Here is a 144,179-nt window from a genome sequence, read left to right on the forward strand (position 1 = left end):
CAAGGTGCCACAAGTACTCCTGTTCTTTTTGACACACACTTAAATAGCCTGTTCTGCCCAGAGCACAGCTGTAGACCAGTATGCTTCAGAGGTGCTCCAAAGGAACGTTACAGGGACAACAGCTATTGCACCTGTTAATCAGCTCTGTTTTCTTTGACAGAAAGCAAAGCAAACAGTTTACTTTCACGTGCGGTCACCTCTCAATTAATTCTGTTGCTTCTGCAGGGGAACGTGTGACAACAGGTCACAGGGTCACCGCAGCTCTGTTTCTTTGCCACAAAGAGTGAATAGATCTGCAGAGCAACATATGTTATCAGCTCTCCTCTTTCGCTGGAAGGGAGTGGCAGGAGGTCAACGTTCAGGGTGAATGCAGCTACTGTGATCAGAAGTGGGGAGGCGGCGAGACAGGGGAAGGAAGAAGAGATGAAGGCAGCAGGGGATATCTTAGAATGTTTACTCAGAGCAGCTGATGCAGGAAACACCTTGTCTCCTCTCTGGGAAGAGGTTTGCTCTCTCACAAAGAGGAGCTACACAGAAGCCTTCCTCACCAAAAGGCTTGTCCCTTTTAGATGGAGATAGGGATTCTGTACTTCAGTTGTGGCCTATACCCTTGTACTTGAGAAGCAGGAGGGATACAGTATTTGAATTTATATGCCTGGATCTGCACTCCCCCTTAGGATCTTGGGACAGATACAAAAAAGAGGAATAGAAACTGGGAATGGCTGGGTCATTACACATATTGAATCTATTCCCCCCCCCCTGTTAAGTATCCTCACACCTTCTTGTCAACTGTCTAAAATGGGCCATCTTGATTATCACTACAAAAGTTTTTTTTCCTCCTGCTGATAATAGCTCATCTTAATTAATTTGCCTCTTACAGTTGGTATGGCTACTTACTTACACAAACACACACACTTTTTCATGTGGGTGTGTGTGTGTGTGAAAATCTAGCTATATGTTCCATTCTATGCATCTGATGAAGTGGGCTGTAGCCCACAAAAGCCTATGCTCAAATTTGTTAGTCTCTAAGGTGCCACAAGTACTCCTGTTCTTTTTGTGGATACAGATTAACACAGCAGTTACTGTGAAACCTAAAAAAGAGGAAGGAGTCTGTTTTCTGTTCAAGAGCCACAGAAGTCTCAGAGCAGTTAAGCTGGTGAGAATTTCACTATTTCAGGCTGAAATCTCAAGCAAGCCAACAACCTGAGATGTTACAGCCAACCTATTATCCTTAACTTGCACATCACATTAAGCACGAGTAGGCTCACTGAAATGAGAGGGGCTACACACCCACTTAAGTACTTCCCTGCATTAGGGGCCAGTAGTGATTAATGCAGCTGACCAGAAAAGGCATCTCTAGCTTGGGGTTTACTCAGCACTTGGGGCCAGAGCCGCAAAGGGTATTTAGACACCCAATTCACATGGGAGTTAGGCACTTCAATATCTTTGAGGATCTGAGCCTTAGGAACTATGGCAAGGGTGCTAGAGAGCCCCAAGATAAAGTGATCTAAAGCGGCAGACCCCTCTCCTCAGTGAAATTACTTATACCCAAAAGAGTGAGTGTTGGCAGTGAAAAACCCCTGGAAATAAAACAGGCTGTAACTGCAACACCATTAATGAAATGCTAGAGAAAAGTACATAAAAACTTGCTTTCCCAGAGATTCAGGGCCTTCTATAGAGTTTCATCATGAAAAATCCTCTACATCAGAGCCTAGTGTTTCAGACAAAAAGCAAAGACCAAAAGGCCTCACATACCCACAAGTTCTTTAGCGCCTACTATGCTCCCTAGTTCACTCTTTCAGGAATAGCTTAGCCCAGGGTTTTTCACTCATCCTTTTTACAGGCAAAACTTCCCCTCCTGCATCTCTATCTAGTTGGCTTTTTTGCTAGGCTTTTAGACACCTACCAACTCACCCCCCATTTGCTACCAATTAGCAGTTAATCATCCAATTACCTTAGAAGTACAAACTTTCCCACAGCTGAAGACATACAGCTATTTAAGAAAGAGTTAGGCCTCATTTCCCATGAGGTCTCATGGCATGATACTACCCAGTTTGGTGGCTAGGGTTCAGCGGTAGGAGTAAGGGAACTGGGGTTTTAGTCCTATCACAAATGTGTTGGATGGCTTGGGGCAGGTAACTTCACTTCTGTCTCAGTTTCCCCACCTCTAATATGGAAATAAGGGTACTCTCCTTCAGGGAGTGTTTTGAGATCTAAAATAGCAAGATTGTCCTGGAGACAGGCCATGGTACTGAAGACCTGGGTTCAGTTCCCAATTCATCCATAGATTATCCTATCTGAGTTTGGGCTAGTCACTTCATTCACCCGGTGCCTGGTTTTCCCCAGAGGGATTTTATTAGTTGTAAAAAGAACAGGAGTCCTTGTGGCACCTTAGAGACTAGCAAATTTATTAGAGCATAAGCTTTTGTGGGCTACTGCCCACTTCATCGGATGCATAGAATGGAACATCTAGTAAGAAATCTACAGACATACAGAGAACATGAAAAGGTGGAAGTAGCCATACCAACTGTAAGAGGCTAATTAATTGAGAGGAGACTAACATGGCTGCTACTCTGAAACCTTTATTAGTTGTATTACCATAGAGCCTAGGATGCCTAGACAGCCCCTTTTGTGCTAGGTGCTGTACAAACACAGAACAAAAGGACTATCTTTGCCCCAATCTAAGTAATAATGTTTCCTGATCTGAGGGGGGTGTTGGGAGCACGAAGTCCATTAATGATTTTGCAGCATTCCTATCCTACAGTAACAGGGGCCACCTAAGTACTTAGATATAAGAGATAAGAATTATCTTATCTGCTTTTAACAATAGATTTCAATCATTAAACACTGTCCCTGTGCTGTGGTGAGTAATGAATAATGAGCACTGTCTATCATTAATTATGTGCATTTTTAAAGTTCCTGTACTTAGGGAGCTAGGGTCTGCTGTCCTGACATTTCTTTTCCATTTTCTGAAATGTAACCATTTGAAATAACTATAATTGGTGTAGCTGGTTGGAAAACATCGACAAAAATTCAATTTTTACAAACGCTGGAAATCAAAAGTTTGTGAAAATGTGAGCAATGTTCCTCTTTTTCCCCCAGCTCTTCTAACCAGTTACATTTGTGCGCTGTTTATTGATTGTTTTCAATTACATATGTATAGATGAAATTATCTTCTACTTATAGACATACAGAGAGGCATGAAGGGGGAACATCCATATTCTCACCTTTCTTCCATCTGCTTTAGTCCTCTTCTATACTTCCCAAAAATGTTGGTTTTGTACATGGGATGTTTGCTGCAAAATCTGTTGATTTAGTCTCATGGTTACTTTTGAGAGCTGGTCTTTCTGGTGTGATGCTCACCTACTTAAATGTCTCTAAAGCTACCTCTGAAAAAACTATATGGAGGCAGGGAAAAAAAAAGAAGGGAGAAAAAAAAAAGGCATGAGCTGATTACAGGACTAGGAACTGGGAATTTCTGGCCCTAATGATGTGATCTTGTCTCAGTTTCCCCTTCTGTAAAATGAGAGTAATATTTATTCACCTACTTCACAGGGATGTTATGAGGACAGTTGGTTGCCATCTTCTCTCAGGCTGATGGTGCTGCATCATTTCTCTTGGGAGGATTTAATTTCTTGGGTCATAGCTCATCGATTTTAGAGAGAGTCATGTGAGACTTGTATGATCTGCCAATTGTCAATCAATAAAGAGCTATTTGGAGTCTTTCCTTGATTGTCTTTCCTGTCTGGCCATTTTGGAACTATTATCTATATCTTCCTATCATTTGTAGTTGGCACCATATACACATCCTTCACTAAGGGAACAGAATGTTCAGTACATGAGCTTCATGTGAGCACATTCTAGTCACCATCTGACCTCATGGCATGAAAGTATTCTGGGGTAACGGTGAATGTTGTCTCTAAGGTGCCACAAGTACTCCTCGTTCTTTTTGCGGATACCGTGTGGTTCCGGAAGTCCTCAATCAGGCAGCAGCACAGACCAAACAAACAAACAAACAAACAAAAAGGCAAATACTGCTTGGGGCTTCAGCCATGGGTGGTTGGGGGTGCAGCTGCAGGGTGTGTGGGGGGGGGTTGGGGCTTCTGACCTCACGGAGCACGGGGGCTCAGGGCTTTAGACTGCGGGGGGGGTTGCTGGGGCTCCGGGCTTCAGCCCCATGGCTCTGTTCCCGGCTTCAGCCCCCTGGGGGCGGGCACCAGGGATCGGGGCTTTAGCTACGAGGGGACTGCCCATTTCAGCCCCAGTGCTCCCCCTATAGCTAAAGCCCTGAGCCCTGGCGTGCCCTCCTCCTCCCCCCCACCCACTGAACCAGGGAGCCGAGCCATGGGGAGCCCTGAACCCCGGCACCCCCCATGGGCTGAAGCCAGGAATGGAGCTATGGCGATGAAGCCCCGAGCCCCGGCACCGAAGCCCCAAGCCCCAGTGCTTCCCCCAGATCTAAAGGGGTGAGCCCTATTGCTCCCATGGGGCAGAAGCCCTGAGCCCACCACCCAGAGCCCTGGTGCCTCAAGGGTCAGAAGCCCCACCTCCCTCCCACCCCCAGAAGCCCTAATGCCCCCCCCCACTACCATTTTCATTTCTGAGGTGTCTGTAACTCTGAGGTTCTACTGTATTCTCTCATAAGCAAACTAGAGAAATGCAGTTTAGATGAAATTACTATAAGGTGGGTGCACAACTGGTTGAAAGGCTGTACTCAAACAGTAGTTATCAATGGTTTGGTGTCAAACTGGGATGACCTTGTCTAGTGGGGTCCTGCAGAGGTCAGTCTTCGGTCCAGAACTTCTCAGTATTTTCTGAGAAAATAAGGACTTGGATAATGGAGTGTAGAATATGCTTATTAAACTTGCAGATAACACCAAGCTGGGAGGGGTCGCAGATATTTTGGAGGACAGAATTAAAATTCAGAATGACCTTGACAAACTGAAGAACTACTCTGAATTCAATCAGATGAAATTCAATAAAGGTAAGTGCAAAACACTTCACTTTGGAAGGAAAAAAATCAAATGCACAACTACAATATGCGGAGTAACTGGCTATGCAGTATTACTGCTGAAAAGGATCTGGGGGTTATAATAAATCACAAAATGAATAGGAATCAACAGTGTGCATGTAACACACGCGAGGTAACTGTCCTGCTCTACTCAGCACTGGTGAGGCTCTGCTGGCGTACTACGTCCAGTTCTGGGTGCCACGCTTTAGGGAAGATATGGACAAATTGGAGAGTCCAGAGGAGATCAAGAAAAATTATAGCCTGACCTGTGAGGGAAGGTTTAAAACCCTGGGTCTGTTCAGTCTTGAGAAAAAAAGACACCCGATAAGAGTCTTCAACTATGTTATGGGCTGTTATAAAGAGGATGGTGATCAGTTGTTCTCCATGTCCACTGAAGGTAGGACAAGAAGAAATGGGATTAATTTGTAGCAAGGGAGATTTAGGTTAGATATTAGGAAAATCTTTGTAACTATAAGGGTGGTGAAGCTCTGGAATAGGCTTCCAAGGAAGGTTGTGGAATTCCAATCACGGGAGGTTTTTAAGAACAGGTTGGACAAACACCTGTGTCAGGGCTGGTCTAGGTTTATTTGGTCCTGCCTCAGTGCAGGAGGCTGGACTTGCTGACCTTTTGAGGTCCCCTACCAGCCCTACAACTCTATGAATATTATTTATATTACAGCAGTGCCTGCAGGCCCAGTAAGATCAGGGCCCCATTGTGCTAGGCACAGTAAAAGACAACCCTTTCCCCAAAGACTTACAGTCTGAATACTGCAGACAGATAAAGCCTGGGAGGAAAAACAGAGGCACAGGCATGGGAAGTGACTTGCCCAAGCGCACACACCAGACAAGTGGCAGAGCTGGGACTGAAAACCCAGGTCTCCTAGGCCAGTGTTGGAGGCAGCTATAGGCCATGCTGCTGCCGATCAATCCCATTCTTTCACATTTTTACATTGCCCACTTGTGTGCTGCCAGTGTTGCAGGTCAGTGCAAGAGGCAGATTCTCAGGTTCAAAGCTAGCCTCAGACCTTTGTTCTAGCACGTGAGTTTGTCACCTGCCTTCAGTACCCTCTTTCACAGTGTTTCGTTTGTGATGCTGCAGTACAACTTGCCTGAGCGTGTCCATTATAATTTCCTGGTGATTGTTCTTTTTAATGAGTTGTAAGCAGAGCTGTGAAAAAACTACCTGCTCCAGTTCACACTGGCTTCTACGAGCTGTTTTTGGTCAGTTGCAGTTCATGTGGTTTCAGGCCCTTGACTTTACCTTTAAAGGCCAAATTCAAAGGACAAAAATAGAGGAAAAAGGTGGTTTGCTCTTTCCTGCTTCTTTGGATTCAGCACACCGGGTATCCCCTCTGCTCGCCCCTGAGCACCTCTGCATTCAGCTTCCCCTCACTCGGGGATCCTGATCAGTAGCACCCCAAAGAGCATTTGGGCTTAAGACTGGCATAAAGTGGTACCTGGGGAATGGAAAAGCAGCTGTCAGACCTGAAGGATCCTGAAAGGCAGGAAATCCTAGGGAGGGAGTTGAGAATCTGTATCATACAGGAGAGAGGAGGACACATTTAATTTTCAGGGGGTAGCCGTGCTAGTCTGTATCCACAAAAACAACAAGGAGTCCGGTGATACCTTAAAGACTAACAGATTTATTTGGGCATAAGCATAGTGGGATTTTTACCCACAAAAGCTTATGTCCAAATAAATCTGTTAGTCTTTAAGGTGCCGCCGGACTTCTTGACATTTAATTTTGGAAAGCTGCTTCACACATTCTTAATATTCAGGTTGTGTAAGAAGCCCCTAATTCAGGACAACTCTCTGGGATTGTACATCTGCTAATACCTATTGTCAGTGGTGTGTTTAAAATCTCAAGCTCTTGGACTGCTGGGTCCTGATTCAGCCAGTTAATTAAGCCTTTGCCTAGCTAAGTATGCGAATATATTTATTGAAACCATCGGGACTGATCAGAGGTTTAAAATTAGGCCTGTATACAGGGCCGGCTCCAGGCACCAGCTTGGCAAGCAGGTGCTTGGGGCGGCCACTCCGGAGAGGGGCGGCAGGTCCAGCAATTCAGCGGACGGTCCCTCACTCCCGCTCCGAGCGAAGGACCTTCCGCTGAATTGCAGCTGCAGATCGCGATCGCGGCTTTTTTTTTTCTTGGCTGCTTGGGGCGGCCAAAACCCTGGAGCCAGCCCTGCCTGTATATAACTACCGTGCTGAATTGGGCCTGGAAGAGAGGAAGACAAGAGAATTCTGGGTACGGCACATGGGCTTGCTAACTAGATTATATTCAGCAGGTGCCAGGGGAGTGGACGTAAGATTATGTTCAATATCCAGGCACTCTATGTGAGCAAAATGCAATTGCTGAAACAATTGCAGGGGACCAGGCTGAACACAATGGAGTCAAAGCCCAGGAAGACTGATTTGTCTGAGCCATGAATGCTGGACCTGGAAGGAGGAATGAGGATTGGAAAGTCCTTGGAAATATGGCATCCAAAGCCAAGCAACACCGTTTCCAGGAAAGCTGCTGCTCTTTCACCAAGTGGCGTATTAAATTGGAAACAAGAAAGCTTCAGCAAAAGAGGAACTGATGAGTCCCAAGGCTACGCCCTGGCAATGAGAATGTAGACAGACCCAATGGCAACATTTCAGAAACAATCTTCGAAGCACTAAAGCTTAGTCCCCTAGTGGCTAAGTCCCATGGTGGACTGTAAGTCACTGAGCGCGTGCAGCTGTCTGAAGCCAGGGCACAGGTGCACAGACAGTTTACAGGTGTGTCAGGATTATGCAGCACTTACATTTTCAATCGATACTATTCATTACAATCATTCTGAAATTTCAAGCTTTAGGGCCAAATTCTGAACTCAGCTAGCTGGAGTTCCTAGCAGCATGTGCTCCAAAGATATGCTGAAGTCTAGCAACACGTACCACATAGCCGTATATTCAACGGAGTGTAGTCATCGCCTCAGTACGCTCTAGTGCCTCTCTGCAGAGATGTTTTGCTTTTAGCAAGGGGACAATAATCCTGCACTGGCATTTTTCAGTCTTCCTTAAATGTTCCTCAAGTTAGTCCTCTTCTTTTTCTTCTGAACACAGATTCTTGCAGTGCCTGGAACAAACGGGCACATGTAACATTTTCACAAAGATGACGCTTTACAGACCAAAAATGTTTGACTTTGGCTGAAATCACACCCCAGCTTCCCTTGCCTGAACACTGCAGCTGTCCTCTCTCCAGTCTCTCCAACGCTTGAGGCTCTCAGGTACACAACATGCTATTGCCTGCTGTCTTCCTATGCACACAAGGAAGCATGATCGAATAAGCCGGATCCCTGTTGTGTTTCCAGCCACAAAGCGCAAAGCACATTCTGTCTGTTTCAAATGACTCTAAGGGGAAGGGAAACAACAATTGGACAGAAGCAAAGTCAAGCCTGCTTGAGAGAGCAGAGGGTGTGTGAGCCCCCACTAGAACAGCTCTGAGAGCAACATGGCTGCCGCTGCCCGCAGGCAGGAGTCTCAGAAACTTGAAAGTGCAGCGCACAGAAAGCGAAGGCAAAATGGTTGCACAGCGACATGGGCCACAAACCTCAAGCAGCTCCATCAGATCCCCGTTGGTTTCAGGAGAGCGTTAGAAATGGCGTTTGGTTCACATTCAGAACGGCAGGGGTGGATGGACTTACCCAAACTGAAATCGGACAAGGCCTCTGACACCACCAAAGTCTGGAAAAGTTGGCTTTGAATCCATACCTTAATGACTGGCCCCTGCATCTAATTCTCCCCTCCCGGGCACCTGTTTTGCATGGGGCTAACACCACTGACTTCTATGAAATCACTCCCGATATACACTGGTGGAAATGAGAGCAGAATCAACCCCCCTAGGTGTGATTCTCTACCATCCTGCACCCTGCGCTGTCACTTCCTCTGGTGCAAAATGAGCGTGTGATCTGGTGGAACTGTACACTCACTTTGCACTGGTGTACACAAGACAAGGGGCAGGGCAAGGGAGAATTAGGCCTCTTTTCACTAACGTGTGGCAAACCAAGGTGAGGCTTGCTGCACTCCTGCTATTTGAATCCCACTGCATTTTGTGCAGCTCTGTTAAAGAATAAAGACTGAAATTCTGTGCTGAGGTACAGCTGGGGGGCAAAGGTAGCTTTAAGAATTCCTCACCCCACTACCACCTGGCATCCACTGTGCTTCACCTGTGGTGCCCTCTTGCACCAGGGCTTGGGCAGGGCACACACATAGGTTCACCTATGGCGGCTTCTTCGCCTATCTGCACCATGAGAATTCTTGCAGACTGTTTACAGCTCCTCTGCACCAGTAAACCCTCCCTAAAGAGCCTGCTAGATTTGCATTTCTGCTGTACCATACAAGCAGGGGACTTTCACATGCTTGATGGGTGGATCCAGTTGTAAAGTGCAAACATTTTAGAACAACACATATCTGTTTGTAGAGTGGAAGGTAAAGTAAACAAGGAAACATCCAACTGCTGAATGCCATTGGTTCTTGCATGATTTCTACCCAGTGCTGAGACTTGGTCATTTGCTTTCATAATAGTTTGGCCTGTGCAACGAAAATCCCTAAAATAAACATGCCCATTTCATTAGTTTTCTGTGTGTTTTTAAAGCCCTTATCCCTGCAGTTATGTTTGAGGAGCTAAAAATAGGCAGCAGTCACATGGAAATCTCCGGATGTGAGAATTCACATAAAAGATATGAGCGTGAGTCCTTGTTTCCTTGGAAATAATACTAGTAGTAATTCTTGAATGTGAGGGCGTAATGGTGAGATCTAAAAATGGCCTATTGTTCTCTGAACTGCTCCAGGAATATCCAGGGACAGCATAAAAACTGGCTACAAAGAGAATCAACTGCTCTAGTTCTTCCTTCTGAGTGGTGCTTCGCAATTGTAGCAATGCTACATACATTATTCAAACCTCAGAGGTACAGATCAGTACGTTCCTGTTACATGGTGAGATAATGCTCCCCTGCAGCGCTCTGGAAAACTGACAGAGGCCTGATTCTGGGAAGCAATTCATACATATGGAGGACTTTCCCGCCTGGTCCAGAGATATCCAATAATTACAGATAATGGGAGAGGGCATTCCAGAGCTCTAGCATGGGCTGGTTGAAATTTTGATTGAAGGTTTGGATTATGGATTAGAACTGGGCCTTGGATTGGATTAGAGATGGGCCTATGCCCAGGGGCCCCGGCCAATTTGGGGCCCCCAGAAAAATCTCCCCCCCTCCCCCCCCCGCTGAGGCCCCAGGACTGGAAGAGACACGGAGCTTCTCCAGTCTCCGGGCCACAGCAAGGGTGGGGGGCAGAAAGGAGTGAGCGGGGAGCAAGGCTGCCGGGGAAGGGGCAGAACAGGGGCGATGCTGTGGGTGGAATGGGGGCAGGGCCCCAGGGGAAGGGGCATAACAGGGCGTGGCTGTGGGCAGAACAAAGACGGGGCAAGGGATGGAACGGCATGGGGCCGTGGGCCTGGTCACAGGCGGAAGGAGTGGAAAGGGGCCGGGTCGCAGGCAGAAGGGATGGGACAAGGCCTTGCTCCCCACCTGGGCCCTCTCACTTGCTCCAGCTCAGGGCCCCAGGAGACCTTGACTTGCCTCTGCCTGAATTCAGAGTTTGGCTCCCCACACTCCCAATCTTTGGATCTGGATACAGATTTGGAGCGGAGCTTGGCGGCTGGTGATGAATGGGAGAGTTGAACCAAAGCCCCGGACCTGGGCAATCTGGGGAAAGTTCAGCTCTGAATCTGAACTCCATGGCTTAGGCCCACCCCTGGCAGGAATCTGTTAGCCATATAATAACACAGCAATTCCTTTTATATTTTAATTGTAATGACCTGAGCCTGTGAGATTCTGGGTACCTCTTGCAAGATGCTTCGTATCCTCAACTTCCATTCAGTGGGCAGGGTGGTCATTCCGCATCATATAAGGAAGCATATGGCAATTTACAGGATAAAAAACACCCAGAGGCTGAGATTTCCAAAGCTTTCTAGGGGATTCAGATGCACAACTCCTTCACACTTCAATGGGAATCATGAGTCTAAATCACAGCTTGGACAATCACAGCCTACATTTCTAAATTCGTTCATTCCTCCTGAAGTGGAATCTATTTTCTTTCCACTCAAAGGTTTTCAATTTCTGCATTGTCAAGATGAATTATGTGCTGGCTCTTACAAATCCTTTCTAAAGGAACGTCAGTATTTACTTTCTTTCCAAAAAGTTTATTGCTCTCAAAAACACCTCCATGAAAAGAACATTAAGGTTGCAAAGTCAAGCGCTCAGAAGTTAGGAAATGCCAGAATTAAGAAGCTGTGGGGGGATGGAGCATGCTTAGTGCAGACAGAATCTTAGGAGAATTTAGTTGCCAAACTCTAACAAGTCTCTACTGAGCACTTGCAAAATGAGATTTTTCAGAGACTCGTAACTAAGGCTCCGTGTTTGTCACAGAGGTTGTGAAAGTCACAGATTCTGTAGAAAGCAACAGAGGGTCCTGTGGCACCTTTAAGACTAACAGAAGTATTGGGAGCATAAGCTTTCGTGGTTAAGAACCTCACTTCTTCTTGCATCTGAAGATTCAGACTAACACCGCTACCCCTCAGATTCTGTAGAGTGGAAGGTAAAGTAAACAAGGAAACATCCAACTGCTGAATGCCATTGGTTCTTGCATGATTTCTACGGAGTGCTTAGACTTGGTCATTTGCTTTCATAATCGTTTGGCCTGTGCAACGAAAATCCCTAAAATAAACATGCCCATTTCATGTCTCTGGCGGCCCCGGGCAGCGGCCAATGCAGCAGTCCCTGGGGACCGCCTGATCAGCAGTACCGGGGGTGACGGGAGCAGACACAGCTCAGGAGCTCCCAGCAGCGAGCCCGGGGTGGTTGGCACAGCGGCTGGCCCTGGGGCTCCCCGCCCCGGCGGTGACCGGAGTGGCAGTGGGTCCCCTGGGGTCCCACCCTCCCCCGGCAATGGCTGAAACAGCCACTGGCTGCCCGGGGCTTCCTTCCCCACCCCACCAGTGGCAGTGGGTCCCTCAGGATTCCCCCCTCTGGCTGCAGCAGGCCCCCTGGGGCTCCCCACCATGCAGTTGGTGCCAAAGGCCCCCTGGGCGCCCCGCCCATCGCTGCTGGAGTGGCAGCCGGGCCCCCTGGGCTCTCCCCCCGCAACTGGTGCTGCGGGCCCCACCAGGGCTCCCATCCCACTGCAGCTGGAGCAGCAGTGGGCCCCCCCCCCGGGGTTCCCCCCCCCCCACAGCTGGTGCTGTGGGCTCTTCCCCTTAAGATTCAACCAGGTATTTATGGTATAAATCATGGACAGGTCACAGGCGGTGATTTTTTGTTTTTTTGCCTGTGACCTGTCCATGACTTTTACTAAAAATACCCATGACTAAATCTTAGCCTGACTCATAACTAGGCCATATTTGGGCAGATTTTCACAGGGAGGGCAAAAGGCAAACCCCTGACCACCAGGCAACTTTCCCACCAAATTTAAAGCCTTTAATCCAAAGCTTGGAGGCGTTAAAGCTTCTCAATGGAATGGTTGGAAGAATGTTTTTTAACATGGGCAAAACTATGTCTTTTGCCCTAATCTTGCTTGCAGAAGTGGCTGAACCATTTTAGCTGAAACTTCTCCCAAAACTTCAGCCTGAGGCAGATAACTATTTGGGCTAAAATGTCCCATATGGGGTAAGTTTGGGGAAATTATAAGCAACTGAAAACACGGTGTTATAACAGAAAGTTATATGACGATGGAAAGTCAGGCAACCGTAACTATATAGGCAGTGTTACCAGCTCCACTTAAATAAGGAGAAGTTACTATTAGCTCTGCTATATTGCTTTACAGCAGTAGATCCTACAGCACTTTACAAAGGAGGACAGTATCATCAGTCCTGTTTTACAAAGGAGGAAACTGAAGCACAGGGCGGTGAAGTGAGTTGCCCAAGGTCACCCACAGGCCCAAGGTGGAAACAGAGCCTGGGTCTCCTGAGTCCCAGTCCAGTGCACTATCCACTAGGCCACACTGCCTCCATATTTGCCCCCAGCACATCCTCCTTTAACAAAAGGAGGGAAATGAGATGACTCCTTGATGACCACTAGGTATTTGACTGTGCTGTTCTTACAGACCTGGAAAGAGTTTAGATGCTACAGCGATGAGCATACAAACCCCTAAGAGACAGATGTAGCGAAATATTGCTGATGGTATCCAGTGCTATTCTCCGGCTAACAGACTGCTGCTGTTCTCCAGCCCCTGCCTATTCAGAGCTGCAGAAGGAACTCCCATGCCACCCTCATTAGCAAATTGATTTTAAAATAACAACATGATTATCCCTTCCCTCGTCACCTATTAGCTACCTACTCCCACCCCAATGCTATTTCAAGTTCATCTCCAGACGATAATACAGGGTCAAGTGTTTATGAGCCATCCGTCAAACGCTACTGCCTGCATGAGGTTTATGTTCATTGCCTTGTATTTGTTGTGTATTTGATTTCTTTTCTATGGGATACTATTTTCCCCCCCACTACACTGATGGTTTCTGTTGTAAATCCACCATGGCAATAATACCATACATATAAAAATCCTTTCACCATTGAGCGTGTAAAGAAGTCTGCTAGAGCTGGGCAACATTTTTCAAATTTGGGGCGATTCTGCTGAAATTCCAACAAAGTTTTTCAATTAAAAAAAGTAAAGAGAAAAGAAAAATGATGATCTTTTTCAGGAACGCCCCCCATTTTTTAACCAGCTGTAGAGTGGGTGACGTTTCGCAGCTTCCGAAATTGCAAATTGCAAAATTGCAAATCTAGGGAATGGACCCCACCCCACTTTTTAACACCAGCTCCGGCGCTCCTGGGGGTAACTTACGTGCTGACATATAAATGAAACCAGCCCCCATGCAAGTCACCAAGGTAGAGTGCCTTAAGGAATGGCTACACTTCAAGCTCTTGGTGACATATCTGTGCTAGTCCTGAGCATCTCCTGCTGCTCATGCTGTTGTAGGTTCATTCTGTTTTTAGTGTGAAGAGCCTCCAGCTTCATCTCTAACTTCCCTACCGGGGATCCGTTTTGTGACTGTTCTCCTGCTGGCTCTGTTTCATGGTCTAGAATTTGGGAACTTTCTGTAGCTTAAGACAAAGTGTCAGATCCTGGACTGAGCCGCTGAGAGAGAGAGAGCCTAGAACTCTCGGCCTGTGGGTGGCACAGGCCCAAGATGATTTTAACCACCTGAGCTGCTGTGAATAACAACAGCCTCTCCTGGCTGTCCTAGGGACTCCACAGCCCCCAGTGCACCCCCTCTGCCAAGGCTTTCAAGAGGGTCCCCACTTACAGCTGGCTTCCACTGATCCCACGCCAGAGGAATCCACCCCTGCCTGCATACAGGGCTTTGAGAGTCTCTTTACACTGCTCCTGTCCTTTTATATTCCATGAAGGGACCAGAGTCGGGGGTTAGGAGGATATCACCCAAAAACGTGGAAACGTCCCAGCCGGAACTCCTACCCCAGGAAGCCAAATGGAATTGTTGCCATTAGCGTCAATGAGAGCAGGACTGGACCTGAATTTGTATTTTGAGTCAGCCCTCTCCTTTCCTGTAATGAGCGTAGGGTGTACCACTGCCCCACGGAGAGGGGGTACGGCTCAGGATTGTTCCAGGCATTGCAGCCACTTCTCCCACTCTCTGCATCAATCAGTTTGTCCTGTTTCTAGGGTTGCCCACCCTCCAGAGTTGCCCTGGAGTCTCCAGGAATTAAAAATTAATCGTTCATTAAAGATTATGTCATATGATGAAACCTCCAGGAATACGTCCAACCTAAATTGGCGACCCTGCCAATTGCATGTATTTGATTTCGTTTCTCCTGATTACTGACCTTTTATTGCTAGTGGCTTTTATTGTAAGTCCTCAGTGGCTAGATAAAAAATATGCGCAAACCTTACCTTGTCATTATATCTGTTGGTGTTGCCACCGCTGGGTATATTCTGGGTTCCTGGTGCTGCTACTGGAGATAATTTTGCCTGAACAACAACTTTCTTCCTGGCCCACATTTTCTGCAGGATCCTGAGACTGCAGCAATCAATCTGATGTGATGAGAGTCATAACAGAGAGTGCAAAACCCTGCTGCTGCTTTCACTGCAAGAAGTGAAAGGGGAGTGGAAGTTGTAAGGGGAAAACCCAAGGCGTGAAAGAGAAAGGGCTGGAAAGAGCAAAAACATCAAGACACGGTAGAGAAAAAAAATCAGAAAAGTAAAAAGGGTCTTAGAGTCAAGGGGCTTTGTTCTGTATTATTTGTATTGTGATAGAGCATACAGGCCACTCCCACATTGTGTGAGGCACTGTACAAACACAGAACAAAGAGCCAGTCCCTGCCCTAAGTGCTTACAAACTAAGTCTATTTTGTGTGTAGTAGCAGAGCACTCCAAAGTGCTGCACGGTTAGTCCCTTGTGTGGATGCTGTGTGCACCAACTACAAGACTCCTAGTTTGCATTAATGGAATCCTGTTTGAAGAGGACTACATTAATGTGAACTAGGAACTTTTTAGCTCGCGCCCGCAGCATCCGCACGGGAGAGATACAGTGCTGCACTTCGGTGCGCACTGCTATTCATATCCCCGGATGGCAGGGTGGTGTAGACAAGCCCTGCGTAACTGACCAAGTGATTAAGTGCTTCTGATCAGAGTTACAGCAAATCAAATGGGGAGGGACTCCAATGAAGCAAAGGGGGCTACATTAGTATAAAAGAGGGGTCAGTGAGATCAGAATCAGATCTAAGTTGTGCATGTTCACCATAAAACATAAAAACACCTCCAAGTTGCCTGGTTTGGGGGGTTTTGTTCTTGGTTTGTTTTTTTAAAATACACCCTCATTCAAAAGGTTCACAAACTTTTCAAATAAACCTGAGTCTTGTGGTCGTGCATTAAAATCATGTGGAGTTTGTGGTTCCTGTGCAAAACCAGTCACCCAGACAACTACTTTCAAACTCGATGTGAGACTGTAGCAGAGGGGGTAAAATTAGAAACCCAAAGGACATATTCACATGGACCCCTGTGGGGCAGACTGGCTGAGTGTTGTACAGCTGGGCTTGGTAGTAGATTTAAGTAATGGTAAATTTTAAACTTGGCACCTGTCTGATCACCCTCCTTTAATAGTGTTATCATGTTTGAAAACACTTTGATTCACTGATGGCTGTTCTGCTTTGATCATTGTAGAACTTCCCCTAGTTTGACACGTCTCTGGGGCTTGCCGTGTTGCTTCAGAATTTCACCCATTTTAGTCTTCAGCAGATAACAGATAGATAAGGCTCAGCATGGGGGGATGGATGAGATGGCCTCTTGAGGTCCCTTCCAGCCCTACATTTCTATGATTCTATAATTGAGGCTTAGTCTATGCACATGAGCAGGGTAGCAAGAATCCCAGGTATAATCTTACGAAAGCTACCTGGACCTTGGGTCTGGATACATGTGGGGATGTTGCATGTCCCCTTACTCCTTTGACCAAGTTGAACAAGGTCTTGGTTCTGCCATCTTTACTCATTGGCTCAAGGGGTGTAGTAATTTTGCTGGTATAGGCCAGCAAACAAAGTGCTACTTTTCCACTGGAGCAAGGAGAGTAAGAATTGCAATTCTAGGGCTGTTCCTTGTGTTATGCAACATGCACTGCTCTGTGCTCAGGGAGTGTCTCTAAAGGTGCAGCCTAACCCACAGTGAGCTCGAATTTCATATCCATCCATTGAAGAAATGCATCCACTGCGCTAGCAACATGCATGTGTAACCCGACACATGGAACTCAGGAGCAGAGTTTGGAGGAGGCATCACAAAGCCAATCTTTGCACCTGGCTGGAACACGAGCTGTAATTGCAACATCTCTGTAAGTAAGTCACTTAATAAAGAGCACATTTAGTTTTAGAAGCCTGGAGTTCTCTCCTGCTATTACCCAGTGCATGGCACATGAAACAGCTGCAGGCTGAAACCTGGAGAAAATCTTCGGAATGGGACAAATATCTCCATGCCTCATGCCCCACTCTCACCTGTGCTCATTTGTCACTGTTACTGCAGCACAGATCACCTCATCTGGGCTCAGCTGCCTGGTAGGGTTGCCAGGTGTCCAGTTTTCAACCGGAACGCCTGGTCAAAAAGGGACCCTGGTGGCTCTGGTCAGCACCGCTGACTGGGCCATTAAAAGTCCAGTTGATGGCGCAGCAGGGCTGACAGATTGTATTTACATTCACACTTAATCTACCTAAGTATCCAGCAAACAGAGCTGTGTTGCCTAGGGTTACCATACGTCCGGATTTTCCCGGACATGTCCGGCTTTTGGGGGCTCAAATCCCCGTCCGGGGGGAAATCCCCAAAAGCCGGGCATGTCCGGGAAAATCGAGAGGGAGGGAGGGCTCGGCCGGGGCCTCTTTGGCCGGGGCCGGTGCGGGCCGGGCCGGGGTCGCGGGGTCGGGCCGGGGGCATGGTGCTGGGCCGGGAGCCGGGCCGGGCGCGCGGTGCCGGGCCAGGCTGGGCGCGGGGCCGGGCGGGGAGCCGGGGGCGCGGTGCCGGGCCGGGGGCCGGGAGTCAGTCCAGGCCCGCGGGGCCGGGCCGCCGGGGGGTGCGCTGGGCCGCAGGGCCGGGAGCTGGGGGGCCGGGCCGGGAGCCGGTCCGGGGTCGCGGGGCCGGGCCACCGGGGGGTGCGACGGGCCGCCGGGGGCCGGCAGTGCTGGGCGGGCCGGGGGTGGTCGGCCAGGGGCCGGGGCCGGCACCCCAGGGCCCGAGCCGACCCAGGCTGGAGCCGCCGGGGGGGCCAGCCTGGGCCGCGCCTCCTCCCCCCACACCCCCCGTACCTGCTTCAGGCTTCCAGAGAATTAAATGTTCGCGGGAAGCAGGGGAGGGGGCGGAGACTTTGGGGAGGGGGCGGAGTTGGGGCGGGGGTGGGGGCGGGGCTGGGGGCGGGCCCGGGGCCCCGTGGAGTCTCCTCCTTTCGGAGGCACAAAATATGGTAACCCTAGTATTGCCCAAGTGATAGATTTTGGCTGGGGGGTAAATGCGGGGGGTCGGGTAAAGAAATGTTGTTATTCTTATTGTATGAGTCCAGGGCAGTAGAACTGTACTTAGCCTGTGCTGATTGAGGGCATCAAGAGAGGGTGTGGACAGGTGTTTTGCTTGATGGTCTGCCTGAGTCACAAGTACTATTCGACCTGCCTCTCTCCACTGTTTAAAGACAAAGCTGATTAAGCTCCATAGATAGTCTTTTGATTTGTTAAGTGACCACTACAGCTGAAATCACTGATAATCAGGTCTAAGTGCTTAGACCTGCTGTTGGATAATGTTTCTGTGGAAGAGACAGTCCAGTCTGCACTAGCAGTGAGGTTCCCCCACTGAGAGCTCAGCTGAAATCACTGAGAGCTGGTGAAACCTCAGGAGACCAACTCGCAGAGGTCACAGTGGCAGGTGGCAGCAGAAGGTGATGGCGCAGGGCCATTGGCAACAGAGCGATGAAGTGAACAGTGGCACAATGAACAGCAGTGGCCAGAGCGAACAGTGAGCAGCTGGAGGAATGAGCAAGGTGCCTTCTTGCCCTGGTGAAAGAACCTCTGAACTCTGAAAGAAACTGACAGTCATACAGAGTTACTGATTTGTACAGAGTGCAGTCACAAGGTTACCTAATTCTGAATGTGACCTGTATATATTTGTGTATGTTTTAATTGACAGCGAGCTGAGCCTTGAAGGTCATGGCTTGTTAGGTGCTTCAGACCTAATTAAGGAGTAGGCTGCATAGGTAGGAGTTGCACAAAAAACAGAGCAGAAAGTAGGCATTCAGTTCAGTGTGTTTGGGTCAGTCTCTGGGGTGGAGAGCAGGTTCCTCCATAACAAAACTGCAGCTGGGATGTCTGGAGAGAGAAGTTATGAAGCAAACCAGAGTGGGTTGTGAGTTCAGCAAGGTTCTGAATCCAATCCTAAAAAGGAAGTTTCCATCTTCCGTGTGACATGAGCTGCTTTTCCCTCAGAGAAAGTGGTCCCACCCTTTCCCCATCAAGGTGTTATTAATGAACAGAATCTTTTTTTCTACCACTACAGGCTGGGAGCTGGTATAAATTTCTGACATACCTGTCTTCAAAGTGGCAGATAGTCTCAAATTTGGAACATTGGTGGAGCAACCAGGGAGCAGGATTTTCTCCAGGCCTTACCGCCTTTTAGCTGCTGGTTCCCGCTGCAGGTTAATTCCTGCTGATGCTTTGGGGCAGGTGGGGCTCGTTAAACTCCACCCTGAATGCAAGGGTTGCTGCTGGGGCAGTGAGTTAGGGGGGAAGGAGCTCAAGCAGCCAAAACTAAGATGATGTACACTGGTTCATGGAGTGTTATTTTGGAATTACCTTTTTGTTAATAAAAACTAGACCCCAGGAAGAGGGACTTTTGGACTCTGCGTAATAGAGCTCATCACAACACAACCTTTTTATTGTCTGAAAATGCTGATTCATCAAAACTGAAACTGTTTGCCGGAATGGGTCGGTTGCAATTGATCTCCCAATTTGAAAAATGTTTTGGTGGGGGGAGAACAGTTTCAAACTTATCAAAAAAATCCCATGTGCACATTTTTTGAAGTGAAACATTTTGCTTTCCAGTCTGAAATGCCCCTTCGGTTCAAAAATAAAAACGTCACGATGAAAACACAATATTGTAAAACTACCCGCAGGAAATATTTCAGTTGCCCCAATTCAATTTTTTTTTTTTGAATGATCAATTTTCAAAATGTTTACTTTTTGTCCTGATTCAGTGGCTCTCATGTGCAGTTTTTATTTGGAGCCGGTAGCGACTACACCAGCATCCACTCCGGATTCCCTCTGCTAGAGCGTACAAAAAACAAGGAAAAGACGAGAGCTCTTCCAGCAGTCTCAGCTAGTTTATAATCAGCAATGTCCAAAAGAATCTAAAACCTGTTAAGTTCCTCTCCCAGGAGCCAGTGAGCTGAAAGGAAAACACTGACTAGAATGAACAACTCTGAAGGTTGGTGATAAGGGACACAGTGCAGTAAAACCCTCCTTTAGGACCGGATTCAACACAGTCCCAAGCATGTGCCTAACTTCCAAGTGTGCAATGGTTCCATTGGTTTCAATGAAAATCCTGGATCATTTCACTGCACTGTGCAAATTACAGCTGTTATTTGAGTGACTCTCTACTCTCTAGTTGTTCTGCGGAAAAGAGGCAGGGTTCACTAAGGCCCTGAATGATTCAGCAAGTTACTTAAGCACTTGCCTAACTTTGTGCCAGGAGAGCCATGCCAGGAAGTCACTTTTTCATGCTCCTGATTTATATACACACCAGGGCAATGCATGTGCTCTAGCCAGGGGCATGTGAAGTAGGAGTGTCCTTTAGATCATGTGGGACTGTGGTCACTTCATCACAGCACACTGCGCACATTACAGCCGTGTGAGTGCCCACCCCCCCTTAAAGGTGTTCTGGGGGGGAAAGGAGAGGTTCTGGGTTTGCAAACGTAAGCCACATCGCCTGAGATTTTTTTTTGTAGCTGCTTTAGATTCTTAGAGAGGGAATTAAAACGCCTCCCTTTAACAAGCTAGTGCACACGCTAGCTGGCACGCACTATGCTAGCAAAGCGGGGGCCCAAGCTCATTCAGCACTGACGGTATTTCAGCGCTATGCAGCACGTTGCTTTTCGCTGCAAACCTCAGCCCCGAACGGCCCGGGCCCACAGCCTCTGAATAAGGATGTATTGTTTGCTGCGGAGCAGGCTCTTGGCTCAGAACACCAGTCAGCGCCTTATCAGCTAGCACATTAATCTTAATTAACAGAGCGACAGCTGCAGTGCCTCCCTCCAGCTCCCCAGAGCATTCACAAGCTCGGCCTGCGCACAATGCTGTGCTGCGGCTCAGACATCGCCATTGTTTCCATTACAGGGAGGGCCAAATTCTGTTCTCAGCGCAAAGGTAGAGTCACTTCACTGACTTCAGCACTTAGATGCTATCCCGTGACAAGAGCGTTATAAATACCCGACGGGCACCAAGGAGACTGTGCACAGAATCCAGGCCCCAGCTCAGGCGGGGAATAGCTCAGTGGTTTGAGCATTGGCCTGCTAAACCCAGGGTTGTGAACTCAATCCTTGAGGGGACCACTTAGGGATCTGGGGCAAAAATCTGTCTGGGGATTGGTCCTGCCTTGAGCAGGGGGTTGGACTAGATGACCTCCTGAGGTCCCTTCCAACCGTGAGATTCTATGTTCCCTCATGGTAAAACCCCGGGGAGTGGTCCCACCAGAAAGAACATTCTGTGAGGTGCCTGCTGTGAAGTTTCCACAAAATTCTCCTGTTCAGGAGGTGGGTTTGGTCCATTCTCCCACCCCAGCAAGAAGCAGTAGATCTGGCCCCTGTACTTCATGGATAAGGTCCTATTACCCCCCACATTCTGTCCCGATTTTTCACACTTGCTATCTGGTCAACCTATTCATGGATCACACAAGCTCTGCCAGCAGCCTGTGCCTTCACTTTGGCTGCAAAGTTCTTCACACCTCTCCCGGCCTCCCTGCCAATCATTGCTTCAAGCCAGGGCTTCCTTGGCCAGTTACCCCCCCAAGAAGGGTGGGGGAGGTCCCTGGATGTCCCATAGATGTAGAATGGGAAATACAGATTGGAGCTGTACTATCTAGTACCACTGGTTGCTGGGGGGATTCATGCACCTGGAACTATTTGCAGTCCACTCCTCATGCACAGGGTGCTGGTTCCAGACAGGGAGCTCCACAAGGTCAAGGGAAGATGGAGGGTCCATGCCACAGAGGCCGCTGACCCTCCTCCCCTGCTCCATGAGGGAAGGGTCAGAGCCGCATGGAGGGGCCCCTCTAAGCCAGCGGTTCTCAAACTGTGGGTCGAGACCCCAAAGTGTCAGGGCTGACTTAGGCTTGCTGGGGCCCAAGGCCAAAGCCCAAGCCTGACTGCCTGACTGCCCAGCCTGAGGACTTCAGCCCTGGGAGGCGGGGCTCAGGTTACAGGCCCCCTGCCTGGGGCTGGAGCCCTGGGGCTTTGGCCCCCTTGCCCGGGGCAGTGGGGTTTGGGTGGGCTCAGGCTTCAGTCCCCCCCTCCTGGGTAGTAATTTTTGTTGTCAGAAGAGGGTCACGGTGCGATGAAGTTTGGGAACCCTGCTCTCAGTGAAACAATTCCCCTCCCCACCATTCTATACAATGGTAGCTCAGTAGAGGCTTACACCTGATTGGTCAGTTGGGCTTGTGATCAAGATGGTTACCTGTTGGGTATTTTAAGTAACTGTCCATTTCCCCCTCTCCTCACATTACTCACGGTTCTCGTCCCCTAGTGCCCCTCCTCTACTTGCGCTACATTGATGACATCTTCATCATATGGACCCATGGAAAGGAGGCCCTTGAAGAATTCCACCTGGACTTCAACAATTTCCACCCCACCATCAACCTCAGCCTGGACCAGTCCACACAGGAGATCCACTTCCTGGACACTACAGTACAAATAAGTGATGGTCACATAAACACCACCCTATACCGGAAACCTACTGACCGCTATACATACCTACATGCCTCCAGCTTCCATCCAAGACACATCACACGATCCATTGTCTACAGCCAAGCCCTAAGATACAACCGAATTTGCTCCAACCCCTCAGACAGAGACAAACACCTACAAGATCTTTATCAAGCATTCGTAAAACTACAATACCCACCTGGGGAAGTGAGGAAACAGATTGACAGAGCAAGACGGGTACCCAGAAATCACCTACTACAGGACAGGCCCAACAAGGACAATAACAGAACACCACTGGCCATCACATACAGCCCCCAGCTAAAACCTCTCCAGCGCATTATCCACGATCTACAACCTATCCTGGAAAATGATCCCTCACTCTCACAGACCTTGGGAGGCAGGCCAGTCCTCGCTTACAGACAACCCCCCAACCTGAAGCAAATACTCAACTACACACCACACCACAGAAACACCAACCCAGGAACCTATCCCTGTAGCAAACCTCGTTGCCTACTCTGTCCCCATATCTACTCTGGCAACAGCATCAGAGGACCCAACCACATCAGCCACACCATCAGGGGCTCATTCACCTGCACATCCACTAATGTCATATATGCCATCATGTGCCAGCAATGCCCCTCTGCCATGTACATTGGCCAAACCGGACAGTCCCTCCGCAAAAGAATAAATGGACACAAATCGGATATCAGGAATGGTAACATACACAAGCCAGTAAGTGAACACTTCAATCTCCCTGGTCATTCTATTACAGATTTAAAAGTCACTATCATTGAACAAAAAAATTTCAGAAACAGACTTCAAAGAGAAACAGCAGAACTAAAATTCATTTGCAAATTCAACACCATTAATCTGGGCTTGAATAGGGACTGGGAGTGGCTGGCTCACTACAGAAGCAGCTTTTCCTCTCCTGGAATTGACACCTCCTCATCGATTACTGGGAGTGGACTACATCCACCCTGATTGAATTGGCACTGTCAACACTGGTTCTCCACTTGTGAAGTAACTCCCTGCTCTCCATGTGTCAGTATATAATGCCTGCATCTGTAACGTTCACTCTATGCATCCGAAGAAGTGAGGTTTTTTACTCACGAAAGCTTATGCCCAAATAAATCTGTTAGTCTTTAAGGTGCCACCAGACTCCTTGTTGGTTCAGGTTAAGATTCTGTCACGGGTATTTTTATTAAAAGTCAGGGACAGGTCGCGGGCAATAAACAAAAATTCACAGCAGCCCAGGAGCTGTCCCTGACTTTTACTAAAAATACCCTGGGGTGAGGTGACAACCAGAGCTCTGCTGGGGCTTGCAGGTGCTCAAGCCCTGGTACTGCTCCTGGGGCAGGGCTGACTGCTGCTGCATCAGCCCCAGGGGGGCTCACCCAACCCAGCGGGCCAGGGCTGGCCGTTGATCAGCTGTTCTGTCGACCCCCTGACCACTGCTCAGGGCTGACTGCTGGCCAGCTGCTGCTCCAGTAGCCCTGGGGCTGAGAGCTGCTTCAGCCCTGTCCCAGAAAGCAGAGGTCCCAGGTGGCGGTGGGGGGAAATCACAGAATCCGTGACCTCTGTGAAAGAATCATATCCTTGCTAATGGTCCCTGTTTCAGACAAACACTGATGGCCAATTTACATTGCCGAACTCTATCTTAGCGTCCCTTGCTTTGAAATCACCTTGGGAATTTTATATTGTGAACAGTTGGGAGAATTCACACTATACCGGCCAACAGCAGCCCTAAACATGATGCTCTGTCCCCAGCCCACTGCTTTCAACTCCCTGTTATTTCAGCCTTTCCCTTTTGGCAGCAGAATGCAGGGCTGAGCCACTCGGAGACAAAAGAATGTTGGAAGAGTCCGACGCATTTCACTCTAGCTGGTCTCATTTCTTTACAGTGATTGCTCTAGTTTCGATATGGTTCCAAAACAATAAATAGTTAATCAGAGTCTGCTACACTTCATGCTACACCAAAGCGGTAATAGATGCTATGAATAATAGCATGTTACAACAGGATGGGCTGCTAGGTCAAAACTTCCACCTGGCTAGAACTTGATATATAAAGACTTAGCTAGGGAAGCCATTTCCCCCCTGGTCTATTCCCAAACTCATGCTGGTTTTTCATTGCAGAGAATAGAAATTCAAGAGTTTGGGACCATTTTTAGAACTTAAAACGGCAAGAATTTTTGTTACAGGTAATTTGATGCTAATATGCTCAAGTTTGAGGCCAACATTTTCAAACACAGGAGCTTAATTCTACATCCACAGCAATTAGGTTCCTAAATAAGTGGCCTGATTTTCAAAAGTAAATTTCAGTGGAAGCGACTGGGAGCTCAGTACTTTTGAAAATAGACTAGGGAGCCATGCTTTAGATATCTACTTCTTAGTCTAAATGCTTTTCCAACTTACGAAAAAAGAAATGTAGTTGAAAGACTGAGGCTTTAAACATTAGTTGCTGTCCATATGCAGTAACTCTTGTCATTAAAAAGATCATAAAGGTTTTTATTATGCTGACTTAGGGTGTATGTTAAGCATCTAACTTGCCTTGACAGACCATAAAGGAACTTTTGTGACCTATTGGGCCAATGATTCATGAGGAAGTGTTTACACAATAGTTTATAGCTGGGATGCATTGTCAGTGTTAGTAGTAAGTTTTGTACCAAAATAATGCTTCAACCTGACGGATGCAGCCGCTAGGCTCTGATGGGTAAATAATGCATATATTTAACATTAAAATTTGTATCAACATACCTGCTTAATTGTGCTGTAGATTGTATTTATTCAGACCGACCCAGGATGGTATATTAACATTAGTGCACATAACTGGATGTATTTAGTTGATTTTTTTTATAGGATCTTTTGAGTCACAAATATGGCTTTATAAAAGATCCTGAAAAGCTCGCAGAAGGAAGCCCATTACAGTCCATTATATCAATTCTCACCCAGGGAGAGGAGTCAGGAAATCTAAGTTCCACTCCCAGCTCTGCTACTGATGTGTGTGATCTCGGGAAAGTCACTGCTCAGGCATCTTTATAATGCCAGTGAGAGGGCCTTCATGGCTAGATGGCCTAGTGGCTAGGTTGCTGGTTCATCAGGCTAAAGGGAGTGGTAGGGGGACTTGGTCCTCCCTCTCCATCAGGTCCCAGATGCCCAGGGCCATGTGTAGTTCAACCTATAAGCAGAGGGACGGGTCTCCCTCCCAGCAGGGAGAGGACAGGGGCTGAGGGGGGGGCCAGGGTCAACACCATTTTCTGTGGGCTACTTCATACGAATCTCTTTAGTTTGGGGCGTGGCCAGACTAGTCCAGTTACCCTACTGTTGAGGCTTATCTGCAGGCTCCCTTTGGCAGGGGAACGCTTACTTGCTTCCCGTGGCCACGCTGGCTGTCGGGTCACTGAGCCATCCCTTTGGGCAGGCAAACAGAGAGGTCCAGCCTCCTCACCAATCAGCCCCAACTGAGCCAGCCTCCCTTCTTTTCTCCCTCCTCCAGGCCTGGCATTGGTTGCAGGTATAGCGGGGGCGGGGTGATCTGAACCCAAAGGTTTTCTTTAACCCCTGCTGTGCCAGGCAGCAGTTTCTCTGCTCCCTCACAATGCACTGTGAGCTCTGCGGATGTGTAGCTCAGTGTATCATACTGAAGCACATACATGTGAACGATTTAATCCTGCATTCCAGTGAAATCCAAATAGATGACTCACAGATAGAAAATTTGGCAGGTGTCTTTATAAATTGAAGCAGTAGCCCCAATCCCACCTCTGTAATCTTCTGACTAAAAGTGCTCAGGAATTCCTATCCCCAGTGAAAAGAAATTCCCTCGGCACCAATCTTGGAATGCCTTGCTGAGACTGCCTAGATGGGCACCAACTTGCGGGGGAGGGGAGGGAGGGTGTTGTAACCAGGACACTGATCTACTAAGAACTGGACTTAATTGATAGCTTATTTCACTTTGTCCTGGTTTACGGTCCCACCCACCCACCCAAACCTATCCGAGCAAGGGAACATCTTCATAACCCATCACCAGTCTCTGGCACCAGCCAGTCCCCCATTTAGTGATGAAAAGCAAATGTACACCAAACCCCACCCCAACTATTTGTCTTGGGGACATTGACATGCCAAATTTTCTCTTTCATGGGGCCAAATTCTGCCCGCCGTGAGGGGAGAAGGCACAAAATGAATATTTTTCCAATTATCCTTAACTGCAGATGATTGGGATAGGGCAGTGCCGGGCATAACCGAGGGCAGGACATAGCATGTTAGCTGTGTGCCTATTGTCTCCTTTAGGAACAGATCAGCTGAGGGAGGGGAGCACGCCAGAGCTGGGTGCCTGTGGGAGGCAGAAGCAGTCTGACAATCAAACACTGCAGAAGTTTCTCTCCAAAGTGACAGTGTGGGCTGAAAGGAGGAGACCAAAGTGTTTCAAGTGCTAGGGGCTGAAGGGCTCTTTCAGATGTATGCTCACTGCCAGCTCTTCCCGCCTGGATAAACCTTCTGAAATGTTTCCCAGCTGAGGCGCAGCCTTGCGTAGACCGTGAGGTTCTAGGAGCATACCACAACTTCCACTTCTGGTTTTTACATTCTTAGAAAGGTGCCGTCCCTTTGGCCAAGCTGCTGGCTAGAGACCCCCCCGGACTCATCTCCGTGTGTGCACTCAACACCGCCTAACCGAGATCCTCCAGAGCACGGCCCCCACTTCCCTAGATCCATCCGCACAGTATTGTTTAAATGACGCTGGTTTCCTTTGCATGCCTCCTTCCCCAGCATTAGCCCCACGCGTTGCCCCTGGGGATGCAGCCACAAACTGAATGGGGGCTGCCAAACACGTGGAATGGTTTCTTTGGCAACAATAGTAAAAGCTCACTGCAATTTTCTTGCTCTCACTCACATGACTTTAGCTGCCCAGGTAACGGGGACTGTGGAAGCAAAGAAACTGTAAGCATCTGGTTTAAATTACTGCCGCTGATAGGAATCAGACACACACTCCAGCCTGCCTGCTGTATATTTATTCATTTGTTTGGAATCTGATTGATTGATGGAGTCCCTATCGCCCAGGCAGCAGCCTGGCACAATAATTCACTCGCTCTCCCGCTGTAACAAAGCAGGGTGCTTTTGTCCTGCCCAGCGCTAGGCTGGATGAGGCAATAGCGAGCGTTGCAGTACGTCAGCACATGTAGTGCACGCTAGGGCAAGCAAGCCCTGCATTAGGGCCCTGATCCTGCAGTCTAATCCATGTGCACGGAGCCCTGCACCCAGGGCTCAGGGCCATTGGGCAGTAGAGTTTCCTGTATGGATCCAATTGTAGGTCAAGGGCCTTAGTTTCCTTCTGTCCCCTGCAACTTTGCGGGGAGGGATGACTCAGTGGTTTGAGCATTGGCCTGCTAAACCCCAGGTTGTGAGTTCAATCCTTGAGGGGGGCCACTTAGGGAACTGGGGTAAAAATCTGTCTGGGGATTGGTCCTGCTTTGAGCAGGGGGGTTGGACTAGATGACCTTCTGAGGTCCCTTCTAGCCCTCATATTCTATGATTCTAACTTTAGAGCTCAAACTTAACAGCCCACCGTGCCAGAAAGGGATGATGTTAGAAAAGAGACTCACCAGCCCCTCCCCATACATGTGTTGTACATTATTGCCTCTGGCTCTTCAGACAGGTGCAATGTTTGACTGGAGCTCATAGTGCTGCTGCCGCCCAGCCGCTCTCACTCCCGTGGGGCCCGGGCCTACACTCAGGTGGGCGCTCCCAGGGGAATGGAAGGGCTGCTCAGGGCTTGGTGAGTTTTCCCCAGCAGCAGGGGAGGCAGGAAGGGAAAACATGTGACTCAGGGATACCTGGTGCCTGCTAAAGGGAATGGATCGAGCCCTGCGAGGTGCCTGCCTGAATGAGGCACCTCTGTGCTTGCAATAGCACTGGGACTGAGTGGGAGGCACAAGTCAAGAATTGCCCCTGCCCTCCCCCCAGAATATGTCCCAGTTCGTTTCAAGGCCCAGCTTGGTTTGGTTTCCTTGATCCACTTGCCTGTGTGTGTATTTCCTCTATGCCTCAGAGGAAGGTGAATGTCTCTGCCCGCTTGGAGGTTTCTCTTTCTTTGCTCTGATACTTACCCAGTACTCGCCCATGGCCAGGCAGCTGTTTATTCCACTCATGCTGTTACCTTGGGCGCCCACCTGCAGTCCAATATTTCAACTGTTGCTCTTTGGCGGGGGCGGTGCAGTGTACCGCACCTAGCACAGTGGGGCCTACCTCCCTGCTTTCGTCAGGCCTCTAGTCCCCGCCACAGGGCAAATAATATTGGGGCTACACCCCCATTTATAACACCAGCACCATTGTTTTACTTATTCAGTGCACAGAATCCCAGGGGCTTACAGGCATGAGGCCCTGACTGTGTAACATGTGCGATTGCCCTGATGGTACCTGGTGGAGCAGCCCCAAGATCAATCCTTGCTGCGGTGTCACGACAACACCGGACCTTAACACCTGGGCTTGGCTGTTTCTCTGTGGCTGAGAAAGCCCAGCGATGTCGGCTCATTACTAGCAGGGCTGGATCAGCAGCATCCATCAGGATGACATGCGAACAAGCTGCAGCAGGGAGCCAGGGTCAACATAGCAGTAATTAGACTATCCCCTGCTGTTTGCTTCCATGCTTGTGGGTTTAAGACAGACTATTAATGTTCCTTAATCATTGTATTATTTTTAGGGGCTTTTTAAATGAGCGCAAAGTAAAAAGGATACAAGGATGTTGGGAGTTTTTTTATAGGCTCCCAAGAAGCACAATTATTAGGGTGCAAGAAGGAAATTTTCAGGGGAATCATACTTCGCTAGCTCCTTTCTCTGGCATTCTGGAATGTTTGTTTTGTTCAGGGACCTTGGTTTTTAGGCAACTGTTTGTTAGCAACAGGGGAGGGATAGCTCAGTGGTTTGAGCATTGGTCTGCTAAACCCAGGGTTATAAGTTCAATCCTTGAGGGGGCCACTTAGGGATCTGGGGCAAAATCAGTACTTGGTCCTGCTAGTCAAGGCAGGGGGCTGGACTTGATGACCTTTCAAGGTCCCTTCCAGTTCTAGGCGATAGGATATCTCTATTTATTTACTACTAGGAAGTAGAAAGAGGAAGGCCCAGTGGTTAGGGCTAACCAGGGACTCGACTGACCTAGGTTCAATTGCATGCTATGCCAGAGACTGCCTGTACGACCTCTGGCCCCATTGACATCAAGCCAGGATTTTACCCAATTCCCCTCTCTGTGCCTCAGTTCCCCATCTGTAAAATGGGGATGAAAGTACTTCCTGGCCTTGTGGGAGTGTTGTGAGGAGAAATACATTAAAGATGGTGAGGTGCTTGGATGCTATGCTAGCGGGTGCCACGTAAGTATCTAAAAGTAGATACAGCATCGGGCTATTTGCTAGAACTTGAGTTTCATACATTTCTTTCCCCTTCGTCTTTATAGTACTAATTGTATCGAACAATGTTAAGCTCTGCTATTCACTGGGCTGCTTCCCACATGGAAATAGCCTATAGAGTTTAACGGGGATAAAAACAATAGCTTTCTGTGGACTGCTGCTTCCCGCATGGAAATAGCGTAGAGAGGTTAATAGGAATAAAAACACTAGCCTTCTTTGGAAATGTAAAAGAGTTCTTCTAAAGTTACCTTAATCAAGTTGGGCCAGAGTCCAAGATCTTTACTCTCACTGAGTTCTCGGAGTAGCCCCGTTGATTTCAGCGGAATTTTGCTTGTGGAATAAAGTACGATTTAATAATGACAAAGACAGCAGAATATGGCCCTTATAGAACTTCAGAGGATTAAGTCCTTTCTGTTGGTTGGGGGGGGACGGATTTAGCTATCGTACATAATTTGATTTCTAATTCATATTCTTAGTCTAAATTGTATAGGATGGTCCAGTAGAATGGTTATGTTCTATTCCAGAGGTTGGCAACCTCTGGCACGCGGCTCACCAGGGTAAGCACCCTGGCAGGCCAGGCCAGTTTGTTTACCCGCCGCGTCGGCTGGTTTGGCCGATCGCAGCTCCCACTGTGGTTTGGCCGTGGTTCGCTGTCCCAATGGGGGCTGTGGGAAGCGGCGTGGGCAAGGGATGTGCTGGCCGCAGCTTCCGGCCGCCCCCATTGGCCTGGGATGGCGAACCGCGGCCAGTGGGAGCTGTGATCGGCCAAACCTGCCGACGCAGCAGGTAAACAAACTGGCCCGGGCCGCCAGAGTGCTTATCCTGGCGAGCCACATGCCAGAGTTGCCGACCCCTGTTCTATTCAATTCTAGAGAACTTTTGCCATATGGACTCTTATTTGGATTTGAACAAGAGGGTAATAAAGAGACTTTACAGCTTTGGCTGGATTAAACCACACTGCTAATGAGAAGGCCTGAAGCTAAAGGAATACCGCTGATTTTAAAAAAAATATCTAGTTAATTTAGCCCCGTATCCCTTGTTCCGTGTACGTGTAGCTGTCAAGCTTGGTTCAGGCAGGCTGGTAGTGTAGATCAATCTTTGATAATTTTTATATGACTTTACATTGTGCCTCTTTATATAACCTTGTGGTGGGTCTACCCACGTGTGACCTCTGTTTTCATGGGACTTTGTATCAAAGCTTCATTTAGAAACTTTGCATTGCCCTTGGTATAATATTATAGCCCCTAAGGATAGAATAAGATAGAAGAAAAATTTCTGTTTGCTAGCAGTAGAACAAGAGCTCTCCCCCCCCTCCCCCACTCTTAATCAATTGCCCTGTTGAATGAATGAGGTGTGAATGAGGAAGGCATGGAAGGCAGCACCTCCAGACAGCCTCAACTGTTGGAGAGGGGCTGGGAGCCAGACCCAAGGACAATAAAACGTGTCAAGTGGGCTCATTAAAGACAAGCAGACATACTGACGGCCTCGGGGGTTAGAAGCAAGCACCTTCTTTTGGAAACACCCTCTTTGCAGCATTGGGACAACACTCAAAAGAAAGCAGCACAAAGGACCAATGGACACAGACACAGAGTTTGAATCTGGTATAGATTTGCATAAGAGGGAAGCTGCTATAAAAGTGAGGTGTCTTGCAGAGAACCCCGGGTCTCGTCTTGTCAACATGGGAGCATCGATCCGGATCGGCAGAAGCCCGGCTCCACCCCCTCCCCCATCTAACTCACCTGGCCAGTGAAGTTAAGGGGGAGCAACTAATTGGTAACAACAAGACGGAATGGGTTTGTGTGTGTGTGTGTGAGTGTAAGTGTAATATATTATATGCATATAATATAGTGTTAATGAATACATGTATTACTAATAAATGTGGCATTTTGCCTTATTCCCCCTGAAAAGATCCTGTGCAGTACTTTAAGCACAACATTTTGGTGGAGAATGCAAAAGGGGGAGCAAGCATAAAATCCACAGTTATTATAAAACTGGTGTGCACACCGCCAGCTTTAGCAAGCCTGGCACTATAGAAAAAAGAGCGTAAACTTTCAGTTAATTAACCAAACTCTGAAGGATATAGGAGTTTAGGTTTAAATTGTGTTCATGACTGAGCTAAAAAGAAGAACTTAGTGTTTCTCACTCTGATCCGGGGAAGGATTAACCAAACTCTGAAGGATATAGGAGTTTAGGTTTAAATTGTGTTGTAGAGGTACATACACCCTCAGCCGTAGAAAGGCTGAGCTAAAGAGGAGAACTTAGTGTTTCTCACTCTGATCCGGGAAAGGATCTAATCCGGGGAAGGATTTGTATAATTGGTGTATAAACCACAGAGGGAAGCTTAGCGTCTCTCCCTCTGGCCCAGAGTGGGTTAAAAACATAAAATGCAGATCTTGTTCTGTTAAACCAAACTCTGAAGAATATAGGAGTTTGGGCAGTGTAGTGTGGTTTATGTTTGTTTGTTTTGTTTTGGTAAGTAATATTGTGGTAATTTCACAATTTTGAAAAAAATGTTTAAGAAACGGAACCAGGAAGGGTGGGGGCTAGTTAAAAAGCCCACCCTCCTTGCTAAATTGGTAGTGGAACAAGGCTTGTGCCCAGGGAAAGGAACTGTTTATTGGAAAAAGCAGGATCGGGCCCAGGCAAGCAATAAATAAAGAAACTAAAAAACAGGTTGGGTACAAAGAATTAAAACAGCACTCTCAAATCTTACAGCAGCAGTAACATCAGAAAAAGAAACATTTGAGACCCCAGAAGGGGGCAAACCTTTGGGACCCCTCTGGAGATTGGGAAGGGGGATATTTGGGTAAATTCCTCCTCCCAGGGCCAAAATGCCATTGAAACAGTTAACAACAGTGCCTGCTTCTGCCTCAGATCTCCAGGCCATGGCAAAATGGCTGGAGATTTTAAAACAAAATTTTTTTTCTAAATAAAGTTTTAATGCCCTTTTACTGAGAGAAAGGGAGAATTTACACTCACAAAAAATGCACCACTTAATTAGCATTTGTGCAGCCCCAAGTACCAAACACACTGTGGCAGAGACCAAGCAGGTTCTGCCAGGGTGAAAGCACTGTGCTAATTTGTTTCCAAGCTTCTATCTTTCAGGCTCTGAACCAGAACATCAGGAGAGCTGGTACCAGCTGAAGAGTTATAAAATACCATGGTTATAGTGTCATGACAAAGTCTGTGTTCAGTGTTGTGTGCTGCATGTTCTGTGTCTGTCTCTGGTGGTGTCCTGTGCTAGCATTGGGTCCAAAGAGAGAGGGGATACTACACTAGACAGGGCAAATGTCTTTTCCTCTCTCTACTTCACCCATCTCTATCCAACTTATCAATCACCACTTGTCTCCAAAAGACTTTGGTCCCCAGTGCATCAGGGTTGTTTTGTTTTGTCAGGTTCTCTAATAGTCATTTTGTTGTTAATTTCTTTTCTTGATACATTTGTATTGTTAGTTACATTTGCTTGTATTATTATTAATTCCACACTTTCCTCTATGCACTCTGGTTCTATTTCCCCAAGCCCGGAAGGGTAGTTCTTGGGCCCCCATAACCTGTAAGACCTTGGCCCATAATTGTATGGCCCCATCTTTCAGGTCCCCAAAAACCTCTAAAAACAACTGTTAAAAACAGGAAATTCTACAACATTTTAGCAACTAAATGTTAGTTTAAGTCCAATTATTATAATTATAATTGTTTGCATTTGTGTTTATGTTATATCTGGTGTTTAGTCAATTGTAATGGTTTTAGTTATATTCACCTGGTTATAATTGTTTGGTTTGGGGCACCAAATACAAAAGATTTATATGGTGACCACTCAAGAATTGTTCTTGAGAGGTCAAAAGGGGGACAATGTAGATCAATCTCTGATAATTTTCATATGACTTTACATTGTGCCTCTTCATATAACCTTGTGGTGGGTCTACCCACGTGTGACCTCTGTTTTCATGGGACTTTGTATCAAAGCTTCATTTAGAAACTTTGCATTGCCCTTGGTATAATATTATAGCCCCTAAGGATAGAATAAGATAGAAGAAAAATTTCTGTTTGCTAGCAGTAGAACAAGAGCTCTCCCCCCCCCTCCCCCACTCTTAATCAATTGCCCTGTTGAATGAATGAGGTGTGAATGAGGAAGGCATGGAAGGCAGCACCTCCAGACAGCCTCAACTGTTGGAGAGGGGCTGGGAGCCAGACCCAAGGACAATAAAACGTGTCAAGTGGGCTCATTAAAGACAAGCAGACATACTGACGGCCTCGGGGGTTAGAAGCAAGCACCTTCTTTTGGAAACACCCTCTTTGCAGCATTGGGACAACACTCAAAAGAAAGCAGCACAAAGGACCAATGGACACAGACACAGAGTTTGAATCTGGTATAGATTTGCATAAGAGGGAAGCTGCTATAAAAGTGAGGTGTCTTGCAGAGAACCCCGGGTCTCGTCTTGTCAACATGGGAGCATCGATCCGGATCGGCAGAAGCCCGGCTCCACCCCCTCCCCCATCTAACTCACCTGGCCAGTGAAGTTAAGGGGGAGCAACTAATTGGTAACAACAAAACGGAATGGGTTTGTGTGTGTGTGTGTGAGTGTAAGTGTAATATATTATATGCATATAATACAGTGTTAATAAATACATGTATTACTAATAAATGTGGCATTTTGCCTTATTCCCCCTGAAAAAATCCTGTGCAGTACTTTAAGCACAACAGTAGGAGGTGTTTGAAAATACTGAGTGGTGTCTCTTGGACTGATCTGAGTCACTTACTGCGAGTTTGTGCGCAAGAAGTGGTGTGGGGAGCATGGCAATGGCTTTTGTGGTATGCGGCAATTTAGACTCTCGTGCGTCCCTGGTTTGAAAATATTTTGCTCCTCTGATCAGTGCACTAGTGTCGTACATTGGCTCTTGCTGCTCTTGTGTGGGTAGCGCCAGGGCATTGGTGCATGGTGTGACTGCACAATAGTGTGGGTTTCCCTGAAGCCTCGATACGGGAGCTGTAAGAGGGTGAGCACAATTCGTTGTTCCAGCTAGATGCAGCAGCTTTCATCTATTAACTTTACCTAAATACAATGGAAGTGGTGTCGAAGTGACACACAAGATACGCGTCATTCCTGCTGATTCACAGGTATCAGGGGAGAAAGTGCCTGAGAATGGGCAAGATCCATTGGGCTGCGGGAACTGGGATTGTTTAGTCTGCAGAAGAGAAGAACGAGGGGGGATTTGATAGCTGCTTTCAACTACCTGAAAGGGGGTTCCAAAGAGGATGGATCTAGACTGTTCTCAGTGATAGCAGATGACAGAACAAGGAGTAATGGTCTCAAGTTGCGGGGGGGGGGGGGTTAAGGATATTAGGAAAAACTTTTTCTCTAGGAGGGTGGTGAAGCACTGGAATGGGTTACCTAGGGAGATGGTGGAATCTCCTTCCTTAGAGGTTTTTAAGGTCAAGCTTGACAAAGCCTTGGCTGGGATGATTTAGTTGCGGATTGGTCCTGCTTTGAACAGGGGGTTGGACTAGATACCTCCTGAGGTCCCTTCTAACCCTGATATTCTATGATTCTGTGAAACCAGCTCTTCTGCCCCCTCCAGGATCCTTAATCTACAAGCTCCACTGCCACAATCTGTGGATCGTACACACACACACGCCCTTTCTAGGTTTATCCATGTCGTCTTCAGCTCAGAAACTAAAGAGGGGTCACATCTCCCCACTTCTTCCAGCTGTCTAGCTCAGTGAGTGCCCAAACTTTTCCTCTTGCGCCCCCTTACCAGTAATGGAATGTGCCCACACACCCCCAGGCCAGGACTGGAGCTGCAGCTGGGACCGGAGCAGAGCTGGGGGGCAAGGTGGGGCTAGATGGCGTTTCCTCCCTCCCTGCCCACTGTGGGGGCTTGCCTGGGTCCTACCATGTCCCCCCAGACATTCCTCTGTGCCCCTCTGAGCGGGGGTGCCTCACAGTTTGGGGGCCACTGGTCTAGCAGGAAGCCAAAAAAAATCAGTTGAATAATATGTGATAAACCCAGTGATCCTAGCTAACTTGCCATTGCTCATTAAAAGCAGGTTGTGTCAAAGCTGGGTGAGAGCTACTACAGGAATCATACCTGTGACCTACATCTACCTGCTTAAGGTGCCAGTAGTATCTAAGGCTGTGCCTACACCACGGACCTTACAGCTGTACCGCTGCAGCTACACAGAAGTCTCCTGTGTAGTCACTTTATGCCAGCAGGCGCGCGCTCTCCTGCCAGCATAATTAAACCATCCCCAACAAGTAGCCATAGGGGAGGGATAGCTCAGTGGTTTGAGCATTGGCCTGCTAAACCCACCGTTGTGAGTTCAACCCTTGAGGGGGCCATTTAGGGATCTCGGGCAAAATCAGTACTTAGTCCTGCTAGTGAAGGCAGGGGGCTGGACTCAATGACCTTTTGCGCTCTATGAGATAGGTATATCTCCATATATCTATATATATCTGCAGGTGAGCAACATAGCACTGTCCACACCAGTGTTTTTGTCACACCCCTGACCAACAAAAGTTTTGCCGACAAAAATGCTAGTTTCAGAGAAGCAGCCGTGTTAGTCTGTATCCGCAAACAGAACAGGAGTACTTGTGGCACCTTAGAGACTAACAAATTTATTAGAGCATAAGCTTTCGTGGACTACAGCCCACTTCTTCGGATGCATATAAAAATGCTAGTGTAAAACCTACCTCTCTGCTCGTTAGAGCGCTTATGACCACCGCACGTGAAAGCTGGTCTGGACGAAACAACAATCCATTCCCCTAGAGGATCTTCTCCCCACCTACTCCAATGACACATAACCCATGATTCTCCGCCCATCACTTCTAACTCACTCCTCTTCAACTAACTGACTGGTTTGATTTACATGGTTTTTGGAGCAAATGGCGGTGGGATTTTAAGACTTCAGGCGGGTTGAAAACTGTGGTTGCTTTTGTCTCGTGGGAGCAATGGGGAAGTAGGTGCTGGAGCTATTCCTAAGACAAAAATCACAGGAAGTAGTGCAGCTGCTATTCTTGATGACACCTGCGCGTATTAAAGGTGCTGTTTCTCTCTCAGGACTGGGCTCCTGATTGATGCCAGTTCAGCTTTTGTTTCAGAGTCCACATGAGAGGACAATGCTGCCACTGGCAGCCTCGATCAATTAATTGTTGCCCAGCTGGGAGCGTTTGGAATTTCTGAGAGTGAGCTGCAAAGAGGTGGGGAGGGAGTTAGAATCAATGCTTTTATTCTACAGAATGTCGTTGGCTGCTGGAGATGTTGAAACATCCCAGGCAACGTATGCTGTTTTTGAAGGATTTCATAGCCGTATTTGAGCTGGGTTTGTCAGATCTGGCACTGCTGGAGAGCTGCATTTTACATTGGTGTAGGCAAGTAAGACCATTACAATAGATCAGGAATTGGAGAGTAATAGAGAGCCAGAGCATGGAGGGACCGGTCTTCCAATCGACAGAATCTGCCTTAGTCAATGTCAGGGCCAGGGAGATTCTGGCCAGAGGACACTTCCGTCCATGCTCCCCCTCTCTCAAATTGTGGTCATTAAAGACCACGGCACTTGTGAGACAAGTGCTGTTAAACCCCATGTCATCCTATAGTTGCAATAGAACGTATGGTATTTGCCTCGTTTGCGACAGACAGCAATGTAGTGAGAGTGAATTCAGTTTCTTTTGCCCTGCTCCAGCTTTTTCAGTGTGCCACCGCTCTCTGTACTGACAACACAAAACTACAGGGTAGCTGCTGTCAGGACAGAAGCTGGAAGTTTTGGGAGCTGGGTTTGGAAGTCCTGGACAGCTGGGATTTTAGTGTGGGAGGCGATCTACAGTTGTAGAGTAAGCACTGTTATGCTGGAAGGTGTTAATGTCTGCTATCAATCATAGACCTGCTTAAAGCTAATGGGTGTGCTAATCACCTTTCATTCAGGCTAAATGGAAGGAGCAATTAGGCCCCCTTTACACAGTGATAGCTGAAAACCATAGAAGCTGCCACCCGAGGCAGTGGGTGTATGGCAAGGCGTGAGTAAGAACTAACTCTGGTAGAGACAGAGGGGTTTCTCTGGGACTGTTTGAAATCAAAGGGGCTAAGGGATAGTTGTGCAATCTGTGTGTGTGTGTGCGCGCGTGCAAGAGGTAGAAAGCCAGCACTATCTAGCAGACAGCAAGAGAAGTAGTCATGAGCATGGCCCTGGGATGATGCTTGTTGGGCACAGGACTGGCAGGAAAGTCAGGCTTGGAAATTGTGAGCAAGGAAACTGCCTGGTACTGTTTGTTCCTTTTGTGTCCAGGGAACACAGGACTTTGTGTATGTGCTTTGTAAATAAACAAATACCTTGCTCGGATCATTAGTTCCTCCTCCTAACGACCAGCCAATCAAGGCCCTGCACACTGGCTAACAACTCGGGCCCAAAGTACAGTAGCTAAATGTCTCTGCTAAAGCAGTCAGCTGTGAATCATTAACAATAGTGACATTTACCTTTATCATTTTAGGTTTCATAGTTGAGTTGTAAAGAGACAGGTTGGCCCAGTGGTTGGGGCACTAGCCTAGGACTTGAGAGAGCTGGGCTCACTTCCCTGTTTGACCCTGGGCATGTCACTAAGGTCTTGTCTTCACTGTAGCGTGAGCTCAAACTGTAACTCGAATGATGCTATAATGGTTGAGGTGCAGGCAGCCGGACAAGGAGTCCGAGGGAGGAGTTGAGACTAGTTACCAAGCAGACAGGCACCAAGCTGGGCCAGGTTTGAAGGCAGGAGTCAGGAGCAAGATGGGGCGAAAGACGAAATCTGGAACAGTAGCTAGCTGTTCTGCGGTGTTTCTCAGACAATTTCTTGGTTTGAAAAGCTGATGTGGACCGATCGGGTGGCCACAGGGTTCTGTCACTCTGGCCTCTCCAGGCGGTACTTTCTGCAGTGCCTAACCCACCACTAATTCTCGGATGCTCCTTTGCCTGGCTCCCCAGTGGCAACGTGGAGGCGTCGGTCCTCCAGGAGGACCCCACAACCGCAGGTTCTAGCCCTGTGGATCCTTAGTTGCTCCTTACCTGACTCCCGTTCACACACAAAATCTCTATTTTGAATTAAATGGTGCTTTAAACTCCAACTACTTGCCCCCTTGCGGGAGAGGAGGTGTTGATGTGTGAGCACTAGTGAGGCGACTCCAGCTAGCACCGCCCATTGGCTGCTAACCCGATCACTCAGTGCAGCTGCAGCGTTGCTTAGCAACGTGGTCAAGTGGAGCGACACTAGTTAACTTTTGCAGTGAAGGCGAGTCCTCGGTGCCTCAGTTCCCCACCTGTAAAATGGGATTAGTAAATACTACCTACTTCACCACCTCACAGGGTGCTGTTAATTTTCCAGGTGATTATGGCAACTGAGGGCTAAGCACAAAATCTTTTTAAAAGAATGGCCTGTTTTCTCTGGCTGGGAACATATTCCTCCTCTGCAGAGTGGCTGATCACAAAGAGGGCATGTGCAGAGAACTCTTGCCGGTTGGAAGGTCTAAAAATTAAAAATAAAAATAAATGCAGCGCTTCCATTTTTGTCTGGTCGGCCCAGGGGCTGGTTTATGGGCTGGCGTAAAGGAGGAGAACATTGAAGGACATGCTCCCTTCTCAGTTCACTCCTGGTCATGTTGCAGTTCTCTGATTTTCCTTGGCAGGGTAAATACAGCACAGGGACAGGTCTGCTCAATTTGCTCTTGTTAGCCAAGCAGCGCGCACACACACACACTTCCCCCCAGACCAGCTGGAAGCAAACCAGAGCCCTGCAGCGGGACCGGGATCCCACAGGTCCTAGAGGACCCGCTGCCATAATGGAAGGAGCAGGATTAAAGAGGAGTCCTGCCCAGGGCTCTAAAGCAAACAGGGCTTTGGCTGAATTGCCTGCCTGTGTTGCCCCTGCCAGTGACGGTCAGGATCGCCCTGTGGATTCATGGAACTCTGGCTGCTTTCACACTGCAGCCTCCAAGCGGGAAACTTCAGTGCTTCCCTGGAAGCCGAGCGAAGGAGGCTGCAGGCAACAGACTCTTCTGTTCTGAGTCAGAGCTGCCAGTCATCACACAACACCCAAACCTAGCACCTTCCCAGAGCAGCCTCCCCTAGGACCCACTGCCTCTGACTTGTCTCAGCCTCCCACTCCCCCCTCAAAATGTCATCACATTTCATGATCATTTGCAGTCATGCAGGTTTCCCATCAGTCATTTTTCTCCTTGCTATTGTATTACAGGGACTCCCAATTAGCTCCTTGTCACAGTCTGTCACACACCCATCAAACTCAGCACTGCAGTAACAATTAAACCCCTCTGGGGTTGCCAGCACAGCACAGCACTTATCCCTACATCCAGGCCATGGGTTTAACTCCAGCCCCGCTTTTACATTGCTAAGTTCACACCAACAACATTTCTATTGAAGCAATGGGAACAGCTAACTACACAACCGGACTGGCCCCTGATAGGGAGAACAAACCCTGCAGCAAACCCATGAGGATATTGTTTGACTCACTGAGGGTTTTTTCCCCTATCTGCTATATCCTGCAAATCAGTGCCCGAGCACCTACAATCCCCTGTCCAGCCAAGTCCTTTGCAGGGAAGATTTCAAAGGCCTTGCACATTCTCCTTGGTGGAAATCAAGGGCAGGAGCGTCTGGATTAAGGCTACAAACTGCTTTTTGCAGTGTTGTAGAAGCTGTGATGGTCCTAAGGTGACCAGACAGCAAGTGTAAAGAATCAGGACGGGGATAGTGGGTAATAGGTGCCTATATAAGAAAACACCCCCAAAATCAGGACTGTCCCTATAAAATCAGGACATCTGGTCACCCTAGATGGTCCCAGGATATGAGAGACACGGAGTGGGTGAGGTAATATTTTAATTGGACCAACTGCTGTTGGTAGATGGATCGAGCTTTCAAGCTACGCAGAATTCTTCAGAGACCGGACACACTTTGGTGGCCACCGCCACCCCCCCGAAGCCAGTTTGATGAAAAAAGATTGCAGCAAACAGCTTTGGGCTTTGTTAACAAACATCCCTCAGCTTCAGGCATGCCCCATGACCAGCTGTGAGCACACACAACCGCTCCCAGCTTCCTGGCACACTGCTGGGTGTCCCACAAGGATCTGCAGTCAGGGATGTTGGCATGGCCCAGTATGGCTCCCAGGAAGATGGCAGGCTCTGATCTGCATCCCTCTGGCTGTAGGGCATCTTTCCCCAGACGGTCTCTGATCCTCCTCCAACTGGCGCTCAGCCCAGAAGCACATTGTGGTTGCTTAGCAAATAATGGGTGGGATTTTCAAAAATGCCTCAGGGAGATGGACGCGCCAACTCTGTCAAACACTTGAAAATCCCACCCATGGAACTGGCTTAGCAGACACTAAAGCAGCCCTGGAAATCAGTTGCTGTCTGCCTCCAATCCAACGCCAAAAAGCATGTGCCGCTGAAGGACAAAGTGATCTCGCAAGCGAGGAGAATGAGATCTGGGGGTTGATAGCCAGCACTGCAGGAGCACTCACAGCCAGGCTGCGGGCCATTTTGGGGGTGGTTGTCCAGAGCATACGCCGATTTTCCTCCTAGCCTCCGATCATAATGGAGCCGGGTCCCAGCCGTGCCCCAGCCGTGCATAATGAGCATAGGGGCTGTCGGTATCATCACACTCCGGCGTACAGCTGCAGGGCAAGGCTGGTGTGCTAGGTTATATAAAGCGGTTTGTTTTGAGGAATGAAACAGCCACAGCAGCCTCGTTTATTTACAGTAAACAAGATGGTAGTGGAGGGTTACAATGGCAGCCAAGGTGTACAGAAAAGCAGCATCACTCCATTCATGTTCCATTACTCAACTTGTCTAGAATAAAGCAGAGGAAAACGATAAATGGGGGGGGTGGGGGAATTGTTTCTGCTTTTGAACTGCTGGGCTACACATTTCTCCCGCTAAAAGACCAGTGGCGGATGGTAGGATTTATAATTGGCGTGGCTGTGAATTAGCCCTGGATGTGGTCAATGGAAAAATACTATTTCTTCAAAACTGGAAACTCTGTCCTGCGATCGCTACATTGAACTTCCCAGAGAAGATCAGTCAGCAGCCATGAATCTAACTATTGCCTCTATGAGAGCAGATCTTTGTCCTTCCTGAACCTGGAAAGGTTACATTTAGCTACCAGAGTCCATATCTACTGGCACTTACAGAAGGTCAAGATCTCTCCTGTCAGAAAAGTCTACTCTCTTTATGTTTCTAGTGCTGGAGGGGTAGCCCTGTTAGTCTGGATCTGTAAAAAGCGACTAAGAGTCCTGTGGCACCTTATAGACTAACAGACGTATTGGAGCATAAGCTTTCATGAATGAATACCCACTTCATCGGATGCATGACCGACGAAGCGGATATTCACCCATGAAAGCTCATGCTCCAATACTTCTGTTAGTCTCTAAGGGTACGTCTACACTTACCGGAGGGTCCGGCGGCAGGCAATCGATGTTCTGGGATCGATTTATCGCGTCTGGTTTAGACGCGATAAATCGATCCCGGAAGTGCTCGCCGTCGACGCTGGTACTCCAGCTCGGCGAGAGGAGCACGCGGCATCGACGGGGGAGCCTCCCTGCCGCGTCTGGACCGCGGTAAGTTCGGACTAAGGTACTTCGAATTCAGCTACGTTATTAACGTAGCTGAATTTGCGTACCTTAGTCCGAAGTGGGGGTTAGTGGGGACCAGGCCTAAGGTGCCATAGGACTCTGTCGCATTTTATGTTTCTGGACACCCCTATGCTAGCGAAATCAGTTTAATCTAATAGGTAGCTAAAGTTTTATTATTTTATATAAACTACATTGGGAGCCTCTCTGAGAACTGACTTAAGGAGCAAGTGGGCCGAATCTTTCTGCTCCAATGCAGCAATAACAGGCTAAGCTTTACGCAGAATAGTTGGGATTCTTATCCACAGTTGCCAATTCTTACTAGTGCTAAGATGAGCCAGCAGAGGTGGTGAGCAGACATTAGACAGAGAAATTTGGAAGTCGCACCTTTCTGTATTTAACCTGCCGCTGAGGAGGTCTCTGCAGCCCTGAGCCTGTTTCCATTTTAAATCAGAGCTTTTTAACTTGCAGGGGAAAGGTGTAATTAAAATAATTCAATGGCTCTACCAGTTCTGTACTGCTCTGGGCTTTACATTTAAAAGCAGCGAGTTGCACAGGACGTGCAGGGTAATACAAACCACATGTCTGAATGCCGCATTCTTCAGGCAGACAATCTGAAGCAAGCCGTACAGCAGAAAGCCCCATAAACAGCAGATGAAAGGCACAGTGTGGCACCAGGCAAACAACTGTTTTGATGCATTATCGGTCCCTCCTCTTCTGCTGTGTGCAACATGCTGTCCCTCTGCAGCATGCTGGAGCTGTTTGATTGCATATATGCTCCATCCCCCTGGGCCATTCTAAAATTCACTCTTTGTTTCCCTGCTAGCTTTCTCCAACACCCACCTACAGCCTCCAACAGCCTTTCAGGCCCTTTAGATTTCTGGCCCGCTCTAGTAGCTATAACCAATGAATACATCCTAAAAGCTTTTGATGCGCAATTTTCAAATGTGTATCACACAGGATATTTCATAGCATTTAAGTGAACTGTCAGGTTACTTGCTTCAAACATTTCTGACTCACCTGCTGGCAGGAGGAAACGGAGAGCAGCAGCTCCAGATAAGCCAGGACGTGAATTTTCACAGCATGACTCTTTCAAGCACTTCAAGTGTAATTTTCGATTTTGAAAATGAAAACACTTGTGAGCAAACAGGAAACAAGCATGCTGGAATACCCTTTCAGACACGTCAGGTGCAGCATTGCCAATGCCAAATGGTTAAAAAATAATCATGAATCAGACCCCTAAATAGATTTTTTTGTTCAATATAATGAATTTGGGGATTTTGACTTCTGGTTTCAGATCCTTTAGGGGGTACTTAGGTTACATTTAAACCCTCTGCAAGCAAGAGGGCTAGAAACTTTTATTTTCTTTTTTATAAAAGGAAACTTGAGAGTCTCAGCATCAGGAGGAGCTGGGACCTTAAACAAAGGAGTAAATATTATGAGACTTGTGATAACATCATGAGTTAGCAAGACTGCAGCTACCATATTTTCCGGTTAAAGCCAAAGAGCAAAGCAAAGAAATAAAACTTCATAGATATTGCTCTTTACTGCTCATTTTCTTGCCATCCTGCGTTTGGCTGTGACTGCATTGTTGGGACTTAGAAACTAAGTGTTTATTTAAAAAAAAAATCATTTTGGAATTTCTCAAGTTTGTTGTTGCTGGTTTGCGCACGCGCGCGCACACACACACACACCCCTTTCCTTTTGTGAGTGTACTACTTAGGGCAAACTTTGTCTCGCTGATCTCTCTATATTAGATATAATGGTAACAGGATAGCAGGTTTCAAAGGATGGATCGATGTGTTCGATTCAATCCATCCCTGGAGAGTGATTTCTTATCAATATAAAGCAAACATCACAAGGTTAGGGAGAGTAATAGATCTGTATTATTTGGCTTACAATTATAGAAGTAAAAATAGGATTAACAATTATATAATATTATAGAAGGAAACCACCAATACACAAGAAAAACAAGGAAAACATTGTAAATAAATATTTCCTAGGCTTTATAACAGCTATGCACAGCAGCATGAACAGATTTGAAGTCCCATAGATCTCAGTATCTTTCCTCAGATGTGTCCTTCTGATCATCTTTCTTTTCCACAAGTAGTTGCCAGAGATTATTTGTGCAAGCTGAGCTGCAAATCCTCCTTTCCTTGCTGCTTAAATGGAAACCCAGGCTCTTTCCACACAATCCTTCCACCAGCCTCAAGAGTTGGATAACTCTTGCTGGGCTCAATACCGTATCACAGAAGAACTCTAACCAGGTATAACCAAGTTAGAGACCACTCTTCCGGGCTAGCACTCCAGATCTCCTAGGTGAGACAGCCATGTCATCATAAGGTTCCTGAGCACATGGCTACCGCACAAAACCCCATTCCAAGACCAAATATACCAAGGTCAGACTACTTATTTAGAACTTTAGCTGGTCACCATTAAACAATGCCCAAGAAGTGACTCATTCCAACGTGTACAACTTGGGACTCCCGGAAAAGGGCCTGATTTTCAAGAAAGTGTGAGCACCCATCCTCTGGAAGATCAAGCCCCTTCAAGATGTTGTCAAATTGAGCACACAAAAACAGAGGCACTCAGCCTCACTAGTCACTTTTGAAAATCTTAACATTGCACTGAAGGAGGCTAAGAATGGAGTTACCCAAGGGATCACTCCAGACTAAGGCCTGGTCCACACTAACCCCCCACTTCGAACTAAGGTACGCAAATTCAGCTACGTTAACGTAGCTGAAGTTCAAAGTACCTTAGTTCGAACTTACCCCAGTCCAGACGCGGCAGGCAGGCTCCCCCGTCGACTTCGCGGTACTCCTCTCGCCGGAGTACCGCAGTCGACGGCGAGCACTTCCGGGTTTGACTTATCTCGTCCAGACAAGACGCAGTAAGTTGAACCCAGAAGTTCGATTTGCTTGCCGCCAAACTACCGGGTAGCGTAGACCTACCCTTAGTTCGAACTTACCGCGGGTCGAGACGCGGCAGGCAGGCTCCCCCGTCGATGCCGCGTACTCCTCTTGCCGAGCTGGAGTACCGGCGTCGACAGCGAGCACTTCCGGGATCAATCTGGGATCGATTTATCACGTCTAGACAAGACGCGATAAATCGATCCCAGAAGATCAATTGCTTACCGCCGGACCTGGAGGTAAGTGTAGACCTACCCTAACATTTAACACGGAGCAAGCACTGCCAGTCAGTGATAGCCACACGTTTATATAAAGAGATTGAGAGTGGACAGTTCTGAGCTTATTGGCATGGAAACAAGCCCAAAGCCATGGAAAAGAGAATTGTACATTCAAAGCAGAATTAAAAGAGCAGCACATCATCCTGCTGCCAGCTGTTCTTGCATGAAGTGGAACAGAAGTATTTTCTAATTAGACTGCACGGCGCTGTTTGAGTTCACATACCTCAACCAAAGCTATCTTCCCAGTGGCTCCAAAGAGGCTGCTGTCTCTGCTTGCTTTGCACGTGGGTATTAAAGAAACTGGAGTTATTTTGTCAGCCTTGCAAGGACAGATGGGAAGCAGCTACAATCCTAATGACAAAAGCAGCAGCCATTTCTTCTCTGATGTAACAGTGTCTCCATGGGATTCTGAAGGGTTTGCCTACACTCTGGATCTAACACAAATCCTGTCTCCTGGTGTTTTTCTGATTTGACATGGTACTCAGTGGTCTGTAATCCAACACCTTGCTACAGCTGGGGCAGAAACGGCCATTCGTCACATCTGGCATCTCTTTTGTAGACAATTTTCAGCTTGAGCCCTAGAAACTCCAGTTGTGACTTCACTGCAATAAAAGTGATGCTAGGCACATGTAATTAATCACTAGGAGGGTGTCTGTCTAGTAGTTAAAGAGAGTAATCCTGCTGTGGGTTTCTAATACTCTTACCCAGTCTTCAGGGGTATCTTTCTGTGTTAATTATCCTGTTAGCTTCTTTATGACTTTTTTGTTCCTATTTAATTAGTGAGGCAAGTTCTTTTACAGCAAATGCCACCCTCACACTCTTATTCACTGTGTTATTCTAAAGCCAGATCAGGATTCCTACTCATTTTTATATCAGAGAAAGACGGTTAGTTGGTGCAGCTGATAATTGGGCGCCATAGCCCTGGACTGAAATTCACATGGCCTTGTGTCTTTCAAAGGATGGCACGGATCTTTTCAACTGGTTGTAATCTAGCCCTTCCCAACAAAAACATTATTTTAGCTTATTAATGTGAAGTTATGGAATATTGGGCATAGGCAACAGTTTCAAAACATGGCTCTTGGCTGTTCAGCCTGTGTGCCCAACCTAACCCAGCGAGTTCATGGTTCTGCAATGGATGTTGAAAGTGACACCAGGCACTAAAAGACTTCTGCTAATTCTTATTACAGCTGGCGTCTCTTTGGTGCGTCTATCCCTATTCTTCTCTACAAAGCCAGTAAAGAAAAGCTTTAAAATGAGCTGACATACAAGCGGATGAGTTTTATCAGCTTTAGGTTGTATAATGAAATAGCAGGATACTATTTTATAACCATGACCAATATACACTTTAGAATTAGTGACATTTTAGGGCAGAAGTTGAACAGCTGCTATGAACTAGATTCCCGCATGCAAATACATCTGGCTTTTGCCTTGTTCCCTACAAATAGCAGGTTAAAAACACTAATTTAATGGCTCTTTCAAGCTGTGTATGTTTCTTAATAAAAGTGATCCTATTACTGCAATCCTCACTTTCTCCTTTCTATCACTCTTATCAAAGCTGGCCCGAGGCCTCAATCCTGCAAATGATTACATTGACTCTGAGGTCTGCCTGCCCAGTTGCCTGAAGGGTCAGGGCCTTACACTTTCATTTTTTTGAGGCAAGGCCATTTTCTTTACTTTTTTCTGTGATGCACCAAGCAATGCTTCTGGGCTCTCTAAAACTACCTTCCTGTTGCTACTTATTTTTGGCATAAATTCTTTTGAAACATTTCCAAGTGAGATAAATACACCTCTACCCGGATATAATGCTGTCCTCGGGAGCCAAAAAATCTTACCGCATTATAGGAGAAACCGCGTTATACCGAACTTGCTTTGATCTGCCGGAGCGCGCAGCCCCGCCCCCCTGGAGAGCTCTTTTACCGTGTTTTATCTGAATTTGTGTTATATCGGGTTGCATTAGATCGGGGTAGAGGTGTATTTAAACAGTTTGCATCTATAGTGAGGTTTTTTTAGATTAGTTATAAGACAGAAGAATCCCAACTCCTTTTAGTTTGATAGCTCTCCATGTGTTTCAGTGCAAGAATTTTAAGGTTAGTAGATTGGAAAGAAGAATACTACTCTTTCCCCCTATATTGTGTATACTGTTTGGTCCTAAGCCTTCCAATTCAGCATTTAACTTGTACAGTTCTATTGAATTACTCAGCCACTTAAAAAAACAACCCAGAACTGGTAGGAGTTCAGTATTTCATACCATCTTGTTTCCTAGACAGCGCAAGCAAATATTACTTATAAAATAGCAGTATTTTACAATGCAAAAATATATCTAGATTTCCAATTAAAGTCTTATAAAATGTTACTCTTAAGGGTTTGTTAGCTTGAGATAATCCAGGGACTCTCACTAAAATTCTTTGCACTAAGCTTCACCATAGCTGCAGAAGGAGGAGGGGGACAGATTGTCTATTTCTGTTATTTGCAAAGCAATACAACCCAAATTCTGCAAACACATCTGCAACTTTACTCATGCGATTAGCCCCAGTGAACAATATGGTATTACTCACATGCGTGAAGTTCACCACGTACATTAAGTGTTTGCAGGATTGGGGTACAACAACTGTGTTTCCTATATCTAATTATTCTGTACATTCTGCAGAAAAGCAGCTACAATAATACAAGCTCTTCACCTTGTCTGAATACTGGCATCTCCCAAAAAAGAGAGCTTTCAGATGTAATTAAATTTTACTATTTTATTTGTGAAAAAAACTACAAGCAGAATTCATAAATAGACATTTCTATTTAAAGCAGGAAAATGATAAAGTGGCTTCTAATAACAGTCGTGCACATGCCAGTAACAGGAATATATTAACATCTTTTATTTGCTAGACAAAGAGCAGTGTCCAATATAAATTTCCCGAAAACATTTAAGACCTGTGAATTTCTGACCAGTTCACAAAACCACCATTGACACTTTAGCATGAAGATCAAAACAAACCTAACAGGACTGTCAGCTCTAAAGACTTTACAGAGCGGAGAAACTTTCAAAAGCGTTATACAAGCTGTCTTTCTGGGCAAATGAAAAATATAGCTCGTATAATACATTAACATAAAAATCCACAAGATAAGATTATGTTTTGACATACTTAAACAAGCATTCTATATTTGTCTCCAACAAACAAAGCTAAGGAAATAATGTAACCATCTTTACACAGTAAATTAAGGTTACAAGTCATACACAAGAACAGAACTGCTTGCGCATTAAAAACTGTTCAGCTCCATTGTCATACTCTAAATGTTGGCTCTTAAAACCATTTTTCGGTTACATACAAGCAAAGGTTATTATATAGTCAGCAATTAATAAATTTTCAATAATTTAAGTTTACTGTAGCTTAAAAAAGTAGACTGAGAATGATCTTAATAAGGCAGGTGAAAATATCTCAGTGGAAATAAACTCACAGAAGCTACCGCCAAATTTTAAATCTGTCCAATTTGAAATGACCAAAGTGTTTTGATTAAAATAAATAGTCTGTTTGTGTTAAAATTATTTTACTTTTTCTTTTGCATGACTATGTCAAACTGAGCAAGTCAGGCAAGCTGTGTTTGTGTGTAAAAGTTGAAACTTGCAAACATAACACTGTGCTTTTCTTACCTGCTTTCTGTGCCACTGAATACCAAGCATTTCTGGTCTTTCCTTTACACTAGTGTCTTATTATTATTTTTTTTTTAAAACATGCTCCGTAATGATAGCAGGGTAAACTGAAAATGCAGAAAGTGAAGGGAAGTCCATTTCCAGATACATGCCTTAGGGGTGTTATCAATTTCAGAAATTAAGTGTAAAAGTAAACACTATCCTTCAAATCCACAACACAACAGTTAAAAATGTGGCCCGGTTAGGTTCAAATGCTTAGCTAGCAATTTCTACTAAATGCAGAGTTTCAGTTCTCTTGTACCAAAGCAATTTTCCGCTCCATCCTTACAAGAAGCTAATTTATCAAGGAGGCACACCCAAAATAAACAACCACCAAAGAAGATTTCACTGACTTAATCAGTAGCCTCTGAGTAGCTCATTACTGTGTGTTAAAGCTTTTTCAAATGATCTATGGGTCCATTCATTTAACATGAAGTAATTTTCTGGTACATACAATGCTTTTTTGCACAAAGTACAACAGCCAACAAAGCGCACAAGCATGTGTGTAACTTTAAGCATCAGCGTGGCCCCACTGAAGTCAGTGGGACTACACTCCTGCTGACATGCTTTGCTGGCTTAGGCCAAATGCATTCAAGCGAACTGATTAGGGTTCATTTATAAAGCAGTGCAAAATATACAAGTTCAGGGGCATCTTCAGAAAAATCTCTCTTTAAAAAAATTATTCCAATACATCTCAGTAAAATAAATAAATATGGCTGACCAGTTTACCCTCCCTGAGACCCTTAAAGGAACATTAAAACTTGAAAAGGAATGTCTGCAAGGTTCCACTAATATTAAAATGTGGATTGAGAAATTCATAGTATTAAAACTATGTATAACATATTGATGCTCATAGGTAGCATCTGATTTCCTTTGGTTTTTTCAATAAATACTTTAAAAATGTGGTTTAAAAAAGGTAAATATAGCTTATATCCCAGATATAAAACAGAATTAAAGGAGGTGCCCATGTTAACATGTTCAGAATAAAACTGCAGCTGTTAAGACACTGCTTTGCACCCTACCCATGCAAGCAGAGCTGATTAGTTAAGCACAGAATAATGTTATCAGTTTGAAAGGAACCTACATGTCTGCTACTCAACACCAAGCTGATTTCAAAATAGAATTTTATTCAGTTGCCTCCACAGACAGAAATTATTTTGACCAAGCAACTAATTCTCAATGTAAGAAGCTGGCACCAAGTTACCGAGAAGTGGCCCTCTTTCCAAGTGTAACACCCAAAAGCTATCTTGTTGATGTTAAATAAAGCTACATACTCTGTGCCTGAAATTACTGCAAAGCACTCTGGGCCACATAATTAAGGATAAAAAGACAAATAGAGCGTGAATCTTAAAAAAACGTTTGTTTCACCTCTTCAGATTATTATTTTAGCAGGATAATGCACAGAAGGTAAACTGTAAAGCAATGCTAATAGACCAGGAAAGAAGATTATAGTCTGAAAAGATAGAGAGCAAGAATGAAAGAGACACGGACCATCAACAGAAGCAGCACTTGTTGTTAACTTGCCAGCATGAAAGTTTTTTCTCAACTGTAGCTCCCACAGCAGAATATCTAGAAGTATCCAAACATTAACAAGCCTATATGTGTCATCATTGGATGATATGCTGTTCAGAAATTGCTCTTGGAATAACAAACCCAACTCAATTAAACACAAAAATAATCCCCAGAACAGAATGGAAAGAGACAGAAATGAAAAGATTTGACCAAGAAAGAACCAAGCCACATCAGATGTGAACATGCAGTGGTTTGGTTCACCAGCTCAAAAAAGCTTCCAGCCTTAGGGCTCTCTTCTGCCTTGAATTCTAAAGCAAACAGCCACTCCACAGAGATTTAATGTCACCTCAGTCATTGACGCAGGTCTGGAAAATGAATGGAATTAATCAAAATTACAGAACACCACATTTTTGTGTGATTGGCTATGAAAGAAATAGCCATGTCAACAAGTAAACAAAATATACATTAATGCATGGCATTCTGAAACCAGCTTAGTTACTTTTGAATAAGCACACTCCAATTGGACACGGACTTGTGATTTGTCATTCTGAGTTATTCTATTGGGAATGCAGGCTATCTGGAGGAGTCTTCCCATTATAGATCACAATGTGTAATAAAAACTATTTGTACAGAACTGTTTAGCCAAAAGTTGGCGGGGGACGGGGGAGGGAGAAATCAGGTCTCATCTAGGTTTAAACCTTCCGGAACACACTTTTCATCTAAGCCTGGTTCCATTTCAGTATCAGCACTTCCACAAAAGGGGACTGTCCCAGATCTTTAACTGTTCAATATTTTTGTTTCACTTCACAGTGTTTCAAGCACCAGCGTTTCCATGTATTGGTTTCAAATAACCCTTTATATATATTTATTTATATATATATTTATATATAATTTATATCAAAACTGATAGTACACAGTATAACTGGAAGAAGAAAGAACTGAATTTAAAGGATATGCTGAAGGAGGATGGAGTTTGTGAATGCAATAAATAAAGTCCCGTTCCCCTCCCCCTCCCCCCACACTCCAAAAAAACAAAAAGTTGTAATGTTCATGGAAAATTGTGCACAGCAGATATTATAAAAAAGTAGATTCAGGAGCACATCCAATTATAAATGATTGTTAGGAAAATTATATAAAACAATGGAATACATAAAAGTGTCAAGAGTAATTCTCAGGGTGCGAAATTCCTTGGTGGCCAGATGCCCATGACAAGCAGAAATTATCCTGGTTGCATCAGTAAGAGGGTGATGTCCAAGAAAGTGTGTGTTCAAGCACAGATGAGGCTCTCCAGGATTGAAGCCCTATGGGCAGGTGGAGTGTTTGAATTTCATACCCTGATTCATAGTTTTCCACAACTCCATGTGCAATTTTCAGAAAGATTCATCGTTAACTGCTGACATGTCGCCCTTTGGCGTGGAGGAACGGGACGAGCCTTTGTCTGTGCTCTCAGAGCCGGAGCTGCTCTGATTCTGCTGTTCTGATCCTGCACTGGAGGTCACTGTAGATGAAGATGTGGAAGAGGAGCGAGTCTTTTCTTTAAAGTCTGTGATAATTACTGTGACGTTCCCCACTGTGACTGCCAGCTGCTGTGCGGTACTTCTGTCCACATTTTTCAGTCTGGGCCTAAAGAACAGGAGAGGAAAAAAAGGCAAAAAATTTATTAGGAACCATATTTCAGAAACAAACTTTCTACTAAGTGACATGTTCTGAGCACTCTTAGACAGATCAGATTAGTTTGAAAGTGAGGTCTGGTACCAGCCTAGTACTTAATGCTGTGTAATACCATGCAAATGACCCAGGCGTGTGACCTTTTGCTCCCTGCAACAGCACAGGCTGTGAGGGCTGCAGCAGCAGTCCCTAGAGGGAAGGGCTGCCTTGCAACGCACAGTAGAGATTACTTGGATGTAGGGAATTAACTTTAACCCCACTCAGCCAGAAGGACCAAAGATGACAGGCCTATGGGGTTGGGAGACAGATTTTCAGAATCTTCCCCCCACCCCACTCCCCCCATGTGATAGATAAAAGAATTCTGTTATCTGAATTCTCCATCTTGTCACATCACAGGCCCCGATGTTCTGAGACAAGGCTGTGACTTTGCAATACAAAACCACATGAAAGCATTTGAACATGGACCTTCATTCCCATGTGGGGAACACTGTAGCTGCATACAACTCAAGCACTGGGACAACTTGGCTTCCCCTTCTCAAATATTTTGAGTTTATACAAATCAGAGGCCCAATCAATCCAAGTATAAAATTGCTCAAAATGCTCCCTCCAGAAGGCTGTTGTAAGTAAAACCCAGGACATTTCTCACGGTGTTAGCTTTTCTCTGTCAAGAGACAAAACAAAGCGAACACGTTGGTTTTTATAGCTCAGGATTATTTCAGTAATTTGTTTCTACGTTATCATGCAATTAGTAACCCAGCTAATAAAGGACTGTGCTCTGCACAGAGGCTGACATTCATGTGTTTGCAGGATTTGGTCCAAAATTCTGATACAAATACAATGCAATGAGTTTATTTAAGGGCAAACTTCTGCTGGTGTGTGCTGTTGCTGGCCATGTGAGACAGTCCTCGAGCTGTTGGCTGGCGGATGCCACATCTGCTTCAGTGACTACCTGTGATTTACACTCAACTCTTTTCCCTTCCAACCGTGGGTCAGACTGATGCAGCAGAATTTTCCCCACTAGGGAAATTAGAGCGGTCATTCTCCAGACATCAGATAGAACTAGCTCGCTAGCGCTAGAAATTGCCTTTTTTATGGAAATAGGAGACATAGGTTTTTCTTCAAGACCAGGCCCCAGTTTTCCAACTGAGCAGAAAATAATCCTCTCCTCTACATTTGAGTCATATTGGACTAACTCAGAATAGTGACAAAAGAGGAAGTGGACCCGATTTCATATTGTTGATGCATCTCCATTAGTGTCGGGAATTTGTAGATGATCAACCCAGTGCTACCCCTTCCAAGATTATCCTATAAAATCACTGAAATAGATGTAGGTTCTACACGAGGGTTATCTAAAGTGGGGGGGGAATAGTGATGATAAATAGTTTCAAAAGGAAAATAACGATATTCTTGTGAATTTAAACCTTCAATAAAATGTGCTGTAAATTTCTCACTCTAAAAGCAGTGTTTTGTAAGTAACCTAGAAAGAAAATTGCATCAAATTTAACAGGAAAAACATTAATATTTTAATCACATTTAAATATTAAATTATAACTATGTTGGGATAACAACCTGACACTGAATAACTATTTTCTTTTTAATACTGCCCCTCCACTTAGTCACTAGATTCTTCAAAACCGTAGGTGGTGTCAGTAAGTTCTAATGTGAAGCCACACATACACGTAAGCATGTATATATTCATTTACACACCCAAGAGGTTGCATTTGAACATGCAACCACAGACTTAGATGAAAAGATTAACGTCACCTGGCTTGTGGGGGTGCTAAAGGCCAACTAGCTCAGCATATCTGGGCAATTTCGTCAGCTTTCAGACCTAGTAGGCGAAGGCTACCCGATACTGATAGATCCTTTGTATCTGCAGTAAATATTCCAGGAAGTATAGTAGGTTTGTTTATTTTTCTCCCCCAAGTCCCCATTTCCTTTAGGAAACCCAGTTCTTCCTGTAACTTTACAGACTCATTTGTTTTCTCTCGTACTCAGAAACAGCTAAAAATCCTGGCCCGGATCTTGTCTCTGGGATCCTGGTGCAGATCTCTCTGCCAGTGCCCTTCTCTGCTATTGAGTACACCGCTCTGTTGTCACTTGGCAGGAGCTGGAACAGTGACAGGTGCACTGAGCAGACTTCTCCCTCTCAATGGTCTGCTTAACATGGCCCCAAGCCACATTAACTTCTGTCCAGAATAACTCCATGCTACCAAACCAGCTGCAGCTGGGAAATACCCTGTCAGCATGACTCCATTGGAACATGCTGACAAGAAAATAGGGGAGAACTGCAGGAGTCTGATAGGTGGTAACAGCCGTGGCTTTCCATCCACCCTTGGGACTAACCCCCTTGCTCATTCTTCAGCATCTGGGAGGGCTCAACAAATCTGGTTGACGCTCAAAAGGGAATTTAAAGGCACTCTCTTCCCCTTGGTACTTTCACACAGGTAGTCAAACTGTGGGGTCAAATTCTGCTTGTTGCCTCCATGACTTCAAGGTGTAAAGACGACCAGAATTTGGGCCTGCTGCATTGGAGAAGTAAGGAGAAATAGCTTTTATTTCAAAAGAAACCTGCAATGTCAGCACAGCTGAGGATAGGACTTAACTCTAACACACAGGCTAAAGCCCATCTGAAATATCAACTCGAATCAACTGTTTTATCCTTGGACAAAAATAAAGTTCGTGAATGTCTCATTAAACAATTCAGGCCTTTCATGTGGTCCCTTAAGAACACAATCAAAATAGTGCTTGAATTGGAGGCATGGGCACAGGCAAATGTAATATATCCATTCTTTACACCGTTATTGGGTATAAATAGAGAAAAGGTAAGAAGAAATTGACAGGTGCCCTCCTTTGAGGAGATTAATATCTATTTTCTACACAGCAGTTTAACTGCCTAAAAGCAACAAACCACCAGAACTGACACATGACAGTTTTATCAGAAGGCCAAGGACTGAGTGTCTAGTGAGTCAAAGGCTTACACTATTTGAAGCTACTCTTTTCCAGGTAATCATTCAGATGCACAGGCACAGAGGAAGCTTATACTACTGAGGTTCATGCCATACGAATTCTGTGGATAAATCAGAGTCTTCTGTCTCTAGGGCTGTCAACCCAATTAAAAACTCCACTAATTTGGACCCTTCAGTTCAATTCTCAGATGTCAAGATCTAACTAAATGAACATCAATTGATTCTATATTAAACTTACCTTGAAGTGTGATTTGAGTCGCTGGTCTTTGTTGTAGTATTCCCAGACTGTATACTGTTTGCTTCACTAGGAGGATCTTTTACAATATCTGACTTTGGTCTGTAAAAGTAGGGAAAAAAATTATAATTGTTTTTCTTGCTGATTAACATGCACTATTGCTTGGCAAGACAACCCATCATTGATAAAGCTTAAATAATGAATAACTAACTGTACACCTTACTAGTGTTCCCCTGAAACTTACTTAGTCTTTTTATTGGTGTTCTTCTTTGTAACACTTGGACTGATTTCTTTTTCTTTGTCAGGCTTTTCTTTGTCTTGTTTTTCCACTTTCTCTTTCTTCTCCTTTTTAGGTGGAGGGGGTGTGGCATATTGCTGGGCAACTTGTTGAGCAACCAGCTGAGAGTTTATTCTAGGTTTTCTATAAAGAGAAAAAAATAAGATCCACAATCAATGATTTAATAAAGGACATGTCATTTCAAATGTAGCAGAAGCACCATTAAGATCCGTTTCATCGTTTATGGAAGGATAATTGACTTTCAGGTACAGAGTATATTTCCTTACTTAGTATCGGGTATTACCAGCTACCAGCAAGTATGAAACTTTCAAACTAAAAATTTGACAGCCCTACAAACTGGAATTTTATTGGTACTAATCCACAGTCCAGGAGCCCTTCTCAATATTTCTAACAAATATAATATTCTTCTTCCACATGCTTCACAAATTTACACTCTTAAATCTTTCATAATTACATGGACAGACAGCTTTCAAACATCTGAGACTTAAAGTGCTATCTCATTTTATTAAAGAAACATTGGTAATATGTTAAATACAGAAAAAAAATTAATACGGTGTCATTCACATTTAGTTTTTCAGAATAAGTTCTAGTTCCCTGAAGCAGTGGATTTGGCCTGAACAACAGATAAAGTGCAACAGAAGGTTTACTGATAAAGAGCAACTAAGATTTACTGTGTCCCACCAAAGGTTCAGATTGTAATTCATTGCAAACAACAAAACAAATGGGATATTCACTGTACCATTAAGTGTCATGTCTGTCTGTGCCAATCTCCAGCTAGCACTCACTCTCAACACAATTGTTTACAAACTCCATATAGTATTCAGTAATCTTAACAAAGTATATATTTCTTTAGACAAAAAAAATTGAAGGATGCTCTTTCTGGAATATGAGGTCCTAAGTCAAAGACCCTAGTTAGCTGACTTGCTGTAACTGAGATCAAGAATTCTAAAACGGTCTATTGCTATCCAGGTGAGGGGCAAAAAACACAACTTGAGGTGAAATGGCTGGTTTCTGCTGTGACTAAAGGCTAGTAGGTTTGGGGTTTTGAGGGAGATAATGTGATTAAGGGGGCAGGCAGTGTGCAGGCAGAAAAGGAGAGAAAAGGTTACATTAAGGAGGGGAAATGGGAAGAGAAGAGGTAAACAAATTACTCTGTCATTTTAGACAGATTTTTATTTCAAATGTTTCAAGCAGAAATCTAACCCACCAGATAGTTAACAATTCAGTGCTGAGTGCTCTCTGTAGAAATTCATACATCCATCCCTTCTACAATCCTCATTCCTGCCTTCATCTCCTCTCACCTTGACAACTGTATATTTTCCTTCTCTCTGGCCTCTCCAAAGCCCAGCACACGCAAACTACTGACTTACTTCTCATGTGTTCAAAGCACCACTAACACATCCTCCCTATAGTCAAACAACTCAATTGGCTCCCTATTTTTATTTCAGGTTCAAGTTCAAAATTGTTCTGGTTTATAAAACATCTCTATGAATGCTTCCTAGGACAAAACTTTTCAAAGTGTCTAAATGGATTAGGATCCTTGGTCTCACTAAAAATCAATGGAACTCAGGCTCCCAAATCACTCAAGGGCTTTTGAAAATTTTACCAGACCTACTCTGTGGACTTCACTGCCTCTCTACTTCCCTCACCTGGCACCACCTTTTGCTCACTCTCTGCAAACTCTTTGGATTGCATTCACCTCTGCAGCTCTAGCCATTCCCTAACAGCCTCCTTCAAACGGCCCATCTGTTTGCTACCTTGTTTATACCTCTTCATTGCTCTCTCTTGGTTCTAATGTTTAACTCTGGATATACTGAGACAGTGTCTTTATAAACACTATATAAAATTAAAGTTGTAGTATACACACACACACACGCACACACACACACACTGCACATTTTCAATTACTTTTTTTTTTTAAAGCAGATTTAAATATAGCTTAAACTCATCCAGCATGGATCTTTAGTTCTGCTAGATTCAATCAAAAACAAAAATACTACAGACTACAAAATAACGCCTCTCAAGAATGAAATCAGCCAGATTTTCCTGGCACACAAAGTTCTCATTTCATACAAGATCCAAAGATAGTACAAAATGTACTGCAGGGAACCAGAGACACAAACATAATCAATGCATTTTTTGCTATACATACAAAGTTTTACATAGGTCAGTCCATTTGTGTAACTGCTCTTATATGTCTTTACAAAAGGACTCCATAAATTATTGTACCTCAGCACTAAATGAAAAATTTAGAAAGGGTCAGTTAACATTAGTCCCAAAGTTAAAATAAATAAATGAATACAAATCTAAACAATCCCTAAAAAAAAAAATCAATTAAAATACTTGCTGAACACAACTTTTTGGGATTCAGACATTTCCCAAATACTATGCTAGAGCAGAACTGGATATTGAAACTTACTAGAAACTAAAAGTGAAATTGACTACTCTATTTTTGCTGTCCAACCTGAATGAAAGGGAGATGAAACAGCACAAGTGGGTAAAAGATACGTATTAAAGATTCTTCCAGTTTTATTAATCTAGGATGTCATTATTAAAAGGCAAGAAAACTCATAGGCACCAACTTTACCCAGCACCAATGGGTGCTCGCACCCGCCGCCCCTGGTTCCGCCCCCATTCCAACCCCTTCCCCAAGTCCCCGCCCCAACTCCGCCCCCTCCCTGCCCCTATTGGACCCCTTCACCAAATCCCTGCTCCAGCCCCGTCTCTTCTCCGAGCGCGCCGCATTCCCCCTCCTCCACCCTCCCTCCCAGAGCTTGCCACGCAAAACACCTGTTTCATGGCGCAAGCGCTGGGAGCTAGGGGGAGAAGCGGGGATGCAGCACGATCAGGGGAGGAGGTGAAACAGAGGCAGAGGTGAGCTGGGGCGGGGGGGCTGGGAGCACCAATTTTTTCCCCATGGGTGCTCCAGCTCCGGAGCACCCATGGAGTCAGCGCCTATACACAACAGACCATTAACAGGACTCCTACATCTACACTGGTTCTGAAAAACAGATTTGCCTAGTTAGTGCATACAAGGCCTCTGGTTCCACGTCGCCACATAGGACGACTAGTAGGAGGCCGTGTGTCTGAAACAGTGTGAAAACAACTCTACATAACACTATCCTATATGTCACTCGTTTGGGATCTGCTTTCTTAGTTATACACACATGCAATATAGGAGCAATTTTTCACTTTTTTTTGGCCATGTGTCAGTATTTTTGTCTTTCTAAGACTGTTGATAGAGTTTGTAAGCCCAATAGTTTAAATTGTAAAAGTTAGGGCTCTGTGACAAGATCAAAATGAACCTCTCTCTGCAAGTTAGCAATATGTAAAATCACCATTGGAGATCACCAAATTCGGAACCACCGATTAGCCAGCTCTTCAGAATGACAGTTCTGTGGGCCTGTTAGATATTACCAAGTAGTAAAAACAAGGCAGCTAAAAGATACCTACTGTAAATAGATGGTAGTTGCTTTTCCAGACTAAGAAGTCTGCTGTATAAACTTATTTTAACAGAAAGAAGTACCACACTAAGAACTACCTGTGACATTTCTGTTATAAGAAACACCAAAATTTAGATGAGAGTGCTTGTTTAAAACCTGCTTAGCGGTTTCATGTTTTTTTAAATGAAGATGAACAATACTATTTGTTGATAAAAATGTAACATTTAAATCTACAGATGCCCCATGAAAACAATGGAAGTGTCCCCAAAAGTTTCTGCCACCATTATGTGAAGGCCTATGTAACGAAAAACTTCTCTCAATATCAACAGAAGGGATTTTGCTGGCAGTTGTTTTATGGGTCCAAAGCTGCTTCCATTAAGACCATGTCTGTACTACAAACATGGTCCTGTTTGTACAAGGCTTTAGCTTTATTACAATATACTATTATGGTCCAGTCTGCCCAACAAATTGGAATAATAGTTGTAATCCGGTTCTGAAACACCCATGTTGCATTTAGAATCTTCAACACAGTCACAGCCCAATTCAGTTTATAATGTGGTTTGCTTACACTTCTCAAGAGTGTGCACACAGAGGGCATAACTAAACAGTAAAACTGAAAAATGTATCCTAGAAAGCTTTTTTGGTACAATTATTGCTCATATGACCTATAGTATGCACAAGGCTCAAGTTATGAACAATTCTAAATACCATTACATCAACAGACTACTTATCTTATCAATAGTATTCCTCTGGGGGCAGATTTAAGGGTAAGAGATTATTTACTGGTTTTTTAAATGGAATACTGGGGACAGTTTTGCATCCTTGCATTTTAAATAAGGATTCTACAGCTGTGACTGCATAACAACTAGTGGATATAAACATGACAAACAGATCAGTTTGGTTATGCACGTAGAAGGAAGATTTTACCTGATTAATGAATCCATTCTTACAAAAGTCTTACTTAAATAGCAGAGATTGTGAAATACAACCTATTGAACTTTAAATAAATTTTGCAACTTTTACAATTTTCCAGGATCCACATGGACAGTTAGTATGTGGGAAGCTAGTGTGGGATAGATTCATATCTCACTCTGAACTAAATGTTCACGTAGACAAGGCCTCAATAAACATTTAGTCATCTACTTCAGATATCTATCAAACTTAGGAGAAAAGTAAACAATGCCTGGGTGAGTTATGGGGACCCCAAGTCTCTGAAAATCAAAGAAAAACCACAATTTTAGGATCTAGTTTACAAAACTATGATTATCAAACTATACTGGACAGAAGACCTTTGCATGGAGAAAAGCCAAGCGAGCACGCACCTACCACAATGCATTTTTAACCACAGGGCATGATGTAGAAGTAATGCTTTTGCTGTGTCCAGATATGTAAGTTGCTTGCCTGGCCTCTGGGCCATACTCTCTCTCAAACAGGAGTTTTTTTCCCACAGAGAAAACTCAATTTTTTAAAATGGTTAATAATCCCTCTCAACATAAAAATGCATGGTATCCCTTTGATTATGTGTCCACATACAGCATCCTTCATCTCAACTATTTTATTAAACATCCCATTCTTTTCCTGAGATATGGCAACCTTTTTTCTATATTTCTCTATTTTATAGCTTAGGTTTTTCCAATTTTAGGGTGGAGCAGGACTTGTTACAAGACGTCACTATAACAATCTCATGAGTCCTTCACTGGCTGTGGCTACAAAATAGCTTACTTTGCTTTCCAGAAAGGTAGAATTAAGACAAAGTCAGTATATTCAGGGGGATACAATTCCTGCTCATATTTTAAAATGAAAAGGAGATGGTGATTTGAAGCCTCGTTTCCATTTGGAATAGAATGAATTAACCTGCTCAGGCATCTGTTCCAGAGTTCTGAGTCACTAAAAGTAGAGAAGGATCTCTCTGTGCTAGTTCAACACCACACTGCACTTGAGTATTTCTGGCAAAACACAGACTACTGCTTTTAACAAAAATATCCCATTTTTTAAACAAGTTAGCATGAGAGCAGAGTGACCTGAGCAGAAACTTGTCTCCAACATACACTTGTTGCAAGAAAAAAAAAATTACCTCGAAAATGAAGATTAACTGCTTTGTGCCCAAATCCTGCTGAGACAGAAAGGAAATTGAACTTTAATGCACTTCAAATACCAAGATCCTGTTTGGGTGCCAAAATGAAAACACAAGGCAGTCTGCACTCTAAGCTTTCTGTCAAACACAGGTGCTCAAGGAAACAACTAGACTGTCACTGTATTGTGATTTTAGTGTCTTTTACTCAGTCCTGATCTATACTAAAAAGTTACCCAGCTCTGATCGCTCAGAGGTGTGAAAAATCCACCCACCCAGTGACATAGTTAAGCCGACCTAACTCCTGGAGGTAGACAGTGTTGGGTTGATAAAATAATTCTTCCGTTCACTTAGCTACTGCTTCTCAGGGACATGTATTACAAATGCAGATGGGAGCTGCAGCACTGCAGCTGTGCCGCTGAAGTGTTGCAAGTGTAGACAAACCCTCAGACAAGCTTCTCACTTGCATCAATGAATGTATGAATACAGACTGCATGAACTAGTGAGAATGTTAAGATTAACAAGCACTATACATTAGCCAGAGTTAGTTAATGAATCGCAATATCCCCCTGAAAAACTTTTGAACAAAGTGACATTTCAGGAATTCATGAAGCTACATTCACACGAAACTGCCACACATTAAATATGGTGGTAACTACAATGTCCTACCTGTTTTTGCCACCTAATCAGAGTCCTCCCAAAGCACCCAAGCAAGAAGATATGCATTTTAAGTAACATCTACCAATCTGTTGCAGAGGATTTTCCCCTCAGCAGTGGTGAGCTTAGTAGTTTGGTTAGTTCTCACGTTGTCACTTGGCAACACAGAGGTCACCAAATATGTTATGGGCCTCCATGATGTTCTGTCCTGTGCCAAATCTGGTGTGTTATGGGGTGCGGAACTGGTGTCTGTTGGCACTGCCCAGCCATCATGTTTTAGGATTCCTATGGGGTCTTTTCCATCCTGCTTTCACTGGATCTAAGTTGAAGATGATTCTTGCAGAAAAGCTGGTAGACATTTGGAGCAGATGACCATACTCCTTAGAGAGCATTGGGTGGCCATTTGAGAGAGTGGGACGTGTTTAGTTAGGAAGTGGATCTCTTCACTCAACTTGAATTCATGCTGAGGGCTTTGCAATTTGGTCACTCACAGAAGGCTTGACAGTAAACACCATGTGACTGAATTCTCAATACTATGGGTAGGCTTGGAAGGATTAGATTTTTACTGGTAAATGTTGATAAACATCAACTTGACCACATATACACAAACCAATAAGAAATATTTCCATCAATAATAATCAAAATTTACTAAGTAAGAACAATGCTGCTTGAGAATTTCTTAGAGTTTGATTTAAGGCTATTTATTTTATATATTTTTACATATATGATGTTGACAATTTGTTTTAACAGTTATAAAGCTTAAACTTTTTGCATATCAACATCGGTCATTAAATAATGATAGTCTGGCCCCTCATTTTTTCCTGCACTGTGAAAATTTAAATCAATAAACTTTGAAAAAATGCTTAAAAATAAACATCATTATCCATCAAAATACTAAAAAAATAAAAATTGAATTTTGCCAAGTTTACCTATGGGACAGACACCGGCAACAGATTAGCTCAACTTTTCTGGATGTGACTTTTTACAAAAAATATTATTTCAAGTAGCTGGCAGTGAGAAATAATTGGCCAATATGGGGTCTAATTTGTAGTCATTGTTTAGTGGTTTTCAGACCAGGATCGCTGAGATGTAACAGACCAGACCAAAAACAAAAAAGTGAGGGCCAAGTTTTACTAATGTTCAAACAGCTGAGTAAAATCCAAAGGATATTCACACAACAGCCTGCCAGTCAATGTCGTTCCAAAGAATCTGGATCTCTGGGTCACAACATCATTCCAATGGATCTGGCCAGAGTCTGGATTCCTGTGAACTGGTATTTGCTACATGTCAGCAGCCGGCTTTGCTTGGCAAGTATGTTTTAAAGGTGTCTGATGTTAGTGAGACGAGTGATTGGAAGTGAAGGCAAAGAAACTACTAAGTATTATATGACAATACTTACAGCTATGGAAAGAGTTTATGTGGCAGGAACATTCTCCTCAGCCTAGCAAGCCACACTTAGATCCTTGATTCATGTGGACTTGGAGCAAGGCAAATATAATGGCCAGAAATCCAGAGAGGCAGCTAACTGGCACAAATCCAGGTCTTATGCTAGGCAAAAGTCTTAGTCAAGAAGTTACACCCCAGGTTGGAACAATGATTAGCAAACTCAGGCCCAGAGGAAAAGGATGAGTAAATAAAGCAGATTTTTTATCTCTGGGATTATTTAGAGCAATGGGAATGAGACGATAAATACTATACTAGGTTAGCAAAGGGAACTGAACTAAAGACAGATAGGAAATATGTTCCTACCTGTAATAACAATAAAAAAAAAGGAGGCTGTTACACTTTCACTCTTCAACTGAACAGTTCCTTAAGATTAAAAGTAACTTAATAACGAGAGTTTAAACTGCCGAAGCAGGAAGGTTACAAAATGCAATAGCACAAAGTGGTACAAACAGAAAGGCTGATGCATGCGGACGCTACTTTGTGCGGTGAAGCCTCACTTTCACCTTTACGAATGATTATGAAGAGCTACACTACAAGTATGAGCCATCCTATGTTCTGACTGTCTGCACCTCTCTCCTTTGGATCACCTTGGTGCCATAATTATTTCTGGAATACGAGAGGAGATTCAGCTGGTGCCTAGTTAGGCAAGGCAGATACTTCTTTCCCAATCAGGCTTTTTTGGTATCTTCTGTAAGAGAACACACCTGCACATGGCTTTGTAACTAGGAACTCATTGCAGACACCACAGATTTCTGCATTAAAAATATAAACCTTAAAATGACACGCAAATTTCAGAACACCTGCAAGTTCTTTAATATTACCAACATAGTAGTAGTAAAAGACCAAATTCTGACTCAAGCATCTAAAACAGTTAAATTTTTTCAGGTCAAAGACTGAGATCTCAGCCTCAGCCTCATAGACTTTAAGGTCAGAAGGGACCATTATGATCATCTAGTCTGACCTCCTGCACAACACAGGCCCCAGAATCTCACCCACTCACTCCTGAAACCTATGTCTGAGTCACTGAAGTCCTCAAATCATGGTTTAAAGACTTCAAAGTGCAGAGAATCCTCAAGCAAGTGACCCGTCCCCACGCTACAGAGAAAGGCAAAAAACCCCCAGGGCCTCTGCCAATCTGCCCTGGGGGAAAATTCCATCCCGACCCCAAATATGGCGATCAGCTAAACCCTGAGCATGTGGGCAAGACTCATCAGCCAGACACTCAGGAAAGAATTCTCTGTAGTAACTCAGATCCCACCCAATCTAACATCCCATCAGAAGCCATTGGGCATATTTACCGCTAATAGTCAACGATCAATTAATTGCCAAAATTAGTCATTCCTTACTTGGCCAAATGCCTGCTTATTTAAGTGATAGTTTTCCTGGGTAAGGGCTCAGCTATTAAATTTGACCCTGATGCGACTAATAACATACAAGATGATTTCAGAAGCAAGTAAACTAGAGAAATAATACCTACCTTTGTCCTCTAAGACAAGTCACAAAACAAAACCAAATCGATCTGTGTTTTGAAAATTATCACTGGAGAGCGGTAAAATAGCCCAATTAAAATTAGTTTGGCAGTCTCTGGGAAGCTGTAGTTCATGTCACAAAAGCAAATATTTGCAAAATAAAATACAATTAGTAATCTTTGTAGGAAGACAACATTGAGGCATGAACCAACAGGCTGAAATACATAAACCTCTCCACAAAGCAGTTTTGGCACCTAGATCTTACAAATTGAAATTTTTATTACCAAAAAGTGATACCCAATCACTGCAATAGTTGAGTTTCATACATTCATAGATTCTAAGGCCAGAAAGGATCTTTACAATTATCTAGTCTGACCTCCTGTATGGCCATGCAATTTCTTCCAAGTAATTCTTAGAGCATATCTTTTAGAAAAACATCCAATCTTGATTTAAAGATTAGTGATAGAGAAACTACCATGACCCTTGGTAAATGCGGGCAGGGGACTGGACTCGATGACCTCTCGAGGTCCCTTCCAGTCCTAGAATCTATGAATCTATAAATTGTTCCAATGGTTAATTACTCTCACTGTTAAAAACTGTGTGCCCATGTCTGATGTACGCTTACCAAAACAACTGCAGTAACTCACCAACTCACCAAAGGAGAAAGGAAACGGGGAGGCCAAAAGAAACGCTTTAAAGACACCCTCAAGGTAAACATCAATAGATGTGGCATCGACACCACACACTGGGAGACTGCAGCCCAGAATAGGGATAACTGGCGAAGGCTCATCAGAGAGGGAACATCCACTTTTGAGGAAAATTGCCTTGCCCTGGTTGCAGAAAAAGGTCAGAAAAGAAAGGAAAGACAACTGTCATGCAGCAATCGCATCCCAGCCTGTCTTCCAACACCACCTGTAATGTCTGCCAATGAGTCTGCAGCTTAACGATCAGACTCCTCAGTCACCAAAGGACCCAGGAAAAATAAAACCTTAAGATCTTCCTCATTCTCAAGGGATCGCCAATGACTCTCACTGTTAAAAATCTACCCCTTACTTCCAGTCTGAATTTGTCTAGCCATTGGATACTTTATACCTTTCTCTGATACAATGAACAGCCCATTATTAAGTATTTGTTCCCCATGTAGGTACATATAGCATAATTAGACTCAGACTCATAGACATTAAGGTCAGAAGGGACCATTATGATCATCTGGTCTGACCCCCTGCATGCTGCAGGCCGCAAGACCCTTCCCTGGACTCTACCGTTGAAGTCCCCAATCCTGTGTTTTAGTGACTTCAATCGGCTGAGACCCTCCTGCTAGTGATCCCTGCCCCATGCTGCGGAGGAAGGCGAAAAACCTCCAGAGGCTCAGCCAATCTACCCTGGAGGAAAATTCCTTCCCGACCCCAAATATGGCGATCAGTAATACCCCGAGCATATAGGCAAGAGTCTCTAGCCTGACCCTGGTTGGCCATTATGCTGTTCATGTACCATTGCTTGGTTTTCCTTGGCTACTATGTTTTATCATTAAACCATTCCCTCCATAAACTTATCCAACTTAATCTTAAAACCAGACAGGTCCGTCGCCCCCACCGTTTCCCTCGGAAGGCCGTTCCAATATTTCACCCCTCTGATGGTCAGAAACCTTCGTCTAATTTCAAGCCTAAACTTCCCCCCGGCCAGTTTGTATCCATTCGTTCTCGTGTCCACATTAGTACTAAACTGGAATAATTCCTCTCCCTCCCTTGTATTAACCCCTCTGATATATTTAAAGATAGCAATCATATCCCCCCTCAGCCTTCGCTTTGTCAGACTAAACAACCCAAGCTCCTCTAATCTCTTTTCATACGACAGGTTTTCCATTCCTCTGATCATCTGTCACCCCTAAATATTTTCCTTGTTAAACTAGACAGATTGACATGTTTAAGTCTATCACTATAAGGAATGTTTTCTAATCCTTTAATCAGTCTCATGGCTCTTCCCTGAGCCCTCTCCAATTTACCAACATCCTTCTTGAACTGTGGGCACCGGAACTGGAAACGATATTCCAGCAGTGGTCACACCAACTCCAAATAGAGAGTTGAGGAGTCTGGGTTTAGTTTGGTTTGATTTTAATGACACAGTAGCACAAGATCCCTCAGCAGGGGTCTCATTGCACATGTCTCTAATTTCCAAGAGTGGTAACTGATCCACATTCTTGGGACTCTGATAAGTCTCTGTAGATACCTCACACACATTTCCTTCCTTTTCTCCAACAAAATGTTTCCCTACCAAAGTACCATCTGTCCTTTGGAATCAGGTCCAGGGTATTAAAATCCATTAGTTCTTCCCTTTTATTCACAACTACTGTTAATGCCAAATTAATTGGAATAAATAGCCAGCAGCATACTCTTGGTGCAAGTTATTTACTGGGAAATAAAGTAAAATTATTTAGCAAAATCACTTTACCACATGGTACAGAATATTTTCTATGTGCTCCCAAATTCTGTACCTGCGCAAGAGTCCTTGACCCTTTCTCTAGGATTTGAAAGGCATAAGCCATCCACCTCCTGAAGACAGAGGCGATTGACTCCTCCATGACCTGCTCAACACCCATGGAAGCACAGGAAGTCTTCGGGGACTCATGCGATTCCCAGGAGTGCGGATCTAATTAGAATTGCTTTTACCTTGACACTAACTATGTTACCACAGGAGTGAAAGTAGCATCAAGTGGTATTTTACCAAGTAAAAAACCTCATGATAACATGAGGTACTGATGATTTGAATAATTTCACACAGTGGTGCAATATGCCAACCTCTGAGTGGGGTCTCACCATTTCTTGGAAGAAAGCAAATATGTCTCATATGCAATGCAGCATGAAGTCTAAGTACACAAATAGTTTAAGAATCCTCAAGTGTTCAACTACACATTAAACAAAGAAAGAGTCCAAAGCAGTTTGTGAGAGTTGTTTATAAAACAATCTGTTCCAAGATCAGAATACAATAAGGCGCACTCTTCTGAGACAGAAGCACTGCAAGAAGCACTACAATAACCCTTCAAAACATTACTTCAAATACCAAGTTCTATTTTCTCTAAAAACCTTAGTTTTTTCAAATCTAAAAGCAGCAGAAGTTTTAGATGTTGTTAAGCCAGCTATGTGGTTGCTGAATCAGAGTATACATGCTTTTATACATATTATGAAACTCACTTGTTGTGAGCTCACTGTCATTTTCAGAGATCAGAAAGAGTGCAGATTAATGGACAAACTCTCCTTGTATAAACATGCACAACATTAACGACTTCAGTGAAAGTTGCTCAGATGCATCTGAGGGGAGATTTTAGTCCCAAGTGTATATGTTAAGCAATACACCAAAAGGACAAGGCAACTGGATGACAACAGAGCACTAAAAGATAATACAGAACACACCAACAGGAGTAGAAAGAGCATGAGTGATTAAATAAAAGCACACAAACCATTACTTCAAGAAAATCCAAAATCTTCCGAAGTATTGTTTCAAATGCGATTAGCCAAAAGTAAAACAAAAACAACTATGAATGACTTTTACTCTTAGATGACAAGTAATCAGAAATAGTTAATTAATCTAAGTAACCCAAGCGTCTGATAAATACGAACAGTATAGACTTCTCAAGTGAAGAAATATACTGTGCATCAATATAAACAGCCACCTCCAAGGCCCTGTCTACATTACAGTAATAACCAAGACATAGAATCTGGCTCAAGCACAGTTCCGCTTTGCAGTGTAGATGGGAACCATAACAATGTTCCATAACTGGACTCAACAGTTGTGGTCTAACCCATACTTCAGTTTTTAATGAAACTAACAAGACCACTGGACATTCACTATCTTGTAGCCAGTTGACAAATTATAACCACAGTGTAAATGGGGCTTTAGTTGTTCTTTATACTATCAGTATGGAGCAATTATCCTTTAGAAGTGAAAAAATAAAAAGTGAATTGATATTAATCTAAGATGCAATACGTAAGGAAATACAGGAAAGTTATCTGAGGAAAGCTGCATATAAGATTAAGTATCACTGATAACATTTTCTAAATTTAACAAAATGTGAAAGAGGAAAATCATCATCCATTTGACAAAAAGCCAAGATATGCAATTTTGCTCCTCAAACAAAAAAACCCCCAACAAACTTAAGTACATATATACTCGTTCATAAGCCCATTTTTTTTAGTAAAAAAGGGAAGCACCAGAGAAGGGGGTCGGCTTTGAACAGGTATAGAGAGGGAGAGATGGGACACAGCCCCTCCCTGCAACAGAGGGAGCAAGGAGAGGCAGTACAGCCAGCAGAGACAGAAAGGAAGAGGCGAGGCCAGAGTCTCTCCACTTCTGGCTACGCTGCTCTCCCCCCAACCTCCAAAGCAGCTGCGGTCGTGCTGCCCGGTCTGGCCCGCCGGAGCTTAATGGCAGAAGGGACGTATTCTAAGGCGTCCCCGGCCCCTCTCTCTTCCTCAGATCTAGCACAGGCTGCCTTTGACAGTGAGACCAACAACCTGACCTCCCCCTTTCCATATGGAGGCCCTACATCAGTGAGGAAGAGCCGGAAGGAGACCTAAGACCTCATTCCATGGTGCTCCCTCTCTCCTCTCAGCAGCACCTCTAGAAAAGACCAGGCAGAAAGACTAGGGTCTCCCAGGCTCCTCCCCATGAGCATCTTCACAGCCTGATAGACCCTTGGTACCACAGGAATCATTCAGTTTTGAAATCTCAACTCTGGATTCTACATTTCATTCCCTGATCTGTGTCCCTTACCCACCAAAGCTCCTTGGATACCCAACCTCCTTCTCAATGTTCACCCACCTCTCTCAGTCCTTTCCTTCCCTTTTACAAAATACACCAGCTTTTAATTCCCAGGCCATGGAGGGACCATTTTCAAGAGTGCGTGAAGGGATTGGGTCTTCAGTTTTCAAACAGGTATCACCAGCTGGGATGACAAAGCTGATTTAGAAAGGAAGATGATATTTTGAACTTCACTCCTATCGAAGAATTTTATATTGCTGCCCATCACCCTAGTATGAGCATCTTCCTTATAAAATCAATAGAAATAGTGAAGTTCCTACTAGACTTCACAGAGTCTCTGCCTCTCCTCCATTTTAGGGGTAAAAACTCTGCTTTTTTCCCCCTCATAAGAGGATTTTTTTAAACAAGGACAGTAGGAGAGTGATTATGAAGGGCAAGGTTTCATTTCTCTATTTAAATCAATATAACATAGGCATTAGGGAAGGAAGCATCTGCTGGTAATGGGCTAGCCATGTTCTGCCTATTTATTTATAATTAGTGTACTATCTGAGTGTCCTAAGGAATCCAGGACACCATCATGCCACCAAGGATCCACATTTGTTTTATTTAAGGCTTATAACTAAGGATGCATTTGTCACGGCGGTCACCGATTCCGTGACTTCTGCAGCACAACCTGTCTGTGACTTTTACTAAAAATACCCATTATTAAAATGTAGCCTTACTTATAACCACAGTATCGAAGTATCAGGATTACAGCTCTATATTTGTAACATGACATTCATGACCAATGCTTAGGGTCTTTTATGTTTTATGAAATAACCTAAAAGTCATAGTCTTTGTCATCCTACTCAGTGAACCTACTACTGAGCAAGATTCCATGATTAATTAACAAATCTGTCTCTATGTGGTCTCCTTTCAGTATAGTAAAATTTCATGTTTCTATACCTTTTAAAAATGTTACACAACATGGTTGTTTGCAGTGTAGCCACACTGGTCTCAGGGTATTAGAAAGAGAAGGTGGGTGAGGTAATATATTTTACTGGACCAAATCCTGTTGGGGAAAAACAAGTTTTTGAGCTACACAAGAGTTTCTTCAGGTCTAGGAAAGATATTACCCATTCAACCTTGTTTTTCTTATGCAATATTGTAGTTTTTATAATATTAAAGAATGAGTACTTGACTTCTTACAATTTCTATCAAAACAGCTTATTAGAAGATTGTGTGACATGACTTTTCTTTAAACTAAAATTATCAGATAATACCATGAATATTGAGATATTTTGCCAAGACACACAACCCACCTAAAACTGTGATACCAAATCAAAACCATGTACACAACTTCTCATAACTGGTAGCACATGCACTTTCACAAGTCTAAATATAAAAGCAAAGCAGGACAATTAAGTAAGAACCAAATCAAACAAACAAACAAACATCTTACATCGTCCTCAGTAAGCTGCCAAACTTGAGGCTCTGGTAGACTGCCAATCGGAATGAGGTCCAAAGTTCAGGCCCTGTACTGAGAAAGCCCAAGTGCCAGTCCTGGAAAGTTCGACACCAGCACCCAGAGTCAGAGCATCCCAGTTGATTTTATCTTTATGGCATAACTAGTGTGAGGCACTCACTTAGGGTATATGCCTACACTTAATCCACTTCACCGAGATGTGGTAACTAGAATCCTTCCATTGACCTATCTACACGGTGTGTGTGTGTGTGTGTGTGTGTGTGTGTGTGTGTGTGTGTGTTTCACACCCCTGAGACACATAGCTATGCCAATATAAGTTTTCAGTGTAGACCAGGAGGATCTGTTAAACTCAATACAACTACCCACACCTAAGTTAAGCACATGAACATAATCTTTTCAGGGCCTTAAATAGCTGGGTCCCACAGCATTCACTGCCAACCTTTAAATGCAAATAGGGAGTCTTTACGGGTAGCCCTAACAGATGGATGTTACAGTAATCATGGCTGGAGGTAACAAAGACATGGATGCCATTCTGAGGCTTGCATTAAAGAAGTAAGGTCATAACCTCTTGGTAGTCACAAATGGAAAAAGGAACTATGCACCACCGCTACTTCCTGAGAATCTATGAGGAGTGATGGATCCCAACAGGATCCAGGGGCTATGAATCATGTCAGCGAACAGCAGGCAATTCCAATACAGAGTGTATTCCAGATGCAAATACTAAATTAAGAGAAGGGTTAAATCAAGCAAGACATATCAGATGTGCCTCTGGAGAGACTGCTCCTTACCAAATCAGTCTATTCATTTGAGATGGTCTCCAAACCAAAAGAAAACTTTCAAAAACCTGAATCATCTATCCTCAAAGGAACAAACCTGCTACAGTACATATCCAAAATGAAAGGAGTCCGTTTTCCCATTTTGAGCAAGAAATGGCAACAGACCAACAAAGGTTAAATGAGGCAAGTTGTAAACTGTTTGTTAAAATGAGTTTGTGCTTTTAATTCCACCTCCCCACCCCCAAACAGTCACGAGTAGGGCTGCAGGTTTGTCACGGCATTAAAAAAGTCACGGATACCATACGTTTGTCCGTGCCTTTTTCTTGTGTCTATGATTTTAATAAACTCACCCTTCAGTGTTGGCTTCTGGCCTGTGGGGCTGGGCCTGGATTCCTGTTCCAGGTATTGCGACCTGGCACCAAGGGTCGCAGCGCTGCTCAGGTTTGGCCCAGCCACTCCTCCATCGTGACAGGAGCTGCCGCTGCAGGGCAGGCTCATTTTCAAGCCCCTGCAAGAGTCTCCCACCTCCGGGTCAGGACTCAGTATCTCCCCTCCCGCATAGCTCCACCACGTTAAATGGCACTCCCATGAGGTTACATGTCACTTTCCCCCATAGGGACTTTTACTAAATTTACCATGATTTTGATAAATTCCATGACAAATCTGCCCTTCTAAATCACGACTGAAAGTCATATGGAGTTTTCACTATGCTTACCTTCTATACATTCTTACACATAATTTTCTCCAGAAGTCCTTTCATCAGTGTGAATAAAATTCACAATACTGCACACTGCCTTACCTGTATTGGAATGAGAGCTTCAATTATTCTCATAAGGCAAGAGCAAAAAGGCACTACAAAGTCTGTTTTCAGAATAGCATGATTTAAGGCTAGGAGCAGCCAAATTTTCTTTCATTCATGAAATATTTCACATAGCAGCTCAACGTGGTTAGAAACAATAGTTAATCTCCACCACTGTTCTATGCCAATACATATGGGAAGGGAGAGGTGGGGGGTGGGGGGGAGAGAAGTTCTGCTTTTCAAAAAATAAAACCATGATAGATTAAAAAAAATAGGGGAGACCAAGGATCACTTCAACTATCTAACACACTAAAATTACAACTTCCCACATCTACATTAGGATTTTAAAATATTAGCCATCATGTTTTTTAAAAAGGCAACACCCAGCACTTTTTCCTGGTTAAGCCCTCAGAGGGACTGACAACTCTGTAGCATTAGAGAGATGGGCACAGCAGATCACAAAGAGAATACAGAAGAACCTCGGAGATACAAACACTAGAGTTATGAACTGACATGGATGTAAGTTGGGGAGGCTGGGGGGGGGAGGGGGCACTGCCCGACCAAGCAGAGGCAAGGTGTGTGTGTGTGGGGCACGCGGGGTCATGAGTCACTGCCCCCACCCTTGATTTTTGCAAGCACTGAGCTGCCCAGGATTTGCTCTACTCAGCCTGCCGGGAAAGGGGGCCCAAGCTGCACCTCCCTCACCCCCCGGCATGATTCCAGTTCACCCGGGTGGGGAGGAGAGGGGGTGGGACGGAGCCTCTTCTGCTGGGTGAGGGAGGGTGGCTGCTCCAGCTCACTGCCTCTGCAGCTGGACACTGCCTCCTGAATCCTAGTGCAGATCATCTTCCCCTTCTGTGTGTGCTGGGCGCCTTGCATGGCCACCATCCTATTTCCTGTACAACGCTGAATGCCAGCGATGGGGCAGGGCAAGTGAGCTGGGGTAGGATAGTTAGGTAGTGGGTTAGGATTAGCATTTTTCTTCTGCATAGTAAGTTTCAAAGCTGTGTGAAGTCAATGTTCAGTTGTAATCTTTTGAAAGAACCGTAACATTTTATTCAGAGTTCCGAACAACCTCCATTCCCAAGATGTTCGTAACTCTGAGGTTCTGCTGTACTTCCAAATGTAATCTCTAGTTGCTAACAAAAGTGCAGGGAGAAGCATCCACCTTCTTTGCCATGTCTAGTATCCTGGCCAAATTCCAATTTGAGCAATTGAACTGTATTCTGCCTACCTATATTCCATCCTCCCCCCGGCAGTTGCAATTCTATTCAACAGTCTTCGCTTCTTGTCCTAAGCGGTTGTGTAGGGACTTGCTTACGTGTGGCAATAGAATTCTCTGTGACCAGTTCAATAACTCCTGTATATAAAGTTTGTAAAGTACGGAATGCTTTCGGAATGAGAATATATACATACAGTGCAAGATTATTTCATAAGAATATCAGAGCGGCTAGACTGGGTCAGACCAATGGTCCATCTAGCCCAATACCCTGATTTCTGACAGTAGCCAATGCCAGGTGCTTCAGAGGGAATGAACAGAGGAGGTGATCCATCCCCTATCACCCATTCCCAGTTTCTGGCAAACAGAGACTAGGGGCACTTCAGAGCATGGGTTTGCATCCCTGCCCATCCTGGCTAATAGCCATTGATGGACTTATCCTCCATGAACTTATCTAGTTCTTTTTTGAATCCTGTTATAGTCTTGGCTTTCACAACATCCTCTGGCAAAGAGTTCCATAAGTTGACTGCATTCTGTGAAGAAATACTTCCTTTTGTTTGTTTTAAACCTGCTGCCTATTAATTTCATTTGGTGACTCCTAGTTCCTGAATTATGAGGAGTAAATAACATTTCCTTATTTACTTTCTCCACACCAGTCATGATTTCATAGATCTTTATCATATTCCCCCCTTAGTCCTCTCTTTTCCAAGCTGAAAAGTCTCAGTTTTAGTCTTATTATTTCACAGTTAACTCACACTTCCTCCAGTTAATTAAGTACATCTACTACAGGACAGAAAGAATAGTTAAAAATCAGCACTTTCTATTTCATCTTTAGTTAAACATACAGGATAAAGCACTTTTTCCCTATGTAACAGCTTAGAATACTCCACTAGGACACTGCTGAGCATAAAGTGTAAGAATGAGTAAGAAGAAATTGGTACACTATACAAAAATTTATACAGGTATTGAGAGTAAGGGGGGGCAGGCATCAGATAACAGCACAAATATATCCATCCTCTTCTCAATGAAGAAAGACTGAACGCACAAGTCTTTCACCTCTTAAAAGAAAACCGAAGACACAGAAGGGATCTGAAACCCTTGGTGTTGTCATTATAAAAACTCTTCATGTCATTAAAAATGCAGTCTTCATATCAAAACTACTGTGGCTCACACACTACATGAAAAGATACATCGTAGTTTATAATCAAATAGGATATCAGTTTTCCAGAAGTGTTACCTACATTTTTTTGTGCTGTTTTAAACAAACAGAAATGCTCTATCCAGGTTAGGATATGAACAGGGTTAAAGAGGAATTCAGAAACTAGGTAACAAGGAAAGAATCACCTTTCTTATGTGGCTCCTAAATCTGCAATGTGTGGTAATTTACAGACTGTATTAATTTCATATTGCAATGTCCTCGAAACAGCCAACGGGTCATGCAATTAAGGACAGTTCTGATTAGGCAAGAAAAAAAACTTTACAGAGTTTTTTTTTTTCATGTAACAAGTGTTCCCGTATTAATTCTAATTATTAGTCCCATGTCAAAGCATTAGTCTTGAGGATTTAAAGGAATTGAAAATACCATTGACTAGAACTTCTATATTGTATCTAAAGAGAGAAAAGTTTTCTTACAACACAGACAAGTCTTACAAGTGCAAACATATATGTTCCGCACCCAAGTCTTTTGGGAAAGATGAGGAATAAGACAAGTGGCTCCAATATAAATCCCAAAAATGATGTCTGAACTGAATAATAAATAAATATATAAATAAATGGGCTATTTTAGATTTCTCAGATGAAAAACACAATAGAAAATGAAACCACCTGTAAAGCATCACCAGAATTAAAATACTGAACCACTATCGTTTTATTAAGCACACAACATTCTTTTAGAAACTGATATTTTAAGAAACTTGTGTCTCACAACTACAGCATTACTTACATTTCTCTGTAATAAAGATAGTAATTTAAAAAAGGCCTGCACTTTGCACATAACGCAAGGAAATAACTGCACAACTGCAATCTTTGCACAGGCTCAGACTCATAAGGCAGCACAGGAACATTCCACAGAAACGTTTAAGTATAAAAGAGTAAGAATTATTTGGTTCTTGTATAAATATGTTTTACATGAGTGGATTTGTAAATGTTAAGCCATATGTCAGGAATCATTTACCATTCTGCAGGAGCTAACTGATATCCCACCTGAACACTCATCATGTTCAACTAACCCTTTGAGTGATATTCAAAAGAAGAGACAAGAATACAAGACACTAAAAATGGATCTGAAACTCTCTGCCACCGTCTTCAACTCAATCATGTAATCAATAAGCTACTATTTGGGCTATAAATCTAGTACTGAAACTCCAAATTGGTACTTTGCATAAGAACAGGGAAACATTAGGATGAGGTTTCTTGGGTTATTTTCACTTTTGTTTAAGCCTTCCAATTAAGTAAATGGTGAGAATTATTTAACAGCTCCCCCCCCCCCCCAAAACACAGCACTTTATTGCAGGCTCATAATTTATGTCGTCTTTCAAAAATCACTATGAAAATTTACTAGCCTGGACAAAAATTTCACTTGCCTGCTATTGCCATGATTATGCAAAACTAATGAGATTTTACTTGCCCGTTTAAAAAAAAAAAAAAAGTTGCTCTTGCCAGTGGAATTCAGCAAGGCTGTGATAGAATGAGGAGCTACCAGCAACTGGGATGACCATAATCAAATGTTCAGATTTACAATACAAATACGTAACAGATTTATTTTAAATATTTCCTCAAATTTATGACTGTTTGTTAAGCTAAGTGAACCTTCTGAATCAAGAATCAGAACATGCTAATTATAGCAGTGTGCGTTCCACAATATGGAGTACAAATGGGTCCAAAACCAAGCTTGCCTTATCACACAGGTTTCATGGAAGTTTGCAGAACTACTGCTAATGGCTAACACCATATGTCATTGTTTTAACTCAAACTCAGAACTGAAGTACCAATGGGATCCGTTACAACATTAACCATATCTGAAGTAGAGTAATATTTGAATTAACACGACTTACACAAATACTTTAAAACAACTTCTAATATGTTTTATACTCCGAATTCAAGTTTTAAAAGGGATATTGTCAAGGTTATATCACACCTTAATTTATCTGCACAGTTGTCCCATCTGGAAGCGTTTGTCTCAAGGATTTCTGCCACTTCAAACAAGAAGGTTCAAGCTAATTTAAAATGCTTCAACTTCGTGTTTCTCCAGCCTAGCCTCGGAAGGTGACAGATTGTGTCCCTTTTGGAGGTGGGGCGACCCATACTTGTTCAGGGAGAGGAGCATATGCCAAAGAGGGATGGGAAAAGCTGCATGCGCTCATGTTTATCTCCTACTGCAAATGTGCTCCCATGGCTTCGGGTATAGCGGTGGATGGCTGCTTGAAAGCTGCCTGGCTTCCCTCCATGATCCCACAGCTGTCCCTATTACAGTGGGCTGCTGAAGAATTTCACATGTAAGCCGCAGGCTCTGACAGCAGCAGCCTGCCAAACTTTTCTCTGCTCCCACGGCGCTCATCTCAGTCATTAGAGCACATGCAGCCCAGCCATGAATGAATGGTACCAAGTCCCCACTACAAACAGCATGTTGCTGTCTGCTGAAGGGATAAGAAGGAGGAAGAGAAACAGAAATAGAGAGAAAAGATGGCAACACTATCATCCAAAGGAAAAAACTGTACGGGAAAAAGAAAAAGGTCAGGGGAGAGAGAGACTACTGAGAGAAAAAGGATAGATGCTGATAACTGTGCCAGAGAGCACAGTGAGAAGGGACGTTGGGAATGGCAAACATTGTTTTATTATAGCAACTTTTGGGCAAGATGTGTTCTTCCCTAAACTCCCCATCATAAATGTTTCCTTATTTCCATAGCCTGTATTAAACATGTCACAAAACAAAATCCATGTTTTTAAAAGTTTTGGAAGTATGGTCCTGGGTTACTCATGTCAAAACATACATGACATGACATACAAGTTTCAGTGTTCTAACATATTAAGTAGTACTGCTGTGATCCTTGAGAACTACTCCTACCCAAAAAAAGATGTGAAGACAATTTAACAGGATATAGTCTATAAAACCAACAGACAAGCAATAAAGCACGACAACCATGCCTGGATAAATATAACAAACGTTGGATGGGATTCTAAAGGAGTTACAATGATCCCTTCAAAATTACTTTATCAAGGTTACTAGGTCCACAATTTGACACTTTTGATAATATACATGTTTTCCAGATATGCATCACTTTTATTACTAAATTTAAGGATGGATTCAAATTATGAACTGTGGTGAATTTATTGTCCTAGACAATGAAATCTTTTTGATCAATGAAGTCAAGTACAACATTAACTCAAACTTCCCCACATACTTCCCTAACCATGTGCCTCAACCCTAACCCAAAGGACCACTTTTTAATTTCTCCCCATACCCACGTTCTTAAATATTGGCCTGAAGTCAATGCTGTCAGTTGTGTCTGAAACAGCTTTTGAATCTGTCAGTGGTGGTCCCTGGCAGGAACATTAACTGGCTGTTCCATCCAGGTCAGTCACTCTTGAGAGATCCATGGTTAAAGGGACACATAACAGTAGAACGTCAGAGTTACGAACTGACTGGTCAACCACACACCTCATTTGGAACTGGAATTATGCACTCAGACAGAGACCAAAAAAAGCAAACACTGTACAATATAGTACTGTGTTAAACATGAACTACTAAAAAAATAAAGGGAAAATTTAAAAAAGATTTGACAAAGTACGGAACCTGTAGATGGTTAAAAAGCAGCATTTTCCTTCTGCATAGTAAAGACTTTTGAAAGAACCACCATAACATTTTGTTCAGAATTACAAACATTTCAGAGTTACAAACAACCTCAATTCCCAAGGTGTTCATAACTCTGACGTTCTACTATATATACACACACACACGCGCACACACACACACACCCCTTTGGAGAAGCATGGATATTTCAAATATTTACATTTCTGCTTCCAATGTAGATATTTAAATCATTATGTCATTACAGATACACCTGCTTCAATAACGGGTAGGTCTTGCTTAAAATGACAGAGAAATGAGCATAGAGATTGATTTGTGCTGTAATACTACACGGCAAGCTGGGATGCACTGGCAGATCACAGTAAAGTTTTACACTCACAAAATATTGGGACACCTTACACATATAGATATGCAAAGGAGCACTGCCTTCAACCTATCATTCCTTGTTAAGCACTAAATTCATCATAAACAAGTAAGACTGGAACGTCTATCTGTTCAAAAACAGATACACCAAACCATGTTTTCCTATTATACTTCCTACATCTCTTAGGATTCCATTTGAAAACTAAGTAAGAATCCAGCTATAAATAAGATGTTTTCTCTAGCCACGTCATATGCTACAAGTTTTACTCAAATGAAGGGCGTTTTGACTTTAGAGCAAGTGAAAATCTATTTAAGAGAGGATCAACGATAGATTTCATTTGATATGAAAACAAAGCTTCAGTCCTTCATGTAACAGTAATTTTATGAACAAAGTTCCAGTTTATAGTACAAAGGCAATTTGTGTCTCATACTTCTGGCACAATTTGTAAGGAAATTTGGTTTGTCAATGGTTATTTTAAGAGGAAAATTTACCACTCAAGACATCAGTTTGCATCTTTCAAAAATGAAATGTGAGATTAAGAATTCCTGTAATTATCTTGATCAGCAGAAGACAATGCATAGCATACCTATGTATCCTGTATTTTCAAATTTGCACCAACACATTTAAGTACTATCAATATAGGTGCTGCTAGAACAGCTATTAGAAATACAGGACACCGTGCATTTCTACTTGCTAATTTTATTCTTAACGGGCTTGAGGATGTGGCCCCATGTTTGCTGAAAGTTTACAGGGAGCTACAGAGCGCATTGCTATGCTCAGCTGAAAACATTCCTATTTCTCTCTTCCTGCCCTTTAACTAGGGAACATCAGAAGAGATTTACTTAATAAATAATCAATTCCTCACTTACAGAGTCCTAATCCTAATTGTCCACATGTACCAAACAAACTGTCCAATAAGGAAAAACAACGATCTTCATAATTATAAATAACTTTATAAACAAAATTAGCACAACAAAGAACAATCCTACACAACAGAAAGCCAGGAATAATTAATTTAAGTATCAGCATTTTTGAGCACTCTCAGAAGTCAACTCCTGACTTATATTCAAGGTATTTGTCCAAGATGCAAAATTATCATTTTTAGGAAAAACTGCTTGCTTAAAGTGAGCCTAAGAAATATAACATTAATTCTATTGTATTTGTCCAGCAGATTAAATATTTGCATATTTTACTTATCACTGCTACTTTGCCACTATTAATATGCCAAATATTTTAAATACATATGGCACATGAATGTATACCATTTTTAATCTCCTTCATTCTGGTGCATGCACTAAAGAAGAGGGGAAGCCAGCAAATTTCAGATTGAAGGTTTGTTTTCTTTTTAATTCTAAAAGTACATTTCTGGTGCTACATTCTGAAGTGGATAGTCTTGTTGAGAACTAACAGTTAAACTGTGAACTTGTGCCAGCTGTAAATCACTCCAACCATTCTGGCACCATCATTTAAAGTCATTTTCCATTTAAAGAGTCTCACATCAATGCCAGTATAGCCTTTCATTACCCATCCCACTTAATACCCGCAATCGCTCCACAGATCACTTGTTCAGTCTCCACTGACCAAGGAGTATACAGAGACTGATGTGTGGATTATTGGGATTCCTAATGCTTTCTTCCCCTGCTAGCTAAATGCTGAACACTTGGCAGTGTGCCTGACCCACAACACGTGTGGAATTGTCAGCCCAATACAATGTGTCATCTGGAGAGCCTCAGATTGAAGTAGAACTGAACGCCTGATTAGTAACAGCCTCAGGCTTCCAAAACTTCCAACTCTTAAAGTTTCAAATACTGGTAGGGGCATGAATATTTGGGTTTTTTCTCCCCTTTGTTTTATGGGACGGATGAAATAGAGTGATAAGATCAAGAACAACATTGAGCCTTATATTGCTGTAACTTAAAGCATGTAAACACAAATATACTGCATTCAACTTTCATTTGTTTATTTCCTTTCCAACAGCGAAAAGGATTCAAAATTTGGAAGTAAGAATTCTGTTTTAAAATTACTTTGTATGTAACTCATCTTCTTAATTGAATAATTATAGAAAAGATTCAATGGGATGATCTCAAAAATGAATTCTGACTGAAATAGTTATCACTAACAGGATTAAGATGTAGCTATTTAAAAGTTCTTCATGATTTGACTGGGGGCTGAAGGAGATGGAAATCAGACACAAAAATTCGGAGTATAGGCATGGTCCCTGCCATTAAGAGTTTACAATTGAAAAGAACAGTCATACTAGGTCAAACCAATGGTCCATTTAGCCCATTATCCGGTCTTCTGACAGCTGCAAGTGCCAGACTCTTCAGAAGGAATGAAGAGAACAGGGCAATATTGCATGATTCATCCAGTCCCAGGTTCTAGCAGTCAGAGGTTTAGGGATACCCAGTGCATAGGTTTACATCCCTGACCATCTTGGCTAGTAGCCATCGGTGGACCTATCCTCCATGAATTAATCTAATTCTTTTTTTAGCCCAGTTATAGTTATAGTTCTGGCATTCACAACATCCCCTGGCAAGGCGTTCCACATGTTAACTGTGTGTTTTGTGAAGAAGTGCATCCTTTTGTTGGTTTTAAACCTGCTGCGTATTAATTTCATTGGGTGACCCCCTGATTCTTGTGTTATGTGAAGGAGTGAATAATACTTCCCTATTCACTTTCTCCGCTTTTCATGATTTTATGAACCTCTATCATAACCCCTTCTTTGTCATCTCTTTCTAAACTGAACTATCTAAGACAAGCACCTACAAGATCTCTATCAAGCATTCTTAAAACTACAATACCCACCTGCTGAAGTGAAAAAACAGATTGACAAGCCAGAAGAATACCCAGAAGTCACCTACTACAGGACAGGCCCAACAAAGAAAATAACAGAACGCCACTAGCCATCACCTTCAGTCCCCAACTACAACCTCTCCAGCGCATCATCAAGGATCTACAACCTATCTTGAAGGATGATCCCTCACACTCTCAGATTTTGGGAGACAGGCCAGTCCTCGCCTACAGACAGCCCCCCAACCTGAAGCGAATACTCACCGCAACCACACATCACTGAACAAAAACACTAACCCAGGAATCTATCCTTGCAACAAAGCCCGATGCCAACTCTATCCACATATCTATTCAAGTGACATCATCACAGAACCTAATCACATCAGCCATGCCATCAGGGGCTCGTTCACCTGCACATCTACCAATGTGATATATGCCATCATGTGCCAGCAATGCCCCTCTGCCATGTACATTGGCCATACTGGACAGTCTCTACACAAAAGAATAAATGGACACAAATCTGACATCTGGAATCATAACGTTCAAAAACCAGTAGGAGAACACTTTAACCTCTCTGGTCACTCAGTAACAGACTTAAAGATGGCAATCTTGCAACAGAAAAGCTTCAAAAACAGACTCCGAGAAACTGCTGAACTTGAATGAATACGCAAACTAGATACCATCAATTTAGGCTTGAATAGAGACTGGGAATGGCTGAGCCATTACACACACTGAATCTATTTCCCCATATTAAGTATCCACACACCTTCTTATCAAACTGTCTGAAATAGGCCATCTTGATTATCACTACGAAAGTTTTTTTTATCTTGCTGATAACTGCTCATCTTAATTAATTAGCCTCTTAGAGTTGGTAGGGCAACTCCCACCTTTTCATGTTCTCTGTATGCGTATATATCTATATATATCTATATCTATATATATCTATATCTATATATATCTATATCTATATATATCTATATCTATATATATCTATATATATATATCTATATCTCCTTACTAGATGTCCATTCTATGCATCTGATGAAGTGGGCTATAGCCCACGAAAGCTTATGTTCAAATAAATTTGATAGTCTCTAAGGTGCCACAATTACTCCTGTTCTTTTAACTTATTTACGTTGCCTCTTATATTAATTGCTTTCTGGGATTGGATAGCAAATCACTTAATTTTTACTAACTTCCTGGAAATTGTGATGGTCTAGAAACAGTAACAAGTTCTTGCTGTATTATTTATTAATGAATCCCATTGGATCTGATCCAGTGACCTACTAAGCACCTCCCAAGAGGTACTGCATGCCCTAGCTCGTACTAACCTCAGGTAGATTGGGGAGTTCTTAGCAATTTACATGTCTCATCCTAGTTTCAGGATAAACATACAAATTCATAAAGTAAATAAACTGAAAAGACTAGAAAAACATTTTCTCACTAACTTCTTAGTGTTAATGGTCTGGGTGCCCTTTTTAACAATCGCAGGTACAATTTTTTCATACAAATGTGATTTTCATGCTAGTGGCACCCCTTTAAGTAAATTAGTAATTATTGCTCAATTTTCAAGTACAATAGGAAAGTTTATTTTTCTCTTGAGGAAACTCATACGGAAAGTAGTCTGCAAGTGATATAGCTACACAAGAAAAACGCCTGGAAATGAACAATATTATGGTACAAATGCAAGAGTTCAAATGCTTTTTTCTGTACATCATTCCTAATAAAAAACAACAAAGCATTTTATAAACACACTCTACGTAGGAGCAAAGTTTTACTTTGTTTCTGTTCCATAGTTTCACTTTTTATTCAGCCTCTTTCCTCCCCTGTTGCAGTAAGAAGCCACACTGCTAGCTGAAACACAAGGCAGATTGCTTTATCCAAAAACAAGTACTACTCTCAATGGATTGATCACTCCATACCATTGGGCTCACCTAACACAAGACTCTTTAAAACTCAGGCAGCTACTCCCCTTTGACCATGTTCACAGGTTCAAATGTTTTTTAAGGAGAAGAGGGCAAATTATTTTCAATTCAAAATGTGCAATTATACAAACTAAAAATTTTTTTAACAGCTTCTGTTTAATTTCGTTCCCCTGACACACACAGCACTTAGTCTGAATTAGTCTTGTACTATAGAATTTAAACTTTAAATACTACTTAGAAAGTTGAATCTGCATTCAAGACTTAAAGCAGGACAAGACTTCTAAGTATTACAAAACCTTACACCATTGGCAAACATTTTCCCAGAGATCCTTTATTCGCTCTCATATGAACTAAATGTTGGATATGAATTGTATGACTTCAGATATTGAAAAGTGCACCTCAGTGATGTGTTGTGTGCGCTCAGTAACACCCTGATCCTGCACACGCTTACCCATATACTTAACTTGATTCGTGAGTAGGTCCACTGATTTCAGTGGGGCTATTCATATTTAAACAATTGTGTGTTTGCAGGATCAGGGCTTACATTGAGAGTAAGGTTAAAAAAAAAAAAAAAGCTAGGTAGAGCCAAAACAGTTACTGCAAATTTGTCCGGCTGTAGCTTGGCTAATGAGCATTACTCCTAATATGCAACATCATTGCTATTCTAATGCTGTAGCCTTTCCATGCACAGATGATCATTATTGTAGAACAACTTTAAGTGCATCCCCTCAGATGTCAGGCCTTGTGGCTTTACCTATCCTAGGGCAGAATTCCACAGTTTCCCACTCTTAGATTGAGCCCTCAGCTACAGTACCTTGTGTATCAGCCATGCTTACGCATCAGATCCAACTCAGCTCAGCACCTGCAATTTTTCCCTTTGGGAATCTGTAAGCAGTGATAGATGCAGTAATTAGACCGCTTTTAAAAGCCAACTATTGTTTATTTTAAAAGTAGGAACAAACCCACACCTACTCTACCTAAAGCCCTACCATTCTGAGTTGAAGATGTAGGCAGGCCTATCTTCTTCAGATATCCCCAGCTAGTGCCTGTGTGTCGGTTTGGTTCTACTGAAGAACTTCTCCACTCTCTTGAGAGAGTTAGTTACTTTTAACCCAGCAAAAGTTCCTTTAAACTTTCAAGCTCTCACACGTTGACCCTGCTTGTCAAAACCAGTTCTGTAAATGGGCTGGATCTAGGTGGTAGAATCTTCAAAAACAACATTTTGGGCATTCTCTCTTAACAACCTGTAAGTGTTTACTGAGGGATGGCATACCTTGAGCCATTGTTTCCCTTTCTGCTTGTTATTCCTGACAACCCCCTATTACTAAACTAACATGCACACAGTAAACATCACAATAATCATGTCATCATGCTATGTTCAAATTATTTCAGAGCAGCTTCAATTCCATTACAAGCTGAAATAGTTGCAGCTCAAACTCATGTTCCCCTCTGGCATAAACCAGATTAACACATGGGGATTTAAAAAAACAAAAAAGGATTAGTGAGGTAACACTGCATTGGAGGGACAGAGGTAACTTGAAATCTAGTCAATTTTAAAGAATTAGTTAAAGTAGTTTTCTATGTTACACCTACCAGAGTCCTCCATGCTGATTTTTGTGCTTTTACCATCATATATTCCACATTCTTGGATGCTTCTCTCTCCCTAATTTGTGAGTCTTTCATGCAGCATCAGAGTGCAGCAGACTACAGTAACTTCCCACTTAACAAAAAGAACAGGAGTACTTGTGGCACCTTAGAGACTAACAAATGTATTAGAGGATAAGCTTTCGTGGGCTACAGCCCACTTCTTCAGATGCATATAGAGTGGAACATATATTGAGGAGATATATATACACACACACACACACACAGACAGAGCATGAAAATGTGGGAGTTGTCTTACCAACTCTGAGAGGCCAATTAAGTAAGAGAAAAAAACTTTTGAAGTGATAATCAAGATAGCCCAGTACAGACAGTTTGATACGAAGTGTGAGTATACTTACAAGGGGAGATAGATTCAATGTTTGTAATGGCTCAGCCATTCCCAGTCCTTATTCAATCCCGAGTTGATTGTATCTAGTTTGCATATCAATTCCAGCTCAGCAGTCTCTCCCTGGAGTCTGTTTTTGAAGTTTTTCTGTTGTAATATAGCCACCCGCAGGTCTGTCATTGAATGACCAGACAGGTTAAAGTGTTCTCCCACTGGTTTTTGAGTATTAGGATTCCTGATGTCAGATTTGTGTCCATTAATTCTTTTGCGTAGAGACTGTCCGGTCTGGCCAATGTACATGGCAGAGGGGCATTGCTGGCACATGATGGCATATATCACATTGGTAGATGTGCAGGTGAACGAGCCCCTGATGGTATGGCTGAGGTGATTAGGTCCTATGATGATGTCACTTGAACAGATATGTGGACAGAGTTGGCATTGGGCTTTGTTACAAGGATAGGTTCCTGGGTCAGTGTTTTTGTTCAGTGATGTGTGGTTGCTGGTGAGTATTTGCTTTAGGTTGGGGGGTTGTCTGTAAGCGAGGACAGGTCCGTCTCCCAAGATCTGTGAGAGTAAAGGATCATCTTTCAGGATAGGTTGTAGATCTCTGATGATGCGTTGGAGAGGTTTTAGTTGGGGGCTGAAGGTAACGGCTAATGGTGTTCTGTTATTTTCTTTGTTGGGCCTGTCTTGTAGGAGGTGACTTCTGGGTACTCGTCTGGCTCTGTCAATCTGTTTTTTCACTTCAGCAGGTGGGTATTGTAGTTTTAAGAATGCTTGATAGAGATCTTGTAGGTGCTTGTCTCTATCTGAGGGATTGGAGCAAATGCGGTTATATCTTAGAGCTTGGCTGTAGACAATGGATCGTGTGGTGTGTCCTGGATGGAAGCTGGAGGCATGTAGGTAAGTGTAGCGGTCAGTAGGTTTCCGGTATAGGGTGGTATTTATGTGACCATCGTTTAATGTCTTCTCGCTTAATGTTGTTTCGATCTTACGTCCCTGCTCAATTACAGAACATGCTCCATTTAAAGTTGTGCAATGCTTCCCTATAACGTCGTTTGGCTGCCTGCTTTGTTCACAGCTGGCAGCCCCCCTATCAGCTCCCCTACACGCCCCCACAGCGCCTCCTGCCCACTGCAGACCCCGCAGATCAGCATCTTCCAGATGGCTTGCGGCGTTCAGGAGGCAGGGGGTAGGAGCGAGGACTCGGCACACAGGCTCCCCCTCCCGCCTGCCTCCTGAACGCCGTAAGCCAGATGATTGCCGCGGGCAGGAGGGAGGACGCAGCGTGTGGAGTAAAGGGGGAGGAAGAAGAGGTGGGTTGAGGATGGGGGGCTTGGGGGAAGGGGTGGCATGGGCGGGCTGAGGGTTGAGCCCCCCTCCCCCCCCGCCCCAGTGTTTGAAGAGTAGGAGAAGCTGCCGCTGCTGCTGCGCAACATGCTTCTCCTAGCTTACAGCACCTTCAGCCTCTTTACCTGCCTCATTGCCTCCAGTGCCAGTGGGCTGTGTCTGTGTGGGGTAAGGCAGGGGCACCTCCCAACTATAGTACTGTATTGTACGTCAAAAAAAAAATTTCCCTGGAACCTCCCCACCCCCCCATTTACATTCATTCTTATGGGGAAATTGGATTCGCTTAACATCGTTTCACTTAGTCACATTTTTCAGGAATATAACTACGTTAAGTGAGGAGTTACTGTATATACAAGTGCAGTCAAAATCCACAATAAAGTAGCCTAAATCTTGGGTGTTACTCAGAATAAGTGGTTGGGGGGGAGGGGGGGAGAGAGTGTCAGATAGGTGTGTAACTTAAAGGTAATTTCAAATGACATATGCATTTTCATGAAATATCTGAAAGTTAAAACAGTACACTTATAGCAAGAACAAACTTTAGAGATCACCTTTACAAAATGCCTCAATAATACTGTAATTAACTCCACGGGACAACTGAAGTCTGCCCACATGGAGCTCATTGCACGATCAGCACCTAAGTCTTTCACAAAGTCACTGTTATCCACCACTTCATAACAACAAGCATCACACTGGGTTCCCAGTTTTAAGAATTTATTCATGTTTGTCCGATGCTTGCCTCACAGATTTGAGAAGACATACTCCCTAATCGATGCCTCCCTGAGTAAGGAAAACAATTGGATTACTGTTTTAAATAACTGGTGTACTTCACGAGACAGACCGGAACATCTAATATGCATAGACTCTTCCATCCTTCCATTCATTCCCTAGAAGTATTTCACTCAAAATGACACATACCCAAAGGACACTAGTTGATTACTACTATCGTGTATTAATGATAGTTGAAAACTTTGCTACAAACTTGAAAACTTTGGATCATTTATTCTCTTTTAGCTCATTCCAGTGAGACAGTTATTCCTATCATCATGTTTTTTCAGATCTTAAAGGAACAATGTGCCAAATTCCTCAGTGTGATTAAACTATTTTAACCCTGTATTCATACACTCCAATAGACTAAATAGATACAAAAACAATTCTGCTCACTGGGAAGAGATTGCTCAGCAATGATTTACAAACCATATGGAAGTTAGCCTGTAAGTATGTTTTAGATAAAGACTGGGGATTTTTCTATCAAAGTAATACATGCTGAAGATGGAGACCTTTGCTATCCAAGTGGCATTCAGAAATTTGTGAATGTGTATATTCACAAGATATTTCTAAGTCAGTTTAAAATGGTTAAGAACATAAGAACGGCCATACTGAGTCAGACCAAAGGTCCATCTAGCCCAGTATCCTGTCTACCGACAGTGGCCAATGCCAGGTGCCCCAGAGAGAGTGAACCTAACAGGTAATGATCAAGGGATCTCTCTCCTGCCATCCATTTCCACCTTCTGACAAAGAGTCTAGGGATACCATTCCTTACCCATCCTGGCTAATAGCCATTAATGGATTTAACCTCCATGAATTTATCCAGTTCTCTTTTAAATGCTGTTATAGTCCTAACACAAATCTTTCCCAAAAAACACTTAAAATGATGTATGGTCTCCATCTTAAAGTTTTAAGCTCTGATTTTTAGCTCTCATTATGTCCTAATTATGACAATCTAACTGCTTAGGCAGGCCCCAATTTTAATCACGGATTTTAAGAAAATGAACAAGGAATGTGGTGTCAAGTTCAGGGCAATTGTACCAATATTTCCCGCCAGTGGTTCAGCAAGGGAACCCAGTCTCTGGCTTTCAACTCCCCAGCTGTTGCCTCTCTTGGGTGGAGGCACATCTCACTCCCTTCTGACCAGGATGTGTCCTTGCTGAGCAGTTCCCTGCCTTCACTGTGTTAGTCCCAGCAAAGACAATCTGCCTAAACAGACCAACTTGCTTTCTCTTCAGAGACTGATACCAGAGTGATCGAGTGATTGCTACAGATATAAATCATCACACAGTTCTAAGCAAGCCTATTTTATTCTTAAGATAAAGAGCAGAGAAAACATTAAAAACAATAAAAGAACCTACACATGTGCTTAATAAGCTTACCAGAGTTCATGCCAGCTCTAACATCGTTTCTGGCAAAAGCAGTCTTTCAACACTCTACCCTAGGGTTTTCCTTGTGGCTACAAATACACCACAGCTTCAGCTCAGAACAGGCACCCAGTCTTATGGTACCTCATTAGGTCAAAACCCACCAATCCGTCCCTATGGATTGAGGCACTCTGTGGACTACTAGAGGATCTATCAAATGTGTGTGGGGGTGGGGGATATGGGGATTCAGGAAGGCGGCCCTGAGTCTCAGGCTATTTATCCCAAAGTCTTTTCTTCTGTTGATTTCTAGAGAATCCTGTTTGAACTACTATATGCAAACCACCCCATTGATGGGTGGGGGGGGGGGCTTCAAAGGGTGACAACTGGAAGAACTACATTAGCATATAACCCCTCCCCCTTGAGAAACTCCCTTAATCTTAAAAATTCGCATTGTTTCAAAAGGTCCTTTGAAGATCCTTACAATCCTTTCCAGAGATTGCATTAATCTTGGCTTCTTGCTATAGAAGTTCCATATAATTTCACAATAGTGCATAAATATTTGCATTTTAATACAATGAACTCCAAAGATGTTAAAACTAATTCAGAAGGTTTAACTTAATTCAATAAAGTTCATTCAGAATATTGTTAATCTGTCACATGTGGCTCCAAGTGCTTGATTTAACTCCTCCTTTAGTCTTTCCTTTGACTTTAATGAGAGCTGGATGGACCCTTGTATCCCCATGTTTTATTTGGTTACTTGGGACCTGATGCTCACATATAAACAATGCTGGGGGCATTAAAAATACTTGGGTTACAACAACCTGTTAACAATACTGGAGCACATGCTTTAAAGTTGGAATATAAATTGACGGAGGAATGTTCCATCTTTTAGTTCCGATGAAGTCTGGATCCACTTTGAGTGTATGTACTTGTACTGATTTCAGAGTAGCAGCCGTGTTAGTCTGTATCCGCAAAAAGAACAGGAATACTTGTGGCACCTTAGAGAATAAGGTGCTACAAGTACTCCTGTTCTTTGTACTGATAAGTGATTCTAGGCTCTTGTTAATATTTCTTGTTTTATACCACATTTCATTTCTAATCTCTGTTGTGAACACATAAAAGGACAGTAATACATTTACTTACATGGGAAATGAAAGGGGAAAACCCTGGCTTTTCTAAACGCTTGTGATAGGTATTGGTAATATTAAGTAATCTGTAGACAAACTAACAGTCCTTTGGGTACATGTCATTTTGAGTGAAGTACTTCCAGGAAACCAATGGAAGGACAGAAGTGTCTATGAATATCAGGCGTGCCTGTCTGCTTCATGAAGTGAGTCAATTATTTAAAACAGTAATCCAATTGTTTTCCTTACTCAAGGAGGCACAGATTAGGGTGTGTCTCTTATCATATGTGGGAAGCAAAGTATAAAATGCTCTCAAGTGGGAGCAAAATGTAGGAAGGAAAATAAATCACCCCTGGGAAGTACTAGTTGTGACAAGAAATATCTTCACTTTAATCCCTGTCTAGTCTGGAAACAAAAAAATCTTTTGCTCTTAACCACACAACATGCAACAAATCTTCCTAATACATCTGTTTCTTAACAACCAGAATTTAGATGTGCATCCAATTTTCAGTTTAACTTTATAGAGGTATCATCAGTTTAATTTTATTCTAAGTAGTGGCCCCACGTATTGCTGTGGATTATCCATCACCGTCTCCTGAAAAGATCTCCAGACTCTACTGGCAAAGCAAAGCTGATGATCAACAACTGCCACTTCAACTGCTGAGTTCAGCCAACAAGCTACTTGTGAATTCAACATCCAGAACAAATTTTATTGATCACTTTTAGTGCTCTATCTTTTACCAGAGAATATACAGGCATGGTCAGGTTCTTGCTAAGATACACAAGCAGGAAAGCACAAAGGGAACAAGTGGCTCAGAGTCCTTTTTTGGTGCTTGAAATATTCTTTAATAAGTATTCCATTTTTGCCATCAATCTCATAAAAACCGAAAGATTGAGATTATGCATCATTTTGAAAAGAATAAAGATGGGATCCATGCTAGTTTAAGAAAATAATTTAATTCCTAAAATGCTATAAGTAATCAAAACAAATATATATACACACACACAATTTCATAAAAAGATAAAATATATACTGAGCATTTAGTAGAATTATGTTAAATGTTCCACTCTAAATACCATCTTTCCCCTCACTTGTTTCTCAGAATGCAGGATACAGGATGGGAAATAGAAGAGTTTACACCCCTTTTCATGAACAATTCAAAGAGTTGATATCACACTCTGTTCTGTGTCACTCATTGCAAATCAAGAACCACTTTCATTAAAGCCCTTCCCCGTTCAACGTTTTCCCCCTGCAGAACTTTAATGTCAGTGACAGTCGCTGCCTGACTTTTTTTTAAAATCGATTTAACATTTTTATATTAAACCAATTACACAAGTTGTGAAAACTACAGTAGATAGTGATAATTTCAATAACAAAGATTATGTATCATTTCAAATAACTGAGATCCTATCAAAAAGGCTAAAATAAACAACCTGTCCCCCAAAGATTTTCAAAGTCTGCAGTCAATAAGTGTTGGTTTCAGAAGTTCATAAAACTTGGGTGGCGCCCCAAGGACACCTCATATTTTTGTGTTTACGGTTTGTACTTCAGGTTCAGTAATAAAGACCGTACCTATTAATTACTTGCACTGTAGCAGTACCCAAGGATGCCAACCATAATCAGTGCTACACTGTGTTAAGTGCTTTACCAACAAATAGAATATACAGTCCTTGCCCAGAAGAGCTTCCAATTTAAGGGACTATCTACACACAAATTCAGAAAATTTAAGGTGAATCAAATAAATAAAGGTGTGAAAATGAAAAATTTCTTCAATCAAGATCATAGAGCACCAAATAATGGAAGTGGGATGCGATGTGATGTCTGATATCCTGGCCAACATTAGGGACCTACAGAGCTAAAATCATGAGTAAGGCTAAGATTTAGTCATGGGTATTTTTAGTAAAAGTCATGGATAGGTCACGGGCCATGAATTTTTGTTTATTGCCCATGACCTATCATGACTTTTACCATAAATACCCCAACTAAATCTTAGCTCCTCCTGGGGCCCCACGGCACCACTGCTGCCCCTGGGAAGGAGGGGTTTGCTGTTGCTCCAGACAGAGGGGATGGAGGGCTGCCCGAGGCGCCGCTGCTCTGGGGCTGTCCTCAGGACCGCTGCTCCTCAGGCAGCTCCAGGGCCAGCAGCTGCCCGGTGCAGCTGTGGAAGTCATATAGGTCCCAGAAAGTCACAGAATCCAGGACTTCCGTGACCGACTCGCAGCTTCAACCATGAGCTAAAAACAACGAGGGGCTGTTACGTAACTCGTATCATCATTTGTCTCAAGCACAAATGGGGACATGTACCACGCACAGACCAGAGGGTTATACATTTCCTCTAGACAGAAAAAATTCGTCTTCACCATCCAAGGCACGTAGCAGTTTGAATCCTGGACAAGCCCCCACTTATGGACACACAGAGGGCCATGCAACACACACTGAACAGTGGATTACACTAGTTTGCCTGAAGCCATAGCACAGAAAAAAGCTGTATACGTTTCTCAAGTTAGTTCTTTTGAAACGTATCAATTCCTTTTCTAATGATCTTCCACTTGGAAAATTCTGAAATCTAATCAAACCAAGTATCAGCTGCAATATTAAATATATTAATATCCACCTTTGAAATAGAGACATTGGGCTTGTATGCCAGCACAAACCTTCTTTCAGTTGACTACAGAAGAAGACTCTTTAGAAGATGATGTTCAGAGGCATTCAAGCAGCTGTTTAACCTCATTCAATTACTTTTCCTCCCTTCCCTCAGAACTACAGCTGCATCTGATAATTTTTGTTGACCAACAATAATCTTGGAGAACACACATGGATGGCATCCACCCACTTGGTTTGATGCTTATTAAGAATTCAGATCTGAGAATGGTTAGCACTACCTACCAAAAGCTGGGTGTCTCTATGGAGGCTATGGTCTTTCCAGACATTAGAACTTGTCAAACGGCGGAAATTTCTTTGCTAATTTTCAGCATCTCTGAACAAAGCAGATTATTCACAAGGTAGATAAAATGTTGACCAAGTTTTTATTAATGCTCCATTAAAGAACGGTGCTGTACAATTTCTTCAAAACTCCTAAATAAAACAGGCAACACACGTAGCAGCAGGAAAAAGTAGATCATATTGTAATGAACTGAAGGGTTTACTTTCTGCAAAGAGGATGTAGAATCCTGCTTGTGGGGGCAGCAATTAGAAATTGTAGCAATAGCATCAGCAAAAAGCAGATTTAACAAGCAAGGTGAGAATATCCATCCCTGCTTGACACCTGTTTCGAATGGAAAGGCATTTTAAAAGACAATTGTAAAAGATTCTTCCAGATTTATCCTGGTGGAATAACAGATGATGGTACAAACTTATCCAAGCAGCTGAGTGTCCTGAAGAGCTACCACAGTGCCTCTATTAATACCACCAAAGGCCTCTGTTAACTCAGTAAAAAGCCATGGCTAGTGGTTGGTCTTGTTCACATGCCTATCCCTGGAGTTTGCAGAGACTAAAGATCATGTTGGTAGGATCACATCCTTCTAGGAAAGCATGATTCTTGGGAATGCTCTTGCATAGCTCTTTTAAACATATACATGCAACAGACTGTACTTGCCCCGCACTGGACAAGGAGAGGTTAATCCCGTACTCTGGGCAGAAGCCACACCCCCTCTCCCTTGCTAGGCTTTTCAAACTGTATTCTATTTTCCTGTGCTTATTCATGATGCTGAAGTTTTGGTACATCCCATACTAGTAATTAGTTCATACTATTTTTCAAAGTCTTTACAGTGTGACAGATTCATAAACCATTGCCAGTCCTCCATTAATCCAGAATGCATGGGTTGCTCCCTCTCTCTCTCTTTACAGAGGCACACAGACCAAGAGTATTTGTTTTCTCTATCTTTAAAAGTATTAAATAGCAGTCCTAATTTTGCCATTCAAATGTGCTTGAAAAAATTCTCTTCTGATGGAATTCAGAGCAGAAGATGAGAGCAAAGTGCTGTGCTAGTGTTCTGAGGCCATGTCTACACTACAGAGTTAAGTTACAACCACAATCATAAACCGCTGTAATTACATCACTTGTGCATGTTCACACAACGCTCCTTGTGTCAGTAGACCACATCCACAGTTGGTGCATTAGTACTGACAGAGAGCAGTGCACTGTGGGTCCCACTACACGAATCACCACCTTCTCCCTCTCTCCACAGACCCAAAAAGAGACGGCTATGCCAGACTCCATCAACAGACATTTGCTGCGGACAGCTGGCATGGTCAGCTAAGAAGATGCAATGTGAGCTGTCCACACTGAGCAAACAGGAAGTAGAATTTCAAAAATTCCCAGGGTTTTAAAGGGGGAGGAGCGAATGCCTGTGTACCTGGCTGCAGGGCAGCGGAGTAGAAACTGCTTACCAGATGGACATTGTGGGACATGTCCTGGAGCCACTTAGGGCGACATAAGTAAGCAGTGTCTACACTGACACTATGTCACTCTAACTTTGTTGCAAAAAGCTCTATGCCGCTCATCGAGATAGTTGTATTATGTCGGTGTAGCAGGAGAGTTAAATCGGCGGGGGGAGCATTGTTGTGTATACACCACTCATCAAAAAAATCTGACTTTTGTCGACAAAACTGTGAAGTATCGACAAAGTCTGTGTATGATTTTCACTCTCTTCTTTGCTCTCAAAAGGCCCAGACAACAGCAGACGAGGATGAATCCAACTGTATGGCAGACAAAGAATGCAGGTGAAGTGTATAGAAATTGATGGAGCTGCTATGAGAAAAAGCAACTGGCCATATAGAGCCAAAGGGGAAGCAGAGAGCCTGAAGAGTTCCACAGCAGCAGACACCCTCAGTCATATGTCCTATCGGCTGTGGGGGAGGTTATGGGGAGCCTGCAATCGGGAGGCAAGAGGCAGAGGAAGGAATTTGCTCCTGAGAGCAGAACCAATGCAGGGAACGAAGGGGTTGCTCCCTACTCAAGCTCTCTGATCTCTCATGACTCAGGAGAAGGAGGCAGAGCTGCTGCAGGTAACTCCACTTGGTTGCCTATTCTCCTATGACTCCTGGACATCAGCTTCCCAAACTACCATCAACCCATTCCCTCCCGCATAATTCACGTCACAACCCAGCCCCAAAACTGGATCCCCACCAAAACTAGCTGAGCTCTTTAGGGAGAAGCACTCTTGCCAACATCCCAGCACAGTAGCTAGTTCAGCATGTGCTGTCTCGTCAGCTCCCTGCCCCAGACAGAAGGAGCTCTCCAACAATAAAGTAGAGGCAGGGCTGGACAAATCCTCAATATAATCTGAAATTAAACTACAAGCCAGCTACAAACAAAACCTCAGACTAGGTTTTATTTTTTTAATTTATTTATGTTTTAATAATGTATTAGTGAAAACAAAGTGAGGCTAACTTTTAGAGTATAGTAGTGCTACCAACGACAATTGGTTTGCTAACATGGCAATGATAACCTTTAGGAAGGAAGCTACCTCACAGCCAATAAAAGTAATAGAAAAATGAATCTTACTTAACATAAGCACTGAACTGAGTCAGTGGCTTCCAAGAAAAGGATCTGATGTGTCCGGCTGGGCGCGCTGTACCTTCTCCCTATCTTCCTCTCTCTTTCATCCACTCTGCCAGCATGTGTCTTCCCTTGCAAGCGCCAACACAATTCTATATGCATTATTTATTGGTTCTGCTAAGTCATGCAGTGGGATAATTATTTAAATATTGCAGTGATACTTTGCAATGGTTGTATTAGATTTTGTGTGCTCTATTATTCTACCCGATTTTCTTGGGACTGCTTTTGATGCATGGTTTGAGCACAGAATATATATTTTTCCCCATCATATTTAAAAAATGTAAAATTTAAAATGCTTTGTTTAGGAGTAGAGTGTTAGAAGTGAATTTTAAAAAGAGGATACCAATATGAAAGATGGTATTTTTAATAAAGCCAAAATTAATGCATTATTTAGATTTTCACATCGACCAATAACCACTGAGCACGAGCTGGTTTTGCAAAACATCCAGGGTGGATAAAAAAAAAAAATCAATGGTTTACAATAAATAAATAAATAAATAAAATTTGATTTATTTATTTTTATTTAAACCGGATTTTTCTGATAGGTTTTTTCCCTCAAAAATCATTTTATCTAAAGATAGGCTTAATTAAGATACATTATAGCTCAAAGATATCTTATCATGGAATAGGGATTATAAATTCTAATTCTATAGTATACGACAATATATTCATGTAATGGTTAAGAAAAGTTTTGTAAATGAGTTCCAATAGTTCATGGATTAGGGACCCAATTTTATGGGGTTCCACAAGCTTCTGGATAGATTATTTAGGTTAATCCTTCTATCTACTCAGTGGGACTCAGTGCTCAGTCTAGAAGATACCATCAGAGATGCTTAGTTTTGCAGTTCTCAAACTGTGGATTTGTCTCTCCAGAGGTAACATGGCTTAACAGCAAAAATGTTTTTAAATAAATATATAGAGGTGAGAAATAACAGACCTCAACCCTAGTGTCCCTCTACAGATTTGTGTACACAGAGTCAATCCCTTACCTCTCTCTAAAAGTGCAAAGTTTCAAAAAGTTCAATGAATAGAAGATTGTTGGGGGCAGAATAGATCTGGACAAGGAGAAGAAGTCTGGAGATAAATGTGAGAAGTGAGGGACATATGCCTGTTTTGTTAAAATATTATATGTTCGCTGTTGAAGAAAAAAATCTAGAATACGTAAGATTGTTGTTTTAGTTAAATAAAACAATTTAAATATCTGTCTGGTGATGTTCTCCTCCTAATACAGCCTGGCAAGAAAATCCTCCAAATATTAATGATTAACCTGTTGAACTGGAGATAGTTCACCTCCCAGTGACTTCATAAATATCGGCTTCAATTACCTTTGGTAAATGAAATAACCAAACAATCATTCATTTTCCAATATATCTGTAAAACTAATCTGAAAAATTTTCAAAATAAATCACTGTTTAAAAATGTATAGTGTATACCTTCTAAAAATGAAACCTACATCTATCTCTGAGTTGTGAAGGATATGTATTAAGGTTATAACCACCAACAAGAATGCACTTTTATGTAGAAAACCATGATTAAATTGAGTCTTCCTGACTAGTGATTTAAATCATGATTGTTTAAAATCAAATCATAGATTGATTTAAATCAAATCCACCCTGAAAACATCTAATGAAATGTTAGGAAAGTTATGAAATTCTTCTTTGTGATTTACAAGGCTTCATGTAGCATAATACTGAAATATGTTAAAGGTGAGATATCTCTAGAATTTCTATTGATTAGCAAAGAATAAATAAAATCAAGGCATATATCCTTGCTTTAACAGCATATTTTACTAGGACAAATATTCAGTTGACTACAGTAAGTGCTCTTCTAATCAACAAGTAAATTCACTCTCATCCAAGAACTTACCGTGATGGAAGTTACATTCTAAAACAGCCCAATTAGACACTTAAAAATGATTTTTTAAAAATGCGATTTTAAAAGTTATCCGTCTCCTTTCCCCAGGAATACTCTTTCCTGCTACATCGTGATGAGATGAAGATAACAAAGAAAATTAGTGTTTTCCATTAGAGTTTTATATATAGCAAACGATATGAATTTAAAAACAAAAGCCAGGAGATCAAAGCTGGTAAGGGAACACGGATATCCCGCTTTGCCCCAAGCCAGGAATTTTTCTGTACAGGAAGATCATTGCTTTGCTGCCACTGCACACAGCGCTTCTTAGTTGACCAGGCAGGGGCAGTAGCATGGAACTCAGACTTCTACTCTATTCTGTCCCATCTCACGACTGCACAGGCAGGATTCTCTGCAGCTGGGAGCTTTTGCCTATGATTAAGGCTAAGATTTTGTCATAGATATTTTTGGAAAAGTCACAGACAGGTCAATAATGAAAACTTCACAGAAGCTCCTGACCGGGACCTGACTTCTACTAAAAATATCCATTACAAAATGGGGAGCCTGGGAATCTGCCGTGGGCGGGGAGCTCCAGGGGCTCCCACCACCCATGGGGGCTTAGAGCTACAGGGTCCCCCTCCTAAGTGGCTCCCAGCTGCGGGGTCCCCCCGCCGCTATAACGACAGGGAGCAGGTGGGGGTCCCCCACTGCGTCCCCCGTGCCACCCGCAGCGGCAAGGAGTTCCAGGGGTGCCCTGTGTTGTCCGTAGCAGTGGGAAACTGCGGGAGGTGCCTCGTGCCGCCCGCTGGCAGGAAGGTACAGGGGGGTCTGCCTGCTGTGGCCAGGAACTGCAGGGGGCTCCCACCACCTGGGGTGGCGGGGGTACCCTGCAGCTCCCTGCTTCGACAGGCGGCAAGGGACCCTGCAGCTCCCAGCCGGTGCTGGCTGAAGTCATGGAGGTCTTTGGAAGTCACAGATTCCGTGACATCTGTGACCTCCGTGACTAAATCGCAGCCTTACTTATGACCCAAGATAACATGCAGGTATTTAGTCAGTCAAAGGAGGGCCAGCATGTTCTTCACTGAATGCAATAAAAACATGGAATATTACACAGAAAAGTGACTAAGAGAAAAGATAATGTTCAAAGTCTACACCCTTCATCAGAGAATTATAGCTATGCAAAAAATGAATGAAAATTACACTTTTTTTTGTTTTTAAGGAACAAAAGAGTAAAAGATTTTTCCTGCATTTTAACTATGAAATGTCACCATCTATAAGATTGCTACAGAAATAATTTTGTACAAGATGGTCTGCATTATTAAGGATTTGCAAACACAAGAATAGTACCATCAAGACTGGTAGAAGTGCTATATGCCCGATTTCACATCAATTTCAGCCCTTGGTAGACAACAGCAGTAGTATTCTTTCTCCAGACTAATACGACCTTAAAAATTCCCATACCCTTTTATCCCATTGTTACAATAAACAAACTTTTATTCCACAGACTGAATTATTTTAAAGCAAAGAGAGCAGGCCTAGAATTAACAGTCAGAGGTATCTCTTTAAAATGAGGAGATTAAACTGGCATTAAACTCAATTTTATTTTATTTTTTTGTGGCAGAAACCCATCAAGGGCCTGATTCAATATCCATCAATGACAACTGAAAGGCTTCCACTGACTTCAGTGGACTTTGGACAAGGTCCACAGGAGATTACCCAAATGGCTATAAAAGAAAAATAAGTAGTTTTTCTATATCTGTGAAATGCCTGTCGGATCATTATATTTCAAATACCCTCTAGGTAAGAATGAGAAGTTACCAACAAACCAAAGGGAAAACTTCACATTTACAACACAAGAGAAACTGATAGGCAATGGCTTAGCAATGAATGGAAGCAAAGAGAAAAAGGAACTACAGCTAGGTGTTTTTTTCCACTGCATGTACAAGGTAAGTCACAGAACTTTAATTATTGGTATAGAATTACCAGAAATACCTGGTTATGGTTCATTTTCTATGATTTACCTTGACAGTTGGTGAGGGGGTGTTGTTAAAGCACAGATGGTGAGGGGTGTACCAAAATTCAAGACCTTTGGGAATTAGTATGTTTCCCCATGTATTAAAATTATAGGGTGTGACCTCATACATTTAATAGCTACTCTTGAGACTGCCATGACATATGGACTCAAGATTCTAACCTGTGTGCTGACCATCACTATTATTCAACAGCCATTCAGTGGAGCATAATGAAGCTTTGAACCAATATTGAATCTTTCTATTTTTTAACATTAAAGGATAAGTTTATTTGATTTCTTGAACATGGAGAAACCAATTTACACAACAAAACACTGCCTGGCTCCCATTTACACATTTCTTACAGTACTGTAGATATTTTAGCTGTGAATTCAAAATAAGACTCAGAACAAAACTCTTGAACTTAAATACTTAGCCTGATTTTCAGAGATGCCAAGAATCTGCAACTCCAACTGAAGTCAATGGAAATGTCTAAATACAGATATCAGTTCTTCAGCTAAGACACCCAAACCTAAAAATTTTGGTCACAGTATACAGTAATAAGAAATCTGTTTTGGGGTATTTTTAAGTACTCTAGTTCTTTAATTTGCAGAAACCATGTAGAAAAAGCTTTAAAATATATGAAGAGTGCCATGCGTTGTTTGAAATTTTACTTTGCGCTTATCAGGTTGCACCTCTGTCTGGATAATGTATTGTTGCTTACCAGTGTGCATGTCAAGTAACTGTGCAGAAAGTTATCTAACAGAACCTCAAGATTAAGGCTATAGTTCAGACTCTGGTCTTGCCAACTGGACCATAAGGATGGACTCTTACACTCACCCAGAACCCCACTGATGCTGAGGCACCTTAAAGGTGCAGGGGTCTGCCTACATGAAATAGCTTACAGAAACAGGGCTGATGTGTCTAAGGTTTTTTGGTGCTCTAAAAGGAATGAAGTGTGGCTTCCCCCATCTATTTCCAGACGTAATTTTATGATTTGTATTTGTGAGTAATGATCCTTAACTGTTCCCAGTATAACACACTGTAGTACCATCTTTAAGCAAGTGTACTCCACTCTCCAAGACATAAAACATACAGTCTCCACCTACCAATCATATGCCTATTTAAAAGTAAGTATGATACAAATGAGTCTGAATTTAAACTCCTGTAACATGTTGGAGAAATTTCACTGCAGTCCATACAACAGCAAAATTCTAGTGGATAAATCCAGCTCGCACTTTAAACTATTAGCCATGCCACACCAAGAATAATTTAGTAGGTGATCATCCCCAGTCCTCGTGCAGCCTAGGTGGTGTCCCAGTAACTTTAAAGGCGTATTTGTATAGGTTGGGGAATGGAAGTCCAAAAGTTGCTTCTAAGTCTAAGCCTACTTGCATTTATTTCGGATGGGGGGGGGGGGAACAGGGGGAAGGAGGAGGGAGACTGAGGATCTCAAAGCACTTTACAAACATTAAACAAACCACACAGCAGCCATTTGTGACTTGTTTTGCAGATGGATAAACTGAAGCACAAAAGAAGTTAGGCAATCGACTAAGGTCAAAGCAAGTTAATAGAAGATCCAGAAATATTCATTCTTAACTCCTACTTTCAAGCTCTTAGCTCTGACCAATCCCCCTCTTGAGCCTGCCAAGCTGTAGCTCATTAACATTAAGACCAAGCAACTAATCCAACTAATACTCTTGTTAAACTCTCCTATCTTCTTTTGCCAATGTTTATACTCTCCGGCTGTAGGGGAGGGAGAGCAGGGGAGGAAGAAATGGGGGGAGGGAAGCACACACAAAAAAAATCAGAGGTCTTTGGATAGTTGGCCTTCTCACACATGCAAAATTTTCAGCCCTTGTCTTTTTAGGCAGGACTTCCCCCAAGACATCAAGATACTTTAGAAACAAACTCCTCCCCTTGGTCTGCTCTTCATTTGAGGAAGTTGGGTTTACCTTTACACTAATCCCCGATGAATGATATCAAATAGAATATACCCAAAATATATTCATATTCTAGGACTGGAAGGGACCTCGAGAGGTCATCGAGTCCAGTCCCCTGCCCGCATGGCAGGACCAAATACTGTCTAGACCATCCCTGATAGACATTTATCTAACCTACTCTTAAATATCTCCAGAGATGGAGATTCCACAACCTCCCTAGGCCAATTATTCCAGTGTTTAACCACCCTGATAGTTAGGAACTTTTTCCTAATGTCCAACCTAAACCTCCCTTGCTGCAGTTTAAGCCCATTGCTTCTTGTTCTATCCTTACAGGCTAAGGTGAACAAGTTTTCTTCCTCCTCCTTATGACACCCTTTTAGATACCTGAAAACTGCTATCATGTCCCCTCTCAGTCTTCTCTTTTCCAAACTAAACAAACCCAGTTCTTTCAGCCTTCCTTCATAGGTCATGTTCTCAAGACCTTTAATCATAGCAAGTTTCTAATATCTTGTAATGGTACAAGGAGCAAGAGGTTGATAAACAAGATTTGAAAATAAAACAACAACGTTTAAATAAATAAATGCAGCGTCATGAGTCAATAACTCAAGCTCACATCTTACAAAGCTTTCTAGTATGCTTTGTTACAGCAAATGTGAACCTGACAGTAAATAGTCTGCGTGATAAGCTGAATCCACCACGAAAAACTACTCCAGCTCTAACCCACCATGATTGAAAACGAGTTCTGTCAGGATCCATTATAATAGCAGTTCTTTGACCTAGAAGGCTGATTTAATCATCAGCTGTATGCCCCTATTTGTTCTTTGAAGAAAGTTTTGTCACGCCATGAATAATGCATTGACCATTGGCAAACAGGAAGCTTTTCCTCAGCAAAGTGAAACTAACAAAAATCAGATCAGTTTCACAAAATAAGGGATAGGACATGTCATTTTCACTCTGCCATTTGAAGTTGTTCATAGAACAATAGAAAAGTGTGGGTGATTTGGTTTTCTTTGGTGGGGCGGAGGAAGGTGGGGCTGACAGGGAGAGAAAGGCGAATGAGTGGCAAGCTTCCCCAAGAACACTTTTTTGCAGCCGAAGTTGCAAAGGTTGGGCTGACAGGACAGAGACTCCCTCTCACAAGGCATCAGGAAGTTTCAAAATAAAAGATGCATCCCTTCTTTGTATTTATCTGGCAGCTGTAAATCAGAATTACTGTGAAAGGTGAGCCCTAGACTGGGGTCTTGGAAACTGCACTCTTGGGAAAACATCCAATCTCAACCAACCAACATCCCCATTCCCTCCTGCTCCATGCAGGCTTCAAAGCAGCCAAAGGGATACACTAGGCCGCTCACCTCTATGTTGCCCCACATCTTGCTGGGATGGTTCCCTTTCTTTGATTCCTAACTTGGGCTAATAAAAGTCTGGTTTTCAAGCCCTGATCTTAATCATTTATAGAAAAGGCACCAAAATAAGTTCATTACCTTGTTTTTCTGATGTTCCAGTATTTTAAACTGTCCGTAAAAATAAACAATCAATCAGATAACCTGCGTCCCATTACATTCTTGAAACTGATATGATTTGTCTCAACGGGAAAATGTGCAGTTAATTTGTGATGTCCTTCCTTATGTCCAACACCCAATGTTAAGCTATTTGTAATTAACTTGCCAATAAAACCACTTTGGAAAATGTTGCTTTTAAACCACGCTGGGTTTATAAAGAAAAAAAAATTGAACATTCAAAAGCTTTAAATAAGCAATTTACATTATACATTTTTGGGTGGGTGCAGGTTGGGAGGGAGAGAAGTTTTAAAAGATATGACCTTATTCCATTTCTTTTCTGTTTCAGTGTCCACCAATCTGAGTATGCTCAGTTTAAAAATAATTCCTTACTGGACTAGATTACTAGCGTTACATGTAAACAATTCTTAGTGACACAATAAAGCTTTATAGGGACTCAGCTGTTCTCCGATATGGATGTTTACATTTTAATACTATAACTTTACTATATAAGCAGAATGCATGTTTCATTGAAACGTTAAATACAACTTATTGACAAGCCGTTAGCTATAGTCACATATTTTAAAGAGACAAATACTCCTGCTTTATTTTCTATGTTTATAGCAATACCCGGCCAAAAATTCTAAAACTGCTAATACTTGAAATAAAATATTGAAAGTATTTTTAAAAATAGCCTTCCTCCTTCTACATTCTACCTTTGATATAAAATGGTGACTGGAATCCTCAAATTTATTCTTAAATTAAGTGTATAAAAGCAGTTTAAAACCTGGACATCACATGTCACAAACAAAGGAAGGTTTGCAACTTTTGGACTTAAGCATTTGTTAGAAATATTTGTTTGTGACATAGTCTTGCCTCTACTCAAGAGCATTTCAATAAGATTCATTAAATATGTTATTAAACTGAGCACTACATCCACTCTTACTATATTTAAAAAATGAAAATAGGAAAATGAAACTTTTTTCCAAAGGGCCTAGAAAAATACAAAGGGATAGCAAAGTTTCTACACTATATTAACATCACAGAGGAACACCCCTCCCCGCACCAGCAAATGCCGTGCTCCATCCCAGTATCCCCAGGAGACAAATGACTACACTGGCTGATGGAGTCAATCACAGGGCCATCATCCATCAATATATTGCCTCTTCTGTTGAAATCTCAGGAAGAGAAAGTGTTCAGTGCTGCTTCAGAAAAAAACCCGTGCAGGTATTTTCAGAATAAGAATGCCAGATACAGCAGCTCAAATAATTAGATCTAAATATTTGAGCAGAATCTCAGAACAAAGCTTCAAGAGCTTGAGCATACGTGAATGCACTGTTCAACTCAGAATAAATAAAGTTATGTGCCCTCACATGCACCTGGATTTTACACAGCTACAAACAGGGAGTAAAACACTTTGTACATAAATTAATCTATATAGAATTATATTCACCCTTCACATCTCATCTCAACTAATTAGCAAATGGTAAATTGGGGATAATTAAGAAAAGACTAGTTGATCCCCTGACATTTTTAAACTGCTCTTTTCACGTAGGCTCAGAATGCACATTACTTTGATGGCCACTAAAGACAGGACTGAGAGGGAAATATAAAAGTAGGAGAATTTATATTACTTTACTATTAACCACATATAGAACATTTTTATATTCATGTAGTCCTCCACTCTACACTCACTAAAGTCATTGCAAATTTTGTCACGGATTTAACAAGGAGCAGGATTAGACCTCTAGTCTGCCTTCAGCATGGAGCAGCTGATGGTCCCAATAACAATTAACAACACACACACACACACACACACACACAAAAGATTTGATGGGAAGGGACATAACAGTCAGGGGCAGTATAGGCTCTCATAGCTGTGTGCAAGTCCAGCTATCATTTTGGAAACTGATGGTCCCAACTTCCAAACCTGCAGAACTTTTGTAAAATAATTCAAACAAATTAATCCTGGTCCATCTACATCTCCTAACCAAATCTGTTAGAATGAATAATGGTTAAATTACTCTGCCTGTTATGTCTGAATATTTTATGTAACATCTCCCAATATAGGTCAACCCCAGACAAATGAAGCCACCAACTTAGTTCAAATAATAAACAGTATTTCGGATTCTACTCACTCACATGTTTACCACCCACTATAAATCTGAAGATGACAGTTTTATCATAGGCAAGATAATACACATCATTCAACACTTTTGCATGCTACAAAGAAATCTATCATAACTCTTAAATACTGAAGAATATAGTCCTGCTTGGTGAAAGACCCACAAGTTTAAGCATTTATTCACTGTTTGTCCCCAAGTAGAATGCAAACTACCTTATGTGCATTACAAGAAGTGAAGCAAGCTTAAAAAAAAAAAAAGATAGTCCAAAAGGATACTATGGACTTTAAAGCACCTAAAACTTGTGTGCATATTTGAACACAAGTTGTAAAAAGGATTCTTGGAGATTTCAATAATCTCTAATTAAGAATGGCAGTAAAGGAGACAAAGAAAATACATTGCTACATTTACCTAAAAGTGGAGGCTTCCTATCAAAACACCATAAATTATAAACTTTGATCAGATACATAGTAATCTAAATTCATATCTGTCAGAAATGTGATCAGCTCAAAAATTTAAAAAAATCCTGTGCGTCTATTGCAATTCCAAGCTGGGAATCTCAAAGTGCATTACAAATATTAAGCCTCAACACCCTTGTAACATAGACAGTTATCACCATTGTACAGAGGTAAAGGCAGGAAGGAAGACTAGGGCCAGGTCTACACTACAGACCTATATCAGTATAACTACGTCACTCAGGGGTGTGAAAGATCCACACCCCTGAGCAACACAGTTATACCATCTACTCAGGGGGTTAAATCAGCGCTATCTCGGGGGGGGGGGGGGGGAGGATTAACTATGCCGACAAGAGAAGCTATCCCGTTGGTGTAGGAGCGTCTTCACCGAAGTGCTACAGCAGCATGGCTGCACTGGTGCAGCTGCACAGCTATAGCGCTTTATGTGAAGACAAGCCCTAGCAGAATCAGGGATCGAAACCAGGTCATCTCCTGAGTACCACAAGTTCCTTGCCTTTACTGTAGATATAGCCTTATCTCAAGTATTCCTAGCAACAATCATTTGTGAAAAGAATGCTGACCATGGACACACCGGGCCCACTTCTATTTTCAGGCCTTGTCTACACTACAGAGTTTTGTTGACGCAAGTTAAACCGACAATCAAAAAATGGTATAATTACACCACTTGTGCATGGTCACACTATGCTCCTTCTGTTGGTGGTGCACATCCACTCTTGGTGCTCTACCACGGACAGTGAGAGCAGTGCACTGTGGGTAGCTATCCCACTGTGCTACTTGCCACCTTCTGCAGCTAGGAGTTGTGGGAAGGCAGAGCGGATCGTAGTGCATCATGGTTGTAGGTTCAACATCCGATGATGTAGTTCTTTCTATCCCAGCATTCTATGGTTTTCCAACTATGTTTCACGGCATTTTTCAATGGCTCCTGTTTACTGTGCGCTCACCATCTCTGTCTGAAAAGATGGATCCGCATGGCTCTCTACTGTTGTGGTCACAGTTACAAAAACATCGCGATTGGTCATGCAGTATATTGTGAGTTCCCAATCTGAACAGGAATCAGAGTTCCTGACCTGCTGCGGCCATGGAAAAAACATCACCAGATTACTTTTGGCATTCATGGAGCAACTGAACACAGTGGACCATTGCTTTTGGGCTCAGGAAACAAGCACTGAGCGGTGGGATTGCACTATTATGCAGGTCTGGAATGACAAGCAGTGGTTGCAGAACTTCCGGATGCAGAAGCCACCTCCCTAGAACTGTGTTCAGACCTAGCCCCAGCACTGCAGTACAAAGACACCAAAAACAGAGATCCCCTAGCAGTGAAGAAGCGTGTGGTTATCACTGTGTGGAACCTGACGACTCCAGACTGCTACCGGTCTGTCGCGAATCAGTTTGGAGTCAGGAAATCAACTGCTGGGGCTGCGGTAACGCAAGTGTGCAGGGCATCCTGCTATGAGGGACAGTGACTCTGGGCAATGTGCGTGAAATAGAGGATGGCTTTGCAGCAGTGGGATTCCCTAACTGCAGAGGGGAGATTGATGGCACACATATCCCAATTTTGGCCCCAGACCATCTTGCAATGAAATACGTCAACATAAAGGGCTACTTCTCTATGGTACTGTAGGCGCTGGTGGATCACCGGTCATTTCACTGATATCAATGCAGGGTGGTCCAGAAAGATGCATGATGCACGCATCTTCAGGAACACTTGCTGTTACTGAAAGCTCCAAGCAGGGACTTTCTTTCCAGACCAGAAGATTCCTGTGGAGGATGTTGAAATGCCCATAGTGATCCTGGGAGACCCAGAGTATCCCTTACTCCCATGGCTCATGAAGTTTTACATGGGAAACCTGGACAGCAGCAAGGAGCGCTTCAACAATAGGCTGAGCAGGTGCAGAATGATAGTGGAAGATTAAAAGCGTGCTCGCGCTGTCTTTATGGCAGGTTAGATCTAAATGAGGAAAACATTCCCATCATCATAGCAGCCTGCTGCATGCTCCATAATATTTGTGAGGCTAAGGGTGAAAAATTTCCCCTGCTGTGGAGCATGGAGGCGGATCGCCTGGCTGCTGAATTTGAACCAGGGAGACTTTGAAACAACATTTTTATAATGACCACCAGTAACATATCTTTCTATACAGCACTCTGCCATGCTTTGTTAACTTGCCACCTTGCATGAAAATTGTGAGAATTCCTGACCGGGATTTATAGTCAGAAAATGATCAAACTGATACTATGTATTACTACCATCAGAAATCACCATGTGTACGAGACAAAGATTGGTTATATTTCAGAGTTTGTTTTTATTAAAAAGAACAGGAGTACTTGTGGCACCTTAGAGACTAACAAATTTATTAGAGCATAAGCTTTCATGGACTACATGCATATGCATCCGAAGAAGTGGGCTGTAGTCCACGAAAGCTTATGCTCTAATAAATTTGTTAGTCTCTAAGGTGCCACAAGTACTCCTGTTCTTTTTGCGGATATAGACTAACACGGCTGCTACTCTGAAACCTGTTTTTATTAAATAACAATTAACAACACACACACACACACACAAAAAATTTGATGGGAAGGGACATAACAGTCAGGGGCAGTATAGGCTCTCATAGCTGTGTGCAAGTCCAGCTATCATTTTGGAAACTGTCCGAAGTGGTGGAGTGAATGGAGTACTGAGATTGTCCAGGAAGTTGCAAGGAGGAGTTTGGGAAGGGCATGGAAAGCAGTTCGGTATTGCCCACAGGGGGATGGGGGGGGGGGGAGGGGAAGCACACGTGTTCTCCCTGGAGCATGATTAGGGACTTCAACATCTCAGTTTGCTCCTCCATCACTTTTATCATCCACTCCCGGCCCTTAACAACGTGCTTCTCTCTCCTTTCTGTCCTGTCTTTCCTCCCTGCATTCTCTTTTTTCGGCCTCTGAGGATTGGAACACCTCTTGGAACATGTCCTCCTTGCACCGCTTTGGTCATTTCCTTATCTAGCAGAGGTGTTCTGTCGGTGTGGCCTTTGAACCCCCTACACACGTGGTTCTTAAACTGTGGATTGGGACCACAAAGTGGGTCACAACCCCATTTTAATAGGGTCACCATAGCTGGTGTTAGACTTGCTGGGACCCGGGGCCAAAGCCCTTCAGCTCTGGGTGGCAGGGCTCAGGTTACAGCCCCTCTCCTAGGACTGAAGCCCTTGGGCTCTGGCTTTGGGCCCCGGCTTTGGGCCCCCCACCCCAACCCGGGGTCATGGGGCTCAGGCTTTGGCCCTCCCTGCCAGGGCAGCTGGGCTCGGATTTTGGCCCCCTGGAGCAACGGGGCTAAGGCTTTGGTCCCCATCCTGGGGTCGTATAGTAATTTTTATTATCAAAAGGGGGTTGTGGCGCAATGAAGTTTGAGAACCCCTACCCTATACATCTGCAGAAGCACAAAAACAATACACAGAAGCACGATTGTTAGTTCACGCACAGCATTGAATCATTATAGTAAAATACACATCTTTTTACATACAAACCACTTTCTCACTATCCCTTTGCAAGCACACATCTCCGTGAATGCCCTAAACATGGTGAGTTCGGCTCGCGTGGGAGTTGGACTTAAGATGGGACAAAGGGTCTAGCTGTTTTTTTTAAGGTCATCAGTGCAGGCGACTAGGGACAATATTGTAAATTCTGCCACCATTTTCCACATGCAGGGGTCATTGAAGCCGATATCTCACTCCTGAGGGTAAGCAAGGATGCATCTCCTGCACGCTTTCCGCTTCAGACTCTATGCTGCTCGCCTGTGTGCTGCTTTGGTCCCTGCACAAGTGATTGCTGAGTGGCGCAAGAAAGTTTCCTACCATGGGGGAAGGAACAAAGCAGCTCTTCCAAGGAAACTTCGGGAGAGGATTGGCGAGTATCTTCAGGAAAGTTTCCTAGAGATCTCTCTGGAGGAGTCCCATGAAATCTCAGTGTGCATTAACAGACTGCTGTTCTGCCGCGCTGCTTAGTTGCACAAAGGAATGTGGAGCACACTCAAACACAGCTAGTCTTGTACATTTCAGTCCCTTCACCCCCTTCTAGAATATAAAGGACAGTTCTATCTCATATAATCGAGCATCAGCTCAAAAAGATCACTTACCAGGGTTCTCCTCTCCTGCATCATGCGTGCCAGAGACACGGTTGGGACTAGCTAGACCCTCCAGAGTGGAAAAGAGCTCCTGATTCGCCGTGCCACCAGACGATCCTGTCATGTGATCCACATCGTCCTCTAACTTGACCTCCTTGTCCATGACTTTGTCCTCGGGGTTAGGTTCACTGTCCACCATCTCCAGCCTCACTAAAGTATCCACAGGGCTCTTTGAAGTGGAGTTGCCACAGAGGATGGCATCCAATTCCTTATAAAAGCGGGAGGTCTTCGGCGCAGCACGAGTGCAACGGTTGGCCTCCCTTGCCATCTGGTACGCCTGCCTGAGCTCCTTTATCTTTTCACAGCACTGCTGCGTGTCCTGTTCATAGCCCTTATCCAACAGGCCATGAGAAACCTGCCCGTAGACGTCAAAGTTCCTATGGCTGGAGTGAAGCTGGGATTGCACAGCCTCCTCTCCCCCAGTGTCAGTAAATCCAATGACTCAGGTGTGCTTCAAGCGGAATAGTGTTTGCCACGTGGAGCCGCCATGCTCAGCTGGGAAGATGCAACGTGAGCGCTCCATACCGAGCAAACAGGATGTGGAATTTCAAAAATTCATGGGCCTTTAAAGCGGGAGGGCAAATGCCTGCATACCTGGCTGCAGGCCAGGGGAGTTCGAACGGCTGACCAGAGCGGCCAGAATGGGCACTGTGGGACTCCTCCTGGGGGCCATTTTTACAGCAACATAACCAAGCGCAGTGTCTACGCTGACACTTTGTGGATATATCTTTGCCGCAAAAAGCTCTATGCCGCTTGTCTGCAAAGCAGGAGAGTTTGGTTGGCAAAAGGAGCATTGTAGTGTGTACACTGCCTCAGAAACACAGGCAACACCTCCCATGACAAAAGGGAAATGCCCCATGAGACAATGGGAGTTGCACGCAGGTATTTAACCAATTCTATCATGTTTGTGTCAGTTTTGATTTTTCTGGCTGGAGCAAAATTTATCAGAATTTTCTGAAGATACCACTGCTGAGTCCAAAGTGAAAACAAGGAAAAACAGACCCACTTTCTCAGTCCTTAATTGAACATTGGAAATATAAGAATTCTAATGCAAACTGACATGGTTGACAAGCTTATTAGCATGTCAATATCCAGAATGTGCTTCTAATTGGCACCTGTTTTACGGAAGGGGTGATGCTGTGTTTAGGAAATAAACTGAAAGGATTGGCTGTGCTTATAGATGCACTAAAGATGTGTGAATAGAGCACTGGTTGTGTGTTCACAGAAATATTTTGTTTGCACAAAAGGTTGACAGATGTAGTAAGCACATACAGCCATAGAGTGGACTTAGGTAGATGAGATAAGCCAAAAATTTCACAATTTTCTCCTTCCTCTGGAATACAGAAGATTTGCTTAGTGTATTAATATAAAGAATATTAAATAGATGTTTCTGTGGTTTTGCTGAGCACTAAATAGAAACCAGGCAGCAATAAGTACAGGTTGTCCCTATCTGTCTAAAATATACCTACTTAAAATAAAATTTAAAAATCCATACAAGTCCTCTTGTAAAAATGCTTCCATACAGGAAAGCCCAAATTCTTTACTGTACTTTAGGAAAAGGAACAACAGGACAGAGACAGATACCAAGCTATACCTAGTACTGCTACAAAAAAAGTTGCATGCATAACTTGGGTAAATTTTGTTCCAGGTCAAACGCTACTCATTATAGAAGCGCTGCACACCTTCCAGGTGACCTACATTGTGGAATGGAAACCTACTGACCTACAGAACTAGCTGAATGCCCACAAAGTAGGTCATTGGGTTCCTCTCTTTAAAAAGAGTGTTTAATCATTGTGAAAGTGACATGACTGACTACATATATGTAGTGACAAATTTATGTGTTTCATGCAGAGGAGCAAATTACCAAATGAGAACAGTTAGGGTAGATCTTCACTATGAAATTAACTCAAGTGTTCGGCACTAAAGTCTAAGCACCCGGGTTAGCCTAATCTGGGTGTAAGCAGCCACATTGAAAAGCTATACCCATTACCAGGTCCTCACTGATGCTGTACTCAGCTGTGTGTGTGTCACTATGGCACATCTCGTGATTCTTTGCGCTGCAATATGCTGAGCCGCTCTATGATTCTTTCCTACTGAATTGTAGAACTTGTCTGTCCTTCTGGGCACACAGGGTGGAATTGTGGGAAGACACTGGAGGACTATCAGCATGAGTATCAAGCATGAGACAAGCTAATTCTGCAGAAAAGACATGCTCTAAGGAGGTGACGGGATCTGGCAGTTTCCTAACTACTTGGTATAGTGTACACTTGCTGTCTATTTCAGGTCCACGTGAGATTGGGTTCCAGTAATTTAAAGGGCCCACATAAGAGATCTTTCAGGGTGCACTGCAGAGAAGACACTCTCAAATCTGCTCAGCTTTCCAGTTTTTTGACCAACCCATAGGAAAGTGAAACAATCAAGTCAGTTTAAGGAAAGCATGCTCGGAAAGGGACTTTGCATTCCTCTGCCTTCACGTAGTTCCAGCACAAGACTCTATAGACACACAGAGGGAGCTGGTGTCCAGCTGATGCAGGCCCTGTTTACAAGAGAGGAAAGATATATAGATATCTATATATAGCTATATATTTATTTGCACGCTTTGGTTTCAGTACTTGGGCTTGAGAGCCAAACCAAGATGAAGGGGGGCCATCTATAGTGTGTATATCTGATGCTGGAGTAGCAGGAGGCAGGGGCTAACCCATGGGGGCCACTAAGGTCTTGTTTTCACTAGGAATAATGTTATGTCTTTTACACCTTAAGCTTCCCCCTAGTGTTTACCTCATCCTGCTAACACGTGAAACAGACTGCTGTGTCCAAAATAGGATTTTACCGTGTCAGCTAACAGTAAAAAAAAAAATCAACATTTTCCCAGTGGAGATGTACCCCAAAAGCTCTATTTATTTTGTTTGAATAAGGTGTTCAGAAATGGGAAGAGAGGAGTAGGGAATGGAGGTAGAAAACAAACATCTCTGCCAGTCAGATGGCACCTGCTGTATTAATCACCTGTAGCATTTCAGATGCCCAAGGCTTGGAGCAAAAAAGATCCAGGGAGGGGGCGTGGGGTGTCTCCTGGTGTGCTTATTTGTATGTCAATAACTAGGACACACTTCCTGTTCAGAGTTATTTCCCAGAGATGCTGGATTTTTAGCTCTGGGAAAAAACCTGAGCGGTTCAGACCATGTTTGTGAACATCCAATATTTTCTGCTTTACAATCCCAGATCTGTGGAAGGTTCTTCCTATTTTTAGCTCCCCAATCACACTGGGTTTGCCAACTCCAGTGTTGTTGGGGAGCTAAAAATAGAAAGAACCTTTTTACAGGGGTACAACTGTAGTATATTAAGAGTATAGACATATACTTATGTAGAAAAATCAAATGAATTTTAATACATGTGAAAGACACTTAACTTAGAGCTAAATGAAAGCAGCTTGCTTCTAACTACCTCATGACTATAGAGTGAAACAAAAATCTTCAGGAAAGGACGGTCCAGCAGTTAAGTCAAAAGAATGGGACGCAATTAGAGTTCAGTCCCTCATTCCCAGAACAGAACTGGGCTACCTAGCAACTATTACAATGAGCTCAGGACTGACAATAAAAAGAGCCACACAGTGATGCATGTGTTTGTACTGGATACAGAACGAGGGAAATGTTTTTTTAAATGAGGTAGGCTGGAGATTTGTGTCCTTCAAAAATGGCTTGGAAGCCACATGCATTCTAAAGGGGGGGGGGGGGGGGGGAAACAGTCGCAGGGGGAGGGGAGAGTTGAGAAAAGGAGGGAGGCTGGTAATTTAGATTTTTGTCCCAAACTATAGATTATTAATTTTGTATCAAATGCTTTTATGTATGATCCATAATCGGTTGTTTCCAAATAAGAATGTAGGGGAAGCACTGTAAATCTGTGTTTTATGAATATACTATACTGAAATGAGAGATAAGATCAAGATTCTAATATCAGACATGTATTACCAAGTACAACAAAAATATCCAATCAGATCTTCAAGTGCATACCTTGTGTCTACAAATACTAGTGATAACCCACATATGCTCTTCAGGGTATTTATATGGGGCAAATTGTTGCTCTTTTATTCAAAAGTCACTTACTCTCAAGAATAAGATGGCAAATTTCCACTCTCACATTTTTCCCATGTACAGAGGACCCCAATCTCTGTAACTTGATAGGAAAAGCCCTGCTTTGGGAGCAGAGAAGCAAAGAAGGCGCCTATCCTAAAGGGTTAAGCTAGGAAAACAATCAGACATTCTGTGTTTTCTCCATCACCCTCCCACATTTTCCCAGTCACCTGAGCAGGAAAATCCCAGAGAATGATCAATATTGTTGCTAAATACCACTTTTCTGGGAGTACCAGTAGCAGTGTGAAACTAATTATGAAAGGGGCAGGATTCTCAGGTATGATCACTCAGCTGGAGGAGGAAGTGACCAGGAGAAGGGGAGGGCTGGGTGAGAATGCAACATGTGCACACACCAAAATAGAAACAAAGGGAGAGGACTGCCAGGACCTTTAAGAGAACTCGTTGGAAACAATGGACTAAACTCTGCTCTCAAATAAACAATTCATATTAATATCAATAGGGGCAAAATTTGGCCCTAAAATGTCCAGATTAAATATTCCTTCTACATTTTGAAGTAGTATTGGATACTGGAAGGGTAGTGTGTGTTGAGCAAATCTCCCCAATAGTAGAAGTTTTAATTTAAGCCCTAATCTCTTTTTAGGTAACATGTAGCTATACCAGCACAAACCCCTTAGTAGATGCAAGTAGACTTGCCCTAGTGCAACTTTCCCTGGTTTGAAACCAAGATAAGTATAAGTCACTTTTTACACATGTGCACCACACCTACGCTAGCAGTTCACATTGATGTGGCTATACCAGTACAAAAACCCCAGTTTAGACAAAGCCTCAGCCTACTTGGCTTGATGTTACTATTGTTCAGTCTACACCAGGGGTGCGGGCGAGCGATGTGCTGGCCGCAGCTTCTCGCTGCCCCCATTGGCCCGGGACGGCGAACCGCGGCCAGTGGGGGCCGCGATCGGCCGAACCTGCCGCGTCAGCAGGTAAATAAAACTGGCCCAGCCCGCCAGGGTGCTTACCCTGGCGAGCCGCGTGCCGAACGTTGCCGACCCCTGGTTTAAACCAACCATAACATTTATGAATTCTCCCGGGCTGAATGTGGCCCCAGTAATTTTAAAAATATTTTGTAATATTTACATGGGGGTCCACTGAAAAAAACAACTCTGTTCAGGTACAGATTAATAGTCTATCTTAGTTCTTCCTGTTCATTAGCAAATTTGGAAGTCACTGTATCTGTATGTAAAATTCCCTTTTTAGGCTCCTAGGGAAGGGACATTAAATCAGAAAATAAGTGAAACGTCTCACTGAAGCCAGTGACCCCTCCCACACAGCAGACAAGGATTATATCAAGTCTGTAAAAACGTACACAATGAGAGTTAGCTAAAGTCTAAACTAGTTCACAAATCAGAAAACATTAATCTGCCAAAATAAATTCTACAGCAAATCACTGACTTCACTGTGGGGTTAAGAAAAACAAAAACATCACTTTGGGTCCATGTAAATCTTTTGAAACTGGGCACATTTCAACTGCACAGAATTAAAGCTGAAAGACATTTGCTTCTCTTCATGTCTGAAAAATATTACCAATCTGTCCAAATTACTTTTAAATATAAAGCAAAATACTTCAAACTTTAATGAAACTCACTAACTATAAGTATGGCTAAATGACATCAATTTGTCAAATTATATCTTAAATTTCTGATCCAATATCTCAGGTTAACCACCGTTTTATCTGGATAAAATTTATATAAAATTACTCAAACAAATTTCGTCATCAAACAGAAGTATTCTGAGTAATAAATCGCCAGCCATAAACCACTACATTTCCTTAGTCACTTATGAAAAAGATTCTGAAGAGTTTCCCAGCTATTGACTTATACGTCACATACAGTAACACTCAAAGCCAAACCACAATAAAGAACTCTGACCTCTGAGGTCTTGTACGTACGCACACAAACAAAAGTGCACTCACAACAGACAGTGACTACTACTTTCAGTTGACTATTCGTAAATGACACTGAAGCAAAACTTTATGGTTTTTTTAGGGAGTATCCTGTACCATACATACTTTCAAATTCTACAACATAAATCAAACAGTGGCACACAAACTTAATGCACTCAAATGCACAAAAACTTAATATATTCTAAATTAAAATAAGCAGTCCAGAAAAAGTGCTAATGGGAAAATGCTCTATGATGTTCTAGACCCAATGATCACATTTGCAAATGTATGTAGCATTTCTTAACCTAAAGTTGTCTCTTACAAAACAATTTTTCATTCTTAACTGGAAGAGTAATTGTTCTGGCTGAACAAATATTTTCAAATGTATCCTTTTCAAAAAAGTTTTATATGGATTTTCATTTCTCAAAAAGGACATCAGTACTGTGCTCAAATTGAAAAGATCTCATAAGATACACCAAGTTAGTCCATGCACCACCCACACTTGGATTCCTTGTCTCATTTAGACCCCCATCCTGCAAGCACTTATACACATGCTCAACTTTATGACCATGATTACACTCACTGATTTCAACAGGACTACTTACAGGAGTAAAGTCAGGCCTTAACCCTGCAGATGGATCCATTAAAATATCCCACAGAAGCCCATAGCACTTTGCCCAGACTCAGAGATCCACCTGTGCAGGTTAAATTGCAGGACTGGAGCCTAACAGAACAAGATTTAGGTCCACATGCAAATGGCTTTATATTCTTCATATTATCATATCTAAATTAATGATATGCCAATTTCAGATAAGACAATTTAGCTCAACACTTTTCAGAATACCCTACTGTAAAGCATACACACACTTTAATCAACATGCAATATAATTAAAATATGCCAGTTACCTAGTGGAGTACTATGATACTACACATAGCTGTAGTGGTCATGTCACCCACAGGCTCAATGGCCCAAAAGCATGGTCTAAATTAAAAATAAATAAATAAATACTTAGCACTTATAAGGCACTTTTTTTTGTTCAAAGCACTGTACAAACAAACTAATTGAGTACATTTTTAGCCTCCTTTGTCAATCAACTCAGAGCACTAGAAGGCTTCAAGAAACAGTCTGCTCACAAAAATGTCTCTCAGCATGCAAAGAGCTTTACTTAAAACACTGTCCTAAACTTTGAAAAAAAAAATAAGAATATAATATTTCCTTAATAGAAAGAGACAAAAATATGAACTCCTCAAATTTAGGAATGTACTTGTACAAAATATAAAAACATTAAAGTGAGTCAAAGGCATTTGAAAGGAGATTTGCAAACAAAAAAGGAGTTCCATGTTCATAGTCTAGTCCTAACTCACACTGTCAAGAGTAACTTTCTAAAACCAAGTGTGTGTGTGGGGGGTGGGGGGTCGGGAGGATGATTATGTGTACTCATTTAACTAGAGTATGGCAGTCTCACCATCTTGAAAAAACTTCCATCATGCAGAAAGAACCAACAGCTACAGATTTCAGAAATCCACATAATTTCCACATTAAATTCTGCAGAAAACCAACTAATTTCAAATGACAATAGGAATTCAAAGATCAACAAGACAAGAGGAATAAAAAAAAAAAAAAAAAAAAAGGTGTTTCTGTGGCATCTTTAGTTTCAACTATTTCTCTTCACCTTCCTTATCCCCCAAAATGCATAACAATATTTCCAACAAAACAAAAATTGTTTTCCCAAATGGCAGAGAGAAATGTCCACCCAAATCAGAATTGAAAGGTTAAAAAAAAAAAGTGAGCCTTTTTTACATCAAATGGAACATATAGAATCAAACATAATGTCAGTACCATGCCTACAAAACTGTTGTGTCCAAGGTATACTTAAGCATTGAAACAGAATTTAAAACAACATACAGTATTAAGAGGAGGACAGGGGAGATTATTTCCTCTCAAGGAAATAAAATACAGAACCCACTTCAAGATAGCAGGTAAAATCAACAAAACAGAATAATTATGGATTAAAGAAATAAAAAGCAAAGCTACATATTTTAATGTATATATATATACCTTGTGGAGGTGCCTTTTCTGACATCGCAGATGCTGCATTTGAAGGCTTCAGCACTGTTCCTAAAGGTGCAGACACTACAATCCCAAAAGCCTTCGTCTGCTGCAGGTTTTGCTTGCCTTTTTGGCCTTGAGGAGAGAGTGTGCGTGTGCGTATGTGTGTATGGGGAGGAGGAAAAAAGGAGGAGGAGGAAGAGAGGAGGAGAAAAAGAAAAACACACACATTAGAAACCATATTATCAAGCGGTGAAATCCAGTGCATTCTGTAATTCTCAACTTGCATCGCCAGACTCCGTTTCTCTTCCTTGCCTAAAGAGTCATCAAATATCTGCTATTGGGGGCACTATTATAAAGCAGTAATCCCACACTTTGCCTTATACTAGCCTGCGCCCCCACCCCCGTCCACACACCCTGCTTTACCCAACTCCCCCCCCCCCCCACACACACACTACACACCCTGCATTACCTAACCACCACCCCACACACACCCTGGAAGGAAAGAAACTGGGGAGAGGGGGCGCGTTTCCCCTCAATCTTTAAACCCAGACAATCGATGTTCACACAAACAACAGCGGTTACCCAGTGAACCTGGGAGGGCGAGACTTGGGCAGGGGAGGGGAGAGACGAGAGGAGCCCGTCTCCCCCTCGCCCTCCTTTTTTGGAGAGGGGTGGGTGGTGAGACTTGAAAAGCTGGGAGGCGTGTTCCCCCCACCCCCATGTCTGTCTGTCTCCTCCACCTTGTTAAATCTCCCTTTGTCTGGGCGAAGTGAGGAGCGGAGGAGAGTGTGTTGTGTGAGGGAGAGGAGCCGCCATAGCTGCTCTCACACCAGCTTAGCCCTGGCACCAGCAGCAAGGAGACACAAGCCCTTCTCCCTCCTCCTCCTCTTGCCCTCGCACACTCCCTCCATCTTAGGCGCCTGGCTGCTCGCGAACAGCCCCTCGCACACCGCGGAGAACCTGGAGTTTCTGTACCTGGCTGGAGGGGCACAAACACCCCCCTCCCTCCATCTTAGGAGCCCCCCCCCCCCCCCCCACACACACACACTCCCCCCCCCCCCCGCGCCACACAAGGGCCTAGGCGCCCCCAGCACCCAGACAAGAGGGGAGCTGCCCGCTGGGGGAGGCCCCACACTCCTCCCCTACCCCGGCCGGCCGGCCACCCTCCCTCCATCTTAGGAGCCTCTCTCCGCCGACCTCCCCCCCCCGGCCGGACCCCCGGGAGCCCGCTGGTTCCGTACCTGGTCGGGCTCTTCTTGTCGCCCATGGTCATGGATCGGGGCCCCCCTGCCCTGCGCGCGACGGGAGAGGAGACGGGTCCGGGCTGACTCGGTCCAGCGGGCTCCGGCTGCTCCTCAGCCGCCGCCGACGCTCCAGCCGCTGCCAGGCTCCGCTCCAGACTAGCAGCGCAGCCCGGCTCCCTCCCACCCACAGCACGGCGACAGCGGGCGGAGCTCGCCGCCCGGCCCGGCCAATCCGGGCGGCCCGGCCTTGGGCTCCGCCGGGGAGGGGAGAAGGGACGGGAATGCGCCCCCAGCTAACCACCCGCAGGGGGGAGGGGAATGTGCCCCCCCCGAAGCACCCACCGGCAGGGGAGAGAGGAACGGGCCCCCCAGCCACAGGGCAATGTGCCCCCGGAGGGGAATGTAGCCAGCCCCCCCCCACGGGGAACGTGCCCCCCCCCCGACAACCAGCCACCCACTGGGGAGAGAGGAACCTGCCCCCCCCCAACCAGCCACCCACTGGGGAGAGAGGAACCTGCCACCCCAGCCCCCCCACCCTAACCAGCCACCCACTGGGGAGAGAGGAACCTGCCACCCCAGCCCCCCCCAGAACATACCCCCCCCCCAACCAGCCACCCACTGGGAGAGAGGAACCTGCCTCCCCAGCCCCCCCACCCTAACCAGCCACCCACTGGGAGAGGGGAACCTGCCTCCCCAGCCCCCTCACCCCAACCAGCCACCCACTGGGGAGAGGGGAACCTGCCACCCCCCCGGAGAACGTGCCCCCCCCCCAACCAGCCACCCACTGGGAAGAGAGGAACCTGCCACCCTAGCCCCCCCCCCGGGAACGTGCCCCCCCCCCCAACCAGCCACCCACTGGGGAGAGAGGAACCTGCCTCCCGCCCCCGGAGAACATGCCCTCCCACAACCAGCCACCCATTAGGGAGAGAGGAACCTGCCTCCCGCCCCCGGAGAACGTGCCCTCCCACAACCAGCCACCCATTAGGGAGAGAGGAACCTGCCTCCACCACTCTGTCCTGCCCCCAACCAGCCACCCACTGGGGAGCGGGGAACCTGCCTCCCCAGCCACAACCAGCCACTCACCCACAGGGCAGAGGGAACTGTGCCCCTGACAACCACTCAGCCACCCACGCACAGGGGGTGGAGGAATGTCCCTTCCCGCCCTCAGGGGAGAGAGAAACATGTTTCCCCAGCCAGTCACTCACAGGGGAGGGGGGAATGTGCCCCCACCCCACAACCAGCCCCCCACCCACCTGAAGGGGAAAGGGGAATGTAGCCAGCCAACAACCTCCCCCCCCCAGCCAGCTGCCCACCCATAGGAGAGAGGGGAATGTGCTCCCCCCCCCCCAACCAGCCAGCCACAAGGAAGAGGGGAAAGTGTTCCCCAGCCAGTCAGCCATCACCCACAGGAGAGAGGGAACTGTGTCCCACAGCCAGCCCCGACCTCCCCAGAGGTGAGCCCTGGTAACCGAGGAGAGGGAAGAGGAGAAAGGGAGCTCCTGAGACCAGGTACAGAACAACAAGCTCAACCAACCAACAGGGAAGGGGGTGCTCTTGAAAGACAGTGCAATGGGGTCTGTACCCACCCAAAGCAGGAAGGAGTCTGGTGGCACCTTAAAGACTAAGATTTATTTGGGCATAAGCTGCATCTGAAGAAGTGAGGTTTTACCAACGAAAGCTTATGCCCAAATAAATCTGTTAGTCTTTAGGTGCCACCAGACTCTTGTTGTTTTTGTAGATACAGACTAACACGGCTACCCTCGATACTTGACCCAAAGCAGGGTAGAGCCACCTCATGGGAGTGGTGGGGGACAGCACGGCAGCTTGTTTCCAGCTGTAACACGGTGGCCTGCCCCTTTAAGGAGCCAGGATGCCTGGGGCCAGCCAGCTCTGTTCTCTATAAAGGACAGAGAGGTTAGTTGGGGGCAACTCCAAAAGGTAAGGGGCTCTGCAGTAGGCCCTAAAGCAGGGGGGTTGAAGGAAAGGGCGTATCTTCTTTTTGCAACTGCTGTGTTGTGATGGTTTTGCCTAAAAGTTTTCTGTTGAAAGAATCAAACTAAGCCCTGGGGCAAGGCCCTGAAAGTAACAGGTGCAGCAGTCTCTCCTTCCTGGGCTGGGAAACAGGCCAGCAGCCTACACCACCCAACAGCCATCTCAGCCCCTGTGAGAAGAGACCTGTGAATATGCCCCACCCAGTTCCGCTATCAGGGGCACAAAACAGCCCAGGGGAAGGAAAGGGTTAGCCTCCCCCACTGAACCCAAAGAGATTTTACAGCCCATGGCCAGGAGGATAGGGGCTTCCTGAGAGAGAGTAAGGTCACAAACCCCCCTCCATCCAATGCAACCAGAGGGGACCACAGTGAGCCCAGTGAAGAGTGAAACGCTGTGTCCTCTAACAGCCCTCCCCATCCCCAAAGCCAAGAGTCCAGCCAAGTGGAGAGAGAGAGTATGGGGAGAAAGCAAGGGGGACTGTGTCCATATCTAGCCCACACAGAAAGCCAAGAGCTAGCCCAGGGGAAAGAGGCAGACGGGAGTCCTGATCAAGAAACAGAGGATATCTACTCCCATTCCTTCCCTATAGGGACCAGTGATGGGAGATCTTGGGAGAGGGCACTGAGGAAAGACCAGCATCACCCCCGGTCAGCCCAGTGAAAAGGGGACTTGTGCACCAGGGCAGTGGGAGATTTGCTCACTCTCCCATCCACCAAAAGGAGGGTTCAGTGAGCCCGGAGGAGAGAGGGGAGGTACCCACCCAAAGGACGATGCAATAAGTCCCAGGGCAAGGGAAGGAGAGTCTACTCCCATGGGAGCAAAGTTGAGTATCTCAGAGTAGGGTGACCAGATGTCCCGATTTTATAGGGACAGTCCCGATTTTTGGGTCTTTTTCTTATATAGGCTCCTATTACCCCCCATCCCCTGTCCCGATTTTTCACACTTGCTGTCTGGTCACCCTATCTCAGAGGCAAGGGACATTAAGAGGAAAGCTGAGCATTCCCTCAGACCCTGCAAAGTGTATCATCATAGCCAGCTCGGGGGAGAGAGGGGGCCAATCTCTGTCCTCACACAGGTATGCAACTTCACTGACTTCAATGGAATTTGCCCTGATGTAATGGAGTGCGGAATTTAGCATGGAAAGAGAAGCAAAGAGTGTACTGAGTTCCTTAGGAGAGGCATCCATACTTGAGCCTTAAGTCTCCACTTCCCCCTCCTCAGAGTACATGAGCCACCTCTGAAGATGTCCAGACTTTACCTACTTTCTTTCTTCTCTCCATTGCTCTTCGTGGTGAATCATAGACCCACACAGATACTTGACTATTGCCTTTCTGGCATATTTGTAATTTCTTAGCTTTTCAAAAGTGACATTCACATTTGTTCATGATTGACTCATGAACCATTTGACATTTTTTTAAAACAAAAAGGGAATAGGGAGTAGTATATTCAGCACGAGCTGTGCATCCTCTTCCCTTCCCCTAATGCACATGCAAAGGAGTGCATCTATAGTGGTATTAGCCACAATCATATTTCTGCACTGACATAGCTGCATAGTGGAAGCTGTGTAGTGTACACAGGTGTTTTTACCACATTACCAGGGTTAGATGATGCACTAGCAAAAATGTACGTCTACATTAACAGCCTCCACTGCTGGAGAATTACAGCTGCCAAATTTGGTAGTGCAGACAAGACCGCAGGATGCAACATAGTCTAGAGGGTTGGGTCTACTCTACTAACCCTGAGCAACTTAGGCTAGGTCTATACTACCCGCCTGAATCGGCGGGTAGAAATCGACCTCTCGGGGATCGATTTATCGCGTCCCATCGGGACGCGACAATCGATCCCCGAATCGGCGCTCTTACTCCACCAGCGGAGGTGGTAGTAAGCGCCGCCGACAGGAAGCCGCAGAAGTCGATTTTGCCGCCGTCCTCACAACGGGGTAAGTCGGCTGCGATACGTCGAATTCAGCTACGCTATTCACGTAGCTGAATTTGCGTATCTTAAATCGACTCCCCCCTGTAGAGTAGATGTACCCTTAGTTAAGCTGACCTAACCAGGTAGATTGACAGAAACATTCTTCCATTGCCCTAGCTCTTGCCGCTCGGAGAAGTGGATTAACTATAGCAATGGAAAATCCCCTTCTGTTGATGCAGGACACAGCTACACTAGGACGCTACAGCGACACAATGGCAGTGCCGTGCCTGTGCCACTATACAGCCTGTAGTGTTAACCTAGGGGAGTTTAAGTGGCATGCACTGAGCCATACCCAGCAATACAAAGGGAAAAAGATCAGTCAGCAAGAAGGCAGGGCTTGGGGGTGACAAAGGAAGGCAGGGCTGGAGAAGTTAGCTCTTCCCACACATGAGAATTTCACAACCTAAACCCTTTGCCCCCAGGGATGTCAAGAGAAACTCAGAACACCACAGTATCCTACCTATCCTAAACACAAAGCAGAATTACCAACTGCAGGGGTTCAAAAACCATGAGTCAGGCCCCTAAAAATCATGATAATTTTACAAAGTAATAAATGTTGGGTTCTTTTTATTTGGCTTTTGAGACTTTAGGCATTATGTTTTCAAGTTTTTTTTCCACAACCCTTAGGGTTAGAAAATTACTTAAAAAAAAAATAATGAAAGCTAGGATTCTCATGTAACCACATGACTCCAGGAGCTGTGGCTTTAAAGAAAACCACCAGATATGAGATTTGTGATACAATCAGTGGAGTTAGCAACACTGAAAAGTTCCATGTTATCTGGACCTACCATAACTTCAAATTAAGATTCCTATTTGTACAGCCTGTATAGTAGCAGTGATCTGCACAGTAATTGCTACTGATTGACAGACTGCTACCACTCCTCCTTGTTTCCAGCTGTGCAATTACAATTAAAGAGGCTAACAATACACTAGGGGATTTCCGAAAATTGCTTTCTTGTACTTTATACAGATCACCGATTCCCTGTTCATCCAGCCCCAAGGACTGAGACAACAGGATGCTCACATCCCTACCAGGACAAAGTTAAGGTTATGTGGATATATGTGAGAAATGTCACCTTAATTCCTGTTTTCCTAATATTTGCTGTTTGCTCTATATCATAGTGCTAATGTTCTTGTGAGGGATTTATGTTGGAACAGTAACTGCAACATTCACTATGGACATGGTGAGGTTGTCTTCACGTACAGTACTACAGCAGTGCCGTTGCACCAGTGCAACTGGGCCACTGTAGCACCTTAGTGAAGACACTACTACGCCAACAGGAGAGCTTCTCCCATTGGCGTAGTTAATCCACTTTCCCCAAAGGCGGTAGCTATGTTGGTAGGAGAAACTCTCCTGTCAACATAGCGCTCTCTACATGGGGAGTTAGACTGGTATAACTATGTCGCTCAGGTGTGGATTTTTCACACCCCTGAGCACCATAGGTCTGTAGTGTAGACCAGGCCAGTAATAGCAATGGCCCAGATCCTCAAAGATATAGAGGCCTGATCTACACTAAAAAGTTAGGTCGACCCAGCTACGGTGTTCAGGGCTGTGCAAAATCCTCACTGAGTGACCTAGTAAGCCGACCTAACCCTCGGTGTTGTCAGCGCTAGGTCAATGGAAGAATTCTGTCAACCTAGCTACCACCTTTCAGGGAGGTGGATTACCTACACTGATTGGAAGGGTTCTGTACTGTCTACACTAAAGTACTATGCAGCACAGCTGAAGCTCTGCCTCTGTGCTGCTGTAGCATTTCAAGTGTAGACAAACCCTTAGGCCTGGTCTACACTGGGCGCGGGGGGGAAGGATCGATCAACGTATCTTAGATTGACTTAGAATCACTTACTTTGCGTCCTCGCGGTGCAGGATCGACGGCCACCGCTCCCCCGTCAACTCTGCTTCCGCCTCTCGCCGTGGTGGAGTTCCGGAGTCGACAACAGAGCGGACGCGATAAATCGATCTCCGATAGATCAATCACTACCCGTCGATCCGGGTAGTGTAGATGTACCCTTAGACACCTAACTTCCATTGATTTCAGTGAATCTGGGCCAAGGGTGACTGCAACCAGAACACTATCATACCAAAGGTTTTGTGTGTGTGATTGAGTACTTTGAGGAACATCAGTGGATAATCAGAAATGAATACACTGAATTGAAAAGCTTCAGAACTTTGATTCAGTTCTTGATTGGAGCAGAATTTGACGCTCACATTCTGAAATACCAGAAAAATCTCATGTTTGCTTGAGTTTTTTACTAAAGATTTAATTCAGAGGGCCTGTACTATACTAAAAGACAGTCTCTGCAAACAAAGAATAAGTTATTGTTGAGAGGTACTAAGGAGCCATGGCACATCATAGGAAGCAATTTATCTCCTCGAAAAGTTTTTTTTTTTTTTTTTCTTAGCGAAAATTGTTTTCTTTCTAAAACCTACAACATCCGTTATGTAAATTGCCCTGGAAACCTTCCTTGCTTAGCAAATAATGTTTTCATAGTCACATGTTGAAAGCTTGGCAACCTAACCATAGTGTGACTTCATTTAATCATGTATATACAACAGGAGGTAATTATTCCCAGTTTATTAAATGCTCTTCAAGTGGCAATTAGTAGATTCTAGCTTCCTAGACTGGCTGGAAAGGCTGCAATGGTTCACTGAGAAGCAGCATAGTCTAGTGGTTGTGCTATAGTTACTCTTCAGCGGGAAGCTTGCCACATCTTACAGGAGACTATTTCCTGCTGACCCACACAGACCCTCTGACACAGAGAGAGAGAGAGAGAGAGAGAGACAAGAATCAGGTGTGGAGAATAAGACTGTGACTGTAGTCAGCATTAGGGCAGTATTTATTTCATACATTGTTTAAATTAGTTTAATAAAAAGTTATCCTAAAGCCTGCCTCCGAATTCACTGAAACGCAACAGTGACTAGAGCACAGCACTGCGCATGAGGAGACCTGTACTGTAGTCCAGGTTCTGTTATTAACTCACTATGTGGCCTTGGACAAGTCACTTAGCATCTTCTTTTTATGAACTCCAGCATTACCGATGTTAAGAGCTAAAGTGGTAGATTGCTTAGCTCACATGTGAACTCTATGGCACTCATTTCAAAACCAAACAATGCCAGTTAGATCTAGGGTGGCTTTGCCCAGCAGTCACCCACAGACCCTAAAATTTGGGACACACCCACTCTGAATTTCTAACCTGTAGCTCTGTTGTGTAATTAAAGCCGCATATTAGGAACAGCTCTGAGATCAGTTGCAGCCCTCCGCCATGTTAACATCATTTAGTTGAAAGACTCCTCTGTAGCTTGTTCTCCCTCCCCCTGAATCTGTCTTTATACCCCTCTTCCCCAACTAGCCAGCTTGCCACTTCCCTGTTGCACACATCCAGGGCCCTCTGGGTACAACTGCAGTTGTTATTGTTAAACTTGTGCCATTCAAATTCAGCCAGCCACTCCACTGGCTGCTCCCTTCCTAGTGATCCTAACTCTTTTTGCTTTCCTGGCTGTCCACCCCCGTGCCTGGCTTCATGTCCAAATCAGGGTCCATTAAATAGTTGTACAATACACCAGAGCTTTGCATTCCTGGTAGTTAATAAAGCACTGATTAGGTCGGGGGGAGGCAAACTTTTTGGCCCAAGGGCCACATCTGGGAATAGAAATGGTATGGCAGGCCATGAATGCTCACGAAATTAGGATTGGGGTGCAGGAGGGAGTGAGAGCTCTGGTTGGGGGTGCAGGCTCCAGGGTGGGGCCAGAAATAAGGAGTTTAGGGTGCAGGAGGGGGCTCTGGGCTGGGGCAGGAGAGTGGGGGGGTGAGGGCTTCGGCTGGGGTTCGGGCTCTGGGATGGGGTTGGGGATGAGAAGTTTGGGGTGTAGGAGGGTTCCCCAGGCTGGGATCAAGTGGTTCAGAGGGTGGGAGGGGGATCAGGGCTGGGGCAGGTGTTTGGGGTGCAGGAAGAGGCTCAGGGGTGCAGGCTCCGGGTCGCACTTACCTCAAGTTGCTCCCGGAAGCAGAGGCCATGTCCCCCCTCCAGCTCCTACGTGGAGCCGCGGCCAGGTGGCTCTGAGCACTACCCGGTCCACAGGTGCCGCTCCTGCAGCTCCCATTGGCCGCAGTTCCCAGCTAATGGGAGCTGTGGGGGCAGTACTTGGGTCCGGGCAGTGCGCAGAGCGGCTGCCCCTATGCATAGGAGCTGGAGAGGGACTATGCCACTGCTTCTGAGAGCCGTGTAGAGTGGTCCCTGACCCTGCTCCCCGGCTAGAGCACTGGAGTGGGGCAAGCCCCAGACCCCACTCCCCAGCAGCTTGAGGGCTGGATTAAAATGGCTGGAGGGCCGTAGTTTGCCCACCCCTGGATTAGGTCATTTCTTGGGTCATGTGTGGGGGGAGAAAGTGCTACTAAAATATTGATATACATACATGCAAATCATAAATTACCATCTTAATCTGGGAAGATCCAACAGTTTGCAGTTAGTAGTGATCCATCTTTGTTCTATGGTAATCATTGGATGACGAACCTAGATACCCAGGTGATGAGCACATTAGAAATGCCAAATGGGCAGATAGGTTTAACAAATGATAACCACTTTCTGTGCACTTTTGTTCACAAAGGTCATGTTGACTATGTAAGAGAGGAATGCTAGCAAGGACATCGCCTCCCAACCCCCAGTATATAGAATCCCCCCTAGAGAAATCTAAGCAATGCACCTAACGCTGTCTTCCCAACCCTCTCCCTGTAGCCACTTAACTCCTGATTGAATGATCTCTTATCCCCAGTAGCAAGCAACTGCAGCTGCTCTGGCTTCTTTGCTTCAGCTGAGAAAGTGGGATATGGTCCAAGTCTACTGTCCAGGCTTCTCCGTGGAGCAGCTGGCAAGGAATGCTCGGTGAGCACACCAACAATTTGCACCCTCCAACTCAGCACCCAGTTAATTGTTTCTGCAATGTGGGTGGATTTCCCCAACCCAGGGAGCAGAGATCCTGAGATTATTTTCCTGCACCTAGTCTGTCAGTATCAACTGTTTTAATAATAAACTGGTGTGAAACACAAGGAGCCAAAGTCAGTATTTGTGTATAGGGTTTGATGCCAAATATAAATATTAACTCGAGCTTAATAGCCACCAATGTGGTAAATATGCATTTTTTAAATTTTATGTCAGATATGTGCAATTTCTGAGAATAGATTTATTGTGCACGGCAGCCTGATTCCTAACCACTTGTAAATGGCTGTTTTTATTTGTGTTTTTATTGGTGGTGGGTTTATTTTAGTAAAGAATTTGCTACACTGGATTTGGGAACAAACTCAGAACTTGGGGGTCTGTATTAAGATATGTCTATACTACAGCAGAGACAAGGTGGGTGAGGGAATATCTTTTTTTGGACAAGCATCTGTTGGTGAGAAAGACAAGCTTTTGAGCTACCCAGAGCTCTTCCTCACATCTGGGAAAGGTACTCAGAGTGTCACAGCTAAATACAAGGTTGAACAGATAGTTTAGCATAAGTAGTTAGCCCATATTCTAAGAGACCATTCAAAGTGAAGTGGCCCGTTAGCATCCCTGTAGTCATAGGACAAAAGGAGGGGTGGGGCGGGACTCAGTGGGTTAGGGACTGTTGTAATAAGCCATAAATCCAGTGTCTTTATTAAGACTAGGATTTTTAGTGTCTAGCAAAGTTATGAATTTAAGCTCCCAGGCTTGTCTTTTGAAAGTGTTGTGCAGGTTTCCTTTGAGGATAAGGACTGATAGGTTAGATATGGAGTCACCCACAGGTAATACAGTGTTTTTGTCTTTTATCATTTTCCTGTGAGAGTTCATTTGAGATTGTAGTGATTGTCTGGTTTCATCCACTTAGTTGTTATTGGGGGATTTATTGCATTTGATAAGGTACACCATATGTTGTGATAGGCATGTGTAGGACCCATGGATCTTCAAAGCTGTGTTGTGGAGGGCGTTGATCATTGTAGCAGTGAAGCTATATCTGCAGGTTTTGCATCTGTTGTTCTGGCAGGGTGTGGTGCCACTTTGAGTTGGTGTGTCCTGGTCTGTGGGAAGCCTGCTTCTGATGATGAGCTTGGAGAGATTGGGGGTTGTCTGAAGGCCAGAAGAGGCGATTAGGGAAAGATTTCTTTCAGGATGGCGAGCAGGTTCTCTCGGGGTATTTGGGTGGCCCGTTACATCATGAGATCTCCTTCTCTGGCGGAGTATCCTTGTTTGGGGAAGGCAGTTTTGAGTGTGTGAAGGTACATATTCTGGACTTTATCCTTGGAGCATATCATGTGGTATCTGAGTGCCTGGCTGAACATAACAGATTTCTTGGTGAGTGTGGGGGTTTACTTTCAAGATCGCTGGGTCCTACACGTCTATCACAACATGTGGAGTACCTCATCCAGTGCACTAAATGACCCCAGCCACGCCTCTAGAAAAAAAGAGGATGGTTTGGTAACAGCCTGTGGACCTCACACAGACCAACATCATATACTGTAGCTGTGTGATCACTCCCTTGGCCGGGGCCATGAGGAAGACATGCTCAGAAGCCTGAGAGCCTCCACCACAAGAGAAAATACCAGAACAGAAAATATGTGTTAAGTTTGTCCAACTGACCTCACCTTCTTTTATGGTCACATACTCTTAAAAAATAGCACTAAACCACACTGGCTGTCAGGTGTTGATTTCAATGAGAGTTAGGCACGTGAGCCCAGATCCTAAAAGGTATTCATGAGTCTAAGGCTATGTCTACACAGTCAATCGAATGTCAAAACTTTTGTCTTTCAGAGGTGTTAAACCCTTCCCCCTCCCCCGAAAGACAAAAGTTTTGCCCCGACAAGTGTCAGTGCGAACAGCACCTTGTCAGCAGGAGTGCTCTCCTGCTGACAACCAAAATGCCGCTCATTGGGGGTGGAAATTTTTTATCAGCAGGAGAGCCAACATACAATGGCTACACTGCACGAGTTTTAGCGGCACGGCTGTGGTGACACAGCCAGGTTGCTAAAAGCTGTGTAGTGTAGAGAAAGCATAACTCCCATTGAGATTGATGCCTAAACACCTTTGAGGATCTGGTAGGGTTGCCAACTTTCTGATTGCAGAAAACCGAACACCCTTGTCCTGCCCCTTCCCTGAGGCCCTGCCCCTTCTCCGAGATCCCACCCTCACTCACTCCATCTCCTCTCCCTCTGTCGCTCGCTCTCCCCCACCCTTGCTCATTTTCACCGGGCTGGGGCAGGGGTTTGAGTTGCAGGACGGGGTACAGGCTCAGGGCTGGGGCCAGGAGTTGAGGGTTGGCATGTGGGAGGGTGAGGGCTCCAGCTGGGGGTGCGGGCTCTGGCGTGTGGCTGGTGATGAGGGGTTTGAGGTGCAAGATGGAGCTCAGGGCTGGGGCAGGGGGCCTGAAGAAACTGTAGTGACAATCACAAGAAAGAACCCTTGAGGAGAGAAGCAGGAAATAGTTGAGGAAGCATTCATAGAAACGATGACAGTTTGTGAAGAGGGCATTGTCAGAAGAGGGAAGAGGAGTTAAAGAAATTAAAAATGGAGTCTGTTAACATATAAAACCAGGGAGTAAGTGGCAAAGAAAGAACAGACTGAGAAATTCATCATGAATGACGAAAGTGCTCCTGAGTCTCTCTAACTTGTAGGAAGGGCTGTAGTTTTGAATTGCTCTCTCTGGCCCCTCTTTTGTCCAGGGCTTTTCCACACATACAGTACTTCAGCGGCCCCACATCGCTGAAGCGCTTTAATGTTACTACACCAATGAGAGCGCTTCTCCCTTCAGCGTAGTTAATCCACCTCCATGAGAGGCGGCAGCATGGATTTTTCACACCCCTGAGCAAGGTAGTTATACGGATGTAAATTTGTAGTGTAGAAGACCTGGCCTAAATATTGTTATGCTGAGAGGTAGTGGTGACTGCACTGATCAAAAACCTCACCGAGATTGGGTGTGAACACAATTCAGTTAACCTAACAGTCAGGATGAGTTAATCAGAAGCCCCTCACCTAAGACGGCAGCAGGTTGTGAACCTGCCCAGAGTGAGGAGTGAGTGGGCGGTGTTGCTGAGCAATGTGTGTGTGTGTATGTCTACCGTGGCGCTGGAACACTTTTAGTAGTGGGGGTGCTGAAAGCCAGCCCCCTTGCCCCTGTCCACACACACCCCCCTCCCCCAGAGCTGAGGCTGGGAGCAAAGCCCCGGGCACTGACTAGCAGCAGAGTCCTGGGTGCGCAGGGTAGCAGGCGGGACCCTGGGTGCAGGGCTGGCAGCTGGGAGCCCAGGGGTGCTGCAGCACCCCCCGCACCCAAAGTTCCCGAGCCTATGTGTGTGTAGGGAGTACACACAGAAACCGAGAATAGACAGAACAGAGGGAAGCAGAGGCAAAAAGCCAAGCAGTAGGCACTGAACACAGTCTGATCCTAGAAAAAACTAGACAGATCTTTGGGTCTGTTGGCTAAGGAGACTTGGGGCTATAAGTTAAGAAACTCATCCTTTTGTTCTTGCTTCCTCCTGTGTTCAGAAAAGCAGGACTTCGTACATTCCTTGTAAATAAACAAGATTGCATCAAACAAAATACCAGACTCCACCAATTTCTACTCCCAAATGGAACATCCCCTGGGCCCTGAACTTTGACTAGCCACTCAAATCAGAAAGGGGGCAGCAATATATGTTATTTTATAACCCTAGCCTTCTTTTCCCTCACTGAATACATTTCTCGGACTTAGTCCTAGTGAATGCGATTCAGGGGATGCTCCTACTGATAGGTATTTGCAATTTATGTGTCAAGGCACAGGGATTTAGAGGGCAGGGAAGAGAGACCTCATGGTGATATGTACCAGGATACAAAAGCAGTTTGCACATTGAAATGCCCCAAAGCTTTTGGCTTCTTTTTAAATTCAGTTTCTTAATTTGAAGTCTTCCAGAAAAACAAAATAGTTTTTAATAATCTATTTCTAGATTATCTTTCATGATTCTTTAGGAACAATAAATAAAATCGCTAATTAGCACCAAATTAGCAAATGATCAAATCCCTGCTATCAATAATTTAAATTAATGAGCCAAAAACTTTCCACCAGAAACACCCTACAGCAAGCACAACACCATGTAAAAGGGATCTGAAAGATGAGGTGTAACATGCACGCCAGTCAGTGCCATGAATCTACAAACAGTGTCTACGTGCCCTTAAGCTGCCAACCACTGACAGACAGAGAATAGAGTGGAAAAAAAATCTGAATAGGTAAAAAGATGCTTGAAATACTTTGTATGGCAGAGTCAAATATGAATCTCACCTGAGTAGAACTGAAGAGAAAGCCTGCTAAAACCAGGGACACTGATAAAGCATCCTGCTTGCTGTATTCTGCAGAGGCTGATGTCCGTGCAATTTAAATCTCTAATCCCTTCCCTACCAAAGAGGTTTTTTGCAACAGTATAATCTAGATGTCACTAGCGAATGAATAGGCATCTTGGGACCGCTCTGGGGAGCATAGGTCAAAGTTTAGTGATGTATGTAGTTGTCTTTCTAATGGGTCTTATTGATTGTTATCCATAGAAAAACCCAACAGCTCAGAATCTTCCCCCTCTCACCAGACACTGGCAACCCACAAAAAAGCACCTTTGTCTACCAGCTCTAAACAATTTGTTGAATATACAAGCTTGCAATATGGAAAGACACTAAGGCATGGAAGAGATTACCACAACAGTATAAGTGGAAAATGATAAATAGATCTGTGTAACATCTGCATAGCAATGATACCTAGCAGCAAAATGCTGGAAAACAATAAATATCATATTAAAACACTGAAAAGCAGGGGAGCATGATGGAGCCCTTGGGGACCCAACATTGCAATTCAACCAGCTGAGCAAAATATGTTTGGTGGAAACAAATTGACAGCACTAGTGCAGACAGAATTGAATGCACACTAGCTAAGTCTCATGTATTTTCAGGGTTCTGAAGTATTCCCATGAAACCTCCAGGTTCACAGTACAAAATGCTGCTAACAGGTTGACGTGCTAGTGACATGGAGCCAATCCTGTAGTCAAGATTTCAATAGGATCAGTAAGGATGTTTTCAGGATGGAGTAATTGTTTGCAGGGTTGTCTGGGCTAATAAATGCAAATCTAGAATCTACAACCTTGGCTACAGACTTGTGGTGCATGAACACCAAATACCCTTTTATAGCACAATCAGACAATACCAATGACGTGGCCTTCTTATCAGAGGTCAAATCCTGCTTGTTCTACTCTTATCAGCAGTGGCACTGAAGCCAGCAGGATTTGCTCTCAGCTTTCTAACGGAGAGCCAGAAACCCCCTTGAAAATGGAGATCAAACTAAAGGGGGAATCTATCTTTGCACAGGTCTGTGTCATCGAGCGCTGGGGTTCAGGTTTGGTTCGGAAAAGCAACCAAAATGACGGATGCTTATCTGAACTATCAAAACTTCCTGTGTGTGCAAGCTTGAGCTCGTGAGGACTGATGTGCTTACAAGATTTCTAGCTGTGACCAGAAGTGGAAGTGAAAAAGCCTTATCCATGGGTTTCAGAATCTTACCAAAAGATTCCATTTGTGTGCAGTTCTAGAAAAGGTCTGTGGTGGAGGTAGGGGTCTGGCTTTCTTGGAACCAATTTGCGCATTTCCAGACCCAGTCAACCCTAGTGTCTTGTGACTAATAGGCATATGAAACAATCCCCTGAAAAAGTAGCATCAGGTCATAGCCAAAACAATGCCTGTGCATGAGCCTAAAACCAAACTGCAAAGAGTTGTTTTGAGTCTTGTATGTATTTTTTGCAAATTTTAGAGGGCTTTAAATTTTAAAGTTAAGGCAGGGCGGGCAGTGTAATTCAAGAGGGGTGGGGATAAATAGGAACTGGCTGGAGCCTACCACTGTTCATTTACATTTAACACCTTGCACTTGAATTCTTACAACCTGCCCTGGTATTGCCAACGCTCATGATTTTATCATGAGTCTCATGATATTTGGTGTTCTTAAAGCCCCAGCTCTTGGAATCTTATTACTAGGTGAGAATCTGAGCTATGGTTGCCAACTGTCCGGGATTGTCCTGGAGTCTCCAGGAATTAAAGATGAATCTTTAATTAATGATTTTGTCATGTGATGAACCCTCCAGGAATATGTCCAATCAAAACTGGCAACCCTAATTTTAAAAATAAAATAAAATAAGTTGCTAGCTCTCATGGCTGCAGAGCTTGAAAACGTGAACCCAAGCTCAATAGCCAAATGGCAAATAAAAAGAACCTCAGACTTAAATCTAATAATTTAAGCCAAACCCATGATTTTTGAATGCTTGGAGCTGGCACTCCTGCTGTCCTTAATATTTCTGTTGGCGAGTTGGCAACCCCTTAAGTCCCATTTCAATGGCACAATCTTTCAGGCTGAAGAAAGTTGAGCCTTAATAATTGGCCCAAGGAGCTGCCGCTGTGTAACATAAGACACCTCCCTCGAACCAAAGGCTGAGGCTATGTCTACAGAACAAGCGTTACTGCAGCTGTGCCACTGTAGCACAATAGCATGAACGCTTCCTGCATCGACAGAAGGGGTTTTTCCATGGCTGTAGGTCATCCACCTCCCTGAGTGGTGATAGCTAGGTTGAGGGAAGTATTCTTCCATTGACCTAACCCCATCTACACTTGGGGTAGGTTGGGTTAACTACTCTGCTCAGGGGTGTGAACTGTAAGCATAGACCGGGTCTAAAGCCCGTCCCCTGCAGTACATTCAGTCCCTGCTGCCTTGGAAACAAAAGCAATGGAACAATGTTCCTGCAGGAGCCCCACACATGGAACTCCTATTGACTTTAATGGGAGTGCCCCAGGCAGGGCTCTGAAAGTCCAAAGGGAAGCTTCTCCTGGCACTAGGATTTGAGCACATGATCTTTGCAGATAAGCTTTCTGCTGCCCCAGAGGAGTGGAGGCACTTCACTGCTGCACCAGAAACAATAGGGCTTGTCTACATGGGGACACTCAGGAAAATTAATCCAAATTAACTTTAGTGCATTCATGAAACCCCTGTGTGGATGCTCTTATTCAGAATTAAATGGCCTCAATTCAATGTAGTTTATTTTGGGCTTGTCTACACTTAAAATGCTGCAGCTGCTCTGCTGTAGCTCTTCAGTAAAGAGACAACCTACGTGCCATCAGTGTAGGTACTCCACCTTCCCAAGAGGTGGCAGGTGACCCAGTGTAACACCGACAGACCCCGTCGTTGGCAGGCAGGATTGAACCTGGGACCTCTGGAACTTAGTGCATGAGCCTCTACTGTAGGGGTTCTCAAACTGGGGGTCGGGAACTTTGCTCCCAGCAGTCCCCCCCAAAAAAACAAAACAAAAGTATTTTTTTTACAGAGGAAAATCATCAGGTAAGCTTAGGGGTTGTTTTACAACCCTTTGGTTAAAAAAATAAAATAAAAAGAGAAGAGAAAAGGTAATATACAAAACACCACAAGATTCATCTGTTGACTGTGGTCCTGATCCTGCAGGTGGACCCTGGCAGGAGCAGGGATTTTTACCTTCTGTGAACTACAACCAGGCTCCACAGTGTTTTAAAACCTGCTCCTGCGGCCAGCTCCGTCGATTCTGTGGCACGTAATGCTGATTTCTGGGGTATAATACCTAACTTCCTCTAGCACAATAACAATTACTGTGTACCACAACAGTGATCAGTGGAGGCACTGGAACCAGATGGCCTGTGAGTTAAAAGAGATGGCTGGTGGCAAAGCATTCCCCATGAGGGGCCCTCAGCTTTGGAATCAATTCACGGCTTTGATCTGAAATAGCCCAGCTTTGTTGGCCTTCAAGGCATATTGGAGAAGCGCTTCTCTATTTATCTGGGCCTTTGAAGGGGGTGGGGTTTGATGGGACTCAGATTTGTGTGGCAGGTGGGGAATTCCTTGGTGGTCAAATTTTATTGTCTATTGTGGGGACCACTGCTAGTTTGTTTGGGTTTGAAACTCATGTCAAAGGCACCCTAGAGTCCCAAATAGGCACCTTTTAAAATCTGTCTATCCAGGACATGGTAGCTGCCTGCCTGGTATCCTGAAGGGATAACTGTCTCTGCTGAGCCATCCACAGTGATTCTGCAGGCCCTGGGATCACAGCACGACCATGGCAACAGAGTCAGAGGTGGCCAACATGCACGGGCGGAGGATAACCTAAGAGTCACGGAGTCCCGCAGCAATCACGAGGCAGAAAAGAAAGACAATTAACGGACAGAGTGCAGCACCTTTTCCAAGACCCCGAGAGACAAAGAGTGCCTGAAAAAAATCTTTACTTTAGACTTTACTTCTATTAATTTTCTTTGGTGGATAGAAGTTTTCCTTAAACATGCACATTGGGTTCACCAATCCCATCCCCATTTTCAAACACAAATTACAGGGGGCTAATTTTGAAAACGCTAGAACATCACAGCACTTACTGCCCCCCACCAGCCCTGCTCAGACTGGGAGTGACTCCAACTGTGATGGGGAAAGCAGGGGCCCCTGGCCTGGTACTCCCTGCCGCAAGCAATTGGAAATGGCAGGCGTGGAGATGGGTGGAAAGTGGGAGGACTAAAAGCCCTGCTGCTGTAGCTCTTAATCCCCGGCCAGGGGCACAGGAAGGAGGAAAACACTCCACAGAAAGGGGTGAACTAGCTGGGGGAACAGGAGAGGAAGTCTGTCTCTGAGTCATAGTCCAGTCTCTGGTCTGCTTCTGCGGTGGTGCAGCTACACACAACTCTTCCACACAGCTGACTGGATAGTCACAATCAGGCAATAATACTTTCCTCTTTAGAAGAGGAATCTACTTTGGGGGCTGAAGTCATGATTTAGTTAAACTTGTCCAGACAAAAAAGTTAGTGGATTTTTTCTCTAGGCTATGAGTAAAATGTTTCCTTAGGATCAATTCAGACATAACAGATTGCCGCATTCAGAGCTAAAATTAATCTCATGCCAAGAGGATGAATTAAAAACTAACAGGTTGCAGCATTCAGAGCTAACAATTAATCTGGTGCTGAGAGCCTCCCTTTCTACTTTCCAACTGGCCGCCTTGCTTTCATTCAAAGAAAGCCTGAGTGGAAATGCGTTTCCAGGTGGTTTTGGTTAAAGCAGCAAAGAGCGATGAATTCTGTCACTGTCTGGTTTCAATCACGGGATAAGGTGGAGGGTTAGCCAAAAGAGAGAGAACTGGCCTAATTAGCAATAGCAATTCCACCTAATTAGTAATTAGATTAATTACCTAATTAACTGAGATTGTTGTTAGACAAAGGCAGGTAGAGTCTCAGAGGTGATAAGAAAGATACCCGGTCAAGGTTACTTCCTGATTTATATTGATTTCTTTAATAGTTCAACAAGTCCCCGGGTCTCCATATATATTTACCTTGGTTGTCGTCCTCCAGGATGCTTGTTAAATTATTAAAAATTTAATTAAAAAGGAATTCCCACCTCAAATTTATCTCCATTAAATCACCTTGTGCCAAAGAACAGCCAGAATTCAGGCTCAATAAAAATACAACAGAGGGTTGGCCTGGACAGACTGCATGGCAATATTTCCGGTGCTGACACGTGCAAACACTGAACATCCCTGCATTCAGAATTCTACTCCCCGGCATCCCACACTGAGTTCCTTGTGCCACCCCACCTCTGTTTGTCTTCAGTGGGAGGCTGAAGTGCACAACCATGTGCTGATTATGCACGTGATGGGTTGGGCAGAACCACTGTCTTTCATTCAGGATAAATGTAGAGTGGCTGAAACAACAGCACCCAAAACACATGCACATGAAAAAGCTTGAGTAGAAGCTGTACCATGTGGCTCAAGGGGTTTGAAAGGCAGTGGCTAGGGCTTGGATTGGTGGAGCTGTTTTTCTCTCTGGGTGAGACGCACAAAATGCAAGGAGCAGGACACACAAGAGGGAGAGAGAGAACAAAGCCCTCCCCCATCCACTGCCCCATCACTGTCCCTTGGAGATATTTGCTGCTAGCAGACTCAGAGCACTACATGCCATTGTAGGCAGTCTCATCATACCATCCCCTCCATAACTTATCAAGCTCAGTCTTGAAGCCAGTTAGGTGTTTTGCCACCACTGCTCCCCTTGGAAGGCTGCTCCAGACCCTCATTCCACTGATGGTTAGAGACCTTTGCCTAGTTTTCAAGCCTAAATTTGTTGACAGGCAGTTTATATCCATTTGTTCTTGTCTCACCTTAGAGACTAACAAATTTATTTTCATGAGCTACAGCCCACTTCATCGGATGCATAGACTGGAACATACAGCAAGAAGGTATTTATACATACAGAGAACATGAAAAAGTGGAAGTTCAATTGATTGGCCTCTTACAGTTGGTATGGCTACTACCACCTTTTCATGTTCTCTGTATGTATAAATATCTTCTTGCTGTATGTTCCAGTCTATGCATCCGATGAAGTGGGCTGTAGCCCACGAAAGCTTATGCTCAAATAAATTTGTTAGTCTCTAAGGTGCCACAAGTACTCCTGTTCTTTTTGCGGATACAGACTAACACGGCTGCTACTCTGAAACCTGTCTCCACATTGGCGCTTAACTTAAATAATTCCTCTCCCTTCCTGGTATTTATCCCTCTGATGTATTTATAGAAAACAATCATATCTCCCCTCAGCCTTCTTTTGATTAGGCTACATAAGCACCTGTTCCAGTTTGAATTCATCTTTTTTAAACAAGGGAGACCAGAATTGCCTATAGTATTCCAGATGAAGTCTCACCAGTGCCTTGTATAATGATACTAATGCTTCCCTATCTCTACTGGAAATACCTTGCCTGATGCATCCTACGACTGCATTAGCCTTTTTCATGGCTGCATCACATTGGCGACTCAGTCATCCTGTGATCAACCAATACACCCAGGTCTTTCTCCTCCTCTGTCACTTCCAAGTGATAAGTCCCCAGCTTATAGCAAAAATTCTTGTTGTTAGTCCCTAAATGCATGATCTTGCACTTTGCACTATTAAATTTCATCCCATTTTTATTACTCCAGTTTACAAGGACCTCCAGATTTTCTTGTATGATATTCTCACCCTCTTCTATATTGGTAATGCCTCCTAACTTTGTATCATCCGCAAATGTCATTCACACACTCCCACTTTTTGTGCCAAGGTCAGTAAAAAAAATGTTAAGTAAGATTGGTCCCAAGACCGATCCCTCAGGAAGTCCACTAGTAACCTCCCTCCAGCCTGACAGTTCACCTTTCTGTTTAACCCCTTGTAGTCTCCCCTTCAACCAGTTCCTTATCCACTTTCAGTTCTCATATTAATCCCCAACTTCTTCAGTTTAACTAATAATTTCCCATGTGGAACTGTATCAAATGCTTTACTGAAATCCAGGTAGATCAGATCTGCATTTCCTTTGTCTGAAAAATCAGTGATCTTCTCAGAGGAGATCAGGTTGGTCTGGCACAATCTACCTTTTATAAACCATGATGTAGTTTATCCCAATTACCATTCACCTCTATCTCCTTAACTACTTTCTCTTTCAACATTTGTTCCAAGACCTTGTATTCAATTCAGGTCAAACTAACAGGCCTGTAATTTCCCAGATCACATTTTTTCCCTTTCTTAAAAATAGATACTATATTAGTCTGTCTCCAGTCACAGGGTATGACTCCTGAGTTTACAGATTTATTAAAAATCCTTGCTATTGGGCTTGCAATTGCATGCACCAGTTCTTTTAATATTCTTGGATGGAGATTATGTGGGCCCCCCCAATTTAGTACCATTAAGCTGTTGTAGTTGGATTTCCACTTTGGATGTGGTAATTTCTACCTCCATATCCTCGTTCCTATTAGCCACCCTGCCACTACCCCTAAACTCTTTGTGAGCCTCAGTTTTTAATGAGGCTAAGTATTTGTTTAGGTTTTGGGCCATGCCTAGATAATCTTTAATTTCCACCCCATCCTCAGTGCTTAGCGGTCCCACTTCTTCTTCTTTCCTTATTTTCTTCTAATTTATATGGCTATAGAATCTTTTACTATTGGGTTTAATTCCCTTTGCAAGGTCCAACTCTGCTTGACTTTTAACAGTTCTCATGTTCTCCCTACACCTTCTGACTTCCAAGAGGTAGCTTTCCTTGCTGATCCTTCCCATCTTCCATTTCTTGTAGGCTTTTTGCTTTCTCTTAATCACCTCTTTGAGATGCTTGCTCATCCTACTTAGTCTGCAACCCTTCCCTATGAATATTTTCCCCTTGTCTGGGATGCAGGCGTCAGATAGTTTCTCCAGAAAGATGTTGCCCACAAGCCCAATTCTGAGGCTTTAGTGAATTAGAAGCGAGCACGTCACCTATGGAAACATTTCTTGCAGCATCTCTGCTTTCCTTAGACATCTGCAGTCTAAGCACTAACCAAGCCCAACCCTGAGTAGCCTACATCTGTGAGACAGAATGAGATCACATCTCAGGAAGATTTTATACACTGGTGCAGAAACCAGAGGTCCTGATTCTGTTTTCACTTGGTTCAATGAGTTGGCCTGAATAAAGGCTGAGTAAGAATCTCAGGATTCAGGCCACTTACTTCAAGTTGTTGAAGGTTAATCAGGTAATAGAGAGCAGATAATCCACCTGTTATGCTTGGTGCTCGAGGGCCCGGGTGGCAGCTATTTCATTTTGAGGGCTCAGAACCAAGCAGCATTTCCTAACTCAGCATCTCAGTTCAAATCCCGATGGACGGTAAATCACAGAATGGAGCACAGCCAGGTGTTGACACTCCAGAGTAGAAATATCAATTTTTCACACCATAGTGGGGTTTGATAAGTGTAGAGAATTAGTGTGGCGACATGATTTTATAAAGGCCTGGTTGAGATTAATGATTTTCCATCCGGTTACTCAAGATAGTTGGATTCCTAATGATCAGCAGATAATTAAGATACTATTCAAAACTGCAAAGGAAGGTAATGGACAATAGCAGAAAACAAAAACTGGCAAGACTATCTCACTTCTAAGAGTGAACCCACATTTATGGGCCGTGTAAATATTTAGGCCTTATCTGAATATTCCATCTATGTCTGATGTGTCAAAGAAAGTACGGCAGCTACATGAGTAGCTACATATACCAGTATCAAAGAAGAATTGATAGACTAAGACCATGTCTGCACTACCACTTATTTCGGCAAAACTTATGTCACTCAGGGCTGGTCTTCACTACCCGCCCGGATCGGCGGTAGAAAATCGATCTCTCGGGGATCAATTTATCGCGTCTCGTCGGGACGCGATAATCGATCCCCGAATCGACGCGCGTACTCCACCAGCCCAGGTAGGAGTAAGCACCGTCGACGGGGGAGCCGCGGCGGTCGATTTGCCGCCGTCCTCACAGCGGGGTAAGTCGGATCAGATACATCGAATTCAGCTACGCTATTCCCGTAGCTGAATTTGCGTATTTGAAATCGATCCCCCCCCCATAGTGTAGACATAGCCTCAGAAGTGTGAAAAACCACACCCCTGAGCAACAGAAGTTTCATCAGCATAAGTGGTCGTGTGCACAGCGCTATGTCGGCGGGAGAGCTTCTCCCGCCAACACAGCTACCGCCACGCATGGAGGTGGTTTTATGATGTCGACAGGAGAGCTCTCTCCCATCGGCATAGAGCAGCTACACGAGCAATCTTACGGCTGTGCCACTATAATCTCTCTAGTGCAGACATGGCCTTATATCATAATAGACACGGATGCAGGATTGAATATATGTCTGAGACAGCTTCATTGCATGGGACTAAAATGAAGAGTAAGTGTGCAATAGAGCTGTATCCACCAGTCTAGGCCTTGAGCTATAGCTTTTTCACACCATGTAATATTATGGGGGTAGGAAGTTGTTTCTAAAGTTTCTAAAGTAAAGATTAAATTCTTGTGTTTTCTTTAGTGTATAAAGAACTCTCTCACCTTTCTTTTCTTGCTAAGAGAGCCCATATTTACTGAATCCTACTTGGTACTGTTACCTCCTACATAAAGAGGGTCTATAAGAAAAGGTCTCAAACTGGCATCTGCAGAAATTCCTGGAGACTTAATTGGGATGGTCCATAAAGTGTCTGAGTGTTTGCTCTTAAATTTGCAAATTTACATCTCCATTTGATAGGAGGTCCATGAATATCTCCACCATCCAGTGTAAAGAGAGGTGAATATCAACTATCTTTGTTCACAAACCATCCTGCGCAACATCCTCAAAGAAGATAGGGTGACCAGATGTTCTGTTTTTAAAGGGACAGTCCTGTTTTGGGGGGCTTTTTCTTATATAGGCAACTATTACCCCCACCCCCATTCCATTTTTTCACAGTTGCTATCTGGTCACCCTACAAAGAAGATAGCTTTTTCTAAGTCATTAACAGTAGGTAGAGAGAGTTCATGATAGAGTCTGATACCAGTAAAGTCTTTTTTATGGCTCATAAGGAGATGTTTAGATTTCTCATTCTAGCATCTATCTCAGTCAAGTCTACCTGGCAGAAGAAAACATGTCTAATTTAGTGCTTTCTTTGTACAGGTTCTGCTGGAAGAGGTTCTTTTCTTGGTGTAAGAACTCAGTCATTGCCTTTTGATGTTCCATGGAGTCCTTCAACTCATGTTCCAAGGCAGAAGTTCTTTTATAGAAATGTGGCATTCCTGGTAGTTGCGTTAACCAAAAGTGGGCCTCTTAAAATGTTCTTTCTTTCAAGCATATATGGGAGTGCCCGTTAGACACACACAGATACCCTCATTTAATGCCCTATTCATCCTCCAGCAGACACAGGAAATGCCTCTGTACCAACCAACCAATTGTAGGCTAGTGGAGGGGAAGTAAGAGGAGGCAGCAGCTGTTGCCATGTCAAGGATATAGAATAAATGCACAAAGAAACAGAAACCAACCAATTCAAGTTCCTGCTGTAGGTCCTTTACCCGGTTCCTCCTCCTTCGTCCTCTTGCTCTTTACACTGTGATTCTGAAGATTTTGTTCCCTGTAGCTATGACAGAAGAAGGGAGAGAAGCACTGCGAGTTTACAGAGCATGAGGCACTTACACATTCCATACAAGATCTGCATCTATCTTATCTATCCCCAGCTGCTCTAAATCTGGCTTCCTACACAAGGAAAACAACAAAGAGGTGCTTCTAATTCTTCCCATTCTTCCTGTCCAGTGAGTAGGCAGCTTTTTGTTATCCACAGCAGAGGACAGTAGCAGTGGCATGGCTGACAAGGGTCTGGATGAGGCCCGTGACCTTGTATGAGACTAGTCAGCAGAGCTTCCATAAAGATAAAAGCCACATGGCAAGATAATATAAATACTTCATGTTCACAGATACTGGGGCAGTGCTAAGATACTGCAGTATAAGAACCTAGAAATCCCATCCAGCTTTCTAGTCCTTTATTCAATCCCGCACTCCTTTTCCCAACAGCACCAGTGAGAGTGAGGGTATGGCATACCCACCTCCCTCCCAGCCCAGCTGCTGGATAATACTGCAATTATAAGCACTTTCAGGACTATGGAATAAATACATACACCATAATGGGCCAAACTCATCCCAGGTGTCCTTCTGGCGACGTAAATGAAGAGGCACCTGGGATGAATTTGGCCCATTATGCAGCATGTAAATCATATTACTGCAGAAATCTGACACATTTCCCAAAGCGCATGCTGGAGAATTCTCCCACTACCTTGCAGGCCTCTAAACCTCATTTCCAGCATGCCAGAGGTTCTTTTATTCATTAATCATATTTGCTTAATAACC

At 43.9% G+C, this 144,179-nt stretch overlaps 1 protein-coding gene across 1 annotated transcript; it reads right to left on the bottom strand.

Moving 5' to 3' along the window:
* Positions 1–48,384: 48,384 nt before the first annotated feature.
* RYBP (RING1 and YY1 binding protein) lies at positions 48,385–119,694 on the bottom strand. Its single transcript, XM_054034934.1, has 5 exons — positions 119,538–119,694; positions 118,303–118,428; positions 55,966–56,142; positions 55,725–55,823; positions 48,385–52,472 (listed from the first exon to the last, which is right to left on the bottom strand). Exons 1-5 carry the CDS (start codon positions 119,567–119,569, stop codon positions 52,220–52,222), a joined length of 687 nt encoding a protein of 228 aa, XP_053890909.1. The 5' UTR covers positions 119,570–119,694; the 3' UTR covers positions 48,385–52,219.
* Positions 119,695–144,179: the final 24,485 nt, after the last annotated feature.

Source organism: Malaclemys terrapin, chromosome 7 (genome assembly GCF_027887155.1).
Source record: "Malaclemys terrapin pileata isolate rMalTer1 chromosome 7, rMalTer1.hap1, whole genome shotgun sequence".
Lineage (NCBI taxonomy): Eukaryota > Metazoa > Chordata > Testudines > Emydidae > Malaclemys > Malaclemys terrapin.

Excerpts from the sequence above, each read along its gene's own strand:
- RYBP (XM_054034934.1), bottom strand. The coding sequence starts at position 119,569 with ATGACCATGGGCGACAAGAAGAGCCCGACCAG. Across the intron at positions 118,429-119,537 it reads GACAAGAAGAGCCCGACCAG|GCCAAAAAGGCAAGCAAAAC; the intron begins GTACGGAACCAG and ends TCTCTCCTCAAG. Across the intron at positions 55,824-55,965 it reads AACACCAATAAAAAGACTAA|ACCAAAGTCAGATATTGTAA; the intron begins GTAAGTTTCAGG and ends CTACTTTTACAG.